This window comes from Scyliorhinus canicula, chromosome 2 (assembly GCF_902713615.1).
Source record: "Scyliorhinus canicula chromosome 2, sScyCan1.1, whole genome shotgun sequence".
NCBI lineage: Eukaryota > Metazoa > Chordata > Chondrichthyes > Carcharhiniformes > Scyliorhinidae > Scyliorhinus > Scyliorhinus canicula.
In genome coordinates this window covers 115,899,172-116,000,604 of record NC_052147.1, presented here as the reverse complement: position 1 = coordinate 116,000,604, position 101,433 = coordinate 115,899,172, and the positions used below count along the sequence as shown (strand labels likewise).

The window sequence follows — 101,433 nt, the reverse complement described above, 5'->3', positions numbered from 1 at the left end:
AATGGGCCCATCAACTGCGTTTAACGGCTGAGTAAGACTCATTGTTGAATTAGCAGTGCAGGTTTGGAATGCTGGACTTACCAAAGAGCATGGTAACAATTTTGAAAACGTTCAGGAATGAGCGCTAAAACTGACCCTAAATAATGCATACTAATGCTACTCAAACACAATCTTTTTATTTGCAAATATATACTTTATTCAGAAAATATCTAATAGAACATTACAAAACATGACAAAATGGTCAGAAAGTGCAACGATATTAACCTTTTGTTCCCCATAGGTCATGTTGCACTCTGAGGTGCTTCAATGCAATAAAAAGCTGACAACTTTTTCAAAAAGGCAATTACACAAAGTTTAACGACGTTCAACTTTTCTACAGTCAACCATCTGAATTGGTGTTTCCTTGCTGAAAGGTGGACCAAGATGTATTCTGGGCTCTGCTAGAAAACACTTGAATCCCACCTCCATGGCCACTGTCTCTTGCCTCAACACACACAAATAAATGTGTGATGGAATTGAAGAGAAAAGACACCACTCCACAAATAAAATATAGAACAAATAGACTATGAGACAGTACAATCCCCTAGTTTATAAAGCTCGTGAATAGTATGTAAATGATTGAAAATTTAAGGAACTAAACCTGACAAGAAATGCCCGATGGACTTTAATACAAAATAATTCTGTAAATTAAGAAGACACACATGTTGCAAATGTATTGTAATCATTTGTATGCTGAAATGCTCATAATTGTTCCTTCCTTTTCACTATTTTACACATTATTTTTATTTTAATGGTTGTCTATTACTATGTTATGAATTATGATTTCTTGTTTTATTTGTATCATCATCACAATTTGGCTCCAGCCAACATGATGACTTTTCAATAAACCAATTATCTGTGTAATTTAATGGGGAAAGATGATTCTCATCTTAACTCATTATTTTAGAACGCATCATCCACTATTTCTAAAATCATGAAATACAAATGTAATACAGAAACCGTCTTAATTTGATGCTGGAGGATCTTTGTTACAGAAACCACTACTGCATCACAATTAGTCACAAGATGGTTTCTGAGTCTAAAAATATAGTGAGATGTGGAATTTCCTCAAATAGTAATTGATGTTGCATAACTCACCTGTGTGGAAAGTCAAACTTACTTAGTTTTGCTCTTCTTGGCAAGACTTGATCAGGCGTACATGGCCAAGAGTAGGAGGCGACTTGTGTGAAACATAAACGCCCACACAGACACATTGGGTTGAACGGGCTGTTTCTGTGCTTTAGACTCTGCACAATTCTATGTGATTCGATATTTGAATAGTTGTAAACGGACAAGGCCTCTGAAAGATATTATGTAAGGTTGGTCAATCCCTTTTCACACTGCTTACTTTCCAGTTAATCTGTCACGACAGCTTAGGTGGAAACAGTCACTTTGTAACAATTTGCCAGTGGGCCTTCTGTGTATACTGGGAAGCAAACATTTCAAGTGCCTCTCATTTCTCATCAATATTTTGTAATTCCTCAATTCATTAGTGTACTCTTTTTGTACAAGAGAAAGCTTGTGGAGTCAAACTGGACATAAAGTTTATGCATAAGAGCTGTTGGAAGCATGGTGGCACAGTGGTTAGCACTGCTGCCGCACGGCGCCGAGGTCCCAGGTTCGATCCCGGCTCTGGGTCACTGTCCGTGTGGAGTTTGCACATTCTCCCCGTGTTTGCATGGGTTTCGCCCCCACAACCCAAAGATATGCAGGCTAGGTGGATTGGCCAAGCTAAATTGCCCCTTAATTGGAAAAATGAATTGGGTACTGTTAATAAGTGCTGATGTAAACGTATTCGACAGGTGGCAAGGGCATTCCTGTATTTGTACTTAATTCTAAGAGGAGTTAAAATTCCTGACTGACAATTGTAAATATTTCAATGTCATCAATCTATGACTGACAAATAGCTCTGCCTCAATTTAACGAAGAGTAGAAGTTAACGTACAAATTAAGTGTAGGCCCCTCGAACCTGCATTGCCATTTGATAAGATCATGGCAGATCTGATTGTGGCCTCAGCTCCACTTTCCTGTCTACCCCCAATAACCTTTTGATTCACTTGTCAGTCAAGAATTTATTTAACTCAGTCTTAAAAATAGTCACTGCTCCCAGGGAAAGAGAGTTCTACAAAATGACCCTCTTAGAGAGGAACAAGTTTCATCTCCATCTTAAATGGGAGCCCTTATTTCTAAAATGTGCCCCTAATTCCAGTTGGCACTTTAATTGACCTCAGTAACCTTGGGTAAGGGAAGAACAAAATAGCCAGACATTTACCACTCTAGTTCGCCAGACAGCCAGTGGTGCATGTGTGGGACATGAGGTGAGGCCTTGCTACCGTTATTGCCAAGTCTCACACAAAATACACGTGAGAAGATACAAAAGAGGGTGAACTGAATTAGGCCCTGTATGAGGGCTTAGTTCCCAGCATTGAATAAATTACTTCCATTACAGTAATGGTAGATTAGAAGGTTAATATTTTTCATATTATGGTGGAATTATATTTTGTCCAGGCAGGTAGGTTAGTTGAGAGCAGGAGAGATGGCAGAACAAGGGCAGCATGGTAGCACAAGTGGATAGCACTGTGGCTTCACAGCGCCAGGGTCCCAGGTTCGATTCCCAGTTTGGGTCACTGTCTGTGCGGAGTCTGCATGTTCTCCCCGTGTCTGCGTGGGTTTCCTCCGGGTGCTCCGGTTTCCTCCCATAGTCCAAAGAAGTGCAGGTTAGGTGGATTGGCCATGCTAAATTGCACTTAGTGTCCAAAATGATTAGGAAGAGTTATTGGGTTACGGGGAGAGGGTGGAAGTGAGGGCTTAAGTGGGTCAGTGCAGACTCGATGGGCTGAATGGCCTCCTTCTGCGCTGTATGTTTCATTTTCTAACTAGATAAAAGCAAATTATCGTGGATGCTGGAATCTGAAGCAAAAACAGACAGTACTGGACAATCTCAGCAGGCCTGACCGCATCTGTGAAGAGAAAAGGAAGCTAATGGTTTGAGTCTGGATGTCTGTTTGACAGCATGCGATGTTACTGAAAATATTGCGATTCATGGCCGGACAGCTGGTTTGTGATGCAGAGCGAGGCCAACAGCATGGGTTCAATTCCCGTACCGACTGAGGTTATTCATGAAGGCCCTGCCATCTCAACCGTGCCCCTCACCTGAGATGTGGTGATCCTCAGGCAAAATCACCATCAGTCAGCTCTCCACCTCAAAGGGGACAGGAGACTATGGTCATCTGGGACTATGGCGACCTTACTTTGCTTTGCTAGCCCTAAGATCAGACAGAATGTTCCGAGAGGTTTTCCAAAATTAGCCTCAGATATGTTTGCATTTCCCTGGAGATCACCTGACTGGGGCACAGTGCGTAGTGATGAACATCGCTGTACCATGAGGGAATAGAAATGGGCAGGGTGTGGGGTTCAGAAAACCAGATGTTTCTCCAACTCTTCTTCAGTTTGAATGAATAATGTCCACTTGGGTCAGGTATTGAGGAATCGCTGTAAGCAAGAAATCCGAGGAGCTAAAGAAAAGTGATTGAGACATCCCAAGTTTATCCAGAATCTACCTGAAAAAGTATCGTGCATTAGGGATAATTTGTTAAAAACACCTTTCTGAATGCAATCAATTTTTGATCGGGGAGTTGGAGAAAATCTGATACGGCAGAGTGGGCAAGTGGGTTTCTGGGGCTAGAATTTAAGTTAGGAGTCACCTCACTGAGAGACAAGGAACAGATGGTGGTAAAGGACTATTCACAGGTCAAGGAAAGTGAGGCAGGGTGGGATTGCTGCAGCAGGAACTCCCAGAGCAAAGAATCCTCTCCAACAAACCTGTAGCAGTGGCTTCCTTTTGGCAGGATGAGATTTCTGAGCAGGACCATCAAATACATTATGATAGCACCTGAAAACATGAGATGGCTGGGATGGTTTGGGGGGGGGGGGGGGGGGGGGGGGGGGGGTGGCACAGTGGTAGTGGGAGATGGAGGCTTGAGCAATTTTATCAAGAAAGGCAACTTCTCTCTTAACTCTTTAAATTAATGATGAGGAAAGAGAAGACATCATATAGAGATAAAACAAATTATTTAATATAAAAAAAAAATCTTTTTTTTTCCAATTAAGGGGCGAATTTAGGGTGGTCAATTCCCCTACCCTGCACATCTTTTTGGGTGTGGGGGTGAGACCCCCACAGACACAGGGAGAATGTGCAACCTCCACTGTGATGGAAGCCGGGTCCTCTGCAGCAGGACTAACCACTGCTGCCCCGAGGTCCTGTGAATTTATAGTAAGAAGTCTTACAACACCAGGTTAAAGTCCAACAGGTTTGTTTCAAACACTAGCTTTCGGAGCGCTCTTCCTCACCTGAGGAAGGAGCAGTGCTCCGAAAGCTCGTGTTTGAAACAAAGCTGTTGGCCTTTAACCTGGTGTTGTAAGACTTCTTACTGTGCTCACCCCAGTCCAACGCCGGCATCTCCACATCAAAGTGAATTTATAAATAACACTTGGGCCATGTTCCAGATTGATCACCTGAATAGAACAAAGGGAAATTTCCTGGAGTATTTTTTCCATTATTGGCCCTGATTGTTTGCCTCTGTTTGAGATTACGTTATTCTGGGTGGGTGCTGGTGGGAGTTAGAGGGCGGGATTCTCCATTTCTGAGACTAAGTGTTGACGCCAACGCAGAATTTGTGGACATTCACGACAGAAAAACTGGCATTGAACCTGGACCGATTCTGCTACTACTGAGGAGTTAGCAATGGTGCCGCGTGGAACACAATTGATTCCAATGAAAAATGGTGTGGGAGTTGCTGGGTCCGTGATTGTCATTCGGGAAGCTGACAAGCTGCAGCCGCACATACACATTACACTCCCAGCTCACACTGATCCCAGCCAGAAAGATGGCACTGATTGTGCTGGAGCGCGCGCATGCAGGTGATGGCTTGGTTTGGGCCAGAGGTCACCCCCGGGGATGCCCTGGGAGAACAACCCATGGCACTAAGTTCACAGTGGGCTGTGAGCAATGTGCTCAGCTGCCTTGCCAGCTGCGGCAATGGTGCTCCGTGCCCGCCAACCCCGATCCCTCAGCCCACTGCCTGGCCACCCCACACTACTCAACCTGGCCCTGGCAGAAGCCACCAGCCAGCGGCACAACAGGCAGCACACTATGGTGATGTTGGACACCTCCTGTAACCCCATATTCTCCCTCAGCAGCCGCCACGCCCGTTTCCCGATTTTTAAAAGCACACGTGAACCGTGCCGTCGGGAAATCGGCCCATCGGAGGCAGAGAAACACGAAGGCCCCGGTGAATACTGGGTCGGGCTCGCTAATGATATGCAGTGTCTGCTGTACGTGCGTTCCGGAACACATTGACACTGCTGTCTAGGTGGAATATTGCGATTTGGCGTCAAATTGGCACTTGCCGCTAACGGAGAATCCCCCCCCCCCCATAGTGTCTAGCTATAATGCCACCACTAACATGGTATGGCATAGGTTTGATGGACCTTCTGGTCTTAATGTGCCCGTCAATTTTATATGTTCATTGAGACGTAACTTGACAGTGAAGAGAGTTGAATGCCATACTGACTGACTACACTGTTTTCTATAAGCAGACTGAATGTCCCAGATGTTTTGATGCTTCCAGGTGTTAGGGTGAGGGAGCAGCGATGATGATAGATGGGAGATAAACACATTGCAAAAAGTCCTGCAAAAGTGCAGATTAGGTTTAGGACCAGGGCATCAATTGCCATCTCTGGATTTCCCCCCAACCATGTACTAGAATACAGAAAGTTGGAAAGACTTGGGGCTGGATTCTCCCAAAATGGGGCTAACTGTTGACGCCATTATGAAAACCGTGAAGTTTCACGACTGCGTCATCGGGCCCCCAAGTGGAGCCATTCAACGGCCCACAAGGGGCTAGCACGGATGGGTCGTGCAGTGCGTGATGGACCGGCCGCTGATTCGCCGGTTCCGTCATTGACACTGCGGCTCCAGTTAAAATTCACCCCACACACAGCGTCGCAGACAAGATGGCGGCGCACAGAACTGCTCTGCGATTTAGGGACTGGGAGCTCGAGACCGTCGTGGACGGCATGGAGGAGAGGAGGCTGGTGTTATACCCCAGACCGGGCTGTAGGACGGCAGGCGCCATTGTTCGCCGTGCGTGGGCGGAGGTGGCTGACGCCGTTAACGCCGTCAGGGTGGTGGTCAGGACAGCTGACCAGTCCGGAAAAAGTTGCACGACCTCCTCTGGGCAGTCAAGGTGAGTACCCAGCACTGTGCCCCTGGCATCAACCCCCCAACCCCGCCGCACACGTAATCCCCCCACCCCCTCCCTGACCCACATGGCTGCACCCACCCATGCCAGGTGCAATGCCCGGGTGCTCTGTGCACCAGTGCCATCAGAGGCTCATACCCTGGGTTGCATGCGCCTGGCCGTCTAAGACTGCTTGTGTTGGTGTCTCCCCCCCCCCCCCCCCCTCCCCGCGCACAACCGCCGGGAGCGGGTGAAGACCAGAGGGGGTACCGGAATATCTGCGTACCCTCACCTTGCCCGAGCAGAGGGCACTCGACATTGTCGGAGGGCCGGAGGAGAGGGAGGTCGCCGACCAAGTGAGACCCTCTGTCTGGCTGCAGGTCCTCACGACACATGTGTGCCCACCCCTCACCCCATCACGCCTCCATCCCCCACACCAATAGCCCTCGCCCCTCCACACCTCACCCGACACAGCAACAGCCGTCACCACCTCACGCCTTACCCCGTCCGTCTGTCTAACCATACATGTTGTTTTGTGTCTCACAGGACCAGCCGGTAATGGGCTTCGCTCATCCGGGGCCCCCCGCCCCAACCAGTACCAGGTCCAGTGCCCCCCAGGGACCTAAGCATGGACGGCGAGAGCAGCCGGAACACCAGCCCTCTGCCCGACTCGACCCCGGACACCAAATCCCACGGGACAGACATACAGCACACCATGACCCAGGGACAAACACAGAGGACACCACGACCCAGGGGGTGGAGACACAGGGGACAGACGCACAGCACACCACGACACAGGAGTCACCGGACTTTGGGTCCGATGAGGACATAGACTTTCCGGCACTGTTGTCTCCTCCACCATCCACTATCTCAGAGACTGTCGCCTCGGTTGGGCAATTTAGTGGAGAGGTTTCTGGGCCATTCACTGCTGCGCACCACACAGTCGTACCACAGCAGGTGGAGGTAGGAGCAGCTGAGGGGCCGGACGGTCGGAGGGCAGTCCGGCCCCAGGAACCAGCTGCCGCCCAAGTAGGTCGCAGGCTGCTGGAAGATCTATTCCCACCCATAGTTCAGGTGCAGTCAGAGACCCAGGGACCAGAGAAGGGGATGACGGCCGGCTTCCAGCACCTGCAGACCCAGGTGGAGGAATCCAACTGCGTGCAGGAGCAGGGAGTGGTGCCGTTCATGCGTGCCACCCAAACCTAAACTGCAAGGGTGGCATCCACGGTGGAGGCAATGGGCACGACGGTGTCAGACATGGGTCAGTTTTTGCAAGGCCTGGAGCATTCTGTACAGGCGGAGGCCGAGGCCCAGGACAGGGCTGCCTACTCACAGGCAGCCATGAGCCAGAGCCAGCTGCAGATTGCAGCGGCGCTCCTCAGCGTGGCCCAGCCTCAGCAGGCCATGGCTGAGAGCATCCGGGTCATTGCCCAGGTGCTGGCCGGCGTCAATAGTCCCAGAGGAAAACGGCGCAGTCCCAGAGGGAGGTGGTGCAGTCCCAGAGGGAGGTGGCACAGTCCCAGAGGGAGGTGGCGCAGTCCCAGAGGGAGGTGGCACAGTCCCAGTCAGGGATGGCCCACTCCCTGTGCTCCAAGGCCGCGAACATACAGACCCTGGTTGATATCAGAGTGGGCATCTAGCTCTGGCATCAGGGGGGCCTCGGGGTTCGTCTCCGCTCACACCCCCGTCCCATGGAGAAGCCCGGGTACCATCGGGCACCCCGAGGAAGGAGGAGATGCTGGAGCCCATGCAGTGACTCCTGCAGGGGAGGTCCCGGAACAGCGCAGCACCTCAGACTACCCCCCCCCCCCCCCCCCCCCGGTGCATCAGGTGGGCAGTGGGCAGAGCAGGACAGCACCACGCCACCTGGGATGTCCAATGAGCAGTCTGGCCCATCCAGGCCGGGCCACCCCAGGAGGTGTGCGCCAATGGGGACCCTAGCCGCAGGGCAGGGGTCACAGGAGTCCACCTCCACTCCTGCTGTACCATCTGAGGAACCACCTCGGCGTAGTGTTAGGGACCACAAGGCCAGAAAACTAGACACCAGCTAGGTTGGCACGGGTGCAGGGCACTGTTTAGTTATAGGGGCTAGGGCACAGACTGTAAATAGACCGTCAGCAGCATTTCCCAGGCGCTGGCCGACGTGGCACAGACGCAGAGTGGGGTGGTCCAGTCCCAGAGGGAGATGATGCAATCACTGGCAGATGTGGCACAGACCCAGAAGGTGGTAACACGGTCGCGGCGTGGCGTGGTGTGGTCCACTCCCTGTGCTCCATGGCCATGAGCATTCAGGTCCTGGTCGCGACGGCAAGCCAGGTGGGGGAGGAATCTCAGGGAATAGCTTCTCTCGTAGCCACTGAGCACCCCAAAAGAGTTGGAGGTGATGGAGCTCGTGCCGGTGATTACTGCAGGGGAGGTGCCGGTACACCTTAGCACCTCGGATTCCCCCCCCCCCCCTCCTGTCGCTCTGGTGGGCAGAACAGGGCAGCACCACGCCACCTGGGACACCCGAGCAGCTGCCAGGCCCATCCAGGCCTGGTTGCCCCAGAAGACGTCCACCAACGGGGACCCAGATCGCAGGGTGGGAATCATAGCAGCCGCCTCCACTCCTTCTGTACCATCTGGAGAACCACCCAGACATAGCGTTAGAGACTGTAGGGCCAAAAAGTTAGACAACTAGTTAAGTTGGCACGGCATCAGGACACAATTTAGTGATAATGGCTAGAGCACATATCTGTACATATGTTGTCACATTAAACACTTATTCACAACATTACAACCCGCCTCGTGTTCTGACACGTGTGCGGGTTGGGCACGTCTGGGCCAACCGCATTAGGGGGCTGGGGGTTGGCAGACATTGGGGATGGGCTTAGCTCAGGGACAACATTTCAGCCTGCAGTCATCGCTCCGGTGTCCCACCCACCCCACCTCTGCCACCCCAGGTGGGACCGTGAGATGGAATGGTCAGTTCGCATACAGGTACCACCCAAGGGGATGGTGGAAAGTGCTGTACAACTGTAGAAATCTGACCCTATTTCCAGTTCTCTCCAGCTGTGACAAAGAGTCATCCAGTACTCCCCGGGACCCCTCCTCCATACCATCTCCCAATTCTCCCTCCCACTTTGCCTTGATCCCTTCTAGCGGCGCCTGCTCCTCCTCCAAAATAGCCCCATAAACCGCCGATACTACCCCCTTCCCAGGGTCACCATTCTCTAAATCTCCTGAAATCGTGAAAAATCCAGATGACTCAACTCTTTACTGTCCTCTCACCAGCTTATTTATTGCCTACTTGCTTTTATGTTGCATGACTAATTATATCAACAAACCTCCTTCAAATGCCTTTTGAACACATCATTTCCTTTATCAATACATTCCACTGTATCCTCAAACTATTCTTAAAATTGTCACTACTTATCTTTTACAAATCCATTCTAATTGCCCTTACTTAATCCTGCTCTGTTTAACTGAGTATTCGTCTTATCCTGAATAGTGTGTTCTGATGCAGTCCAGAACCCTATCTGCCACTGATATTATGCTGACTGGTCTATGGTTCCTGGACTTATTGTTTTGTCTTACAGAACAGAGGGTGTTATGTTGGCAACCCTCAGTGTCAGAACGTTCATATTCAAGGATGTCTGAAATATTGTGCACAGTAAGAAGTCTTACAACACCAGGTTAAAGTCCAACAGGTTTGTTTCAAACACGAGCTTTCGGAGCACGGCTCCTTCTTCAGGTGAATGCTCCATTCACCTGAGGAAGGAGCCGTGCTCCGAAAGCTCGTGTTTGAAACAAACCTGTTGGACTTTAACCTGGTGTTGTAAGACTTCTTACTGTGCTCACCCCAGTCCAACGCCGGCATCTCCACATCATGAAATATTGTGGGCAGCCCTCTGCTATAAGTATACCAGGCCGTGTGCCAAAAAAGGTCTAGCGTCTTTTCCAGTTAAAAGTTCCACTCATTTTCTTTCAGGGTTCATTCTTGATCTGTAGTTATCCTAATTACTCAACCCTTTTCCTTCATTTGATGGCATTCTTCTGAGAAAACCAAGACAAAGTACTCAATAATCGCAGAATAATACAGTGCAGAAGAGGCCCTTCAGCCCATCGATTCCGCACCAATGCATGAAAAATACCTGACCTGCCTACCTAATCTCATTTGCCAGAACTTGACCTAAAGCCTTGATATCTCTCCCATTCCATCAACCCCATAATATTTTCTTCAACAATTTGCTGCACTCTTTCTTCAAAAAATGTATTTTGGACTTCCGGTTGCGGTGATGCGGAGCTAAGCCGCACGTTCAGTGGCTCCCGCTATTTTCGGTCTTTTGGGCTCTTTTAAGGGCCCGTAGCGGCGCTGGTTGGACTTTTCCCGGTGTGGGAACGCATCCACTGCGCTTATCTTCCGGTGGATGGACTGGTCCAGGAGCGGGGCGGTCAAAAAATCGGCTTTGGAGCAAAGAAAGGTGTGAGGCAGGAAGAACAAGATGGCAGCGGGCGGGGAACCGGCAGCGTGGCAGCAGTGGGCGCAGGAGCAGCAGGAGCTGCTTCAGAGAGCTGAAAGCTGAGCTGCTGGAACCGCTTAAGGCCTCACTGGATAAGCTCATGGCGGCTCAGGGTGCAGAGATCCGCGAGTTACGGCAAAAGGCCTCGGAGAACGAGGATTAAATCCAAGGCCTGGCAGTGAAGGTGGAGTCACACGAGGCGCCCCACAAGAAATGGCAAGAGAGGATGGAGGAAATGGAGAACCGCTCGCGGCGGAAAACCTTGCGGATCCTGGGCCTCCCGGAGGGGCTGGAGGGATCGGACCTGGGGGCCTATGTGGCCTTGATGCTGAACTCGCTAATGGGAGCGGGGTCCTTCCAAGGGCCCTTGGAGCTGGAAGGTGCCCATTGGGTGTTGGTGAGGAAGCCCAGGCCGAACGAGCCGCCAAGGGCGGTGCTGGTCCGTTTTCACTGCTTCGTCGCCCGAGAATGTGTGCTGAGATGGGCTAAAAAGGAGAGGAGCAGCAGGTGGGAGAATGCAGAGGTTCGGATTTATCAGGACTGGAGCGCAGAGCTGGCGAAGAAAAGGGCTGGTTATAACCGGTCGAAGGCAGTGCTGCACAAGAGAGGGGTGAAGTTCGGCCTGCTACAGCCGGCACGCCTCTGGGTCACCTATAAAGACCGCCAGTACTACTTTGACTCTCCAGAAGAGGCCTGGGCCTTTGTCCAGGCAGAGAAACTGGACTCGAACTGAGGACTGAGACTGATTGGAGGCTGGAGACTGATGTACATTGTCCGGAGGCTCTGTTCTCCCTTGTACTTCTTTGTTGGTCTTTTTTTTCTCTCTTTTTCGGGGCTTTTCTACTATTTATTTCTGTTCCTTTCTCTCTGGTGGAAAGTTGGGGGTCTGTTTTGTAGGCCCGTTGGGACGCGCGCCTTTTTCTTTCCCGCGGGGTGGGTTGCTGCTGGAAGGGCCGAAGGGGAACAGATGGTGATGGGGGATCTGCCTCCGTGGGGAACGGGCCGTGGAGGTGCTGCAGGCACGTGGTGGGCCGAGGGAGAGTTATGACTGACGGGCGCAGAGCAAGGGGGAATAGTTCCCCGATTCGGCTGGTCACATGGAATGTAAGGGGGCTGAATGGGCCGGTCAAGCGGGCCCGGGTGATGGCGCGCTTGAAGGGGCTAGGGGCTGATGTGGCTATGCTCCAGGAAACGCACCTTAGGGTGGCGGATCAGGTTAGGCTGAGAAGAGGGTGGGTTGGACAAGTGTTCCATTCGGGGTTGGATGCGAGGAACCGATTTTGGTGGGAAAGAGCTTGTCGTTTGTGGCGACGAGCGTGGTGGTGGATAGCTGTGGCAGATACGTAATGGTGAGCGGTAGACTCCAAGGGGAGCGGGTGGTGCTGGTTAATGTGTACGCTCCAAATTGGGACGATGCAGGCTTCATGCGGCGCATGCTGGGCCGGATTCCAGATCTTAAGGCAGGGGGCTTGATAATGGGAGGAGATTTTAATACAGTGCTGGACCCGGCCCTGGATCGTTCTAGGTCCAGGACCGGTAAGAGGCCGGCGGCGCCCACAGTGCTGAGGGGGGTTCATGGACCAGATGGGGGGGGGTGGACCCTTGGAGGTTTATGAGGCCGGGGGGTAGGGAGTTATCATTCTTCTCCCATGTCCATAAGGCTTACTCCTGGATTGACTTTTATGTCTTCAGCTGTCAGTTGATTCCGAGGGTGATAGGGGCGGAGTATTCGGCGATAGCCATATCTGACCACGCTCCGCATTGGGTGGACCTGGAGCTGGGGGAGGGGGAGGATCAACGCCCGCTGTGGAGGTTAGAGGTGGGGCTGCTGTCGGACGAGGAGGTATGTGGGCGGGTGCGGAGATGTATAGAGGGGTATTTGGAAACTAATGACAATGGGGAGGTGCAGGTGGGGGTGGTCTGGGAGGCGTTGAAGGTGGTGGTTAGAGGGGAGCTGATTTATATTAGGGCACACAGGGAGAGGGGGGAGAAAAAAGAGAGGGCGAGGTTGGTGGAAGAAATGGTAAGGGTGGACAGGAGGTACGTGGAGGTCCCGGATGAAGGGCTTTTGAGGAAGCGTCGCAGTCTCCAAGCGGAGTTCGATATACTGACCACCCGGAAGGCGGAGGCGCAGTGGAGGAGGGCGCAAGTGGCAGTATATGAGTACAGGGAGAAGGCAAGTCGGATGCTGGCCCACCAGCTCCGGAAGCGGGAGGCGGCGAGGGAGATGGGGGAGTCAGAGACGGAGGAGGGAATCTGGTGCGGAGTGCAAGGGGCATTAACGGAGTGTTCAGGTCCTTCTATGCGGAGTTGTACCGGTCAGTGCCCCCTGGGGAGGAGGGTGGAATGGAACGCTTTTTGGACAAGCTGGAGTTCCCGAGAGTAGGGAGGAGTAGACGGAGGGTCTGGGGGCGCCAGTCGAGCTGGAGGAGCTGACCAATGTGATGGGGAGTATGCAGTCAGGGAAGGCACCGGGGCCTGACGGGTTCCCGGTGGAATTTTACAAGAAATTCTCAGACCTGTTGGGTCCGCTGTTAGTGAGGACCCTGAATGAGGCAAGGGAGGGGGGGGTCTTGCCCCCGACGATGTCCAGAGCATTAATTTCATTGATTTTGAAGCGAGATAAGGACCCCCTCCAGTGTGGATCTTACAGGCCGATCTCGCTCCTCAATGTGGACGTGAAACTGCTGGCCAAGATACTGGCCAGGAGGGTGGAAGAGGTGGTCCAGCAGGTTATTCACGAGGACCAAATGGGTTTTGTGAAGGGGAGGCAGCTGAATGTCAGTGTGCGGCGGCTTCTAAATGTCATGATGATGTCGGCGGCGGATGGGGAGGCGGAGATAGTGGCATCGATGGATGTGGAGAAAGCTTTTGATAGGGTGGAGTGGAGCTACCTGTGGGAGGTGTTGAGGAGATTTGGGTTTGGTGAGGGATTCATTAGGTGGGTGAGGCTGCTGTATGATGATTCGGTAGCGAGCGTGGTGACGAATGGGAGGAGGTCGGAGGACTTTCGGTTGTACCGGGGGACGAGGCAGGGGTGCCCCTTGTTTCCCCTGTTGTTCGCGTTGGCGATCGAACCCCTGGCCATGGCGCTGAGGGAATCGAGGAACTGGAGGGGGATTGTGCGGGGGGGGGGGGGGGGGGGGGGTGGGGGGGGGGGGGGGGAGCACCGGCTGTCGCTGTATGCGGACGATTTACTGCTGTACATTGCAGATCCGGCGGGGAGGGTGCCAGTGTGGTGATAAGGATCCTCGGGGAGTTTGGAGACTTCTCTGGCTATAAGCTCAATGTGGGGAAGAGTGAGCTGTTCATGGTGCATATGGCTGACCAGGCGAAAGTGATAGGGGAGCGCCCGCTGAAAAGGGCAGAGAGGAGCTTCAGATACCTGGGAGTCCAGATAGCCAGGAGCTGGGGGGCCCTGCATAGGTTAAACTTCATGAGGCTGGTGGAGCAGATGGAGGAGGAGTTCAGGAGGTGGATGTGTTGCCACTCTCCCTAGCGGGCAGGGTCCAGTCGGCTAAGATGACGGTGCTCCCGAGGTTTTTGTTTCTCTTCCAGTGTTTACCAATTATGATTCCGAAGGCTTTCTTTAGGAGGGGCAGTAGGAGTATTACGGGGTTTGTGTGGGCGCAGAAGACCCCGAGGGTGAGGAGGGTATTCTTGGAGCGAGGCAGGGAGGTTGGTGGATTGGCGCTGCCCAACCTGTGTGGGTATTACTGGCTGCGAACGTGGCAATGATTCGTAGGTGGGTGATGGAGGGGGAGGGAGCCGCATGGAAGAGGTTGGAGGCGGCGTCTTGTGTGGGCACGAGTTTAGAGGCGCTGGTGACGGCCCTGTTGCCGCTCCCCCCGGCAAGGTATTCTTCAGGTCCAGTAGTGGTGGCTACCCTCAAAATCTGGGGGCAGTGGAGCGGACATAGGGGGGAAGTGAAGGCCTCAGTTTGGTCCCCGATACGGTGGAACCACCGGTTTGTACCAGGGAGGATAGATGGAGGGTTTCTGAGTTGGCACAGGGCAGGTATCAGGCGGATGGGGGACCTCTTCCTAGACAGGAAGTTTGCGACCTTAGAGGAGTTGGAGGGGAAGTGGGGTCTCCCCCCAGGGAATTCCTTTAGGTATATGCAGATTAAGGCGTTTGTTAGGCGGCAGGTGACGGAGTTTCCATTACTGCCGCCAAGGGGGGTTCAGGATAGGGTGCTCTCGGGGATGTGGGTCGGCGAGGGTAGGATCTCGGCAATTTATCAGTTGATGCAGGAGGCGGAGGAGGCCTCGGTGGAGGAGCTGAAAGCGAAGTGGGAGGAGTTGGGGGAGGAGGTTGATGAGGGGACGTGGGCGGATGCCCTGGGGAGGGTGAATTCCTCCTCTTCTTGCGCACGGCTTAGTCTAATCCAACTAAAGGTGCTGCATAGGGCGCATATGACTGGGACCAGGCTGAGCCGGTTCTTCGGGGGAGAGGAAAGGTGTGGCAGGTGTTCGGGGAGCCCAGCGAATCACACCCACATGTTCTGGGCATGTTCGGCGTTGGAGGGTTTCTAAAAGGGGGTGGGGGGGACCTTGTCCAAGGTGGTCGGGCTCCAGGGTGGAAGCGGGCTGCGGGCTCGCCATTTTTTGGGTAGCGTTGGAGCCGGGAGTGCAGGAGGCGAGAGAGGCCGGTATCCTGGCCTTTGCGTCCCTAGTAGCCCGGCAAAGGATCCTTTTACAGTGGAGGGATGCGAAGTCACCAAGCCCGGAGTCCTGGATCAGCGACCTGGCTAGGTTTATTAAACTGGAGAGGGTCAAGTTTGCCCTGAGGGGGTCAGTGCAAGGGTTCTTCCGGTGATGGCAGCCTTTTCTTGATTTCCTGGCAGAGTATTAGAGGGGGGTGAACTTCAGCAGCAACCCGGGGGGGGCTACGGGTTTGTTATGGGGGTTTATTCTCATGGTTTTACGCTTATTTCTTTTTCTTGTTGTTAATTTATTGTTTTTGTATTGGGGGGAGGGGGTTACTGTTTTTCTTTGTTGTGATAAAACTTGTTGGAAAATTTGAATAAAAATTATTTTTTAAAAATGTATTTTATTTTTATTTGTAGAAATTATTTGAGTAATTTGTTATCTGACGGTCTGTCTTCATGGCTTCTTTATAGTTATTCCAGTCCATACTTCCCCTCGAAACCTAGTTTTCTTTTGTATAAACACATCTGGATGTGTTATATGTTTCTTTAACATGTTTTAATTTCTCTACTTATCCAATAAACTCTAGCTTTACTATACTTCAATATGTCCAGCTTTGGAACTCGAAGTATGATGGAAAGAATGTACAGCATTTTACCAGTCAGCCTAGAATGAACTTGCTACCTTACACAGCTAGTAATGAACACTAGATTCAATGTGACAGCAAGTACAACACAATTTTATTATTGATGCCTCTTGATTGTGCAATGTTTAGGCACCAAATTTTCTGCAGTGTGAGTATAATTTCACTCATCGTCTTGGCATTTCAGGCAGGCAATTATGAAACTATAATTAGCAACTTCTTTTTAATGACCGGATTTTGCACATTTTTCTCTTCACTGGAACTTGAAATGTTTGTGTCAGAAAGCTCCAAGTACAAATTAGATGATACCGTTCAGTAATAAAAATGAGGAATTAACTTTTTTTAAAGTTTTCACAATGATCCTATTCATTTGGAAGGGACATTTTGTGCTAATTAAGTCACATTAAATACTAATATCAATTGGAGTATATTGTTTCCAAGTCTGGGCATCACACTTGAGGAAGAAATTCATACCCTTGGAAAGGGTCTAGAGGAGGTTGACTTAAATGGCATCAGGAATTAAAGTCTTCAGTTGTGTGGAGAGGTTTAGAGAAACTGGGTACTCCTCAAATCAAGGAAGATTTGATAGAGGTCTTCAAAATCTTGGCGAATTTGGATAGAGTAAATGTGGAGAAACTGTTGCCAGTAGCCAGGTGCTCCGGAGGGTCAACGCCTCCACCTCGTGTGCGAGGTTGGGGCTGATACAGCTGAAGGTGGTGTATAGAGTGCTCCTTACAAAGGCGAGGATGAGCCGGCTCTTAGAGGGGGTAGAAGATGTGTGTGAACGTTGCGCGGGGGCGGGGGGGGGCACAAACCATATTCATATGTCTTGGTCCTGTCCAAAACTGGAGGATAACTGGAAGGCGGTGTTTAGGGTAATCTCTAAAGTGCTGCACATGAAACTGGACCCGAGCCCCCGGGAAGCCATATTTGGGGTGTCGGAACAGCCGGGGTTGGAAACGTGCGAGGAGGCAAATGTTCTAGCCTTCGACTCGTTGATCGCCCAAAGGCAGATCCTGTTATGGTGAAGATCAACCTCTCCACCCTGTTCCCCGGCGTGGCTGGGGGGGGGGGGGCTGCTGGAATTCTTGACGCTTCAAAAGGTCAAATTTGAGCTTTCGACAATTGGATCACATCGAACATTAAGGGGGTTGGGGATTGGGAGGGTTGGGGGGGGGGGGGAGAAGGACTGTGTGTGTTAATGGTGACTACGAGTGATTCCTGATTCCTCTTTGTCATTTGCTTATGTTTTTTTTTTTTTTTTTAAATAATTTTTATTGAAAGAGTTTTTCCATACAAACATTTACCCCTACTAATTTTTAAATTATTTACAACACAATCCCTCTAGGCAAATGTCCCTCCCTCGCCCGCCCTCTCGCGCGCACCAGTCCTCCCCCCCCCCCCCCCCCCCCAGGCAACCTTAACAAACAAGGCAGCCTACAGTTTCAGACATGAGCAGCGAGCAGACTTGCCCGCGTTACAGTCGTGCATGTCCCCCCACGACCCTTGCTGCCCCCCCCCCTCCCCCCCTCCCTCCCTCCCTCCCTCCCTCCCTCCCTCCCTCCCTCCCCCCCCCCCCCCCCCGGGTTGCTGCTGCCACGACCCCGAACGTCTATCTCTGATCTAAAAAGTCAAGGAAAGGTTGCCACCGCCTGGAGAATCCCTGTACCGACCCTCTCAGGGCAAATTTGATCCTTTCTAGCTGAATATAGCTAGCCATATCGTTAATCCAAGTTTCAACGCTTGGAGGCCTCGCGTCCTTCCATTGAATTAATATCCTTCGTCGAGCCACTAGGGATGCAAAGGCCAGTATTCCGGCCTCCCTAGCCTCCTGTACCCCCGGTTCTACCCCGACCCCAAAGATCGCAAGCCCCCATCCTGGTTTGACCCTGGACCCCACCACCTTCGACACCGTCCTTGCCACCCCCTTCCAGAACCCTTCCAGCACCGGACATGCCCAGAACATATGCACATGGTTCGCTGGGCTTCCCAGACATCTGACACACCTGTCCTCACCCCCAAAGAACCGGCTCATCCTTGTCCCCGTCATGTGAGCTCTATGCAGCACCTTAAATTGAATGAGGCTCAGCCTCGCACACGAGGAGGAAGAATTGACCTTCTCCAGTGCATCCGCCCACGTCCCGTCTTCTATCTGCTCTCCCAGCTCCCCTTCCCACTTGGCTTTCAGCTCCTCCCCTGATGCTTCTTCCGCCTCCTGCATTATCTTGTAGATGTCTGATATCTTCCCCCCTCCGACCCAGACCCCGAGAGCACCCTATCACTCGCCCCCTTACTGGGGAGCAGGGGGAACCCCTCCACCTGCCGTCTAGCAAATGCCTTCACTTGTAAATATCTGAACATGTTTCCCGGGGGGAGCTCAAACTTCTCCTCCAGCCCTCCCAGGCTCGCAAACCTCCCCTCTATAAACAGGTCCTTCAGCTGCCGTATGCCCACCCTGTACCAGCTCTGAAATCCCCCGTCGATGTTCCCCGGGATGAATCTATGGTTCCCTCTTATTGGCGCCGCCAACAGACCTCCCATTTCCCCCCTATGTCGCCTCCACTGCCCCCATATCTTGAGGGTGGCCGCCACCACCGGGCTCGTGGTGTACCTCGTGGGGGGGAGCGGCCATGGTGCCGTTACTAGGGCCCCCAGGCTTGTGTTGCCACAGGACGCCCTCTCCATTCGTTTCCAAGCTGCCCCCTCCCCTTCCATCATCCACTTGCGCACCATTGACACATTTGCCGCCCAGTAGTACCCCGAAAGATTGGGTAGTGCCAGCCCTCCACTGTCCCTACTCCGCTCCAAAAAGACCCTCCTCACCCTTGGGGTGCCATGCGCCCACACGTAGCTCATGATGCTACTCGTCACCTTTTTGAAGAAGGCCCTAGGGAGGAAGATGGGCAAGCACTGAAATAAAAACAAGAACCTTGGGAGGACCGTCATTTTGATTGACTGCACCCTCCCCGCCAGCGACAACGGTACCATGTCCCACCTCTTAAATTCCTCCTCCATCTGTTCCACCAGCCTGGAAAAGTTCAACTTGTGGAGGGTCCCCCAGTTCCTTGCCACCTGCACCCCTAAGTACCTAAAGCTCTTTCCTGCTCGCTTGAAGGGGAGTCTCCCAATACCCTCTCCCTGGTCCCCCGGGTGTATCACAAAAACCTCGCTTTTACCCAAATTTAGTTTGTACCCCGAAAAGTCCCCAAACTCTGCTAATAGTTCCATTATCTCCGGCATTCCCCCTTCTGGGTCTGCCACGTACAGCAGTAGATCATCCGCATACAGCGATACTCGATGTTCCTCCCCTCCCCTAGTCAGTCCTCTCCACCCCCCTGAACCCCTCAGTGCCATCGCCAACGGTTCAATCGCCAGTGCGAAAAGTAGGGGGGATAGGGGACATCCCTGCCTGGTCCCTCGGTGGAGCCCGAAATACTCCGACCTCCTCCCGTTTGTCACTACACTCGCCGTCGGGGCCGAGTAGAGCAGCTTCACCCACTTAATAAAGCCTTCCCCAAACCCAAACCGTTCCAACGTCTCCCACAGGTACTCCCACTCCACCCTATCGAATGCCTTCTCCGCGTCCAGCGCTACCACTATCTCAGCCTCCCCCTCCACTGCCGGCATCATAATTACATTCAGCAATCTCCGCACGTTCGTGTTGAGCTGCCGCCCCTTCACGAACCCCGTCTGGTCCTCATGGATTACCCCTGGCACACAATCCTCTATTCTAGCTGCCAGGATCTTTGCCAGCAACTTGGCATCCACGTTCAGAAGCGAGATAGGCCTGTAGGACCCGCACTGCACGGGGTCTTTATCCCGCTTCAATATCAGGGAGATCAGAGCCTGCGACATTGTCGGGGGCAGAACCCCCCCCTCTCGCGCCTCATTAAAGGCTCGTACCAGTACCGGTCCCACCAAGTCCACATTTTTCTTATAGAATTCCACCGGGAACCCATCTGGCCCCGGCGCCTTCCCCGCCTGCATCTGACCTATTCCCTTGACTAGCTCCTCTAGCCCTATTGGCGCCCCCAGCCCTTCTACCAGCCCCTCCTGGACCCTTGGGAACCTCAATTTGTTTAGGAAGTCCTCCATTCCCCCTCTCCTCGTCGGCGGCTCAGACCGATACAACTCCTTGTAAAAATCCCTGAAGACCCCGTTCACTTCTTGCCCCTTCTGCACTACCTTCCCGCCCCTCTCCTTCACCCCCCCAATCTCCCTAGCCGCATCTCGTTTGCGAAGCTGGTGTGCCAGCATCCTGCTCGCCTTTTCCCCATACTCATAAACCGCGCCCTGTGCCCTTCTCCACTGCGTCTCTGCCTTCCTGGTGGTCAGCAGGTCGAACTTGACCTGCAGGCTGCGCCGTTCTCCCAGCAGCCCCTCCTCTGGTGCCTCCGCATATCTCCTATCCACTTCCAATAGCTCCCCCACCAGCCTCTCCCTCTCCTGCCTCTCCTTTCTTTCTCTGTGCGCCCTTATGGAGATCAGCTCTCCCCTGATCACTGCCTTCAGGGCCTCCCAGACCATCCCCACCTGCACCTCACCCGTGTCATTCAAGTCCAGATAGCTCTCAATGCTCTTCCGGACCCTTTTACACACCTCGTCGTCCGCTAACAGCCCCACATCCAGCCGCCACAGCGGGCGCTGGTCCCGCGCCTCCCCCATTTCCACATCCACCCAATGTGGTGCATGATCAGAGATCGCAATGGCCGAGTACTCAGCTTCCCGTACCCTCGGGATCAGCCCCCTGCTCAACACGAAGAAATCGATTCTGGAGTACACTCTATGGACGTGGGAGAAAAAGGAATACTCCCTCGCCCTCGGCCTACCAAACCTCCATGGGTCTACTCCTCCCATCTGCTCCATGTACCCCCTCAGCACTTCTGCCGCTGCCGGCCTCCTATTGGTCCTTGAGCTCGATCTGTCTAGCCCGGGGTCCAGCACTGTGTTAAAGTCCCCCCCCATGATCAAGCCCCCTGCCTCCAGTCCCGGAATGAGGCCCAATAGGCGCCTCATAAAACCCGCGTCATCCCAGTTCGGGGCATATACGTTGACCATCACCACTTTCTCCCCCTGCAGCTTACCCTTCACCATCACATACCTACCCTCCTTATCCGCCACCACCTCCTCCGCCACGAACGACACCCTCTTTCCCACCAGAATCGCCACCCCCCGGTTCTTTGCGTCCAATCCCGAGTGGAACACCTGTCCCACCCACCCCCTTCTCAGGCGAACCTGGTCCACTACCTTCAAATGGGTCTCCTGTAACATTGCTACATCAGCCTTCAGTCCCTTCAGGTGTGAGAATACCCTTGATCTCTTGACCGGCCCATTCAACCCCCTCACGTTCCAAGTGATCAGCCGGGTCGCGGGACGACCCGCCCCCCTCCCCTGCCGATTAGCCATGTCCTGTTCCCTGCTCGCCCCGGGTCGACCCTCCCCTTCTGACCCGCTCCCCATGGCGATGTCCCCCTCCCCCCACCTCTCCAGTCCTCCACTTCTCGTTTCTGGTCTTTTCAGCAGCAACCCGGTGTCCCTCCCTAACCCCCCTCCCCCCCCAGGCTAGGACCCCTCCTAGCCGCGATGTACCCTCCATTGTACTCCCGTAAGTCAGCTGGTTCACGCTGACCCGGCTGCTCCTGCCACACTCCGACTCCCCCCGGCTCGGGGGGGGGGGGCCTCCCCCCCCTTGCCACTCCTCCCTGGCCCCGCTCCAGCGCGGGAAAGGTCGCCATTGCTAGCCACGCCCCGCACTCCTCCCCTCCCCCCTCCTCTGCCCTGCGCGCGGGAAAACAGAGGAAAGCCCGCGCTTTCGCCCTGCCACACCCCACCCCCGCCATCTTCAGTTCCACCCCCGTCCCCGTCCATGCCTGTAAAGAACCCCCCCTAGGAGCCCATATCCCCGATCTGCTCTCCCCCCCGTCCCGCCTCCCCAACTTAACATTATAAATAACAGATAAATAACAAATAACAATGTACTTAACAGTCGCCCTCTACCAAACAGCATAAATAACCATAAATAACCATGAATAACCACAATAACAATAACTAAGGGAAGTTGGCAAAGGGGGAAAAAACATCAGAAGAAAAACCACAGCAAGAGTTCAAAATCCAAACAAAGAATTCAGCTGAAAGTACCCGAGCGGCTACGGCCGCCAAGTATCCCCTGGGTCTAATTCGAGTCCAGTTTCTCTTCCTGTACAAAGGCCCACGCCTCCTCTGGGGACTCAAAATAGTGGTGTTGGTTCCTGTAGGTGACCCACAAGCGCGCTGGCTGCAGCATTCCGAACCTGATCCGTTTTGCATGTAGCACCGCCTTCGTCCGGTTGTACCGGGCCCGCCGCTTTGCCACCTCCGCACTCCAGTCCTGGTAGACCCTCACCGTCGAATTCTCCCACTTGCTGCTCCTTTCCCTCTTGGCCCACTCCAGCACTCTTTCACGGTCGCTGAGTCGCTGGAACCGCACCAGCACCGCCCTCGGGGGCTCATTTGCTCTTGGCCTCCTAGCCATGACCCTGTAGGCCTCTTCCAGCTCCAGGGGCGAAGGGACGGCCCCTGCCCCCATCAGGGAGCTCAGCATTTCTGCTACATATCCCGGGAGGTCTGACCCCTCCAGGCCTTCTGCCAGGCCCAAGATCCTCAGGTTCTTCCGCCTCATTCGGGTATCCAGCTCCTCAAAACGGCTCTGCCATTTCAGGTGGAGTGCCTCGTGCACCTCTACCTTTCCCACGAGGACCGTGGCCTCCTCCTCCCTCGCAGTCATCTCCTGTTGCAGCTCCCGAATCGACGCCTCTTGGGTCGCCTGGGCTCCCATCAGCCTGGTGGTCGTCGCATTCATTGACTCCAAGAGCTCCATTTTCAGCTCCGTAAAGAAGCGCAGGAGAGCGGCCTGCTGCTCCTCCGCCCATTTCCTCCATTCCTCGGGTGCACCACCGGCCGCCATTTTGGTCTTCTTCCCCCGCTTTTTTTTGGGAGCTGCTGTTGCTCTCTTTACCACCCCACTCCGGGTACCGACCATAAAGTTGGTCTGGTTCTCTTCAGGGAGCCTTCCCCCACCGGGATTTGTCCTTACAGCGCCGTTGGGGCCCTCCAATCGGCCCGAAAACACCTTTGTAGCAGGAGCAGCCAAACGTGCGACTTAGCTGGTCATAGCCGCAACCGGAAGTCTCATTTGCTTATGTTAACATGCAGGCTAATGTTTGGGGATTTGGTGGGAGGATGGGATCATTGTTATTGATATGGGGATTGACATTACATTTGTTACTGATTGTTGTTTATTGTTTATAGTTGGGTGTAAATTTGGGAGAAAAAAGAGAATAAAAAAATACTTTAAAAAAAGAAATGTGACCCCAGGGGTTGGTGTTGGGACCATTTCTCATTTGGGCTGTGGTCCAGTGGGCACAATATCAATATAAAATGGAAAATATAGATCAGTTTGAATTCGGGTCAATTTTCTTGTTTGGTCAAATGGATCATCAGATGAAACTTAACAGAAATCTAAGGTGATATATTTTGGGAGGAGGGATAAGAGGAGAAAATACACTTAAAGTTGTAAGTCTAGGTACATTTACCTAGTCCATGCCGGAGTTTGGATCTTGCCATATTTGGGTTGGGCAGTTCAGCCATGTAGAATGTTGAGGGTATGTTTTTCAAGTAGGATTGTGAAGGGCAGTTTTGAAAGAAATAGAGACAATGCTGCAAGAGAAGCCATTAAATTATTTGGGGCTGTTTCAGATCCGTCCGTCAGTGTGACTTTGCCAGAAGCACAATCATGTGCACGTAAATAGGGTTCCTGTTGCACTTGGTGTTGGAGTGGGAGCAGTTCCAAAGAATTTTGCCAGCCTTGCAGTCAGATCAAATACATTGCGGAGGAGGGAAAGTCAGGCGATGGCAGTCATTCAGACTTGAAATGTTAGCTCCGTTCTCTCTCCACAGATGCTCATACCTGCTGAGAGTGTCCAATATTTCCTGTTTTTGTTCCAGATTCCAGCATCTGCAGTAATTTGCTTTTAGCTTTAAAGAATTAAAGAAAATGCTTTTCACACATTGCCAGTTTTCAGATTGCTGGATCAGAATGGTACCTGCAGGATTAGAGACACTTCGGCTTGTTAAATAAAGATTAAAAAGGGTGTAGCCTATCAAGGAAAAAACAGTAAATATTGAACCTACATAAGAAAATGGTTAAGCTATTGTTGAGATATTGCATTCAGCTTTGAGTACTTATACTTCAGGAAAGGTGTCCAAGACCCTGAAGAGGTTGCAGGTGAGAATCAGATAGACATGAAGAAGAAATAGCTCCAATTATAAGGATCTGGAGAAATTGAAGTGCGGTGCGCTATTCACCATCTTCTCCCTTTTCGGTCAGCTAAATCCCTCACTGATTTTCTCACTAGTTTACTCTGGAAACAATTACAATAATCCGTTATTTTTAAATTTTAGTATCCAATATCAAAAATTTCCTTTTTCATTGTGACAATTGTGTCAGAAACAACTCTTTAAACCTTACACAAAGTTTTTATAACCCAAGATCAATCCAATACAGGATTGATCAAAATCATTTCAAATATCACAAATTCCACCATTTCATTCGCAAATGAATGAATTTGTATCTGTATTAAATTCCCCACATGTTTTCTTACAAATATCCTGGAATTGTGATTCCAGCCAGTGAGCATGATTCCAGGTTTATAACTTGAAACAAAACTTTATTAATTCCACTTCCCTTTTCAGAGATTTATTTTCATAGAATTTACAGTGCAGGAGGCCATTCGGCCCATCGAGTCTGCACCAGCTCTTACAAAGAGCACTACTGCATCCCATGTATCTTCCCATGTATCCCCGTAACCCAATAACCCCCACTTAGCATTTTTTGGACACTAAGGGCAATTTAGCATGGTCAATCCACCAATCCCGCACATCCTTGGACTGTGGGAGGAAACCGGAGCACCCGGAGGAAACCCAGACACAGGGAGAATGTGCAGACTCTCCACAGTGACTGAAGCTGGGAAATGAACCTGGGACCCTGGAGCTGTGAAGCAACTGTGCTAACCACTATGCTACCATGCTGCCCCTTTTGTTTTTTTTATATAAATGTTTTTTATTGGCGTTTTGAACAAAATATATTTACCGTTATGTACACAGGATAAGAAACATATACATATATAGAAGGGAAGGGCACACCCAAACATACCAAAAAGAAAATACTAAATAATAAAAAAAATACAATAAAAAATAAAATTGAATAACTGGTAGGGTATTGTGCACCAGCTCAACAGCAGCAACTCTGTACACCTGGCAAAATTATTTACAACACATAAGTAGACGACTGTTTGTGGGGTGGGGGGGGGGGGGGGGGGGGGGGAGGAGACTGGGGAGGTAAATATACATTCGGGTGCCGGAGAAACAATTACACTGGGCAATTCTCGAATGGGTTTGGTGTTGGTGTTGTCGCTTGCTTCTCCTGGATGGATCTCGCTGCCGTCTCGTGCTCACCTCCGCTTATGCCGTTCCTCCAGTCTTTTGTTTTTATTCTCCTCGTTCCCTGCTCCTGGAGATGCCAAGTTCGTTATTGTATCCCGTGCCTTCCTTCCGGCTCTCATTTCCCTGCCTCCCCTCCACCTCCCTGGTTCTCCTCTCTTGTTCCCTGTCTCTTCCCTCTCGCCCTTCCCCTCCTGTGGCTCGCCTTTCTTTCCTCTTAGGTTTAGCTGCCCCCCTCCCTCCCCCCCATCTCCCAGTCTATCTCTCCCTTTCATGCTTTGGCTACATTCCCCTGGCTTTTCTTCCGCTTGTTCGTTAGCCAAAAACAGGTCCTGGAACAATTGTGTGAATGGCTCCCACGTTCTGTGGAAGCCATCGTCTGACCCTCGGATGATGAATTTGATTTTCTCCATTTGGAGAGATTCCGAGAGGTCGGACGGCCAGTCTGCAACTTTGGGTGGTGCTGCTGACCGCCAGCCGAACAGGGTTCTGTGGCGGGTGATCAGGGAGTCAAAGGCAAGGGTGTCCGCTCTCCTCCCCAGGAACAGACCTGGCTGGTCTGAAACCCTGTCGACCGCCACTTTCAGGCATGGCTCCACCCTCATCCCCACCACTTTGGACATTGCCTCAAAGAAGGCTGTCCAGTACCCAGCAAGTCTGGGGCAAGACCAGAACATGTGGGCGTGGTTGGCCGGGCCTCCTTGGCACCGTTCACACCTATCCTCCACCTCTGGGAAGTACCTACTCATACAGGTTCTTGTTAAATGGGCTCTATGTATCACTTTTAGTTGCGTCAGGCTGAGCCTTGCGCATGTGGAGGTGGAGTTGACCCTATATGCAGTGCTTCGCTCCAGAGTCCCCACCCTATCTCAATCGCCAGGTCCTCCTCCCATTTCTTTCTTGTTGCGACCAGTACGGTGTCGGCCCTTTCTATCAGTCGGTCATACATGTCACTACAGTTTCCTTTATCTAGTATGCTTGCGTCCAGTAGTTCTTCTAGTAATGCCTGTCGTGGCGGTTGTGTTTCGTCCTTGTCTCCTTTCGTAGGAAGTTTTTGAGCTGTAGATACCTTAGCTTGTTTCCCCTGGCTAGCTGGAATTTCTCTGCCAGTTCGTCCAGTAGTGCGATCCTGCCGTCCGTGTATAGGTCCCTGACTGTCTGCTGCCCCTTTTGTTAACTTTTTGACTTTAATCACTAAAACTATCACAAAAACACAATGTCAGACAGAAAAACATTAAAGCTCAAAATACACAAACAGCCTTCAGACACAAAGAAACATAGCACGTTTTAAAATGATAACCAAAATGAAGTACATCAGCGCTCGAGTGATGCTTGCTTTAAACTTCTGAAATGCTTGTAATTAAAACTCAAAAAGCAAGGTTAACTTAAAAAACCTCAAAATATATAGCCCAAAACAATAAAACAAACCTATGAACATCCACAAAAAACAAAAGCAACACACAGATTCTCACAGCTCAGAAATTTCAGTTAATTCTCAGCATTCTTTCACAGCTACAGGTTCTTAGTGACAGAAAATACTACAAAACTCTCAATTCCTTACTAAAAATGTAATTGGGCCCCCACAAATCCACAATTAAACAAACAGAGTATTAAATTAACACATGCACTCTGTAATCACATTCATACATTCATAATTCCATGCACTCCTAGAAATATGAACTTCTGTAATGAGATAAACCCAAAATGTCAACGGCATCCCTAGGTTGCGAGCTCCAGAGAAGAGAAGAGAAACAAATTCAAGTTTTAACTGGTTTAAAAATTCAACCATAATACATTAATCAAGCAAAGAAAAACATCTTAAAACATAAAAGACCATACTACATGGGGTTTACTAGCCATCAGTTCACTGACACAAAAACAGCCCTTACAGACACACAAAGAATTACATTCAGACAGGAAAAGGATTTATATTTCAGCAAAATACACAGAAAGTTGCAAGTTATTTCTTTCTTTTTGTTGCCTTTTCGCACAGCTCACAATATAGTTCAGAGGCTATGAACTTATTTTCTTCGAACCTTTCTTATGACTAGGTGGGATTTAGGGAAACAAATTGTTTTAGGTTTTGGTCCAGCACACAAGTAGCCAGTCATCTCAGTGAAAAGGGAGCTCATCTCCTGTAACTGCCGTCACTAACACGTACTGTTTCCCAATTCCCCCTTTAACTCCAATATCTGAAACCTACACAAGGTGTGATCATCTTCTCTGTGAGGCTGCCAGCTGCTTCCCTTAAAGACCTTCTGGCATCACACAGCTTCTGTGAGCACCTCTCATTTATCCTGTTACTTTATGAGCTCCTGCCCGAGTTGCTATACCTCAACCAAGGCAGCTCCATGCAAACTGAATATACTCTGCAGTATTGTAGCTGACTGATCAGTTCCTAACCCTAAAGTATGAACCTAAGTCTCTCTAAATCATTTATCTTCTCATCTTTCTGCTGTAATTGCTTTATATTCTCCACCTCCTCCTCATTATTGTTCAAAACTCCAACAACTTTCTGAGCATGGTAATATGCTCCATAAGCCAAAGACCCATTGCCTCTTTGCTCTTAACTTACATCCATCTGCCTCTTTACTACATTCAGACTCGTATGCCGGTTCAGTTCCTCAAACCGACCCACTGTCTTCCTGTTTCAAATGCTGACATCCCTATCTAATGGGTGGTAAATGAACACACTCGCCCATCCTCTGCTGTCAGCATTCGATCTGGTGCCAGTATCCAATATTGTGAGGATCCTGCTGACTACATCGGATTGTTGGGTTAAGGATTGAAACCACTCTGCAAGTTGCAAAATACTTTGTGTTCACAAGCATGCTTGTAGGAACAGATTGCATCTCCCAAACATGCTTGCGAATAAAATGTCTGCTACTGCAATCTATGGGCAACAGTGGTTTTAATTCATTTACCACAACCTCAAACCAAAAAGGCCAAGTGATGGAGTATGACTGCTGTGTCAGAGATTACACATGTAGAGGAGCACTGAGAGCAGCACAAGACAAGTGTGCATTCAATAAATTACTACAACCCCCCCAACCAAGCCCCATCTCACAATGAGGGCCCCCCCAGCCCCCCCCCCCCCCCCCCAAACCTGTGCAGGCACCCCCGGCCCAATCACCATCACGTGGAAAATGGCAGTTTGGCACCTTAGCAGTGTCAGGCTGGTACCCAGGGTGCCCAGATGGTGCCAGTGCCAGGATGCCACCCTGCCCAAAGAGCATGCACCTGGAGGCCTCCGATCCCCTGGGGGCCCCATGAGTGCCGTTGCCTGGTATCTATTTGTGGAGACCAGTACTGAATAGCACTCACTGAGGCGAAGGGGATAGATCCCAACACCACAGGAAACTGAATATTTGAATGAGACTAGCTGTCTCGCTCTCACATGCAAATTTACCAAAAGCGAGCCCACCAAGAATGGGCGGGATTTACATTGCAATGCTTCACGAGATCACATTAGATCTTTCGAGATGTTGGGAGCTGGGTAGATACTGGGAACGGGTCTCCTGGCTTCTCTCGGCCACGCTGCTTTCTGGGTGCAGCATGGCTATTCGATTGCATCCAATGGCACACATGGTCTCACACATGCACAGACACAATAAAGATACATGAAAATAAAACATAGGACATACATAAATACACAATGCAAATACATAGGCAAAGGCAACAAGTGAGCATACGGAGCGCAGTACTGCTTAGTTGAGAAAATGTGTGAAGGGCAGTTCAGCCTCCCAGGGGGTCAGTGTGAGCCTCCCAGGAGGTTCAGTTCAGTTTCTGGTCAATGGTAACCCCAGGATGTTGATAGTGGGCGATTCAGCGATGGTAATGCCATTTGTTATGACACCCTGGGCTGGTCCACGGTCAATTCCAGCCCCATTTGTCCCAGAGTCACAACACAAGTGAATTAACCAATAATTCTTCGCACAATACCCACAGATTTTTCCCCTTGGCTGCCAAATAGTTAGTAACCAGGTTTGTAAGTATAAACACAATTACTGTTTATTTGTAACAAGAACAATAATGAAATATGCAGCAAATACAAATGGTTAACTATTACCTAATTCCTAATCCCCACTTTAACCTGCCCCCAACCTCTACACCCACACACTCACTAGACAGACAAACACAGAAGGGTGGGAAAAAGGGTTGTTAAGAAGGCGTACAGTGTGTTGGCTTTTATTGGTAGAGGAATTGAGTTTCGGAGCCATGAGGTCATGTTGCAGTTGTACAAAACTCTGGTGCGGCCGCATTTGGAGTATTGCGTGCAGTTCTGGTCGCCACATTATAGGAAGGATGTGGAAGCATTGGAAAGGGTGCAGAAGAGATTTACCAGGATGTTGCCTGGTATGGAGGGAAGATCTTATGAGGAAAGATTTGAGGCTGTATTCGTTAGAGAGAAGAAGGTTAAGAGGTGACTTAATTGAGGCATACAAGACGATCAGAGGATTAGATAGGGTGGACAGTGAGAGCCTTTTTCCTCAGATGGTGATGTCTAGCACGAGGGGACATAGCTTTAAATTGAGGGGAGATAGATATAGGACAGATGTCAGAGGTAGGTTCTTTACTCAGAGAGTAGTAAGGGCATGGAATGCCCTGCCTGCAACAGTAGTGGACTCGCCAACACTAAACGCATTCAGATGGTCATTGGATAGGTATATGGACGATAAGGGAAGAGTGTAGATGGGCTTTAGAGGGGTTTCACAGGTCGGCGCAACATCGAGGGCCGAAGGGCCTGTACTGCGCTGTAATGTTCTATGTTCTATAGTATACTTTAGACATATATTGCAGTTAATTCCCTCATGGGCCTGGCCTGTGGTTTCCTGAATGCATTTAATGATTTGAAGTTGAAGTGAAGAACTTCTAAAGTGAATCAGTTTACAGCAACTTGCAAGGTTTCTTGTACTCTAATATTCAAGTGGGTGCTTCTCCTGGGAACTTTGAAACTAGAACAGGTTAAGTACTTTGGCTGCTTGATGAGTTGCGGCTAGTTTCAAAATCTGGTTCTCAGATTGGCTGATGATTAATGGTTCTGCTGAGTCCTGGACAATATTGCCCTACTCATGGGCAACTAGGGATGGGCAATAAATGCTGGCCTAACCAGTGATACATCCTGTAAATTAATAAATATAAGGGTGTAATCTCTGAAGCCAGCTTACATCACATAACGGTTGGGTTAACACTTGAAACCCACCCAGTCTAGTTTGGGCAGGGAAACCATCATGATACAATGGGCAGTTGATAATGGCCATCGAGTTTCGATCTTTTTTTGTGCAGCACGAAATATGGAGACAGGCAGTCTGGAAAATTCCATAGTCTTTTGGCGTTGGCCTATTCTTAAACAATTGTGTGAATTTGATAAATGGCTGAGGTACCCTTATCACTGTCCATACTTAATTGGGTATGTGCTAGGTTTGATACAGTCTGTCGTCAAAATGCCAAGTCATGTGATTTGTGGCAGCCATCTTAACTGCTTGTGTCCAGTTTTGATTGAAAGTACATAATATGATCTGATGTACTGGGCATGACAAAGTTCTTCCACCTCAACAGATGGATCACAGCAAATTGCATTTTAAACACTAGATTTACTTGGTGGGAATAAAAACAAAAACCCCCATGACAGCTGTGGTTCGGTTCATGGCACTCATCTCCAAGTCAGATGGTTTCAGCTTTGACCCCTACTGAAATGTCAAGTTTGATTATTCAGTGCAGTATTGAGTGAATGCTACACTGCTGGAGATGCTGTCTTGAGAGATGTAGATTCAACTACTTGGATTAGCTCAGAACATTGAACGTGAATTTGGCTGTCAGGTGGAAATCTGATTGATTAGACCGTTCTACATTAATTTTCTGGCTTCATTTCACTCTGCTTGGCTGCAATCCAGTTTTCTTAACACCCTGTAATCCGGAACAATTAATAGACAAGATTCCCATAAACTGTTTTGCGTGCAGGAAGGCCAAAGAATGCAAGAATGGAAAGTGTTGATATAATAGAACATCTTCTAATATTAAGATATCACCTTCAAGGAATAATACAATTCAGAAAAACTGGAGGTGTTTTATGCTTTCAGGAGTGAATCCAAGTTCTCAAATATCCACCACTGGGCAGAGAATCCTTTACATGTAAACAAACATTTTCCTACTGAAATATAATAAATCTCGCTATAGATCCCAAACTGACCAGCATTGCAGTTGCCTATTGTGGATTTCTACAAGACACTGAATTTCCATGCCAAAGAGGGACTTCAGCGAAGAAGATGTGAAAACGAATGTACATTTTGTTTAATTATTGTAATGCATTGTTGTGATGGCATATCATAATAAAAAATTTGTTTATTTGTACCAAAATGTCTTTATTTTAATTGTTTGTTTCTTGAGCATTTATGGTCCCCATACAAGTTCCATACTCCGATGTGGCTCACTGGCACATTCCTGTTGTGATTCAACTGGAGTACAATTCTTGAGCATTTTATACTTCACAGCAAAGCCAACAATTGAATAATGACTCACTTAACAGCTGATTTGAATTGAACTTAATTTCCCAACATAGACGGTGAATGCAATCTACAAAGCAATTTGTTAACACCAACTAGATACGAAACCAGCTTGTAACCACTTCTACACTGGCTTGGATCAGAAAATCATCATGAAGGAAACAATGACCATAGTTAGAGACTGTGGACTCAGGGTGGCTCTTAATTTTAGGTGTCCGTATCAAACAATGCATTTAACAATTGCTTCTTGCTATTGTAGGCTTGGGTATTAGTGCTGTCAGTGAAACTTTGGTTTTCATTAATAGGCAATTAGCTGGCATACTGTTTACAACCTGTATTTTGGACATTAAGACATTCACTCAAATCCTTGTAGGACAATCAAAGCGCGGGCAAAATTCAACTGCAGGTTTTGATTTCTAATCCAACCACTAATGTCAGATGAAATCAAAAATTTGCAATGAAATATAATATTTGATCACTTGACTTGAGAGTTCAGGACTTGAGCTTTGCTGAAAAGACAGGCCGTCAAAGCTTTTTGTTGTGCACTCATCAGGACAGATGCAAGAACACAAGATTTCAAAGGGAGGAACAATTCATACTGCATGAGAGAAGGGTGTTGATTATTTGGCAAGTGGACTCTGTTTGGTCAAGGCACCGCCATGGAGAATGCAGAAGGACAGTTATCCACCCCAAAGCTTTTTTTTTTTTTTAATTGAAAAAGATGCAATGCTTGGACATTTCCAGGTGCTTTTGCTCAACAAACGTGAAACTTCACCATTTCCAGTGTGCTTCGATTCACACAGCACAACTCAGAACCTCATACAACTATACTAACAGGTGCATAGTGTAACCTGAGTATATTAAGTAATGAATTAGTTAGGCACTCCATAAGCTCCCTTATAGAATGAAAATTAAAAATATTTGGATGGTTTTGAGTTGCACATCAAATTTTACACAATTACTGCCAAGTTGTGATGCAGGGTCAGAATGCAGAAGCAGCTTTGCAAGTGGAAAAGAAATGACTTAAGTCACACCCTCTATTTGGGCAGCCTCCATGTAGAAAAGTGTTCCCTGGTTGCTCTGAAACTTGTCAGTGATGATCGTGATTTGTCATGCAGTATGTAAATGCACGCATCAGAATGTACGCGAGAAAAAGACTTTGCCAATGTTTATTATGTTTTGTTAAATGTTACGAATACAATCTTGCTCAAAAAAAACCTTTCGTCTCTCCCACAAAACCACATCTTTGTAAAACTCCAATGTAATTATATAATTATTGGTTTTCAAGTGTTACAATTTGGGTAATTCCTGTTGTAAATGTACCAGGCACTCAACTTTCCCAATTTTAACACCGGGGTGTGGGTTACAGATTCACAAAAAAATTGAGTCAGCCCAAAACATATCGAAACTGTGAAAAATAAAAAGGTACCAGAATGATTCCCAATTACAGGCTATGTAAATGGACTGGAACAATTTCTATTGAAACTGAAAAATAAAAAGTACCAGTAACAATTCCAAATCATAAGCTACGTCAATTAAAAGTGAAATACTCTTGTATGAAGTCTTTTGGATACGCCCAATACTGATGGCTTTAGGGTCTGTCTTCTGAATGGAGTTGTGTATTTCCCTCGTCAATGGCCTGGGTTCAGCAGCTAATTATTCCTCAGTTTTTGCTTCCATTTCATCCGCATCATCATCTCCGTCAACCTCAGCATTCTCTCGCTCCAGTCGCTCAAGTTGTCTTGCCAGTTCTGTCTCATCAGTATCTGTAACCACCTTGGGCTGTGAAGGCCATATAGAAACGAACAACGCGTGAAAAGTATGAAGACACTTGGTATAACTTAAAGAAGCAAGAAATCTAATCACATTTAAAAGCAATTCTGACAGAAAATAGAGACTTCTGTATTGATTAGCTGTTTAAGTAAATAGAGGAAGTTTTTTCCCTCATGATAATAATCTTTATTAGTAATAGTAATAATCTTTATTGTCACAAGTAGGCTTACATTAACATTATAATGAAGTTATTGCGAAAAGCCCCAAAGTCACGACACTCCAGAACCTATTCGGTACACAGAGGGAGAATTCAGAATGTTCAAATTAGTGTCACAAGTAGACTTACATTAACACTGCAATGACGTTACTGTGAAAATCTCCTAGTCGCCACACTCCGGCGCCTGATCGGGTACACGGAGGGAGAATTCAGAATGTTCAATTCATCTAACAGCATGTCTTTTGGGACTTGTGGGAGGAAACCGGAGGAAGCCCATGCACACACTGGGAGAACGTGCAGACTCTGCACAGACAGTGACCCAAGCCGGGAATCGAACCCGGGTCCCTGGCGCCATGAAGCAACAGTACTAACCATCGTGCCACCCTACTTGCTAGGTGCTTACACACACATCTATCACTATACTGAAGGTGAAGAGCAAGGACAATTAGACAGAAAGGAATCTCATCCCATTATCTAGATGGCTTTTCAATAAATCAGCTGAAGTATAAAACAATGGAAAGAGGTGCACTTTGATCAGTTAAAACAGAGTATGTACAACAAGAGCAGTTGCTCCCTTTCTGTCATCTCATGCTACATTTGATCTGTTCATGACCGTCTGAGCACTTTGAGATTGGTCCAGGTGGATTGCTCTTTGTCTTTCGGAAAGCTCTGGCTTCCACTTAACACTTCTCCTGAATGAATAAGGAACCAAAAGTGCAAACCACCAAGTAAACAGCTCACCAACTTGCCCCTTATCCAAGCTATTTGGACCTGGTTTGCAAAGTTCAAAAGGTATATTCAATTTCTGGCTACTGCGTTATTTGGACCAACAGGGCAGTGCTGTTCATAGAGTATCGAGTTGCATGACACATACTCGAACCGACAATAATATCTATAACCTGCTTGTTTGCAGGAATTGGTACAGTGGGAAAGCAAGGACTTGCATTTAGAAGCATCTCAAGAAAATATGGCACTAACCTCCATCTGGATGTTGAACACTCCCCTTTTCTCCTCAATCCGCTCTTTAATTGCAGACATGGCTTGGTTCAAAACAGAAAGGCCCTCTGTTCGCTCAAGTGTTGTGGTAGTCATAACGTACCTTGGAGGAGCTATTAGATTTATCTAGAAAAGGAAGCACAAATTAAATACCAGTCAGATTATTTGAGAATGCTTATCTTTACCCAAGTGCAGGAATTGAGAATGAAGTGGTCAGTCACCATACTTAGTTTGAAAAAGGGCTTTCAGAGTTATAAATTTCGCCTGAGTCCTCTCTATAAATTAGGCTTAGCCGATACGGATTACGCCAATCTGAAATACAAATAAAACAATGTACTTTCTACCCATTTCTTTTATCCAATTGCTATCTAACATGTTTTTCATTGCCCGATAACCTTTTACCTATGACCACTGGACCAATTCTTCAAACAATACCAAATGACATACAGATAGTCAAGGGTTTTCTTGTAAGATTATACAAGATTGCACGTCAATATTCTTAAATTGATCAAATTCCTTTTCACTGCTGGACCAGAATACCATGGTTCTAGATATAGCAAATGGGAAAGGGTGACTAAACAGATGCTAAAAGGAAGTATGTAAAGAAGCTCACAAGGGATCAGTATCAATACAAAAGGTTTTGACAACTATATTTGTAACAAAAAACATGATGATGCGCCTGAACCCCATCAAACTTGGTAACAGTAATAGTTGATGAAAATAAGGAAATAGTAGACACGTTGAATCGCGTCGGTATTTGCAATAGAGGGAGCAGTTAGCATGTTGGGAATTCAAGGAAATCAATACTGAACCAGGGACAGAATCACCAAAAAGTAATCATAAGAATACCTACAATGCAGAAGGCCTTTAGGCTCGGATCTGCACCGTCCCTCTGAAAGAGCCGCTACAAAGAACAAAGAAAAACGGCAGCACAGTAACAGGCCCTTCGACCCTCCAAGCCTGCGCCGATCTAGATTCTGTATCTAAAACTGTCGCCTATTTTCTAAGGATCTGTATCCCTCTGCTCCCTGAGTCATGTATCTGTCTAGATACATCTTAAATGACACTCTCGTGCCCGCCTCTACCACCTCCGCCGGCAATGCGTTCCAGGCATCCACCACCCTCTGCGTAAAGAACTTTCCACGCTTTTCTCCCTTAAACTTTTCCCCTCTCACCTTGAACTCGTGACCCCTAGTAATTGAGTCCCCCACTCTGGGAAAAAGCTTCTTGCTATCCACCCTGTCTATACCTCTCATGATTTTGTAGACCTCAATGTGGTCCCCCCTCAACCTCCGTCTTTCAAATGAAATAATCCTAATCTACTCAACCTCTCTCCATATCTAGTGCCCTCCATACCAGGCAACATCCTGGTGAACCACCTTTGAACCTTCTCCAAAGCATTCACATCTTTTTGGGAATGTGGCGACCAGAACTGTACACAGTATTCCAAATGTAGCCGAACCAAAGTCTTATACAACTGTAACATGACCTGCCAACTCTTGTACTCAATACCCCTTCCGATGAAGGAAAGCATGCCGTATGACTATCGACCTGCGCAGCCACCTTCAGGGTACAACGGACCTGAACACCCAGATCTCTGTACATCAATTTTCCCCAGGGCTTTTTCATTTACTGTATAGTTCGCTCTTGAATTGGATCTTCCAAAATGCATCACCTCGCATTTGCCCGGATTGAACTCCATCTGCCATTTCTCCGCCCAACTCTCCAATCTATCTATATTCTGCTGTATTCTCTGACAGTCCCCTTCACTATCTGCTACTCCACCAATCTTAGTGTAATCTGCAAACTTGCTAATCAGACCACTACCTTCCTCCAGATCATTTATGTATATCACAAACAACAGTGGTCCCACCACAGATCCCTGTGGAACACCACTGGTCATAGTTCTCCATTTTGAGAAACTCCCTTCCACTACTACTCTCTGTCTCCTGTTGCCCAGCCAGTTCTTTATCCATCTGGCTCGTACACCCTGAACCCCATGAGACTTCACTTTCTCCATCAGCCTACCATCAAATGCCTTACTGAAGTCCATGTATATGACATCTGCAGCCCTTCCCTCATCAATCAACTTTGTCACTTCCTCAAAAGAATTCTATTAAGTTGGTAAGACATGACCTTCCCTGCACAAAACCATGTTGCCTATCACTGATAAGCCCATTTTCTTCCAAATGGGAATAGATCCTATCCCTCAGTATCTTCTCCAGCAGCTTCCCTACCACGGACGTCAGGCTCACCTGTCTATAATTACCTGGATTATCCCTGCTACCCTTCTTAAACAAGGGACATAATTAGCAATTCTCCAGTCCTCCGGTACCTCACTCGTGTTCAAGGATGCTGCAAAGATATCTGTTAAGGCTCCAGTTATTTCTCCTCTCACTTCCCTCAGTAACCTGGGATATATCCCATCCGGACCTGGGGACTTGTCCATCTTAATGCCTTTTAAAATACCCAACACATCCTCCCTCCCTCCTTATGCCGACTTGCCCTAGAATAATCAAACATCTATCCCTAACCTCAACATCCGTCATTTCCCTCTCCTCGGTGAACACCAATGCAAAGTACTCGTTAAGAATCTCACCCATTCCCCGGGAACATGGATGGAGGGTATCGAACATGGCGGCGGGCAGGGGTGAGGAGGGTGGGCGATATGTTCCTGGAGGGGAGCTTTGTGAGTTTGAGGGGCTTGGATGAGAAATTTGGGCTGGTAAGGGGAAATGACTTTAGGTACTTTAGGCAGGGAGGAGCGGGAGCGGAGGTGACGTGGACCAGGAGGGCTGCTGGGAAGGTAAGCGTTTTGTTTAAATTACTTACCTGTCGACGCCAGAGGCCTTTTCTTCGCAGGGAGGAGCAGGAGCAGGAGCGGAGGTGACGTGGACCAGGAGGGCTGCCGGGTAGGTAAGTGATCCTATATATTTGGGCGGCGGCTAAACCCGAGACACTACACGTGTAGTGTCTCCCACCCGCCCTCCTCCTCTGACCAATTTGATACGGTAAAGTTGTTTTTTTAAAAACTCTTATTTGGTATAAGTTTATTATTGAGTATTATAGTAGTTGAATTAAGCTTTTATTTAGCAGAGAAGTACTAGAAATTATTTAACATAAATTTGTAAACGTTAATTAAATAAGTTAATTAAATCACCTGGCTGGACAGGTGATGTGTTGTAGCTGTATGATGTGGGAGCTGGCTGATCCCATTGTCAATGGCGGTGACCACATCTGCAGCACGTGTTGGTTGCTGGAAGAACTCCGGATCAGAAATGATGATCTGGAGTCTGAGCTTCAAACTCTGCGGCACATCCGGGAGGGGGAGAGTTACCTGGACGTTTTGCTTCAGGAGGCAGTCACACCCGGTAGATTAAGTAATTCAAATTCAGTAAGTGTTCAGGAAAAACAGGGTGTGATTGTAAGTGAGGCAGGTAGGGGGATTCGGAGTTCAGGAGTGTAGGAGCCTCAGCCCTTGTCCAACAGGTATGAGATTCTTGCTCCCTGTGCAGATGAGGAAAAGGGCTGTGGACAGGATGAACCAGCTGACCATGGCACCATGGTGTAAAAGGCCATTCAAGAGGGGGGAGCAAAAAGACAAGTAGTTATTATAGGGGATTCTATAATTAGAGGGACAGATAGTATCCTTTGCAAGCCGGATAGGGAGTCCTGCATGGTGTGTTGCCTGCCCGGTGCCAGGGTGCTGGACATCTCCGACCGGCTTGAAATAATACTGGAGCGGGAGGGGGAGGATCCAGTTGTTGTGGTCCACGTTGGGACTAACAACATAGGCAAGGCTAGGGTGGAGGACCTGTTTGGGGATTATCAAGCACTAGGAAGGAAATTGAAGAACAGGTCCTCGAGGGTCATAATCTCCGGATCACTGCCCGAGCCACGTGCTAATTGGCATAGGGATAAGAAAGTTAGGGAAGTAAAAACGTGGCTAAGGGATTGGTGTGGGAAAGAGGGATTCCATTTCATGGGGCATTGGCACCAGTTTTGGAACCGGGGGGATCTGTACCGTTGGGACGGCCTCCACCTGAACCGATCTGGAACCAGTGTTCTAGCGAAAAGGATAAATAGGGTGGTCAGTAGGACTTTAAACTTCTGAGTCGGGGGGGAAGGAAAAGAGAAAGCGGCAGGGAGGAGGGAGTTAAATGGAAGGATAAGCAGCAGGTTAGCATGTGTTCAGGTGGATTTAAGTTCAAGGCAGACTAGGAATGAAGCAAAAAGGAAGGATAACTTAGGACATCTCATGATGTCCAATTTCTCTAATAAGAAATTCTAAGAAGAAAAAGACACTGACAGGCGTAGTCTATAGGCCACCAAATAATAGCATACCACTGGGACGGGCAGTAAATGAAGAGATAACTAATGCCTGTGAAAAGGGTACAGCAGTTATCATGGGAGATTTTAATCTGCATATAGATTGGTCAAATCAGCTCGGTCAGGGTAGCCTTGAAGAGGAGTTCATTGAATGTATCCGGGATAGTTTTCTGGAACAATATGTAATGGAACCGACGAGAGATCTGGTCCTGTGTAACGAGGCAGGAATAATTAATGACCTCATCGTTAGGGATCCTCTTGGGAGGAGTGATCACAGCATTTAGTATACAGATGGAGAGTGTGATGATAGAATCCAATACCAGGGTCCTATGCTTGAACAAAGGGGACTACGATAGAATGAGGAAGAACCTCGCTAAAGTAGACTGGAAACAAATATTTTATGGTAGGACAGTTGAGGAGCAGTCGAGTACTTTCAAAGAAATCTTTCATAGTGCTCAACAAAAGTATATTCCAGTGAGAAGGAAGAATTGTAAGAAAAGAGGTAATCTACCAATGGGTGTCTAAGGAGATAAGTGAGTCTGTCAAATTGAAAGAGAAGGCTTACAAAGTGGCCAAGATCAACGGGAAACTAGAAGATTGGGAAAACTTTAAAGGTCAGCAGAAAGCCACGAAAAGAGCCATAAAGAAAAGTAAGATAGAACACGAAAAAAAACTGGCACAGAATATAAGGACAGATAGCAAAAGTTTTTATAATTATATAAAACTAAAAAGAGTGGCTAAAGTAAACATTGGTCCGTTAGAGGATGAGAGTGGTCATTTAGTTATGGGATATGATGAAATGGCGGAGGCATTGAACAAATATTTTGTATCGGTCTTCACAGTGGAGGACACTAATAACATGCCAGCAATTGACTGAGAGAAGAAGGTAGGTGAGGACCTGGAAACCATTACTATCACGAAAGAGCAAGTGTTGGGCAAGCTAATGGAGTTCAGGATAGATAAGCCTCCTGGCCCTGATGGAATGCATCCCAGGGTACTGAAAGAGATGGCTGGAGTAATAGCAGATGCATTGGCGGTAATTTTCCAAAATTCGCTGAACACTGGGGCAGTCCCAGAGGATTGGAAAACAGCAAATGTGACACCACTGTTTAAAAAGGGAAGTAGACAAAAGATGGGGCATTATAGACCGGTTAGCTTAACCTCTGTCGTGGGGAAGATGCTTGAGTCTATTATCAAGAAAGAGATAGGAGGGCACCTCGATAGAAATTGTCCCATTGAACGGACGCAGCATGGATTCATGAAGGGCAGGTCATGCTTGACGAATCTCTTGGAATTCTATGAAGACATTTCGAGCAAGGTAGACAAAGGGGACCCAGTGGATGTGGTGTACCTAGATTTGACAAGGTACCGCACAAGAGGCTGCTGCATAAGATAAGGATGCATGGTGTTAAGGGTAGAGTACTAGCATGGATAGAGGATTGGTTGTCTAACAGGAAACAAAGAGTGGGAATAAATGAGTGTTATTCTGGTTGCCAATCAGCGACAAGTGGTGTACCTCAGGGATCGGTGTTAGGACCACAATTATTTACAATTTATAGACGATTTGGAGTTGGGAACTACGTGTAAGGTATCCAAGTTTGCAAATGACACAAGGGTGTGTGGCAGAGCAAAGTGTACTGAGGACTGTAAAACCTTACAGAGGAACATTGACACATTGAGTGAGTGGTCAAAGGTCTGGCAGATGGAGTATAATGTCAATAAGTGTGAAATCATGCATTTTGGTAGGAGTAACAATAGAACGGATTATTACTTAAATGGTAAAAAGCTGCAGCATGCTGCTATGCAGAGGGACCTGGGTGTACTTGTGCATGAGTCCCAGAAGGTTGGTCTGCAGGTGCAACAAGTAATTAGGAAGGCAAATGGAATTTTGTCCTTCATTGCAAAGGGGATTGAGTTTAAAAGTAGAGAGGTAATGTTGCAGTTGTACAAGGTGCTGGTGAGGCCACACCTGGAGTACTGCGTGCAGTTTTGGTCTCCACACTTGAGAAAGGATGTGCTAGCACTAGAGGGGGTGCAGATGAGGTTCACTAGGCTGATTCCGGAGTTGAGGGGGTTATCGTATGAGGAGAGGCGGAGTAGATTGGGATTATATTCACTGGAATTCAGAAGGTTGAGGGGGGATCTAATAGAAACATATAACATTTTGAAGGGAATGGACACAATAGAAGTAGAAAGGATGTTTCCACTGGTAGGTGAAAGTAGGACAAGAGGGCATAGCCTAAAGATTAGGGGGAGCCTAAAGATTAGGCGGAGCAGATTTAGGACTGAATCGAGGAACTTCTTCACTCAGAGGGTGGTTAAAGTATGGAATTCCCTTCCGAAAGGAGTAGACGACGCTACTTCATTGAATTTATTTAAAGATAGGGTAGATTTTTTTTTGAAAAATAAAGGAATTATGGGATATGGCGAGATTGCGGGTAAGTGGTTCTGAGACCACGAAAAGATCAGCCACGATCTTATAGAATGGCGGAGCAGGCTTGAAGGGCCGGACGGTCTACTTCTGCTCCTAGTTCTTATGTTCTTATGTACTTACAGATGCGGGACATTGTCCGCAGACAGGTCCCATCCTTCCCACGCCTCCCGCCAATAGGGATCCAAGACAGAATAGTCTCGAGAGGAGGAGGAGGGTAGAGTCTCGGATATTTACAAGGTTCTCATGAAGGGGGAAGAGTCCCAGACGGAGGAACTGAAACTCAAATGGGAGGAGGAGCTTGTCGGGGAGATGGAGGACGGGCTGTGGGCAGAAGCCCTGAATAGGGTAAACTCAACCGCAACATGTGCCAGGCTCGGCCTGATTCAATTTAAGGTCGTTCACCGGGCCCACATGACGGTTGCTCAGATGAGCAAATTCTTTGGGGTAGAGGGCAAGTGCGCTAGATGCGCGGGAGGGCCAGCGAACCATGTTCACGTTTTGGGCATGTCCTAAGCTTAGGGAGTACTGGGAGGGATTTGCGGGGATCATGTCCCGGGTGCTAAAAACAAGGGTGGTGATGAGTCCAGGGGTGGCAATTTTCGGGGTTTCGGAAGATCCGGGAGTCCAGGGGGAGAAAGAGGCCGATGTTCTGGCCTTTGCTTCCCTAATAGCCCAGCGGCGAATGCTGCTGGCATGGAGGGACCCAAAACCCCCGAAGACCGAACTATGGCTTTCGGACATGTCAAGTTTTCTGGGTATGGAAAAAATGAAGTTCGCCTTGAGGGGATCTGTACTGGGGTTCACCCGAAGGTGGCAACCATTCATCGACTTCTTCGCGGGCGAGTGAACGGCAGCCGGGGGGCGAGATAAGAATAGAGTAGGAGGGATAAATAGACGGGTAGTGTCTATGGGAGAGGAGGCGCTTGTGCAGTATGGTTTGATTGAAGTATTGATTTTACATTAATGTTTGGACATTTTTGCTTTTTTTTTTGTTATCTGTAACTGTTTACAATGCCGAAAAATACCTCAATAAAATTGTTTGTTAAAAAAAAAAGAATCTTACCCATTTTCTCTGACTCCACGCATAACTTTCCTCCTTTGTCCTTGAGTGGACCAACCCTTTCTCTAGTTACCCTCTTGCTCCTTATATATGAATATAAGGCTTTGGGATTTTTCTTAACCCTATTTGCTAAAGATATTTCATGACCCCTTTTAGCCCTCGATTCCTCATTTCAGGTTGGTCCCACATTCCCGATATTCTTCCACAGTTTTGTCTGTCTTCAGTCGCCTTGACCTCACGTATGCTTCCTTTTTCCTCTTAGCTAATCTCACAATTTCACCTGTCATCCATGATTCCGTAATCTTGCCGTTTCTATCCCTTATTTTCACAGGGACATGTCTGTCCTGCACTCTAATCTACCTCTCTTTAAAAGCCTCCCACATATCAAATGTGGATTTACCTTCAAACAGCTGCTCCCAATCTACATTCCCCAGCTCCTGCCGAATTTTGGTATAGTTGGCCTTCCCCCAATTTAGCACTCTTCCTTTAGGACCACTCTCGTCTTTTCCATGAGTATTCTAAAACTTGGGAAATTGTGATCACTATCCCCAAAGTAATCCCCGACTGAAACTTCAACCACCCGGCCGGGCTCATTCCCCAACACCAGGTCCAGTATGGCCCCTTCCTGATTTGGACTATTTACATACTGCTCTAGAAAATGCTCCTGGATGCTCCTTACAAATTCTGCTCCATCTAGACCTCTGACACTAAGTGTATCTCAGTCAATGTTGGGAAAATTAAAATCTCCTATCACCACCACCCTGTTGCTCCTACATATTTCCATAATCTGTTTACATAATTGTACCTCTATCTCACGCTCGCTGTTGGGAGGTCTGTAGTACAGCCCCAACATTGTTACCGCACCCTTCCTATTTCTGAGCTCTGCCCATATCACCTCACTGCTCGAGTCCTCCATAGTGCCCTCCTTCAGCACAGCTGTGATATCCTCTCTGACCAGTAATGCAACTCCTCCACCCCTTTTACCTCCCTCTATATCCCGCCTGAAGCATCGATATCCTGGGATATTTAGTTGCCAATCATGCCCTTCCCTCAACCAAGTCTCAGTAATAGCAATATCATACACCCAGGTACTAATCCAAGCCCTAAATTCATCTGCCTTATCTACTACACTTCCTGCATTAAAACAAATGCACCTCAGACCACCAGTCCCTTTGCGTTCATCATCTGCTCCCTGCCTACTCTTCCCCTTAGTCACGCTGACTTCATGATCTAGTTCCTTACAGGCTTTAGTTACTGCCTCCTTACTGTCCACTAACCTCCTCATTTGGTTCCCACCCCACTGGCACATTAGTTTAAACCCTCCCCAACAGCATTAGCAAAAGCACCCCCAAGGCCATTGGTTCCAGTCCGGCCCAGGTGTAGAACGTCCAATTTGTCATAGTCCCACCTCGCCCAGAACCAGTCCCAATGTCATAAGACCATAAGACATAGGAGTGGAAGTAAGGCCATTCGGCCCATCGAGTCCACTCCGCCATTCAATCATGGCTGATGGGCATTTCAACTCCACCTCCCAGCATTCTCCCCATAGCCCTTAATTCCTCGCGACATCAAGAATTTATCTATCTCTGCCTTGAAGCCATTTAGCGTCCCGGCCTCCACTGCACTCTGCGGCAATGAATTCCACAGGCCCACCACTCTCTGTCACAAAGATCTGAACCCCTCCCTCCTGCACGATCTCTCAAGCCACGCATTCATCCTGCCTATTCTTTCATTTCTACTCTGACTACCACGTGGCACTGGTAGCAATCCTGAGATTACTACCTCTGAGGTCCAACTTTTTAAACTTGGCTCCTAACTCCCTAAATTCTGCTTGTACATAAGAACATAAGAACTAGGAGCAGGAGTAGGCCATCTGGCCTCTCGAGCCTGCTCCGCCATTCAATTAGATCATGGCTGATCTTTTGTGGACTCAGCTCCACTTTCCGGCCCGAACACCATAACCCTTAATCCCTTTTTTCTTCAAAAAACTATCTATCTTTACCTTAAAAACATGTAATGAAGGAGCCTCAACTGCTTCACTGGGCAAGGAATTCCATAGATTCACAACCCTTTGGGTGAAGAAGTTCCTCCTAAACTCAGTCCTAAATCTACTTCCCCTTATTTTGAGGCTATGTCCCCTAGTTCTGCTTTCACCCGCCAGTGGAAAATACCTGCCCGCATCTTTCCTATCTATTCCCTTCATAATTTTAAATGTTTCTATAAGATCCCCCCTTATCCTTCTAAATTCCAACGAGTACAGTCCCAGTCTACTCAACCTCTCCTCATAATCCAACCCCTTCAGCTCTGGGATTAACCTAGTGAATCTCCTCTGCACACCCTCCAGTGCCAGTACGTCCTTTCTCAAGTAAGGAGACCAAAACTGAACACAATACTCCAGGTGTGGCCTCACTAACACCGTATACAATTGCAACATAACCTCCCTAGTCTTAAACTCCATCCCTCTAGCAATGAAGGACAAAATTCCATTTGCCTTCTTAATCACCTGTCGCACCTGTAAACCAACCTTCTGTGACTCATGCACTAGCACACCCAAGTCTCTCTGCACAGCGGCATGCTTTAATATTTTACCGTTTAAATAATAATCCCGTTTGCTGTTATTCCTACCAAAAAGGATAACCTTACATTTGTCAACATTGTATTCCATCTGCCAGACCCTAGCCCATTCACTTAACCTATCCAAATCCCTCTGCAGACTTCCAGTATCCTCTGCACTTTTCGCTTTACCACTCATCTTAGTGCCATCTGCAAACTTGGACACATTGCCCTTGGTCCCCAACTCCAAATCATCTATGTAAATTGTGAACAATTGTGGGCCCAACATGGATCCCTGAGGGACACCACTAGCTACTGATTGCCAACCAGAGATACACCCATTAATCCCCACTCTTTGCTTTCTATTAATTAACCAATCCTCTATCCATGCTACTACTTTACCCTTAATGCCATGCATCTTTATCTTATGCAGCAACCTTTTGTGTGGCACCTTGTCAAAGGCTTTCTGGAAATCTAGATATACCACATCCATCGGCTCCCCGTTATCTACTGCACTGGTAATGTCCTCAAAAAATTCCACTAAATTAGTTAGGCATGACCTGCCCTTTATGAACTCATGCTGCGTCTGCCCAATGGGACAATTTCTATCCAGATGCCTCGCTATTTCTTCCTTGATAATAGATTGTAGGGCCTCATCCCGTTTTTTTTACCCATATCATTGGTGCCTATATGCAGCACGACAACTGGATGTTCATCCTCCCCCTTCAGAATGTTCTGCAGCCGATCTGAGGCATCCCTGACCTGTACACCTGGAAGGCAACAACCCTCCACCTTATTCCGGCAACCCCAGCTAGGGGCAATTTAGCATGGCTAATCCACCTAACCTGCATATTTTTGGACTGTAGAAGGAAACTGGAGCAGCCGGAGGAAACTCATGCAGACACAACACACAAACAGCCACCCCAGGTTGGAATCAAACCGGGGCCCTGCTCTGTGAGGCAGCAGTGCTAGCCACCCTGTAAGCAAAATAACAGTACCAAAGAAAATAATGGATGACTAATTCAAAGAATCAGATGGTTTCCATCACAAGGTTTTAAAGGAAGGTGAGAACATTAGAGATGCCACAATTATGATCTTCCAGACTTCCCTAGATTAAGGAACTGTTCCTTTAGATTGGAAAATTGTGCATGTCACTCCGCTACTTGAGGGGGAATATCCAGGGAATTATAGACCAACCCAACATAGGTTGTCAAGAAATCACCAGAACCTAGAATTAAAGATAGGGCCTATCTTTAGAACGCCTTGAAAATGTTAAACAGATCAGAGATAACCAGCATGGATTTGTAAAGGATAGATCATGCCTGATGAACTTGATTGAATCTTTTGATTGAGATAGCTGACAGGGACACATCTATGGGCTTCAGAAGGCACTTGATCAAGTCCCTCATAACCGACTATTAGCACAAGTTGAAACCCGCAGAAGTGAAGGCAAATTGTTGACCTGGTTTGGAAATTGGCTGAGTGGCAGGAGTCAGAGATGAGAGGTAGTGTTCCCATGCATCTCATGTCCTTGACCTCTTCGGTGGTAGAGGTTGTGGGTTTGGAAGGTGCTGTCGAAGGAGCCTCCGTGAGTATCAGCCAAGAGTTATATAATAATCTTATTACAACTGTGTTACCTTCCATAATGAGCATAGTTTACTGACATGCGCTACATGGGTTCACACAAGAAACCTGACCAGTTGCAAGGTCAAAGAACTGGAGACATGTGGAGCTATACTCCAGTGAGTCAGGATTTTGACGAGGAAAAATAAGAGACAGGAGGATATTTAAACTCTCCGTTTTGCAATATTCATTTTCAGACAATAACAACAGAATTGCAGTTTGCTCTGATAGAAAAGTATAAAACACTCGAGTTGAATGTTAATTATGAAGCATTAAACCTTTCACAAGAACAAGACCAATAAAAAAAACATGCGGTTATGAATTCTTTCACATAACCTCACCCATCAGCCTACCCCTCCGGACACAAACTCAGATGTAAGACCTTACATGTTACAACACGTCTTATCAAAAAAAAAGTGCTTTCAAAAACAATCATGACTTCATTTGCCACAAAATGTATGAGATCAAATCTAGGTTAAAAAAAAATCCAAATTAAGATCCACTCCAGTTCATCCTACACAGATGGATTAAATTGTGATACAGTCATAATTAAAGCCGTGCAAGCCATAGATTTTGTGCAAACTACTAGTCCTTGCAATTTGCTATGGAGGTTAAGAGCATAACATTAGAAATAGTAGACCAATCGGTCCCCCCAGCCTACTCTCGCTACTCAAAATGAAAATGGCTGATCTTCTACCTTAACCCCACTTTCCTGCTGATTCTCAGAGCTCAAATCTCTATCAATTTCAGTCCTAAATATTCTCAAATATGAAGCATGCCCAAAACCTCTGGTGCAAAAGATTCATAGCTCTCCTGCTGAAAAAAGTTCTCCTGCTGAAAAAAGCTCACCTCAATCCACAATGATCAAGTCCCTATCCTAGGCTGTAACTCCATGCTCTAGATTCTCCAGTCAGGGAAAACAACCTCCCAAATTTATCTGGTCAATCTACTTCAGAATCTTGTATTTCACCTCGGATTCTTGAAATCTTCAGCAGGTATAGATCCAAATAACAGCCTTCCATGCCAAGGACCAATTTAGCAAACCTTCCCTGGTATGGAAATATATCCTTCCATAGAAATGGAGACCAAAACTATGTACAATGCTCCAGTGTGGTCTCACCATGCCTTAAAAGAACTGTAGAAAAGATTTCCTTATTCATCCATTCCAATATTCTTGCAACATGCCATTTGCCTTCCTAATTACTTGCTATAGCTGCATGCTAAATGTTTGTTCCATGTACACTCAAGTTTCTCTGAACATTTAAACATTTCACGTCTTTAAAAAAAAATGTTTTTCCATCCTAACTGCCAAAGTGAATAACTTCAGAATTCCCACATTATACTGCATCGGTCACCTTGTTGCCCATTTATTAACCTGTGCAGCCTCTTTGAGTCCTATTTACGGCTCTCATTCCCACCTAACTTTGTATCACGAGCAAACTTGGATACATTACTCTGTCTCTTTGCCAAGTCATTGAGTGTAAATAGCAGAGGTCCCAGCACTGAACCTTGCAACACTCCACTAACTACAGCCTGCCAACTTGAAAATGCCCCATTTATTCTGACTGCTTCCTGCTCATTAATCAATGCTAATATATTAATATAATCCATGCTAATCTATTACCCCCAATTCCACAAGCTCCTTCTTGTATCTTAACCTCTCTGTGGCACTTATTGAATATATTTTGAAAATCTAAGTAAACTACACTTATCGACTCCCCTTTATTTGCCCCATGAGTTACATCCTCAAAAAACTCAAAATAAACAAACTTGCTTAATATAATTTTTCTTTCGTAAAACCATGTTGACTTTGTCTGATCATAGCACACTTTTCTAAGGGCATTGTTACTTGATAGATTCCAGCATTTTCCTGACTAGTGATGACATGCTAACTGGCCTATTGACTCTCATTTCCTCCTTCCTTTGTTTCCTGTATGCAAACATTACATTTCCTAACTTTCGATCCACTGGGGCCATTCAGGAATCTAGAACATTTTGGAGCAGTATAACAATGGCATCTACCACCTCTGGACAATCTCTTTTGGAACCTTGGGAATTTAGGCCATCAAGTACTATGGATTTGTCAGCTTTTAGTCCCTTAAGTTTCTCCAATACTTTTTCTCTTCTGATATTAATTACCTTTTCTTATTATCCCTTGGTTACCCTCTATTTCTGCTATATAACTTGTGTCTTCGACTGCGAACGAAAACAAAATATTTTTTTCAATGTCTCCGCCATTTCTTCATTCTCCATGACAATTTCTCAAGTCCCTGCGTCTAAGGAACTATCGCTTACCTTAGCAACTCTCTTTTTTATACATTCGGATTATGTTTTTATATTCATAGCTGGTTTACTTGCATATTCTATATTTTTCCTATTTGATCAACTGTCTGCTCATCTTTTGCTAGTTTCTAAAACTCTCCCAAGTCTCAGGTTTATTATTATTTTTTAAAACATAAGCCTTTTCTTTTAACCCAGTACTATTACTATTAATTACCTAGTAAGTCACAGATGAATTTTCCTGAGTTTTTGTCTTTTAATAATGTATTTATCTAGAACATTTTGAATTGTTTATTTAAATACTGATGTGGAGATGCCGGCGTTGGACTGGGGTGAGCACAGTAATACGTCTTACAACACCAGGTTAAAGTCCAACAGGTCTGTTTCAAACACTAGCTTTTGGAGCACTGCTCCTTCCTCAGACCCGAGGTCTGAGGAAGGAGCAGTGCTCCGAAAGCTAGTGTTTGAAACAAACCTTTTGGACTTTAACCTGGTGTTGTAAGAATTCTTACTATTTAAATACTGTCACTGTTTCTTTACTGCCGTATTTTTTTAGTCTGTTTAAGGTTGCACAATGTGGCTTAAAAGAGCCAAGAAAAAAATATATTCTCAGTTCAATCAATATTTCCTTAAGAACTGAAATTGGTTTTAGAGCACACCGTACAAGGGTGAGGATGAGCAGGCTCTTTGAGGGGGTAGAAGATGTGTATGAACATTGTGGGGGAGACCCCGCAAACCACATTCACATGTTTTGGTCCTGTCCAAAGCTGGAGGATTACTGGAAGGAGGTGTTTAGGGTAATCTCTAAAGTGGTGCACGTGAAACTGGATCCGGGTCCTCGGGAGGCCATATTCAGGGTGTTGGACCAGCCAGGGTTGGAAACGGGCACGGAGACAGATGTCTTAGCCTTCGCCTCGTTGATCGCCCAAAGGCGGATCCTGTTAGGGTGGAGATCAACCTCTCCAACCTGTGCCCTGGCGTGGTGGTGGGGGGGGCTGCTGGAATTCTTAATGTTTGAAAAGGTCAAATCTGAACTGAGGGGAAGGATGGAGGGGTTTTACAATTCATGAGCGTTATTAATTATGCACTTTCGAGAATTGGATCACATCGAACATTAGGAGGGGGTGGGGGACTGTATGTGTTAATGGTGACTATGGATGATTCCCAACTCCCCATTGTCATTTGTTTATGTTAACATGCGGGCCAATGCCTGGGGTTTGTGGGAGGATGGGATCGCTGTTATTGATATGGGGATTGATATTACATTCGTTATTGTTTATTGTTGGGTATAAATTTGGGAGAAAATGTGAAAAAGGAGAATTAAAAAAAAATTTAAAATCTGAAATTGGTTTCTATAACTTATCATTGCATAATGACTATGTACAGCATAAACAGAATTCACCCAAGTCAGCCAAACCTACCTCAGTAGAATAAATGCAATTAGAGACAGATCTCATTATTCAGATTGTGAACTCTTTGAGCAGATCCCCAGATACTCATGTTAAGTTCTTGTAACCATTTGTTTGGATGCAGTATAGTGATTATGTTGAGCCATTGCTGTTAGATTTAAAATGCTTTGCGGTTTGAACAGTCTCAAACACAAACCTTTATAGGCATAATTTCAGTAGAACATTCTAGACCAGCTCGGAGCGCTTCTTTGACAGCATCTATTCCTTCGTATCCATAACATGCCACTTCAATATCTGTTTTAAGATATAAAAATATAAGTGAAAAGCTTACGAGAGGTTTGAAGCAAGAAAACTCCAAAGTAAAGAATATGGCCCTTTAAGAAGAAGCAGCACAATCTTCCAATTATATTAAAAACTCCAAGGAAGACATTCTTAGAGACTGGACAGTTATGTAGCAAATCCGCTTTTAACACAGATAAATGTGGGGTGATTCACTTTGGTAGGAAAAATGTAAACATCACCTGCATCTTCAAAAATAAGAAACTGAATTAAAAGGAGTAAATTGAGTTAAATTGTGACGGAGGTTCATGGCAAATATTAAATTTCAATTTCATCTGCTGGACTCATACGGAACTTTCCGAAACAGGCAATTTTGACAGTTAAAGCAAATACACTGACTCAAGAGGACTGCCAGAATATCGGACATATCTGCAAGTTTATTTTTAAAAATTTGTATTAACACATTTGTATGAACAGTAAATACAAACCAACACAAGAGCAAGAACATAATAGTAAATAAACTAACCAACTGCCATTCCCGTCCTCCCATCCCACTACTGACACCTCAATTCCCCTTGAAGTCGATGAACAGCTTCCATCTCGGGGCAAACCCATCGACCAACGCTTAAGATTAACTTGATTTTCTCCAACCGTAGGAACTTGGCCAGGTCACTCATACATGCCCCAAGTTTTGGCGGCTCCGAGTCCCTCCACTCCAGCAAAATCCGTCTCCGGACTACCAGGGAGGCAAAGGCCAGGACATCAGCCTCTCTCACCCACTGGACTCCTGGGTCTTCAGACATGCCAAATAGCGCCAATTCTGGACGCAGGACCACCTTCATTGTCAGCACCTCAGACATTACATCCTCGAACCCCTGCCAGAACCCCTTCAGTTTCAAACGTGCCCAGAACATGTGAACATAATTCGCTAGCCTCCCCGTGCACTGCCCGCAGCTGTCCTCTACCCCCTCAAAGAACCTGCTCATTATGCCCACAATCATGTGTGCCCTATGAACTACCTTAAACTGGATAAGGCTGAACCTCGCGCACACGAGGATGCATTCACCCTCCTCAAGAGCCTCCTCTCACAACCCAGCCTCCATTCCCCCCCACTCCCCCCTCCCATTTTCATTTGGCTTCCCCAAGGGAGCTTCTTCTCAGTCCAATAGCTCTTTGTTCTTCCACACACCTTCCCTCGATAACCTTATCCAGTAGTCCTGAGGGTGGCAAATCAGGAAAGGACGGCACCTGCTTCCTCTCAAACTCCAGGATCTATAAGTATCTGAACGCGTTCCCACTTGGCAGCTCATATTCCTCTTCCATGTTCTCTAAACTCGCAAAGCTGCCCCCCCACAAACAGGCCCCCAAACTGCTTGATCCCTGCCTGTCGCCACCCCTGAAACCTCGCGTCTTAAATCCCCCCCCACCCCAGTGCAAATCTGTAATTGCCACAAATCAGTGCCCACACAAAGGCACCTCCCAACCTTAGGTGCTGCCGCCACTGTCCCCATAACCGTAGGGCCAACACCACCACAGGTCTCGTGGAGTACTTGCCAGCAAGGGCAAAGGCGCCGTCAACAATGCCCCTTAACTTGTCCTGTGCAAGAGGCCACCTCCATCCACCCCCCCACCCCCAAACTACCCACTTCCTCACCAGAGGAATGTTCGCTGCCCAGTAATAATTCATTATATTTGGCAAGGCCAGCCCACCTCGCCACGCGCCCCTGTTCCAACAGCACCTATTTAACCCGTTGGGGAGCTCCTCCTTTCCCCTTGCTTCATTATATGCCCTCACCAGCAGGGATCCCAGGACCACCCCAAATTTCTTATAAAATTCTAGAGGAAATCCATCTGGGCCCAGGGCCTTCCCTGCCTGCAACAGCCCCATGCCCTCCATCACCTCTACCAGTCCAATGGGGGCCCCCAGTCGCTCCACTAGATCCTCCTCCCCCATGGGGAACTCCAACCCATCCAGGAACTGCCGACCCCGGCTTCTCTGAAACCCCAAATATTGCCACCAAAGGGTCCAGGTCCACCTCCTCCTCCACTATCCTAGCTAAGACCGTGAACACTCCCGCCCAGAATCTTCCAATTTTTCGCAACCCCAAAACATGTGCGCGATTCACTGGCCCCCGCCCATACCTCTCACACCCATCTGCTACTCCCTGAAAGAAACCTCTCACACCCATCTGCTACCCCCTGAAAGAACCCACTCATTCTCGCCCAAATCAAATGCGTCCTGTGCACCACCTTAAACTGCATCAGGCTCATCCTTGCACAAGGAGGTCCCGCCACATGGAGCTCCCGCCTCGTCTTCAACAATCCCGCCTCCCAACAATCCCAGGGGCTGGTTTAGCTCACTGGGCTAAATTGCTGGCTTTTAAATCAGACCAAGCAGGCCAGCAGCGCGGTTCGATTCCCGTACCAGCCTCCCCAGACAGGCGCCGGAATGTGGCGACTAGGGGCTTTTCACAGTAACTTCATTTGAAGCCTAATTGTGACAATAAGCGATTTTCATTTCATTTCTTGGACCTCAATACCTCCTGTCCACCCGCAGAATCCCACCCACCAGCCTCATCATCTCAGCTCGTTCCTCCTTCTCCCATGCGCCCGGATCAAAGTGAACTCCCCCTAAACCACTGCCTTGAGAGCCTCCCATAGCATGTCAGCTCCTCTGCCATCACTGACACCCCCCCGGACATCGTGCTTGACCAGTCCAAACCTGGTTCAATGACAGTGTTAAAGTCCCCTCTCATGATCAGTGTGAGCCCAGGATCTTCCCCAGGACCCGCCCCAAACTCCACATCATCACAGTTTAGGGCATATTTACCAAAACCACCGGCATTTCCTCCAGCTTCCCAATCACCATCATAAGCCACCCTCCAAAATCTGTCACATTATTCCCCACTTCAAACGCCACTTGTTTGTTTATCAGCACCGGCACCCCCCATGTCTTCATATCTAAGCCCGAATGGTAGAATTGTCCTGCCCACCCTTTCCTTCACCTATTCTGATCCCTGAAATTCTAGTGTGCTTCTTGCAAACCGGAGATCATTGCCTTCCCAGGTGCACCTCCTGGTCTGCCTTGCCCATCTCAATATCTTCTCCTTGTACAGGAATCTGTGAAACTGCACCACTATCACCCTCAGCGGCTCGTTCACCTGCAGCTTCCTCATCAGCACCCTGTGCACCTGTTGACCTCCAGGGACCAGTTGAAGGCTCCCCCCCCCCCCCCCCCCCCCCCCCCCCCCCCCAAGAGCTTCTCCAGCACCTTGGCTACATATGAGCCAGTGTCCCCTCCCTCGGTGTCTTTTTCCCCACGATTCTAAGGTTTTGTCTCCAGGACCGATTCTCCAGGCCCTCCACCTTCTCCGTTGGCCGCTTCTGGGTCTTCGCATCATTTGAATCTTGTCCGCCAACGAGGTAAACTGCTCCTCATGCTCCCCAACTTCCGAATGGCCTGGCGCTGGGACTCCAGTCTCTGTTCCACGTGATCAAATCCCGCTTTTAGTGGTTTCACCACCTTGGCTAGGTCTTCCCGGGCTTCCCTCCTCTGCCGGCTGAATGTCTCGTTTAAGAAGCCCGCCAGCTGTTCCGTTGACTATTGGCAGGCAGAGCTGACCCTTTACCCTCTGCCATTTTCACCTGTGGCGCACAAAAATTCTTCTGCTCCCTTCTTCCCGACCCACTTCTGGTCCGTGGATCCATCCACCAGCACAACTTTGCATCTTTTTCACCCAAACATCTGCCCAGCAAATGGGGAAAAAGACCAAAAAAAAGCCTGCCTCAAGCAGGAGCTACCAAACGTGTGACCACTCACTCCATGGCCGTGAGCGGATGTCATCTGCAACTGCAGGTTAATCATGTCTCTGGAAGTTTTCAATGTGGATTATAATGAGGAAGTGTCCAGGTGGCCCTCCTGGGGGATTTCACACCTGACAAGGATGGAAGGAAACCAAAAATGCTGCCACCATTTGCATCCACTATAGAGCCATTTCCGTTCTTCCTATCTTATTTCATGAAAGAATGAATCAAGCAGAAGTGATGGCTTGAACATTTAAAAAAATGCCGTAACACAACAGCCAAGGTTTGTCCAGACGTGAGTGAATCAATGACCTTCTGTGAAATGCTCAATCAATATGGAGAGCGGTCATGTGATTGGGATCATCACTTTGAAATGTCTTTTATTGCAAATCCTGCTTACTTTGGAGCAGTCTGAAAAAAGCACCACCAGAAACCGGACAACACCAGCAGCCAAAGACTGCTTTCCTCTTTCCTCAACTAACTTGAACCCTGCCTGCTTCTACCACACTGGACAGCAGACGGGTTCAAGTTTTGCTGCTTCCAAGAGCAAACCATGGAATCCAGCTCAAGACCTGCTGCAGTCACGAACAGCGAAGGATGTTCAATCAATGAACTCTTAATAGCTTTGACTTTTCTCATTGATTCTTGATTTTGCCAAAGGTTAACCTCCTCTACTTGTATTTTTGCATGGGTGTATGTGTGCGTATACATCCACACTGTGTTCACTTAGAATCACTACAGTGCAGGCAGCCATTCGGCCCATCGAGTCTGCACCGCCCCTTCAAAAGAGCACCCTACCTCGATCCCTCCCTGACCCTATCCCAATAACCCCACCTAATATTTTGGACACCAAGGGACAATTTAACATGGCCAATGCACTTAACTTGCACATCTTTGGACTGTGGGAGGGAACCGGAGCACCCGGAGGAAACATACCTAGAATGTGCAACCTCCACACAGCCAGTAACCCAAGGCTGGAATTAAATCCGGGTTCTTGGCGCGGTGAGGCAGCAGTGCTAACCACTGTGCCACCTTTCAATTTTTAAATATTTTTCATAACTTTCTTGGATGGGATTGTAGCATAATAAAACTTGTTTAAACTCAAGGAAGTCTGGTTGCCTGAATTATTTGCAATCAACACAAATTGTTATGCACACATTGAATTGGCACATTTATCCGTAGGATATTAAAAACCCTGTTATAATCAACTGAGGAGTGGGGAAAAAAGGGAGAGCCATTGCACTCTTCCTCAACCGATCATAATATGTATGAATTCATTTGAAAAGTGGGTATTGTTAGAAAACTGGCAGATAGCTAACGTGTTCCTATATGTAAAATGGGAAATAGAATAAGTGCAGGGGATGAAAACCAATTAGTTTGATATCGATAGGAGAGATAATGGAATCCTCGCTCAAAGATGCAATAGAAAAACTTCTTGATTCACCCTGCTGGAGTGACTGCTGTTTCTGGGTGTGGAAGGGGAGGGAAAATTTTTTGATATACATATAAAAGCTGAGTGAGCAGGGTAGTGAAGATCAAGGAGAAATGGGAAGCGGAGTTGGGAACGGTGATCAATTGGGGAGTATGGACTGTAGCACTGTGAACGGTAAACAGGGCCTCCTCTTGTGCAAAGATGAGGCTGATTTTGGGGGGTGGGGGGGGGGGGGGGGGGGGGGGGGGGAGCAGCATGGTCGGGTGAGCTGTACGACTTCCTGCGGTTCGGAAGATAAACTACGAGTTGAGGGGCTCAGCAGGGGAGTTTGAGAAAAGGTGGGGAATGTTTGTGACCGTGTTTGAGGAGCTGTTCGTCGCAGGGGGGTGGGGGGAGGGAAGGGTGAAAAAGAGGAAAAATCTGTACAGACTGTATAGTGGGTTGTTGGGAAGTATGTTTCGCGGGGTGTTTATTTGCTGTAGCCTGCTTTGATACATGTCTTTAATAAAAATAAGTTTTTTTCAAAAAAAGGAAAAACTTCTAGAATCTGAAAATATAATCAAGGATAGTCGATATGAATTTTTGAAAGAAGACCATGCTCGACCAACCTTCTGAATTCTTTGAAGTAACAGAAAGTCAGAGGAGGATAATGTAGTGAGCACAATATAAACGCTAAGGTACTGTATTGTATATTCAATACTAAAGTCAGAACATACTGAATCATGGTAAACATACCTGGTTGCAAAACAGAAGTTGAGAATGGTTATTCAGATTGGCAAAGGATGGAAAGTGGTGTCCCACAGAAATCGAGACTGGGACAACCTTATTACATAGTATACCTTTTGTATATATTGGATTCAGTGGTACGATTTCAAAATTTAATGATGGCACCAAATTGGGGTGTGTAGTTACTACGGTGGAGAATTGCAACAAAATAAAGGAGGATGTTAATAAACCTGCAGAGTGGGCGGATAATTGGCAAATAAACTTTAATGAAAGGTAGGTGCAAGACAGTACAGTTTAGTAGGAAGCACCTTAGAAATAAGTTTCTAAATAGAGTAGAGGAATCTGGAGTGCAGACACAAAAACCACAATGTAGACCATGAAAAACAGACATAATACAGGGGTTCATTTATTTAGCAACGGAACTGAAAAGCAGAGATGTTAAACTTGTATAGAACTTTGCATAAGCCATATGAAAAACTGGGATAAGGAGTTTGTCTTATGAGGAAAGGTTGATCAGGTTGGGCCTGTACTAGTTTAGAAGAATGAGGCAACCTTATTGAAACGTATAGAATTCTGAGGGGGCTTTGCAGGAAAGTGGAGTTAAGGCCACAATCAGATCAATTATCTTATTGAATGGCGGAGCGGGCTCGAGGGACTGACTGGCCTATTCCTGCTCCTATTTCTTATGTTCTTTTGTACCGTGAGCAGTTCTTCATATTCTAAAAAGGATACTGAAGCATAGTAGATGTAAAAGATTAGAATTATAGAGGGCAGCACGGTGGCACAGTGGTTAGCATTGCTCCCTACAGCGCTGAGGACCCGGGTTCGAATCCTGGCTCTGGGTCACTGTCCGTGAGGGGTTTGCACATTCTCCCCGTGTCTGCGTGGGTTTCACCCCCACAACCCAAAAGATGTGCAGGATAGGTGGATTGGCCACGCTAAATTGCCCCTTAATTGGAAAAAATAATTGGGTACTCTAAATTTAAAAAAAAAGAATTATATAGCTGAGTATTTGCACCCATCAGGAATGACTGAATAAGCTCAGGCTCCTTCCTCTAGAAACGAGAAAACAGAAGGGTGAACTGATGGAGGTCTTTAACCGTATGAAAGGGTTTGAAAGGATAGGCATAGAGAAGAAAATACCTAATGTGCAGGAGGGTAGAGCTTGGGACCACAAATATATCCAATAAGGAATTCATGAGGAACTTCTTTATCCAGAGTTGTTAAAGTGTGGAGCTCACTGCCACAATCAATAGTTGAATCAATTTGCATAAAGGCATTGAAACTAGATAAGCCCAAGAGGGAGAAAGGAATATAAGTTACAGTAACAAGCTTGATTGAATACGAAAAACAGCAAGGCCCCCAATGGACTGAATGGCCTGTTTTGGTGTTGTAATTACTATGCAATAAAAAGGATATGCAAGTGCAAATAAGATTTACACGGTTAGTACAAGAACTGAGAGATTACAGTTAGAGAGAAAAATCCAATAGATTGGGGATTTTCCTTAGAAAAACAAAGATTCATAGGTGACCTGAGTTCTTGAAAATGATATATGGTTGAACAGGTATTGTGAAGAAACTGTTTCCACTCGAAGCATAATTTCAAGTCTGTTACCAGTAAATTGAATAGGGACACAAAGATAGATATCTCTTTACTTGAGAGTCGTTAGAATGTGGAATAAAAACAGAAAATGCCGGAAGTGCTCAACAGGCCAGGGAGCATCCGTGGAGAGAAACATAGTTACCGTTTCAGGTCGATGAGCTTTCATTAGAATGCGTCAGGAAGTGGTTGAGGTAAATAGCTCAGATGCTTTCAAAAGGAAACTAGATGAGCGTCAAAAAGGGAATAGATATGCTGAAAAGCTGAAATCGGGCAGATAGAATATGAGAATAATCATGTGGAGTATAAGCAGATCAGTTGGTCTGAAAAGACATATAGAAACAAACCAATGTAATTCAACGAATGAAGCTCGACAGAAGCAATCTTACTTCTAGAACAAAGAACAAAGAAAAGTACAGCACAGGAACAGGCCCTTCAGCCCTCCAAGCCCGTGCCGACCATGCTGCCCGACTAAACTACAATCTTCGACACTTCATATCCTCTGTTAGTTTGAAGAGATATTTCTTCAGTAAGTTTAGAAAAATAATTTTCTTTTACAAGAGATGAAAATACATCCTTTTTGCACCAAGTTTGAGTAGGTGCTCATTTGGTTACAAGATACTTTCAAACCTCAGCCAGCAGTGGGTGTGGGAGGGTTAACGGCAGGGAGAGTGGACGGTGGAGTGTTAGATATTTATTTGCTATGTGAATTCCTGTTTGCTCTCTTTTTGGTTTTGGCTGTGTTTGATGTATATATACAAATGCCTTAATAAAAACATTTTTAAAAACCCTTCAAACTTCATTAAGACTCAGCTGATTTCCTTTCTTCCCCAGAAGGTCGCTGTCTAACAATTAAGTAATTCTGCATCAATTCTACTTTACCGGTCTTATCAACATGTCCCAGAATCTCACTCTTCTTATGATGCAAATTGTTCTAAATCAACTGGTGAGTTGACTGATTTCTGGTGACAGGGAGGTGGAACACATTTTGAGCCACGTCACAGTTGTCCCAGTTTGATTTTCTCTCAAGTCACCTGTACATGCTTATGTACACACAGACACACACACAAAACTTGAGCACTTGTGCTGTGGTGCTCTCAAGGGTGGAGGGGGAAAAAAATACTTTCTGCACAGTGAGAATAAGCTGCCAAAAGTGCCCGAGACAACAATAAACTGATATATCCGCTTTACTTAGATAAAATGGCATAAAAAATGTTGCTAAAATTCAACGAGACTACCGTCACCAACAGCTGCAGAATAAAACAGCATAAAAGTCTAGTTTAAAAGGTTCTGCAATAAACGTGGCAACTATGGTAGGGAGGATTGGGGTGGGGCGGAAAAATGAGAACAGCAATCGGAAAATCAGTTCAAATTCCATGTATGATCAGAAAATATGTTGTTGTTTCCATTTTGCTCACAAATCTTAATACTGGACCAGAAGCATCAACTTTCCCGCACAAGTATGTAGAATTAACTTGTTACATTGAGCCTCGTCTTCGGTTTCCCCTGCCCATCAGTCAAAGGGCGGGATGGACTAATCATTTTCGAAACCTCACAAAGGAAGAATTATCCACTTGGTTGGGATAATAGCGAATTATTTGCTTCTCTGGAAGGTTAAACCCAAGAAGGTGAAAGGAGATGATTGAATGCTGACATGTATCATCTTAACACTGAACTGTTTTCTACTATAGCCGACAAATATCTTAATGGAGGACACGGCTTTCTTTTTTGACTGGGACTTTGCATCAATTCCAAATGTTCCCCACTACTTTGAAGAATTAAAAGACATACCTGCCCTAATTTTAACAGCCTGCGGAGTGAGACGTCGTCTGATATTTTCCAGCAACACTCCCCGCTCTTCTTCTGTCAACTCAAGACTGTCGAGAATTGTTGGGTCTCTGAGGAAAAAGGCCAAATCATACAAAGAATGATCAAAACCAATGTAATATAATTCTTTTCACAGCAAAGTAGAGATAGCATGATGATCTGAACCTTAGTTTTAAGGATGGGGTGTGCAGCGAGGGGAGTGCGGGGTCGTGAGGGGGAGGGCAGCGAGCGAGAGAACGTATGTTGGCAAACTCAGCAGCCATCTTGCATACAAGATCCAACTGATTACTACTGTACTGAACACAAGATCAGTCAAATGGGCTCCTTCTGTGCTATAGTTTCCTATGTACCTAAGTAGCAAATAAAGTAAAAACCTAATGAAGGAACAGAAATAGGCCATTTAAGTGCGCTCCACCATTTAATTAGATTATGGATGACCTGTGAGTCATATCCATTTGCTCACAGTTTATTAGCATTGCATATTAATGGATATTGGTTGGCTTGCTACAGTACTAGTTTTAAACCAAGGGTGGCCTTGAATGTCATTCTTAAAAATCTGAATTTGAATGTTAAATTATAAGCAAGATTCAAAATTCTACATAATCGGATCAGGTGGAATGGACAACAAATGTTGAAATGAAGGTATAATTTCAGATCTAGCATTGAAGAAAAATTTCATTACTCAGAATTAAAAATTCAAATCTGTAAATTGACAAAATGCACAATGCCAAAGGGGGCTTATCAAAAAACCACAGGTAAAAAAATGCTGACTGAGATGCCCTTGACGGTCATTGCCAAGGTTCTCACGATGCTCTTCAATGAAAAAAGCATGATTGAGAGTGACCTCTCTGGTCTCTTCAACGAGCGTAAAATTCCACATCCTTTAACTGCTGAAGTTTATCTGTCACGACTGTTTGAAAACCAGCTGTCCCTACCAGCAAAATAGCTTAATAGTAACCCGCTGGAGGTACCAGAAGACCACCTTGGCCAAATGCTCAGTTTCTTCTTTAAAGTGCATTTTCAACTCACTGCTTTGACCAACATCTATCAATGCAAGGCATTCTTGACACGTATTAAATGAGTTGGTTGCAGGTGAAGGGAAGAGAGAAAATTTGTACTCAAAATCTATAATTTAATAGCAGTGCTGCCAGTAAAGCTTGGATCTGCTGCCATCAAGTGGTTACTTCACATGGGTTCAGAGCTGGATTAGGTTTCTCAAACACAATTGCAGTGCTTATAGGGTACACGTCAATGGCATTTTTTAAATGCTCATGGAAGAGCCATGTGATACCCCATTTACTTTAGAAGAGGATTCTCAATTGCGACCCAATGTAAGACCATAGGATATAGGAGTAGAATTGGGCCATTCGGACCATTGAGTCTGCTCCACCATTCTATCATGGTTGATATGTTTTGACTTCCAGTGGCGGCAATGCGCGGGTAGGTCACGTTTTCCGCAGCTCCCACTGCTAACGGACTAACGGGCCCTTTGAAGGAGTTTTGACGGCCCCTTTTCGACGCAAACTGGCGGGCAAACAGCACTAGAAGGCTCCCCACAGAAGTTTATGGAGGGGACCAGGAGCAGGAAGGCAAAACAAACGACCACGTTATTGGGGTCCCTGTTGGGGCCAGAAGCATTCCCGTGGCTTCGGGAACTGGATGGGGCGCACAGAGTCCTTGCAAGGAAGCCCAAAACGAATGAACTGCTGAGGGCCATGATGGTACGGTTCCACCACTTCTCAGATAAGACACGAGTCCTGCGATGGGCTAAAAAGGAGCGGAGCAGCTGGTGGGAGAACAGCGTAATCCGCATCTACCAAGACCTGGGAGCAGAACTGGCCAAGAGGCGCGCTGGATTCAACCGGGCTAAGGCGGCTCTCCACAGCAAAGGGGTGAATTTGGGCTGCTGAAACCGGCGGGGCTGTGGGTCGCGTATCAAGATCGCCACCATTACTTTGATACACCGGACGAGGCGTGGAATTTCATCAAGCAAGAAATGTTGGACTCGAACTAAAGGACAGCCACACTGTGGCGTTACTCTGGTGGGGATGGTAATTGCCAAGTAGCCGGAGGCAGCAAAATTATGTTGTTTCCTCTTATTTTTGTTTGTTCCCTGTTTCTTCGGCCATCCAGGCTGTAACGTGGAATGTGCTGCCTGAATGGGACGGTCAAGAGGGCTCGCGTGTTCTCGCTCTTAAAGGGGCTAAAGGCAGCCGTAGCCATGCTACAGGAGACAAACCTATAACTTGCGGCCCAAACAAGAATGAGAAAAGGGTGGGTGGGCCAGGTGTTCCATTCGGGGCTGGATTCAAAGACCAGAGGAGTAGCAATCCTGGTCAGCAAACGGATGGTTTTTGAGGCAGGGAATATTGTAGCTGACAAGAGGGGGCAGATACATAATGGTCAGTTGGAAACTGCAGGGGACCCGGGTGGTGCTAGTGAACATTTACGCCCCGAATTGGGACGAGGTGGTATTTATGAGACATACACTGGGTAAAATTCCAGACTTAGACTCACAATCTGGGGGTGACTTCCACACAGTGATAGACCCTGTACTGTGTCCCTGGTGTGATAAGGGGGGATCAGACAGGCTTTGTCAAGGGCAGGCAATTGAACTCCAATGATGGAGGCTCCTAAATATCATTATGATGCCCTCAGATGGAGGGGAGGCAGAAGTGGTGGCGGCAATGGACGCGGAGAAAGCCTTTGACCTGGTGGAACGGGAGAACCTGTGGGAAGCGCTAAGGAGGTTTGGATTCAGTGAGGGGTTCATAGGTTGGGTCCAGCTACTCTACCAGGCCCAAGTGGCAAGTGTGTGCACGAACAGGGTGAGGTCGAAATACTTTAGGCTCCACCGGGGGACAAGGCAGTGGTCCCCCTCTCCCCGTTATTATTTGCCCTTGCGATAGAGCCGCTGGATACAGCGCTGCGGACTTCAAAGAACTGGCGGGGGTTGGGGAAGGGGGGGGGGGGGGGGGGGAAAGAGCATCGGGTATCACTTTACACTGATGATCTGCTCCTGTACATCTTGGATCCACTAGAGGGGATGGGGGAGGTCATGCAGATTCTGAGGGACTTTGTCGATTTCTCGCGGTACAAACTAAACAAGAAGAAAAGCGAGATGTTCGTGATCCAAGCTAAGGGGCAGGAAAAGGGACTGGGAGAGCTTCTGCTGAAGATGGTCGAGAAGAGCTTTTGGTGCCTAGGGATACAGGTGGCTCGAAAGTGGGATGCCCTCCACAAGCTTAATCTATCTCGGCTGGTAGAACAGATGGAAGGGGACTTCAAAAGGTGGGACATGTTCCCGCTATCTCTAGCGGGGAGGGTGCAGACCGTTAAGATGACGGTCCTCCCCAGATTTCTGTTTGTCTTCCAGTGCCTTCCCATCTTCATTCCCAAGTCCTTCTTTAAGAAGGTGAACAAGATTATCTTGGGATTCGTATGGGCAAATAAGATCCAGCGTGTAAAGGGACTGTACCTGGAGCGCAGTCGGGGAGCTGGTGGGCTGGCCCTGCCGAACCTTTGCAGCTACTATTGGGCGGTTAACATAGCCATGATTAGGAAATGGATATTGGGGGAGAGGTCGACGTGGGAGCGATTAGTGGTGACTTCATGTAAAGGTACCTGCCTAGGGGCACTTGCAACGGCACCTCTGCCGTTCTCGCCAACCTGCTACTCCTCCAGTCCGGTGGTGGTGGCGGCATTAAATATCGGAGGTCAGTGGAGAAGGCACAAGGGGGTGGAGGGAGCTCCAGTCTGGACCCCGATGACGGCAACAATCACAGATTTGTCTCGGGCAGGATAGACAGAGGGTTTCAAAGCTGGCATAGGGCAGGCATTAAAAGGATGGGGGACCTGTTCATAGACGGGACCTTTCCCAGCCTGAAAACGTTGGAGGAGAAATTCAGTTTGCCCCCTGGAAAAGCCTTTCTGAAAAAGGTGGTATCATTTCTGCTGCTACCCCCATGCAGGATACAGGATAGGGTGGTCTCCGGCACCTGGGTAGGGGAGGGGAAGGTTTCTGACATTTACCGGGACTTCAGGAGGCGGAGGAAGCCCCAGTGGAGGAGCTTAAGGGCAAATGGGAGGAGGAGCTAGGTGGGGAGCTGGATGCGGGCCTGTGGGCGGACACCCTAAACAGGGTCAATTCCTCCTCATCATGTGCCAGGCTTAGCTTAATCCAGTTTAAGGTGGTCCACCGGGCACACATGACAGCGACCAGGATGAGCAAGCTCTTTGGGGTTGACGATAAATGTGCGAGGTGTGCGGGAAGCCCTGCAGACCATGTCCATATGTTCTGGACATGCCCGACTCTTAAGCGATTCTGGCAGGGATTAGCTACGGCAACGTCCAAGATCTCAGGCACGTGGGGGGTGCTGAGTCCAGAGGTAGCGATCTTCGGCGTGTCAGACAATCCGGGAGTTCAGAAAGCGAAAGAGGCCGACATATTGGCCTTTGCCTCCCTGGTAGCCCTAGCCCGGAGATGGATCCTTTTAATGTGGAGGGACTCGAAGCCCCCGAGTGTAGAGACCTGGGTTAGTGACATCTTGAGAAAATAGTTTGCCTTGAGAGGGTTCATGGCTCGGTTCGCTCAGAGGTGGCAGCCGTTCCTCGACTTTCTAGGAGAACAGTAAAGGTCAGCAGCATCTCCCCCCCCCCCCCCCCCCCCCCAGGGGGGGGGGGGGGGGGGGGGAGGGAGATTGTTACGTTGTATTGTTCCTTTCTTTGTACATAAGGATAAAAAAAATTTCCCTCTTTGTTCTGTTAATGGTTGCGAACGGTTATGCAAAAATTACGTTTTTTGACAAAACTTTGAATAAAAACAATTTTTTTAAAAAATGGTTGATGTGTTTCTCATTCCTATTCTCCTGTCCGTAACCCCTGATCCCCTTATTAATGAAGAACCTATCTCTGTCTTAAATAAACTCAGTGACTTGGCCTCCACAGCCTTCTGCAGCAATGAGTTCCGCAGATTCACCACCCTCTGGCTGAAGAAATTACCTTCATTTCAGTTTTAAAGGATCATCCCTTCAGTCTGAGGCTGTGCCCCGGGTTCTAGTTTCTCGTACTAATGGAAACATCTTCTCCACGTTACATCTTCTCCACGTTCGCTCCATCTAGGCCTCAGTATCCTGTAAGTTTTAATGAGATCCCCCCCCCCCCCCCCTCATCCTTCCAAACTCAAAGTAGAGACCCAGAGTCCTCAACCGCTTCTCATATGACAAGCCGTTCATTCCCAGGGTCATTCTTGAAAACCTGCTCTTGACCCCTTCCAAGGCCAACTTATCCTGCCTTAGATATGGGGCCCAAAACTGCTCACAGTAGTCCAACCCTGCTCTTCTATTCAATCCCTCTCGAAACTGATGCAAACATTGCATTTGCCTTCCTAACTGCCAACTGAACCTGCCTGTTAACCTTGAGAGTCCTGAACTAGTTCCCTTTACGTTTCAGATATCTGAAGCCTTTCCCCATTTAGAAAATAGTCTATATAAACAAATACCAGAAATCCCCTTGGTAGGAGTTCAGCCTGGTTCCCTTAAATGCTCGGTGCATGGTTATCGTTGTTGCCGAGCATAAAAGGGATACATGTGACAGTAAAAGAACTTGGCTACACTGAAATCACTGACAATTAAACGGATTGTGCAATACAAGTTCAGCATAGGGGAACACCCTCAAAACCTCCATCCTCAATGAAATAAAAATAAATTAATTCTTACGAAACTGCGTGTTTAAATGCATCGTAAGCTCCATATCCAGGCCTTCTGTATTTCTCATCGAAGACCCAAGCTGTTCTCTGAAACAGACTATCCAGCTGTTCATCTTTAGTGTATTCAAGCACCTCCGCCACATGCCGCAAAATACTGTACACCTGTTGAAAATGAGCAAGCATGACAAACTCGTGAAACAATTTTAAATGCAACATGAAATGGATATTACGTCATTTGTTATGACTGTTGGGTATTTTATGTTTAAAAGCAAACACTTTAACGCACTTCATTTTTAAATTATTTTGTGTTGTAATGTATAGGAACAGGCCATAATAAAGAGATTGGAAGTAAACCTACATTGCAAACTCCTTCTCTCAGCTTCACATTAGCAAAGACAATATGGAGTCATGGCACAGGGCCACAAAAAATTACATATAAAGTCATGCACTGGTGTCAACAGTTCATGTGATGCCACAGGTTCGCTGCCAACGGCACAATGATACAAGATACGGAATTGTTAGTCACTGTACAGCCCATCACTACAGCACCAAGCACTTTCATGCAATGTACATGCACATGAAAAAGAAAACACTTACAGTCTTTGACTTGGTGAACTTGTCTTCACATTTTATAGTTTCCTCTTGTGAAACTCTGCGCTTAGATAAATCAATATAACCTGGATAAAACAAGACAGGTACAAAGCAATCAACCACAATGCCACCTATTTAGCCATGAACAGGCAATCTCAAAACATTCCATTACATTGAAAGCTATCCAGGGAGTTTTATGAAAATAAAACCAGGCTCCCATCATGTTTCAGAAGTCAACGCCATAGAGTGCACGATAACCCTACTTTTCACGAGAGGGTCAACTGAAGTTGCATTAATTAGTTAGGGCTGTTTGTCACAACAACGTGCATTTATATAACAAAAGGGAAATTGCTGGAAAATCTCAGCAAGTCTGGCAGCATCTGTAGGGAGAGAAAAGAGTTAACGTTTCGAGTCCGATGACTCTTTGTCAAAGCTGCCAGGCTTGCTGAGATTTTCCAGCATTTTCCCATTCGTTTCAGATTCCAGCATCCGCAGTAATTTGCTTTTATCTTGCATTTATATAACACTTTTAATGTGGTAAAGTATCCCAAGCATTTACAGGAATACAATCAAACACAATTTGACACCATGCCACAGAAGATGTTAGGGCTGGTGCCAAAGGAGTGAATTAAATGAGGTGAGAGATTTAGAAAGTCAGAGAGGTTTAGGGAGGGAATTCCTGTGCTTAGGGTTGAGACAACTGCAGGCATGACCACACTAACACAAGAAATTGGAGACCACTATCGTCTATCAAGCCTGTTCTGCTATTCAACACTATCATGGCTGATTTTGGGCTTCAACTCCATTTTCCCACTCACTTCCCATATCCGTTAATTCCCTGAGAAACCAAAAGTTTATCTACTCCAGCCTTTAGTGCATTCAACGATGGAGCATTTATGATGGGTAAACAATTTCAAAGATTCACAATCCTTTGAGTGAAGAAATTTATCATCCTAGTTGCAAGCGATTGGTCCTGAAACTGTTCCCATGTGTTTGAGATTCCTTGGCTCGCAGAAACCATCATCCTATCAGGTGCGATCAGTATTTGGTAGGTTCAACGAGATCGCCTCTCATTATTCTAAACTCCAAAGAATATAAACCCAATTTACTCAGCCTATCATAGGACTCGCTTTACCCAGGGACCAATTTAGTGAACCTTTGCTGTACTACCTCCAATGAAAATATATCCTTCCTTAAATGTAGAGACCAAAACTGCACACCGTATTCCCAATGTGGTCTTACTAAAACCCTGTAAAACTGCAGCAAGCTTTCTTTATTCCTGTACTCCAATCCCTTTGCAATAAAGGCCAACGTGCCATTTGACTTACTGCACCTGCATGCTAACTTTCTGCATTCCTAGTACAAGCACACCCAAGTCTCTTTGAAAAGCAATTAAATGTTTTGCACCGTTGAAACAATATTCTGCTTTTCTATTCTTACAACCAAAGTAAATAACTTTACGCTTCACATTATAATCCACCTGCCATCTTTTGCCCTCTCACTTAACCCGCCAATATTTCTTTGAAGCCTCTTGTCCTCCCCACAGCTTACGTTCCCACCTAGTTTAATATCAGTAGCACACTCTGATACATGGCTCTGTCCTTCCATCCAAGTCATTAATATCGACTGAAACTCGCTGAGTCCCTAGCACTGACCCTTATGGTACTCAAATTATTCACTACCTGCCAACTTGAAAAAGCCTTATTGTTTATGGCAACTCTCTGCTTTCTATCTGTTAACAAATGCTCCAGCCATGCAAATATATTAACTCCAATATGAACACTTGCCTGTTAACCTTTTGTGTGGCACTTTATCAAATGTATTTTGGAAATCATGGTTTACCACATCTATTGATCCCCCTTTATCTACCCCATTAGATACTTCTCAAAAAACATCAATAAATTTGTCAAATAGGATTCCCCTTCAGTAAAATCATGTTGACTTGTTCTAATCATACTATGCTTTCCTAACACATTAATTTTCCCCAACAACTGATATTAGGCTAACTGGCCTGTAGTTAATTGCTTTCTCTCTCTCTCTCTTGAAAAGCGGTGCAACATTTACCAGTTTCCAATCTAATGGGACTGTTCCCAAACCTAAGGAATTTTGGAGAAACATAGCCAGTCCATCCACAATTGAGAGCAATTAAATATGGGATGGGTAAGAGGCTAGAAATAGAGAAGAACAGGGTTCTTGGAGAGTTGCAGGCGAGGAGGAATTACACAGACAGGAAGAGGGTGTTTTGTGACAATGGGATATATGACAATAAAGATGAGAATTGAAGACAAAAAATGAGGCGTTGCTGGACTTGGAGCTAACATAGATGAGCAAGCACAGAGCTGACAGGTGAATGGGACTAGGTGTGTAGGCCAGGAAGGCTGGCCTGGAGAACATTGGGACAATTAAGTGGAGAGGCACTAAATGCATGGATGAGGGTTTCAGCAGAAGAGTTGACGCACGGCTGGAGACAGGTGATGTTATGGACCTGGAAGCTGATAGCTTCAGATGGTGGAGCAATGCATGGTTCGAAGCTCACCTCAATTAGGGCGCCAAAATTGCTAAAAGCCTAGTTTAACGTCAGACAGTGACTTAGGAACAATGTTTTTGGTGTGAACCAATCACAATGGCTAAAAGGTCAAAATGTTAAATTCGCCACCTGGACAATAAAAATGGCTAGAACCTGCAGTTCTCATAGGCCATCTGTACATTTCTAACAACGTGAAAGTACTCTAAATTTAGTTCTGTTTTTGGAATTTGATTTAAAAGGTTAGGTCATTGGTGGTGGCCCCAGAGCAGATTAATGAAGTATTCAAGGAGTTCATTGGCTTTAGGGGCAGCATGGTAGCATGGTGGTTAGCATAAATGCTTCACAGCTCCAGGGTCCCAGGTTCGATTCCCGGCTGGGTCACTGTCTGTGCGGAGTCTGCACGTCCTCCCCGTGTGTGCGTGGGTTTCCTCCGGGTGCTCCGGTTTCCTCCCACAGTCCAAAGATGTGCGGGTTAGGTGGATTGGCCATGCTAAATTGCCCGTAGAGTCCTAAAAAAAAGTAAGGTTAAGGGGGAGCGTTGTTGGGTTGCGGGTATAGGGTGGATACGTGGGTTTGAGTAGGGTGATCATGGCTCGGCACAACATCGAGGGCCGAAGGGCCTGTTCTGTGCTGTACTGTTCTATGTTCTATAAGGATCTACATAGGTTGGAGCCACCACGGAAGGAGCGGGGCTAAAGAAGTTCCTGAAAGGGTTGGAGTATCCGAGGCTTGGCGAGGACGACAGAGCTGGCTTGGAGGGGCTGTGGGAAAGCAGGAGGTGAAGGAGGCGATTGGGAGGGTGCAGGATGGGAAGGTGGTGGGGCCTGACAGGTTCCCAGTTGAATATTAAAAGAAATTTAAGGACAAGTTGGTGCCACTGATGTTGGGAATGTTTGAGGATGCGATAGGTAGGAATGTCTTGCCGCAAACAATGGGGCAAGCTTCTGATTCATTGCTGCTAAATAAGGATCCAGTGGAGTGTGGGTCGCACAGACCCATATCTCTACTGAATGTCAATGCCAAGATACTGATAAAGGTGTTGGTGTCAAGGTTGGAGGTATGTCTCCCAAGGTGATTGGGGTGGATCAGACGGAGTTTGTGAAGGGAATGCAGCTGTTCTCAATTGCAAGGAGGTTGTTGAATGTGGTCCTGCCACCGGCGGAGGGAAATGAGACGGAGAAGACGCTTGATCGGGTAGAGTGGGATTACTTGATGGTGGTAATGAACAAGGTTCGTGGCATGGGAACGCTGTTGCATAAGGAGCCGATGATGAGTGTTCACACTAACAGCATTAACTCGGGGTACTTTGCACTGCACCGGGGTACGAAACAGGGGTGTCCGGTATGCCCCCCTATTGTTTTCATTGGCTTTAGAGCCCTTGGCCATTGCACTGAGGAGCTCGGGGCTGTGGAAGGGGATAGCGCGAGGGAGGTGTAGAACATAAGGTGTCCTTATACGTCGATGATCTGCTGTTGTATATCTCGGAACTAAGCACATCGGTGGGGAGTATAATGGAGCTGTTCCAGAGATTCAGGACGTTCTTGGGTATAAATTGAATTTCGACAAGAGTGAGTATTTTATGGTCTTCCTGCCAGGAGTAGAGGTGGGGAGCTGCCATGGAGGAGGATAGAGTATCCATCGAGGGGATAGAGTGGGAGGAGGAGTTGGGGGGGGGGGGGTGGGGGGGGGGGGGGGTTGGAAGAGGAACTGTGCTGTGGAGGCCGAATGCCTCGACCTCTTGTGTGAGGTTGGGGCTAATGCAGCTGAAAGGCTAAGGCGTACCTCTCAAAACCAAGGAAGAGCTGGCTGTTCCAAGTGGGTAGAGGATGTCTGTGAGCGATATGGCAGGGGCCCTGCGCACCATGTTCATGTTTTGGTCCTGCCCAAAGCTGGAAAGATTTTGGAGGACGGTATCCAGTACAATCTCAGGGGTCTTGCATATGTATGTAGAGCCCAGTCCCCTAGAAGCCATATTCAGGGTGTTGGAGCGGCCCAGGTTGCAGCAGGGAGCAAGGGCTGATGTTTTAGCCTTTGCCTCGCTGATCGCTCGTAGGCAGGTCTTGTTTGTTTGGGGGGGGGGGGGGGGGGGGGTGGGGGGGGGGGGGGGGGGAGTTTTTGATTCTGGAGAAGGTGAGGTTCGAGCTGAGGGGGACAAAGGAGGGGAGCTGGGGTTTATTCATCATGCACTTTCGGAAGTTGGTTACCGTTGACTGTTTGGGGGCGGGGCGGGGTTGTTTTTTAAAATATTGTTGGGGTTGTTCTTCTTGTTTTTCTTTGTATGTGAAAATGGAGAAAATTTGCAGAATAAAAATATATTTTTAAAAAAGGTTAGGTCATATCTTATAGCACCTTATGCTCCCAACATTTTTCCATGTGACAAAAACATAAGCAAGTGACATTAAGTAAAGAACTTGCATTTGTATAGAACTTTTTTCATTGGACTATCCCAAGGCAATTAATTTATTTTGAAATGCATGCGCACATAGTAGCCACTGAAGGTCTCAAACAAAATAATGTACTGTTTGTGCTATTGCCAAGCAGTGAATTTCAGAAGATCTTGCCTGCTCTTATTCAATAATGTAGAGACCTGTTACATCGACTCAAGAGAGCAGATGGGATCTTGATTTAAAGCCTTATCCAAAGGCAGTGCAGCACTGAAGCACAGCCTAGATTTTGTGCACAAGTCCCTCAGCATGTCTTGAACAGTTATCAACTGACTCTGAAGCAAGAGCGAGACCGCAGGGTCAGAGATTAGCAAACAACCAAAGGTTTGAGCCACTAAAGAGGGTCGAATTATCTTCATCCAGACAACAAGCAGAAATTTAAAAATCTAGATCTGAAGAATGCAGCTGCCAGTTAATATAGCCTACAAAGTACTTCACCTTTCTCTTTGTCGACTCGGATTACAACTACGCATTCATTTCTACCAATGCGAATCAGTTTGTTGATCGATCGGATACGTCTTCTTGAAAGCTCACTGAGCAGAATCATGCCTTCAATGTTGTTATATTCTAGAAGGCTGACATAGGCCCCCATCTCTGCAATGGAGCGAACATTTACCATCACCACATCTTCCACCTCTGGAAATTTGTGTTGGTAAAACCGACAATTAAGAGCTGGCATTCTGAAACATGCAAAAGAAATCAAATGATATTTTAGTATAGCAAAAGATCAGGCAATTTATTAGTGCTTGACTGCTGAATAATGTGCAGAATTAACAGGATCTTTGATTGGGAGAAGAGACAAAGAGAGACGGCAGCATGCTGATATGTAATTCTAAAAATATTGCAAACTGACTTCAACAGAAAGTGACACTGACAAACAGTGAAAATGCCTGTTGACAGTCACCATGTAGCTTGAGTTCATAGCATTTCAGACTGGAATTTTCAACGGAATAGAACATGAGAATTAAAAAGCCATCGCTCTTTAATACATTCTAGATCACAGAAAATCAGGGAAACAAAGGGCTGGACTCTCCGCCCACATTTCTGTTTCACCCCGCCAGCGGGGTGCTCCGTTATGCTGGCCGGTCAATGGGGTTTCCTATTGTGGATCTGCCCCATGCAGACGGGAGACCCCCCGGTCTGCCAGCAAAATGAGAGCATCCTGACAGCGAAGAATCCAGCCCAAAGTGTTTCATTCCAGATAGTCTACTTTTTTTAACAGTATGTTTGACTGCAGAGACAATTTATGAAAGTGCAAAACAAAGATGTTTCACTGATCGCAGCAAGTTAAGTTCGGCTTGTTTTCAGCTTTCCTGGATGCTGAACGTTTCCTTGATATTTAGAACCACTTTATATTCATTTTTTGGAAAGGTCCACAGTGCATATTTAAATATCATGGCCTCCCACTTGCCTAAAGGTCAATGAGTTCAGCCAGCATGAAAAGCTGAGCCAAACAAACCAGGAAGACATCAGACCCATTAGTTAATCGAAGCATAGCAGAAGGTAGCATTCTACAATTTGTCAAGATATTAAAGGGGACTGTAGTTTCTCCCAACTTACCCTATTTCTGCGGGCAAGGGGCAGTGTCTAAAAATTAGAGCAAGACAGCGGCGGCACGGTGGCGTAGTGGTTAGCACTGCTGCTTCACGGTGCCGAGGACCCGGGTTAGATCCCGGCCCATGGACAATGTCCGTGTGGAGGTTGCACATTCTCCCCATGTCTGCGTAGGTCTCATTCCCCCCACAACCCAAAGATGTGCAGTGCGGGTGGATTGGCCACGATAAATTGCCCCTTAATTGGAAAAAAAAAGATTTGGGTACTCTAAATTTATTTTTTAAAATTAGAGCGAGGCCTTGCAGAAGTTAAATTAGGAAAGGCACAAAGAGCAGTGGAAATTTGGAAAACTCTTCTGCAAATGGTAATTAGTGCTGTAACTTTCAATCAGAGATCGATAGACTTTTGTTAACCAAAAGTTGGGTATATGGATTTAGAGAACAGATCAACCATGATCTCAATGAATGGTGAAACATGCTCAATGGGGCAAATTCCTGTTCATACAAATAAGCTCAAGTCAGTGAAGAGAAAATCAGCTCAGGTTCTAAGCCTAAATCTTTATTCAGAATCCCTACCAGATGTACATTGTGTTAAAGTCTAGTAGACTTCTGACATTCACCATCAAGGTCCATGTTTGATCAATGTTTGGGGTGCAATAGTTTTGAAATACAAGCCCACTATATAATCAAAAGAATGCTCTTCCTTTATCAGAAACTTCTGCGGAATATGTACTACTGACCTGGTCAGTTATTAATACACTTCAGCAATGTATTAGACTTGGTTTAAAAAAAAATTTGAAAGCAGTTGCTTAAAATAGACATTTATTCCAACAGTGATGACATTTGGCATCAGCAATCGCTGCCCGTTATATGCTAATACATCTTGGGAGGAATAACAAGGAGTGCGATAATAATCATTTCAAAGTATGATACGTGTGTATAAATGCATTTCTAAAGAGCAGTTTTTTTAAAAATAGAGTACTAGAGCTTATACAAGAGAATTGTTACATCAGTTATAGTTCAGGGTTTTGGGAACTATACATTTTTATTCTAACTTTTAAACATTTCACAACAGTAACAAACCCACCCAACACATTAACCCCCCCCCCCCCCCATCCCAATATCTTCACCTCCCTCCTTCAACGGTAATCAACTCTCCAAAATGCAAAATGAACAAACCCCAACTTTTGTAGACCCCCCGCCCCCGAGCAAATTTCACCTTCTCCAGGGCTAAAAACTCCAGTAGGTCCCCAGGCCGAGACACAGGGTGGAGAAACTGACCAGCACCCCAACAAGACCCGTCTGCAAGCAATCAGCGAGTTGGGGACCGTACTTTAAAAAGGATATTAAAGTAATTGTAAATGTACTGAATAGAATCATCCAGCACAGAAAGAGGCCCACCAAGTCTGGGCCAGCCGTTAAGCACTTCAAATCCCATTTTCCAAAACTTGGCCCATAGACTTGCGTGCTATGGTGTTTCATAATTTTGTACATCTCAATCATGACCCTCCTCAGCCTTCTATGCTCTAAGGTAAACAACCCCAACCTAACCAGCCTCTCTTCATAGCTGAAACATTCCAGCCCAGGCAACATCCTGGTGAATCTCCTCTTTTTAAAAATGTTTTCCAATTAAGGGCCAATTTAGCATGGCCAACCTACCCAGCACATCTTTGGGTTATGGGGGTGAGACCCACACAGACACAGGGAGAATGTGAAAACTCCACACGAGGGGCCCGGATCGAACCTGGGTCGCTGGCGCGCTCTGCACCCTTTCTAGTATAATCACATCCTTTCTATAGTGTGGCGACCAAAACTACACACAGTATTCTAGCTGTGGCCTAACGAGCGTTTTATACACCTCCATCATATCCTCCCTGTTCTTATATTCTGTGCCTCGGCTAATAAACGCAAGTATCTCATAAACCTTTTAAACCACCTTATCAACCTGTCGTGCTGCCTCCTGTGAACGATGGACATGCACCTCACAGTCCCTCTGGTCTATTGTACTACCTAATGTTGCACCGTTCATTGTGTATTCCCTTGCCTCATTAGTCCTCCTAAAGTTCTGCCCATCTGTCCAGCCTGTAGATATCACCCTGTAATCTAAGCCTTTCCTCCTGGCTATTTACCATGCCACCAATTTGTGTGTCACCTGTGAACTTACTAATCATACCTTCACAATGTACATTACAAACAGGAAGGGACTCAGCACCGATCCCTGCGGTACACCACTGGACACAAGCTTTCAGCCACACAAACAATCTTCAACCAACAGCCTCTACCTCCTGCCACTAAGCCAATTTTGGATCCTGCTTTCTACACCTGCATTATCCTTCTTCAGTGAGTACAGATGCAAAATACTCATTTAATACTTCACCTATGCCGTTTGCTCCACATAGACCATTTTGGTCCCTACTCTTTCCCTCATACTTATAAAACACCGTGGGATTTTCCTTTATTTTGCCTGCCAGCATTCTTTCATGTTCACACTTCAGTCTCCTAATTTTTATATATATAGGCAGCAGTGCCACCCCTAATTTATTTTATAAGTACTCTGTGCACTTTCTATATTCGACTGGCCAGACTGATGTTAAGTGACGACAAACTGTAATTAATGTGAAGTCACGCCATATTTTCCTGCCAAGGATGTAAAATATCCTGAGGCACTTTTTGAAGAGGAGCATTAATTCTCCCCAAGATTCCTGCACTGCCCATGCCACCAAAAAACAATTCTATATTACTCGGTTGTGAATATTGTGATGTCATTGTAGTCTAGATGGACCAAGGGGGCCTTTCCCTGTTCGTCATTATCCGTATTTCCTGTTTGCAAAATAAACACACGAGGGATTTTATACTGAGAGAGGTGAGTAACTTGTCTCAATTATTCACTTGGGTAAACAGGATTGGAAATCTGAAAATCACCCAAATTCTTGCATAATCTGCCCATTTTTGCAGTTCATTTGCTATCATTTAGTGGCAACAAACAACATTTGAACAAATTGGTTAAATATGCAAGGTTTAAAATGGTGATTCTTATTCCCTTTGGTAACAGTTTTTGTTGGTTCTGCTGGAAGGATAAGCAGTGATTTGGGCTGTTCTAATGATTTTGATTATCTGCAATTTTGTTGTGAACATACACTGTGAATTCTAGCAACTGATTGTGTGCATCTGAAATATCATTTTTGCAAATGATTATTTACTAGAATAGATGGACCAAGGGGCCTTGCCTTGTTCATCATTATCTGTATTTCCTGTTGGCAAAATACATACACCAGGGATTTTGTACTGGGAGAATAAATAATGTGTCAGTTATTGTAGAGATCTGTAGAGATGTAGCTCTACGCGAGAAATTAGGCTCCAAATACTGGGACTGTTTAGACTCCGAGGAAAAGGTTTAAAATGATGAAGGGTTTGAATTAAGCAAGTTGAGAAAGACTTTTTTTTCTAGTAATTGGTAGTGGTAAGAGGGGCTTGATTTAAAATGGTTCGGAGAGTTAGAATAAAGTACAGGAACACAGTTTGTATATTTTGTCTGTTTACCTCCCACTAAGTGTTTCATTGCTACTTTCTGATACATCACCAAAACAACCATTCTTTGAAACTGACAACAGGGAACATCAGAGTCGGACAAGATCGTGTTTGTGTCAAGTGTAGACGCAGACATTATTTTCCAGACATGTCAACGAAAAGCAATTGGCCATCTGATGTGTTTTGTTTTGGATTTCTTTCAATAGTGCTGAGATCAGCTGGCTTTGCACAAATGGGGCTGAAGTTGAAATATTCTGGCTTGTGCTGGCTAATGTTTTCTTTTTAAAAACAAAATTAGCGTAACATTAGAAAGGCTAGGAAATGCAGTGAAAATAGAAAACGATAGTTCACAATTCAAGGGGAGGTATGTATGTGAAATGGCTAATCCAACTTGTTACTAGAACAATTGAAAACCAATCCCATTTCTCTAAGTTATGCCCAAAGTGTTGCATTTTGAAATATTTCTCTTCCATTAAAAGATACAATATATTTGCTTCTCACTGCCACAGGGCACTGTCTGTTCCTGTACTTTATTTTAACTCTCCTAACCATTTTAAATCAAGCCCCTCTTACCACTGACCCATAACTAAAAAAGTCTTTCTCAACTTGCTTAATTCAAACACTTCATAATTTTAAACCTTTTCCTTGGAGCCTAAACAGTCCCAGTATTCAGAGCCTAATTTCTCCTGTAAAAGATTAAGCCTGATAACGCAGTCATCTCTCTACTTCAGTAACTGTCAGCCTGGATTCTATTCTCTGGACCATAGTTGGGCATCGCCCAAAGTTTTCGGGCCCAGAGGCAAATGTGTTAAAACTGATGCTTGGAGTGTAACTGATCCAGCTGCTGTAGAAGCAATGAGGTAAAATGCCACTCGCAAAGATACTACCACAGGTTGAGAGGAAATGTAGGGGGGTTTTTTGGGAGGGGGGGGGGGGTGCTGGAACTTGGTGCAGGAGCGAAGGTTGGACAGGTCACGGCCACGCTCGATGGTCTCATTGGGGGTGGTGGGGTGGGGTGTTGGCTGGGCTAATGGTGGAAATGGGAATTGTGGACGCTTAGAGGTTTCTGCACCCGAGGGAATGGGAGTACTTGTTTTTCTCAGCAGTCCATAAGGTATATTCGCGAATCGACCTTTTCGTGGTGGGGAAGGTTTTGCTGGCTGGGGTCAAGGGGTCGTCGGAATATTTGGCAATTGCTGTGTCAGATCATGCTCCGCATTGGGTGAATATGGGACTGGAGAAGGGGGGTAGCGCAGATGCTGGGGTGGAAATTAGATGTGGGACTTTTGGGGGTCCAAGGGTTCTGTGACAAAATTGAAAAGGTAATTGAGGAATATGGAGGTTTCCACTGTACGGGTGAGGTGTTGACGGCAGTTGTCTGGGAGACTCTAAAGGCGGTGGTGAGAGGTGAGGTGATTTTTTTTAAGGACAGGGTGGACAAAGAGGAGAGATTGGAGTGGCAGAGGGTAATAGATGAGATGTTGGAGGTAGATAGGAGTTATGCAGACGATGGGGATCCAGCAAAGCTGGAAAAAAGGAACGAACTACAGGCGAGCTTTGGCCAACTATCTACGAGGAAGGCGGTGCGCCAACTGAGACGTGCAAGGGGTGCAGTTTACGAACATGGAGATACGTTAGCAGCTCAGCTCCGGAGGGAGGCAGCAGTAAGGGAAATTGTTCAGGTGAGGGATAGGGTAGGGAAGTTGGTGGTGGCTCCGGATCTGATCAACAAGGTTTTTGAGGAATTTTATGAGGGGTTGTACAGGTCAGAGCCACCTGGGGGAGACCGTGAGATGCAGGAATTTCTAGGTGGGTTGGAGTATCCGAGGTTAAGGGAGGGGGATAGGGCTACATCAGAAGGAGCGATAGTGGAGCAGGAGATAAAGGATGCGATTAGGAGGATGCAGTCGGGGAAGGTGGCAGGGCTGGATGGGTTTCCAGTGGATTATAATAAAAAATTCAAGGATAAGCTGGCACCCCTGATGGTGGGGATGTTCAAAGAGGCAATAGGGAGGGGGGTGTTGCCACAAGCTTTGGGGCAGGCATTGATTTCTCTGTTGCTAAAAAAAGATAAGGATCCAACCGAGTGTGGGTCGTATAGGCCCATATCACTTCTGAATGTGGACGCAAAAGTATTGGCGAAGGTACTGCCGGGTAGGCTGGAGGAGTGCCCCCGAAGGTGATAGGTAAAGATCAGACGGGGTTCGAGAGGGAGGCAGCTCTTTTCAAACGTTAGAAGGGCATTGAACGTCATTATGGCACCGGCAGAGGGGAAGGAAACAGAGGTGGTTGTGGCATTGGACGCTGAGAAGGCATTTGACCGGGTAGAATGGGGGTGCTTGACGGCAGTTCTGGAGAGGTTTGGGATTGGACCAAGATTTGTGAACTGGGTAAAGCTACTATATAAGGAGCGGAGGGGAGTGTCCGCACAAACACCATCAGCTCGAGATATTTTCTCTCCACCGTGGGACTAGGCAGGGATGTCCTATGTCCCGCCCTGCTGTTTGCACTCGCGACTAAGCCGCAGGCCATCGCATTAATAAGTTTGGGGGTATGGAAAGGAATAGTGTGGCGGGGGATAGAGCACAGGGTGTCCTTATATGCCGACGACTTGCTGTTATACGTGTCAGAACAGTGTGTGTCGATAGGGGGAATATTGGAGCTGCTTCAATGTTTGGGTCTTTCTCAGGGTACAAACTAAATCTAGACAAAAGTGAATATTTTCTGGAGTCTCAGCCGGGGGTGGGGTTAGGGGGGCTGCCATTCCGTAGGGCAGGGACTCACTTTAGGTAACTGGGTGTGCAGGTTCCCCGGGGGGGGGGGGGGGGCTCCGCTGGTACAACATTTGTAGTTTGGTGGGGAGAGTGAAAGCGGATCTGGCAAGGTGGGATGGTCTCCCTCTGTCACTGGCGAGTCGGGTACAGGCGGTTAAAATGAATGTGTTGCCGCGATTTCTGTTTATTTATCAATGCCTGTCGATTTCCCTGCCAAAGGCTTTTTTCAAAGAGATTGAGGGAAGGATTACTTAGCTCATATGGGGAGGGAAGGTGGCTAGAGTTAGAAAGGTGCGACGACAGAGGGGAAGGCAGACAGGGGGTTTGGGTCTTCCGAACCTGATGTATTACTACTGGGCGGCGAATGTGGAGAAGGTGCGGAGCTGGGTCAGAGGGGTTGATTCCCAGTGGGTCAGAAGGGAGGAGAGTTTGTGCAGGGGGTCGGGATTGAAAGCACTAGCAACAGCGCCGCTCCCAATAGCTTCGAGGAAATACTCAGGGAGTTTTCATTAAGAATTTGGAGGCAGTTTCACCAACACTTTGGGTTGGGGCCAGGGTCAAGGGAAATGCCGATTCGGGGGAACCACAGATTTGAGCCAGGGAGGTGGGATGGAAGTTTTTGGAAATGGGAGAAGGGGATTAAGACACTAAAAGATTTGTTTCTTAGGGGTCGGTTTGCAGGATTGAAGGAGCTGGAAGCGAAGTATGGGCTGGAGCAGGGGAAATGTTTAGATACATGCAGGTTTGAGATTTTGTCAGAAAGGAGATACAGAGCTTCCTGGTGGAGCCGGCCTCCACATTGCTGGAGGTGCTAACAACAGGGGCACTGGAGGAGGGGGTAGTGTCAGTTGTTTACGGAGCTATTTTGGAAGAGAAGGCACCACTGGAAGGGTTCAAAGCAAAGCGGGAGGAAGAGTTGGGAGAGGATATGGAGGAGGGGTTCTGGTGTCAGGTGCTCCGGAGAGTGAATGCCTCCACCTCATGCACGAGGTTGGGGCTGATGCAACTGAAGGTGGTATACAGAGCACACCTCACAAGGGCGAAGATGAGCCAATTCTTTGAAGGAGTAGAATATGTGTGAAAGTTGCGGGGGGGGGGGGGGGGGGGGGGGGGTAGGCCTGTTAATCACGTTCATATGTTTTGGTCCTGTCCAAAGCTAGAGGATTACTGGGAGGAGGTTTTTAGGGTAATTTCTAAAATGGTACACGTGAAACTGAACCCGGGCCCCCGGGAGGCCATATTCGGGGTGTCAGACCAGCCAGGGTTGGAAACGGGTGCAGGGGCAGATGTTGCAGCCTACACCTCGTTGATCGCCCGAAGGCGGATTCTGATTGGTTGGAGAGCAACCTCTCCACCCTGTGCGCTGACATGACCGGGGGACCTATTGGAATTCTTGATTCTTGAGAAGGTCAAGTTTGAACTCAGGGGAAGGATGGAGGAGTTCTACAATTCATGGGCATTATTTATTATGCACTTTCAAGAATTGCATAACATCGAACATTAGTTGGGGCGTGTGGGTGGGAGGGTTGGGGGGAGGGGGGCTGTGTGTGTTAATGGCGACTATGGGTGATCCCGAATTCCTTTTTGTCATTAATTTGTGTGAACATGCGGGTTAATGTTTGGGAATTGATGGGAAGATGGGATCGTTGTTATTGATATGGGGATTGACATATTTGTTACTGATTATTGTTTATTGTTGGTGGGTGTAAATTTGGGAGAAAATGTGAAAAAGGATGAAAATAAAAAAATATTTTAAAAAAAAGATGACCACAGGTTGTACTTCCATGAGACCCGAAGTTTTGATTTTAGTCATAAGACTAAGCTCTGACCATGAATAAACAAGCGAACAAAGCAACTTGCCATCACTATATGAACTTTCCCAACACTAGGAAATCTGGCAAAAATTGCCAAGTGGCAATTTTGCTGTAACAATGCGCAATGCCCCTCTATGCGCAGGCGCAATGTGCATTAAATGCCATGGGACATAAAAGTACCAAGAAAATGTGATGGTGCCTAGTAGAAACTTTCCACCACTCGATATTTGTGTACCTGCAATTATTCTAATTTCAAATCCATGTGAGAAATTACAATGGAGTCATGGGATCAGGCCTAGGGTGCACATTGATGCAATGCAATGAATGTGGAGTCAGATTTCACAATAAATTTCAGCAAAAAATCCTGATGAACAGGCAGCTAACATTAAAAGCTCATATCAGTTTAGATTGACAGTCTGTCTGCTCCTTTTTTGTGGCATACATGCATCTCATGCATATTTTTGATTTCATTGCTAATTCAAATTTATCCTAACTAGCATAATTAACTTTCATCTTAAATTATCTGAGAAAAAACGAGGAATAAAAAACACTATCCACGCTGTGCAAATAATTTAAGCTGTAATCCAGCCAGCAGGAATGAAACTCTTATTTGCTAACAAAAACGCCTTGCTTAAATTCTTCATCCTTTTTTATGCCAAAAATGAAAATCTACACAAAATGTCTTCATTCCCAAAGGTTAGGTCTGATAAAAACTTAAAATTAGGCCACACTTAATTTATTTTTTATACCGACCGAGATGGGGAAGGTTGGAGCACCTGAGGCGAGATAAGGGTGAGGGGGCAACAGGGTAGCATGGTGGTTAGCATAAATGCTTCACAGCTCCAGGTTCCCAGGTTCGAATCCCGGCTGGGTCACTGTCTGTGCGGAGTCTGCACGTCCTCCCCGTGTGTGCGTGGGTTTCTTCCGGGTGCTCCGGTTTCCTCCCACAATCCAAAGATGTGCGGGTTAGGTGGATTGGCCATGCTAAATTGCCCGTAGTGTCCTAAAAAGTAAGGTTAAGGGGGGGGGGGTTGTTGGGTTACGGGTATAGGGTGGATATGTGGGTTTGAGTAGGGTGATCATGGCTCGGCACAACATCGAGGGCCGAAGGGCCTGTTCTGTGCTGTACTGTTCTATGTTCTATAAGGCTTCCAGTGCAATGTTATTTTTGAGGTGAATGAAGCAGCCGCCTTTCATCCCCCGGGATCTCACTTTAAGAATGATGTAATGTAACTACCTTGCTTCACTTGTGAACTTTACAGTTTAATTACACGTGGGCACACAGCGGCAGCAAAACTGTAAACTTAGAGAAGCAGTCCCACTAAGGGTAGTCGGAGTGGGAACGGAAGAAGTGGGGGAGCAAACACTGGAATGATTTGAAGCAGTGCTCAACTACTGGAGCTGGGCAAGGCGGTACACCTGCCAGATTTCATCCACAGACTGAGGAACAATTTACGGGCCGCTTTCATAAGCAGTTATCCGCATTTTCTGTTTTTATTTCATATTTCCAACATCCACTGTATTATTGTGCTTTTATAAACAGTGACTGGGCCGCGGGTGAAGCCCGAGCTGAGGACTGGGCTGTGACCGTGTGAAACGTGCTGGGTTTAGGCCGAAGCCCCGGGTTCGCTTTTACCGGCCAGTAGGCGGGAGAGACGGCAACCGCCAACACCTCGGTGTGAAGGGACAGTTCGGGGCCGCACCTACCTGCACGGAATGTGTGGGCAACACTGCTGCTGCTCGAGCGCCGCTGTGAAGGGGAAGAATCCGCCGCTTCAGGCCCACTCTGCTGGTGCCGTTTCCGTTCCTCCCCACGCACCTCTCCTGCGCATGCGCGGTGCCGTTTCCGTTCCCTCACGCAATTCTCCTGCGCAGGCGCGGTGCCGTTTCCGTTCCCCCACGCACTTCTCCTGCGCAGGCGCGGTGCCGTTTCCGTTCCTCACGCACTTCTCCTGCGCAGGCGCGGTGCCGTTTCCGTTCCCCACGCACTTCTCCTGCGCAGGCGCGGTGGCGTTTCCGTTCCCCACGCACGTCTGCGCAGGCGCGGTGCCGTTTCCGTTCCCCCCCCTCCCCACACTGTGCTGACGCAGTGCCCATCCTTTGCCCCAGCCCCCACTGCGCTGGCGCAGTGCCGATCCTTTACCCCTCCCCCCCCCCTGCGCAAGCGCGATGCCCCTTTCCTTTACACCGCCCCTCTCTGCGCAGGCGCAATGTCGATGCCGCTTCTCTTCCCCCAGCGAGAGAAGGAGAGATAAAAGATCGAGGCAAATAAATTAGTGAAGTAGACAACGACCTGCTGAGCAAAATCCGATTTAAAATAAATTCGGAGTATCCAAAATATTCGGTATGCGTTAACATTTTCGAGGGCCGGTCAGGGGTCACGAATCACGTGACTGCCAGCAGCTGATCTCGGGGAGACAACCCTGGAGGATCCAGAGGGAAGAGGGAATCATTAACCGGAGAAAGCAGCTGGATCGGCGTCGCCGCTGCCTCACGGCCCCCTGAAGCTCACCGGCTACTCCTCGAAGATTTAAAGGATTGTCCTGCTCTTTTCTACCAGCTGCCGGATTAATCCAACCCCCCCCCCCCACAATACCCAAACATGTCAGGGAAAGAAAGGATTGAGGTCTTCCCTTCGCGGATGTGAGTATCAGAGTTTGGTCGCAGTCCCGGGTTTGCTCGGCGGGTTTCTTCCTTGACCTGGAAAGGCGCGTTTTCCTGGGATTTCTGGAAAATTTAATTTGGAGCCCAGCGTTTTAATTGTCGGTCAAGGACAACCGCACTTGAGGGAACCGGCCTATTTCCCGTTGAATCGTCCCATCTGTCTCCAAATAAAGGAACTGACGGACTTGAAACTAAAGTTAAATCTGTATCTGCTTTTTGTGAGAAATCATACCCGGGACAGCCAACTGATGTAACTGCCCAGTTTGCAAAATATTATTCCAAAATGCTGTAATCCACGATTGCGACCCGAGACCATCAAAAATGGGTACTCTATTAAGGAAAATGTTAATGAGCTCAAATGAACAGCATGGGAGTTACGCGTTAAGAAAGATGTAAAAACTAGTTACATTTTAACAAAAGCAATCATCGTACTTGGTTCTCTGCATAATTTGTTAAGAATGCACACAACCAACCCTTGTGTAAGTTCCAAAGAATTGGACTCGTAATGTTAACTGTTTCTCCACGGATGCTGCTAGTTGACATCATTTTGTTTTTATTTCAGATCTCCAGATATTTTGCTGGTGCTTATACCATGCCTCTCACTGTCAAACAAAACCCAATATTTTTAAAATTATTTTCCAAATTTACCCTATGATTATTTGATTTGTATGGTACAGTATTAAAATACATGAAATCTAGAAACAGGCCATTTGGCGCATTAGTGTATGTCGCTATTCTTTTACTCCACACAAGTCTCCTTTTACTCTCTGTACTTCATCTTGCCAGTCTGTATGTTCTTATACTCTTTTGTCACATTTTCTTGCTATGAAAATGCGCCTGTATAATCTCCCACAAGCCAGATACTTGCAATTTAATAAATTTTGAGCACACTGAATCAGAAAGTCATCATGTTAAGGAAGCACTACATTTAGCACTTTTTAAAAATAAAATGCAATGCACAAAACACAAGATAGTGTTAAATTATCATGGAGTTCTGTTGTATACAATGACCTGAAAAAAACAAACCGCATTTATCGTTCCTACATTGTTGAGTCAAGGTCCTGTAATTCCCTATCTGGCATCTGCACAAAGACTGCACTGGTTCAAGATGATGGCCAACTACCACCACTTCAAGAGCAACAAGGCACACAATAAAGAATTAACTAAAACCCAGAACTTTTTTTTAAAAAAGCATACAGTATAATACACCAGGGCGTGGGGAATTCTGTGCAGTGTGACATGGTAATAATTCAAACATTGTGGAAATATGTGAACCCATCTGCTAGTACAGAATACTTTGTATCTTGTTAGGAGGTCAGTTGGCCGGATGACAGATTCATGATGCGGAACAACGCAGGTTCAATTCCCATACCAGTTGAGGTTACCATGAAAGCCCCGCCTTCTCAAACTAGTCCCTTGCCTGAAGTGTGGTGACCTTGGGTTAAACAACGCCCAGTCAGCTATCTCTCAAAAGGGAGAGCAGCCTATGGTTGGCTGGGACTATGGTGACTTTCATTTCGTTTTAAATATCAAACCGGCCACTCTTAATTAGCTATAATTTGTAATTTACCCACATCACTTTGTTTCCATGGTTTCTATCTTTTACATTCTTTTCCACTTGGAAAGGTTCACATTGTTGTACCAACACTCCGAGCACCTTCATCATCCCCATAACAAAATTGTTTAACTGACCAACATGAAATGCATTCTTGGAGAATTTATAGCAAGAAGGTTTTTGAATCAAATGAGCATCTCTAAAATAGTGGGAACAGTTCCACGGATGGTTGCAGGGTTCAAATCCCGTTGCAGGATAAGAGTATGTAACTGATGCTATCATTTCACCAGAATAACAAAGGAGTGCTGCATTGTCACATGTCCTGTTTCTGAAATGAAACATTAGATTGGGGCTTGTCTACATGAAGTTCCGCTAAGTGCTGATGGTTAATATCCATCCTACAACTACCACCAAAAATATTTGAATTTCTTATTTATTGTCCTTGCCTTATGTAAATTGGCTCCATACTGACTGCACTTCAACTGTAATTCATTATAAATTGCTTTGGGATTTTCTTGAGAATGTGAAAGGTACCATATTTAAAAACAAGTTCCTTTTCTACCTGGTGTCTTCAATGACCTTTTTAAATAATAGAAAAGCATTTTCAAACAAATATTTTTTGTATAAACAGTGTGAGGGTAATGACACTGGGAACCGGTTTGAGGGAGTTATTGCACCCAATGGTAATCAGGAAGCTGAACCAACCTTTACAGCTGAATTTTCACAAACTTGGGCACGCTCAATTTAATGAACTGGTTGTTCAGCTCTGTTATATATTGCCATTTGTTGGAAGTTTTCAGTTTTCTCATGTAGAATTCAAATGGTAAAAAGACACACGTCATTTGTGGTTGAATTTCAAAATGGTAATATCGTAACATTTTTTACAGGATAAGCACCTGCTTTGAAAGAATAAAACCTTTTTGTCCACACATTAAGCTTACGCATTTAATATTTTGTGTTAGTTTTGGACTTAAAAGATATCCAGGTGTAATACAGGTATGCTCATCTTGTGTGCTGACCCCAAATGAATGTTTGGTTTCATCGTGATCAACACAACTAACGGCCATGTTTGGATCGGACTTGGGAATTATCCATCCATCTATTTTCTATGAACAGCAATTCAAGGCACTTCCTCATTATGCTTTTTCCTTAAAAATGTGCACTTTAAAAAAAAAAAAAAAAAATCCCCTGCCCCTGCTCCCGACAGTTTTAAAATTAGAAATCTGTATCCCCTTTGCTGAAGATATTGGTACAAAAACATAAGCAAGAAATGTTGCAGATTACTATTAGCTTGGAGGGACTCGAAGCCCCCAAAGTCGGAGACCTGGCTATCGGACATGGCTAGCTTTCTCTGTTTGGAGAAAATCAAGTTTGCCTTGAGAGGGTCACTGTTAGGGTTCGCCCGGAGGTGGCAACCATTTGTTGACTTCTTCGCGGAAAATTAATCGTCAGCATAAGGGGGGGGGGGGATTAGTTTAGCTTAGAGTAGGGGGTTAATAAAGGTGGGACCTGTAAGGGAGGGAGACGACTTTTACACTGTTTATAGTTTCATGTACGTTGTTTATTGTGTTGTTATGATACCAAAAAATACCTCAATAAAATGTTTTATAAAAAAAAAAGTTGCAGCTTTCTGTCACTGGAAGCTTCCCTATTTTGGTATGAAGAAATGCACACTTGCGAGGGTGTTGATGTAAAAACGTGAAGCACTACCTTTGTGCTGAAAAATAAATCCATTTAATTTAAGTGTAATTAAAGTTGTCAGTAGTTTGGCAGCTAAAGGTAAACTTAATATTAGTTTTCTTTTATTTTCGCTATAGGGCACAAACTATAATGAAGGCCCGTTTGAAAGGTGCCCAGACTGGTCGCAACCTACTGAAGAAAAAGTCTGATGCCCTTACACTGCGCTTCAGACAAATCCTGAAAAAGATTATAGAGGTGAAATTTATCTTTAAAGATCAAACATTACAAGTTTTACTAAATCTTCTGATTTTTTTTGGATTTTTTTTCTCTAGTTCACAGTACAGTGCAAGTTCTGGTCATTCAAAACCTTTTGGCTTCCTGTCTTTTTTTTTGATAGCTGCATTTTGTCTTTGTGCTCTCGATGCTGGCAAACTGAATCAAACTTGTTTCTTACAGTGGGATGACAGAGTAGACGGGTGATTGGAGATTCCACCCTTAAGCCCCAACTCTCAAGTTAGCCTGCAAGCCATTTGACAGGTGGAAACCAAATGTTGCAATTGAAGCGTGTGCATTGTGGGGACACAGCAAGTTGCACACCTCTCTGTGGCCAACACAGCGCTGCTGCTGGAGCAGTGGAGACCGTCATCCACCTATTCCGTCAACCAAAGATGATGCACAAGTTGATTAAACCAGGGCATGGGGCAGAAAAATGTTGTTATGTACCTGAAATGATTTGGACATTTACAAGAAATAAAAAAATAATAACAAGCATTGTAGTGAAGCTAAAATAAAATGGCTGCTGAGCCCAGTGTTTGTGTGAGTTAACCCTCCCGAGTGTTGAATTTGCATTAAATTTGGTTTTCTCCTCTCAGACTAAGACACTGATGGGTGAAGTCATGAGGGAGGCAGCCTTTTCCTTAGCTGAAGCCAAGTTCACTGCTGGAGACTTCAGGTGAGACTGTAATTACCAAAGATTTATTTGTAGACCACCGTATTTGTCCCTAACTGAGCAATTGGTCTTTGTCATTGGTGTTTGGAGACTCTAGGTTTGATGGCCTCACTTGCTATGTGGGTACAGTTACAGATATAAAAAAATGTTGCAGACTGAATTGAAGCTTTCATAGATGTTGGATTTTTAAAAATTGTTTATAATTGTGGAATCCATTTGACATTTATTGACCTTGCAATTCCTGACATTTTTCTGATGTGGAGATGCCGGCGTTGGACTGGGGTAAGCACAGTAAGAAGTCTTCCAACACCAGGTTAAAGTCCAAAGATGTGCGGGTTAGGTGGATTGGCCATGCTAAAATTGCCCGTAGTGTAAGGTTAATGGGGGGATTGTTGGGTTACGTGGGTTTAAGTAGGGTGGTCATTGCTCGGCACAACATCGAGGGCCGAAGGGCCTGTTCTGTGCTGTACTGTTCTATGTTCTATGTTTGTTTCAAACACTAGCTTTCGGAGCACTGCTCCTTCCTCAGGTGAGGAAGGAGCAGTACTCCGAAAGCTAGTGTTTGAAACAAACATGTTGGACTTTAACCTGGTGTTGGAAGACTTCTTACTGTGGCATTTTTCTGTTCAAAGGTTAACTCTTTAGCTCTGCATAACTAATTTCAATATTTTTTTTCTGAAATCAGGAATTTATTGCTCAGAATTTCAATTATCAGTTGATTTGAATAGGGTAATTTCAAGAGTATATGGTGCAAGAGGACTAATGTTGTAGCTGATTACTGATTCTGTCGTATGCAGCACTACGGTGATCCAGAATGTGAACAAGGCACAAGTTAAGGTCCGAGCTAAAAGAGACAATGTAGCAGGTATGTTTCTATGGTGATTTCAATACCTTATTTTCAAGTTTGATAGTGTCTTGCACGAGGATTCTACTTAACTTCTGCAGCAAGAAAAAGAAAACAATGGGCTGCCGCTGGGATGCTCCATTTTGCTGGCAGACACGGGGGTTTCCCAGCGGCATGGGGCTGCCGACAATGAGAAACCCCATTGACCAGCTGGCGAAACAGAGCATCCTGCTGGCGTGCTGAACCAGAAATCTGGTGCGGGGGACGGAGAATCCAGCCCAATGTATTGGTTGAGGGTGGTACAAAGTGGTATGTATCCAGCTGCCAAGTGACAGTCAACAGATGGAGGGCCCTGTTCTGCCAAGCCAATGGAGGAAAAGTAATTGCTGGGTTTTAGCCGCTCCATCAAAATGGCATTGGTCAAAGCCTAAGAATAGGTGGCCAGCTTGTCCATCTTTGTGTCAACATGTATATAGGGATCTGCATGCTTTGAGGGGGAGAAGAGGAAAAAAGGATAAACTGCATGTTTTTAAAAAGGAAAGCTTTTGTACACTTTGGAAGGTAAAATATATTTGTTGCAATTACTGAATAAATCTCTTCTTTCATCAGGTGTTATACTACCAGTGTTTGAACATTACCAGGAAGGAGGAGATAGTGAGTAGAAATCACCACTCTTTCTATTCCATTGCCAAGAGGGTGGATAAAAGTTAAACCGTATTCATCTAACTGCAATATCAAAGTGGGCAGTTTTCTATAGAAAACTGAAATGTATGTGTTCTGCCACAGGAAGAATATTACTGGCCCAGATTTTTCAATAGCACAGTATTAAATAGTGTGTGCTGTAACTTTGACTTGTCCTTGCATATTTAAATTTGACCTTTTTTTGCGTGGCAAGTTGCTGAAAGTGTAGTAGATAGCGGTGCAAAGTGAGTAAATGGGTAATCTGGAATTTGAATAAAGAGGGCAAGACACTATGTATCTTAACTGATGGGGCTTGGATGGGGCAGAGTTTGTAAGGAGCATCCAGGAGGGGGGCTTAAAACAATATGTAGAGAGTCCAACTAGGGAAGGGGCTGTACTGGACCTGGTATTGGGGAATGAGACCGGCCAGGTGGTAGAAGTTTCAGTAGGAGAGCATTTCGGGAACAGTGACCACAATTCAGTAAGTTTAAAGTGCTGGTGTACAAGGATAAGAGTGGTCCTAGGGTGAATGTGCTAAATTGGGGGAAGGCTAATTATAATAATATTTAGGAGGAAACTGAAGAACCTAGATTGGGGGTGGATGTTTGAGGGATGTGGGAGGCTTTCAAATGTCAGTTGAAAGGAATTCAGGACTGGCATGTTCCTGTGATAAATATGGCAAATTTCGCGATCCTTGGAGAACGAGGAATATTGTAGGCCTCGTCAAAAAAAAAGGAGGCATTTGTCAGGGCTAGAAGGCTGGGAACAGACAAAGCCTGTGTGGAATATAAGGAAATTAGGAAGGATCTTAAGCAAGGAGTCAGGAGGGCGAAAAGGGGTCGCAAAAAGTCATTGACAAATAGGGTTAAGGAAAATCCCAAGGCTTTTTATATGTACATAAAAAGCAAGAGGGTAGCCACGGAAAGGGTTGGCCCACTGAAGGACAGGGGAGGGAATCTATGTGTGGAGCCAGAGGAAATGGGCGAGGTACTAAATGAATACTTTGCATCAGTATTCACCAAAGAGAAGGAATTGGTGGATGTCGAGTCTGGAGAAGGGTGTGTAGATAGCCTGGGTCACATTGAGATCCAGAAAGACGAGGTGTTGGGCGTCTTGAAAAATATTAAGGTGGATAAGTCCCAGTGCCTGATGGGATCTACCCCAGAATACTGAAGGAGGCAAGAGAGGAAATTGCTGAGGCCTTGACAGATATCTTTCGATCCTCACCGTCTTCAGGTGATGTCCCAGAGGACTGGAGAATAGCCATTGTTCATTTGTTTAAGAAGGGTAGCAAGGATAATCCAGAGAACTACAGGCTGGTGAGCCTTGCGTCAGTGGTAGGGAAATTACTGGAGAGATTTCTTCGAGACAGGATCTATTCCCATTTGGAAGCAAGGGGTTATATTAGCGAGAGGCAACACGGTTTTGTGAAGGGGAGGTCGTGTCTCACTAACTTGATAGAGTTTTTCGAAGAGGTCACAAAGATGATTGATGCAGGTAGGGCAGTGGATGTTGTCTATATGGACTTCAGTAAGGCCTTTGACAAGGTCCCTCATGGCAGACGGGTACAAAAGGTGAAGTCACATGGGATCAGAGGTGAGCTGGCAAGATGGATATAGAATTGACTAGGTCATGGAAGGCAGAGAGTAGCAATGGAAGGGTGCTTTTCTGATTGGAGGGTTGTGACTAATGGTGTTCCGCAGGGATCAGTGCTGGGACCTTTGCTGTTCATAGTATATATAAAAGATTTGGAGGTAAACATAACTGGTCTGATGAGTAAGTTTGCGGACAACACAAAGGTTGGTGGAATTGCGGATAGCGATGAGGACTGTCGGGGGATACAGCAGATTTAGATTGTTTGGAGACTTGGGCGGCAAGATGGCAGATGGAATTTAATCTGGACAAATGTGAAGTAATGTATTTTGGAAGGTCTAATCCAGGTAGGGAATATACAGTGAATGGTAGAACCCTCGAGTATTGACAGTCAGAGAGATCTTGATGTACAGTCCACATGTCACTGAAAGGGGCAACACAGGTGGAGAAGGTAGTCAAGAAGGCATATGGCATGCTTGCCTTCATTGGCCGGGGCATTGAGTATAAAAAATTGGCAAGTCATGTTGCAGCTGTTTAGAACCTTAGTTAGGCCACACTTGGAGTATAGTGTTCGATTCTGGTCACCACACTACCAGAAGGATGTGGAGGCTTTAGAGAGGGTGCAGAAGAGATTTACCAGGCTGTTGCCTGGTATGGAGGGTATTAGCTATGAGGAGAGGTTGAATAAACTTGGTTTGTTCTCACTGGAACAAAGGAGGTTGAGGGGCGACCTGATAGAGGTCTACAGAGTTACGAGGGGCATTGGCAGAGTGGATACTCAGAGACTTTTTCCCAGGGTACAGGGGTCAATTACTAGGAGGCATAGGTTTACGGTGCTAGTGGCAAGGTTTAGAGGAGATGTACGAGGCAAATCTTTTACACAGGGTAGTGGGTGCCTGTAACTCGCTGCCGGAGGAGGTGGTGGAAGCAGGGATGATAGTGACATTTAAGGGGCATCTTGACAAATGCATGAATAGGATGGGAATGGAGGGATACGGACCCTGGAAGTGTAGAAGATTTTAGTGAAGACGGGCAGCATGGTTGGCTCAGGCTTAGAGGGCTGAATGGCCTGTTCCTGTGCTGTACTTTTTTTTGTTCTTTGATGCAATTTAAATAAAACACTGCAAAGACTGTGAAAGAAGTGGGCATATGGGTGGGTGAAATCAATCACAAATTAGGGGCAGAAAGATTGGATTAGGAGAAAGACAAAGTTTTAAAAACAGTTGAGTTTTTAAATTTAACATTTAAAGAAAAGCTCTAACAATTAATACCCATCGGAATGAGTTACCATACTTGTAATTGTTCATTTTCAGTACCAGAGGGGTTACCTCTTGAAGTTGCTGTGTACCATTTGCACATAAATAAAATAGAGTGCAATTAGCCTCACTTTGTCATCAAATAGTAATCCATTACATGATCCAACCTGAATAATAATTCAACAGGCACCAGGCCATAACAGATTCTTCCCGTTGGCTGAAGATTACTAAGAAAATAAACAATATACTTTAAAATGCTGAATAAAGACCCATTGGGTGTGGCAAGGAGCTTTTGCATAATTTCCCCCAGGCCAGATAGTATTCTACGTGATCAGAATCAGCTCTTTGCTGCCTGTGATTTTCTGGTCCTGTGTACAACAATTTAAAGTTTTTTTTTTTGTATTGTGCATCATTGGCTCAATTCTCCAATTCTGGGGCTATGTCCCCATGTCGGCGTGGCAACCGTGACGTTTTATGCCAGAAAGAATGGTGTAAAATGGCCACCAATTTCCCCGTTTTGCTGGGGCTAGCAGGAAGGCAGCGTAGAGCACCCGGCTCTAACTGCCAACATGGCCCGGAGATTGCCGGGCCCGTGGCCGCACAGGCGCATGGTGGCAGCCTGCAGTTGCCACGCCGTGCAACATGGCGGTGGCCGCTCGCGGACCTGGTCTGTGAAATAGTCCCCCCTGCCTGCGGATCGGCCCTCCCCTGCGAACTGAATCCGCAGCCGCAAAGCCGAGTTCCCGACGGATGATACCACAGTGTCCCGTGCCGTTGATAACCCGGCCGATCGGGGGCGGGCCTCCAGCAATGACCTGAGGCCGTCGAAACGTTGCGCGGCAGACTCTGTACACCGTTTTGGAGGGAACAGAGCATCCCAAAAGCAGCGCCGGCCCCCTATTTGGTTGGGAATATTGATTCTCCAGCCGATCACCGAACGCGATTTCGGCGTCGGCAGCAGGAGAATCCAGTCCCGTGTCTTTAAATTGATCTGCAGCATAAAAATGTCGCCCATTAATCTTTTTTTCATTTGCTGAACTAAGTTATCTTAAATGGAGCAATAATAAGCCCTCCGTGCAAAAAACAAGACTATGCTGAAGTGGAAAAGGACACCAACAACCACATAGTTTGTTACAAAAAGGAACGAGTTGGAGCCAGCAGCTTCAATTAATCAAACAACTCCATGTTTTCAATTCTTCATTGCAGTTTCTGAGCCAAGCCCCTAGCATTCAAACACATATAAAACATTTTCCAGTGCACTGAAGTACTATTTTTATGCCTGGGAAACTCCTCTGTTGCCTTAATAAGTAAATCAAAACTGGGCTTTGGATTTGTTTCTCAATGTGGCGTTTGAAGCAGTTATCTCTGCTGTTCCTAAACTTCTTTTTTTTTTTCCCCCTCCCCCACCCTTCCTTTTCTCTTTATTACCTCCCTTGCTCTCCATCCAATTTGCATGTTTATGGCCACAGACATTGCTCCCTGATTACCAACGAAGAGTCGCATTTTGGGTGCCTTGAGAATGTGACTATTATAGTTCAAGTCACTACTATTCTACCTTCTTCTCTTTACTCAATACCTCATCTCATCACAAACAAATTCTTTCTTGTTGTATACATTGCACCTGTTTCAAAACAACCTTATCCATCTTTGATCTGGTACACATTGCTTTACACATTTTTGTGTTCCTTGAACTTGCACCAATTCTCCGCTTTGTTAACCAGCTAATGTCATTAGGAAACTTGCAGAAAAAAGACAAAGGTGAAGAACAGTAATGGAAAGAATGATTGATTTTTAGAAAGCAATATAGAGAGCCACAAAAAATGGGGTGGAGGGATAGTAAGTGCAGAAATAGTGTGAATGAGAGTTAACAAAATCACATCTGAATCTTGCCTTTCTGAGGAATGTAGTCATTGTAAAACACGACCTCTGACTCAATGTGCATGATACAGGAGATCCGCTATTTAACCATTACTGTCAAGAGATGATTAGAGTGCTTCACCTAAATGAGCTGATGTGACCCTGGATATTTTTTTCTTTTACACTTTATTTATTAGGTTATGAGCTTACTGGCTTGGCCAGAGGTGGAGAACAGCTGGCTAAACTCAAGCGGAATTATGCAAAAGCAGTGGAGCTCCTGGTTGAGCTGGCGTCATTGCAGGTACGACGTAGAGAAATACAAGAATGTGCTCCGAAGAACATGTATAAGCTATTGAACCATAACTTAATAATTTATCAGAAAGATACACCTCCAATGACATTGCATGCTGCAGAAAAATTGGCACAGTTGTGGCCCTAATGTAAAGAGATGTTTTTTTGAGACTGCTGCACTAAACCTGTAACCTTGTGTTGATTTCAGACTTCTTTTGTGACACTGGATGAAGCCATTAAAATTACCAATAGGCGTGTAAATGCAATTGAACATGGTAGGTTATGTATTTTTTGCTACTGCTTTGGACAGAGGAGTAGCTCATTTGACCCCTCCAGCATATTCTGTCATTCAGTGAGATCATGCCTGATCTGAGACCTAATTCCATAAGCCCACTTTCCCACATACCCTGGAACAAAACTCCAAATTTGTTAATAAAAATCTACCAATCTCATTTAAAATTGACAATTAGAACATAGAACATAGAACAGTACAGCACAGAACAGGCCCTTCGGCCCTCGATGTTGTGCCGAGCAATGATCACCCTACTCAAACCCACATATCCACCCTGTACCCCCCCCCCCCCCTTAAACCTTACTTTTTAGGACACTACGGACAATTTAGCATGGCCAATCCACCTAACCCGCACATCTTTGGACTGTGGGAGGAAACCGGAGCACCCGGAGGAAACCCACGCACACACGGGGAGGACGTGCAGACTCCGCACAGACAGTGACCCAGCCGGGAATCGAACCTGGGACCCTGGATCTGTGAAGCATTTATGCTAACCACCATGCTACCGTGCTGCCCCAATTGACCTAGCATCAATTGCCATTTAAACATCAATCAAATCACACTTTAACCATCAACATTCCAGGGAATACAACAGTTTGTATGATCTTTCCCTGTAATTTACTCAAACTCCAAGGTTATCATTCTGATGAATCCATGTTGCACCCCTTCCACAAACTGTATCTTCTAACTAAGTTATGACTTCATGCTTGTCTTTATTAAGATCCACTTAGTTATGGCCATTCACTTTATTAGTTCTGTAATTTTATATACTTTGGTTCGAAAATAATGCTCATGAATTCTCAAACTTCCAGTGAGTCCCACTGGAAATAGCCCTTCTGTCAATGGGGTGTAAAGATTGGACTTTTGACCATGCTACCCCAGGGTCAAACCACCTACTGACATTGTCCAATTTGCACAGTAAGGACAGATAATTTGGTGACATGCTGGAAAGTTGCCATTTTGCAGTCAGTTCAAACCATTACAAAGCAAAGTGGAAGGCAGGGAAAAGAACTGTTTTGGCTTTTCCAAGTTCCTAGGGAATTTGTTGGGAACCGCTAGAAAGAATACTGATGAAATCTTGAATGCAATAATTCTTGGCAATTCATGGATTTCAAACATCATATGACCAAGTATTTTGGATCTATGAAATGTGTATACATCCGCTACCAACAAGATTATTAAGACTATCTCAAGATTTCTACACCTGAATTCTTCTGATTGGAAAGAACTATTGAAATAGCAACGTTTACATCCATCAGTGAAGTAAAGTATTGAAAGCATTTCCATGGCAAATATTTACCCCTTTCCTGGTGGTGTAACTAATATCAATTTCCTGCTGTTTTTCCATGTTCCCCCTGTTGCTGTATCTGCCTTGGCTTCAATTATTTATCTAATTTCCCCAAAAATGTAATTGTTTCTACATCAACTGCTTCTGATGTTCCAGCAACTCTCTTTATGCAGAATTATTTTGGTCTTCCTCTTCATGTTGATTATGTTAATCTCATGGCTCCCTAATAACTGATTTCACAACTAGAAAAGCTAGTCTATCAAAACGAAAACCTGGATCTCATGATATTACTGGAGAAGTGGCTTGTTGTCAGACTGTAGCGAAAGTGTGGTTCTGTATGTGGCTACTTTCTAACAGAATCAAGTCATCAATTGGTTCAGGGCTGTATCTCCCTTTCTATGTTCAGTCATGATGTGGAACAGAGCCTAGATAGTGTAATCTATAGTAAGTTATGCTGTAAAATCAGAACCTTAGGAAGGGTAAATAAATTGGGGAAGTGAGCACAAGATTGCAAAATATATTTCAATGTTTGTTCTGTGCAGTTATGTGTACAACAATAACTTGCATTTATATAGTACCTTTAACATAGTAAGTAATGTGTGGAATTATAGTTACGGAGTATAATAGGTGAAAGTTAAAGATGCCCAGAAGGGAGAGAGGCTGGAATATTATTCACTGCTCTTTAAAGGTTCGAGTGCTATGACAAGAGTGATCATAAATGCAGATTACATTTTAATTTTTTAAAATTTTGTTTTATAATTTTGGAGTACCCAATTAAGGGGCAATTTAGCGTGACCAATCCACCTACCCTGCACATCTATGGGTTGTGGGGGTGAAACCCACGTGGACTTGGGGAGAATGTGCAAACACCAAACAGTGATCAGGGACTGGAATCAAACAGATTACTTGGTCAATGGAATGGACTCCCATCTTAGAATCCATAGAATCGCTACAGTGCAGAAGGAGGCCATTCAGCCCATCTAAAAGTGTACTTTATCTAGGCCCAATCCGCCACCCTGTCCCCGTAACCCCACCTAATCAACATATCTTTGGACATTAAGGGACAATTTAGCATGGCCAATTCACCTAACCTGCACATCTTCGGACTGTGGGAGGAAACTGGAGCACTTGGAGGAAACTTTGCACAGGGATAACGACTTAGCAGTATCTATCAAAATAGGGTGCAAGAAAATTGCAACTTTCATTGAAATGTTGGAAGTGAAAAATATGTTGCTATCTTTTTTGTATAATATTTACGTGCATGGATGGGAGTGAAAAGCTACATTCCAAATAATTTCAGTGTAAAACGTGCTAATTGAAAACAATTAAGAGATTGCTTAGTGATGGAGTCATATAATTCTAATTTCTTAAATAGCCTAATCACTGTCCCATTTTAATTAAGTGATAATTCCTCGGATTGAGCGCACATTGTCCTATATCATAACGGAGTTGGATGAACGAGAAAGGGAGGAATTTTACAGGTAAGTGATGTGGAAGTTTAATTTAAAAAAAAACATTTGTCAGCTATTTTCCAAAATTGGAATAGAGCATCTTGAATAGAGATCTTGACATGTGTGTGGTACATATACACAGAATTCTGTTTTATTAATCTATGAATATAATGCAGTCTAATACTGCTCACATGGACTGCTCTCAAAATGTGAACAAATACAACTGAAGTAAAGTTAAGCTGCTTTTTAGCTTTGCTTTTGTAAAATGCTAGTATGTCACTGTATGTTAATTGAGACATTTGTTATTTGTTCTTCCGCCCCATTTAAGTACTTGGGGCTTGATAAAGTTTCCCTCCATAGTCTTCCACGACTGAACTTCCATGGGTGGTGCAGGATGATTGCAGTCGATAGTTACAGTAATTTAGTTACAGTAATTTAAAAAGTGGCACTCAGTAGAATAAAAATAACATGAAACGGAAAGAAATCAGAACCCAGGCTGATAGTGTGTGTGTGAGGGGGCTTGCTAGGATTCCTAATATATGTCACGGATTATTGTTGAACCCTAAATTTTTACAACAAAACTGAAAGACATACGAACATATTGAAGTAATGGCCAAGTTCTTCACATCTACAGGTTGAAAAAGATTCAGGAAAAGAAAAAGCAATTGAAAGAGAAGAAAGAAAAAGAACTGGAGGGTCGGAGATTAAAACATGCCATTGCACCAGCCAACCTGCTTGAAGAAGAAAAGGATGAGGACCTGTTGTTTGACTAATGTTACTACGTGGCTTTGGTTGTCTGCTATTCATTGAAGTAGCAAACATTTTGAGTTTGATGATTAATACTGGTGACGTATTTGTATATTTGTCGTATTTAATGCAAGCTGTTTGACTTGCCAACCCAGGTGATTGTCAGGTGAATGGCATGTTTTGCAGGTTCAATTTTTTTTCTTTATTTTACCTGTAAACAATTGATTTTCCGCATATTGTCATCGGTGCCTGTGGGGTCATTGTCATCGGTGCCTGTGGGTTCATGAATGTTTTCCAATTACCTAATTATTCATGGTGTTAAGAATTGCTTGAGCCAATAAAATACATGCCCTTGCACAGTTTGAGCTTGTACCAGCTGGGTCTTCAGAGTCGATGAATGAATAATTTAAAAAATATATGATTCGGTATTATTCATTCTCCTTCAGCAGTATTGTATATAGCAGTTGATTTTCTTTTAACAGCCATTAAGTCTAAATTCAATGAGTCTTCTATAGTCCAGTTCATGTGTTCTCTTTCCCAAAACTTAATTAACTTGCCTGTTCTTTGGAAAGGGTAACATGACAAGTCTGTATATTGTTAAAGTAAGACTGGTGTAATGTGGTAGGGTAGCACAGTGGTTAGCACTTCAGCCTCACAGCTCCAAGGACCCGGGCTCAATTCCGGCCGGGGTGACTCTATGTGGAGTTTGCACTTGCTCCCTGTGTCTGCGTGGGGTTCCGCCAGATACTCCGGACGCTTCCTCCCATAGTCCAAAGATGTGCAGGTTAGGTGAATTGGCCATACTAAATTACCCCTTAGTGTCCAAAAGGTTAGTTGAGGTTACTGGGGTAAAGGTTTGGGTTTAAGTAGATGCTCTTTCCAAGGGTTGTTGCAGACGCAATGGGCCAAATGGCCTCTTTCTGCACTGTTAATTCTATGACACGGTTTATTGTGAGTCCTGTGAAATCCGTCAACTCTAAGGATGGTAGCTGTCCTAAACCCTCAACAGTTAATTATTTCATCAGCGGGAGGGGGGAGGTTTAAAAAGAACATCCCCGCTGACCAATCTTGCCTCATTTAACACTTAAAAACTCACTTATTGCCAATTGGGATTCTCCTGATCGAAACAAGGGCTCTAACTTTCTGGCCGTTCATGCTAGCAGAATCTTCTGGTTCTGCTGATGACACTCCTCAGCCATGGGTTTCCTGGTGACTGGGCGTGCATTCAATGCAAATCCCCATTGACAATGGTGGGAGCAGAATGTCCTGCTGCCGGCTAATGGCAGGCCGCCTCAGCCACCGCGAACATGTGGTGGGTTGTGGAAAATTCCCACCTGGGGACTCCACTTGATGATCAAGTAGTTGTAGTGTCCTGCCCTGAGGTCAAGTACAGTTTTCTTCTTGATGGCCTAGGATTTGGCCAAAATGCTGCCGATCTGGAAGGAGAACAAAATGTACTGGAAAAACTCAACAAGTCTGGCTGCAACTCTGAGAGAGAAACAGTTAACATTTTGACTCCAATATGACATTAATTTTGGACTTGACAGTCACCGCTCTCCACAGTTGCTGCCAGACCTGCTGAGGATTTGACCCAATCCTGATTATGAAAGCGGTACTACCTTTGTGAAAATATGTTTTACCCAATCTTCTGGCCAGACAGAGGCAAAAAAATGTGTTGATGAATATCATAAACCCTGAGACAATATAATGGTCTACAGGGGATTTTCACAGTAACTTCATTGCAGTGTTAATGTAAGCCTACTTGTGACTATAATAAAGATTATAAGTAACCTCTTTTAGGTGCTCTCATAACTGCTGCACTATTTAGCTGCTGGACGTCTGTACTCTATCCTTGCATAATTGTAATTTGAAGCTTAACAATTGCATGGAGTAAATTATTGAAATAAATAATTTCTGCTATAATTGGAAGTGTGGACATTGTAGTTTTCGCAAGACTATAGCCACAAATGTTTTTGAAAATTAAACAAATGTGGGTGGCCTGGTAGCACAGTGGGTAGCACTGTTGTTTCACAGCTCCAGGGTCCCAGTGCTGCCCTAAATTTCTTTTAAAACTGAAATCTTTACATTGAATTGTTATCTGTTCAAACAAAGATCCAAAGAGTGTTTTTTTTCCCGATGCCCTTGTATAAGAGACCCAAATCAATCCTTCCAGAAAAACGTGAGTCACATAGTTTGAACATGGATGGAGTCAGATCATAACTTATTCCTTTATAAAGGACCAATGAAGAACCCTGTTTATGGTACACCATGGGGAACGATCCTTAATTTATGGATGGCGTTGTTCTCAAAATAAAGCCTCAAAACTAATGATGGCTTACAGATCCTAGTAAAGTAGGGAGCCTGGAGGAGTTCAGTGTTAATGCTTCAAAGTATCAACGCTGTGTTGATAAACATTAATTGGAAACATACAAGAATAACTTAGGATACATAGCTTAAGCATAAAGTGCAAAAGGATATGAACACAACAGCTGCAGTTCAACTTTCACAATGGAAAAGAACCATAGAATATAAACAGTAGGATGCTCTTATGGTAGCATGGGGGTTAGCACAATTGTGTCACAGCACCAGGGTCCCAGGTTTGATTTCTGGCTTGGTGGCTTGGGTCACTGCAGAGTCTACACGGGCAGCACGGTAGCATGGTGGTTAGCATAAATGCTTCACAGATCCAGGGTCCCAGGTTCGGTTCCCGGCTGGGTCACTGTCTGTGCGGAGTCTGCACGTCCTCCCCGTGTGTGTGTGTGGGTTTCCTCCGGGTGCTCCGGTTTCCTCCCACAGTCCAAAGATGTGCGGGTTAGGTGGATTGGCCATGCTAAATTGCCCGTAGTGTCCTAAAAAGTAAGGTTAGGGGGGGGGGGGTTATTGGGTTACGGGTATAGGGTGGATACGTGGGTTTGAGTAGGGTGATCATTGCTCGGCACAACATCGAGGG

The 101,433-nt window shown here is 46.1% G+C and overlaps 2 protein-coding genes across 2 annotated transcripts; one reads left to right on the top strand and one right to left on the bottom strand.

Moving 5' to 3' along the window:
• Positions 1-33,207: 33,207 nt before the first annotated feature.
• eif2s1b (eukaryotic translation initiation factor 2, subunit 1 alpha b) lies at positions 33,208-83,203 on the bottom strand. The gene is made up of 8 exons (XM_038785534.1): positions 83,043-83,203; positions 72,105-72,346; positions 66,702-66,781; positions 66,115-66,266; positions 60,362-60,468; positions 50,926-51,023; positions 35,024-35,167; positions 33,208-33,837 (listed from the first exon to the last, which is right to left on the bottom strand). Exons 2-8 carry the CDS (start codon positions 72,343-72,345, stop codon positions 33,712-33,714), a joined length of 948 nt encoding a protein of 315 aa, XP_038641462.1. The 5' UTR covers position 72,346; positions 83,043-83,203; the 3' UTR covers positions 33,208-33,711.
• A 734-nt stretch (positions 83,204-83,937) lies between these two features.
• On the top strand, positions 83,938-100,406 carry atp6v1d (ATPase H+ transporting V1 subunit D). Its single transcript, XM_038785521.1, has 9 exons — positions 83,938-83,978; positions 87,372-87,489; positions 88,107-88,186; positions 88,981-89,048; positions 89,637-89,681; positions 94,612-94,715; positions 94,914-94,980; positions 97,688-97,766; positions 98,371-100,406. The coding sequence occupies exons 1-9, from the start codon at positions 83,938-83,940 to the stop codon at positions 98,507-98,509; spliced, it is 741 nt and encodes a 246-aa protein (XP_038641449.1). The 3' UTR covers positions 98,510-100,406.
• The last annotated feature ends 1,027 nt before the right edge of the window (positions 100,407-101,433 follow it).

Excerpts from the sequence above, each read along its gene's own strand:
- eif2s1b (XM_038785534.1), bottom strand. The coding sequence starts at position 72,345 with ATGCCAGCTCTTAATTGTCGGTTTTACCAACACAAATTTCCAGAGGTG. Across the intron at positions 66,782-72,104 it reads CCGAGTCGACAAAGAGAAAG|GTTATATTGATTTATCTAAG; the intron begins GTGAAGTACTTT and ends TGTTTTATCCAG. Across the intron at positions 51,024-60,361 it reads GGCTGTTAAAATTAGGGCAG|ATATTGAAGTGGCATGTTAT; the intron begins GTATGTCTTTTA and ends ATCTTAAAACAG.
- atp6v1d (XM_038785521.1), top strand. The coding sequence starts at position 83,938 with ATGTCAGGGAAAGAAAGGATTGAGGTCTTCCCTTCGCGGAT. Across the intron at positions 87,490-88,106 it reads TCCTGAAAAAGATTATAGAG|ACTAAGACACTGATGGGTGA; the intron begins GTGAAATTTATC and ends TTCTCCTCTCAG. Across the intron at positions 88,187-88,980 it reads TTCACTGCTGGAGACTTCAG|CACTACGGTGATCCAGAATG; the intron begins GTGAGACTGTAA and ends TGTCGTATGCAG.